The sequence below is a fragment of the Dendropsophus ebraccatus genome, chromosome 9 (assembly GCF_027789765.1).
Source record: "Dendropsophus ebraccatus isolate aDenEbr1 chromosome 9, aDenEbr1.pat, whole genome shotgun sequence".
Taxonomy (NCBI): Eukaryota; Metazoa; Chordata; class Amphibia; order Anura; family Hylidae; genus Dendropsophus; species Dendropsophus ebraccatus.
The window spans coordinates 92,466,849-92,611,027 of record NC_091462.1 but is presented as its reverse complement, the minus strand read 5'-3'; the positions used below and the strand labels follow the sequence as shown (position 1 = coordinate 92,611,027).

At 45.3% G+C, this 144,179-nt stretch overlaps 2 protein-coding genes across 3 annotated transcripts; one reads left to right on the top strand and one right to left on the bottom strand.

Annotated features, from left to right (window-relative positions):
• Positions 1 to 25,194: 25,194 nt before the first annotated feature.
• On the top strand, positions 25,195 to 52,415 carry LOC138800382 (cilia- and flagella-associated protein 251-like). Its single transcript, XM_069982016.1, has 21 exons — positions 25,195 to 25,200; positions 25,300 to 25,414; positions 36,285 to 36,306; positions 37,105 to 37,123; positions 37,299 to 37,343; positions 37,739 to 37,837; positions 38,560 to 38,598; positions 38,701 to 38,751; positions 39,014 to 39,061; positions 39,205 to 39,252; positions 40,336 to 40,398; positions 43,974 to 44,012; positions 44,605 to 44,655; positions 44,918 to 44,965; positions 45,109 to 45,156; positions 46,191 to 46,241; positions 50,941 to 50,988; positions 51,301 to 51,342; positions 51,633 to 51,668; positions 51,952 to 51,999; positions 52,154 to 52,415. The coding sequence occupies exons 2-20, from the start codon at positions 25,331 to 25,333 to the stop codon at positions 51,995 to 51,997; spliced, it is 927 nt and encodes a 308-aa protein (XP_069838117.1). The 5' UTR covers positions 25,195 to 25,200; positions 25,300 to 25,330; the 3' UTR covers positions 51,998 to 51,999; positions 52,154 to 52,415.
• A 23,947-nt stretch (positions 52,416 to 76,362) lies between these two features.
• On the bottom strand, positions 76,363 to 135,026 carry BAIAP2L1 (BAR/IMD domain containing adaptor protein 2 like 1). Of its 2 annotated transcripts, none has more exons than XM_069983853.1 (14): positions 134,838 to 135,026; positions 113,862 to 113,937; positions 106,395 to 106,481; positions 91,234 to 91,295; positions 89,690 to 89,761; positions 87,934 to 88,071; positions 86,192 to 86,344; positions 85,049 to 85,216; positions 84,689 to 84,839; positions 83,792 to 83,999; positions 81,787 to 81,858; positions 81,170 to 81,359; positions 79,368 to 79,408; positions 76,363 to 78,730 (listed from the first exon to the last, which is right to left on the bottom strand). In XM_069983853.1, the coding sequence occupies exons 1-14, from the start codon at positions 134,886 to 134,888 to the stop codon at positions 78,655 to 78,657; spliced, it is 1,545 nt and encodes a 514-aa protein (XP_069839954.1). In that variant the 5' UTR covers positions 134,889 to 135,026; the 3' UTR covers positions 76,363 to 78,654. The 2 variants fall into 2 exon arrangements, with proteins under 2 accessions (XP_069839954.1, XP_069839955.1); XM_069983854.1 differs by having other exon boundaries at positions 83,792 to 83,996.
• Between the last annotated feature and the right edge of the window lie 9,153 nt (positions 135,027 to 144,179).

Genomic DNA, 144,179 nt, shown 5'->3' with positions numbered 1-144,179 from the left:
TATTTTGGTGTTTTTCATAAAGATTCGTTATAAGTATCGACTCCAATTTACCAGAAATGTAAAGTACCATATGTCACGAGAAAACAATCTCAGAATCAGCCGGATAGGTAAAAGCATCCCGAAGTTATTAATGACTAAAGTGACACAGGTCATATTCATAAAATTTGCCTCTGTCCTTAAGCTCTGTCCTTAAAGGGAACCTGTCACCCCCCGTGCCGGGGTGACAGGCTCCCGACCCCCCGATAGAGCCCCTTATACTCACCTAATCCCGCCGGGTCCCGCTTCTGGAGGTGGTCGGGTGACGGAGATCTCAGCCGCTGCAGCCCGGCGCGCGCGCTGAGAGATGAGTTCAACGCTCATAGAGAATGACGTAGCGCTGTACTCTCCTGTCATTCTCTATGGGTGTTGGACTCATCTCTCAGCGCGCGCGCCGGGATTAGGTAAGTATAGGGGGCTCTAACGGGGGGTCGGGAGCCTGTCACCCCGGCACGGGGGGTGACAGGTTCCCTTTAAGGGGTTAGGGTTTGATCTTAATGTCTATATTGCTAGACAAAGTACTTTACATACAATGCAGTCAGGCAGCACATTATATGTTTGTGGAAAGCAGCAGGCATACGTCCTCATCCGGAGCGCGGAGATGGTAGCGGGCCGAGTCCTGTTAGTAACATAGAAAAAAAGAAAGAAAAATGGGAATCTCTAGCTCCAAAAAAAAAAAAAAAAATCCAAGTTTATTGAGTCCACATAGAAACTTCACAAACTGACATCAATACCCATAAAATAATGCCTATGCGTTTTGGAGACAAGTTCCTTAGTCATGATATAGTACATGGATGGGGAACCTTCGGCCCTCCAGCTGTTGCAAAACTACAGTTCCCATCATGCCTGGGCAGCCAAAGCTAAAGCAACAGCTGGAGGGTCAAGGGTTCCCCATCCCTGATATAGCACAATCTTGTGACACACATAGATACTTATATATCCCAAATATTACAAACACCTGGATTTCACACCGCTGGACTACACCTCTCCACCGGAAATCCTCTATGTAGCCAACTTATACAAAAAATGCATCATATATACATAAAGAACAGTAAAAAAGTGCATGTACACTCAATATATCAGTATGACATTAATAAGTGTATGCTAGATCATTCTTGAGAAGTCTGGAGTTTTTTTGTTTTTTTCCTTACAATCCGGCAGAGGTAAAAAAGAAAGGGAACAGCTGCTTATCTCTCCCCGTGCCTGCGAATCGCTGTGCTAGAAGGTCGGGGGCCCCACTGGAAGCCATTTTCCTTTGAGTTGTGATAATTTCATGAGTAGGGAAAATGCCCTATCCAGCTGATGGACAGCCCTCTCAGCCAATCAGTGACTGGAGTGACATCCCACCCCAGTCACTGACTGGCTGAGCGGGCTGTCAATCAGCTGGGTTGTGACGTCAGCAGCAGGGAAGATCCTGGAGCCCAGCAGGGGTCCCGGGGCTGGTCAGATGGCAGATAGCCGCCATGGGGAAAGGTAAGTTAGTGTTTTCGCCGTCATTCCCAAAACTCTCCCTGAGTCCGGACTCCTCCTTTAATCCATATGGGGCACAGGTCTCCAACTGCAGTATCCAGTACGCTTTGCTTAGATCAGGGGTAGGGAACCTTTGGTCTCCAGCTGCTGCAAAACTGCAACTCCCATCATCTCTGGACAGACAAAGCTGCACCAAAGGATGAAATCCCGGCGAGGGACAGTGAGAATTTGGCCTCCATGGGAAAGCCGACTATCTGCAAGAAGAACTGGCAAAAACTGAAAAAAAAATTGTGCTGTAGTAAAAGCTCAGTAACCTGCAGCATAAAATCCTTCAGAACCTTTACTGGAATTATTGCACTTTTCAGGGTGAAACCTTAAGGCCACAATCCCCATATGGTGAGGGATACTGGTATAGAGGGCAGTACCATCACATGATGCCACATATACAATGAATTCCAGGACACATCTCCTATCCTGGCTACTAGAGATTCCCTGTCCCTTACGTAGCTTGGAATGTAAGTAACAAGGGCTGCAAAAGGCGAGATTACCATAGTACCCGCTCACATTGTATACTCTCAGATCCCACTCCACCCTATATAGGAACATGTCCATACACGGGGCGTGAGACTGTATGGGGAGGAGGTCCGTCCGTCCATTCTTATATCTGGGTAAGAGAAGAAACAGGCGGAAATTGAGCAGAATATCACTGCACTTATTTCTACTACAGAACACTACTACTACACCTCACACAGCCCCATAGACCAAAGGATAAAAGCTCTATAAGTATGGGAATAGAGCGATTTTAAGGAACGTATATTTGTTAACAATGGTTTGAATTTTTTACAGACCATCAGATACAATATAAGTTATACATGTTATATATCGTTTTAATCGTAACGACTTGAGGAACATGCATAACAAGTCAGTTTTACCCCAGGGCGAATGGCGTAAAAACACATTCCCCCCAAATAAAAGAAATGCGTTTTTTTTTTTTCAATTTCACCACACTTTGAATTTTTTTCTGGTTTCGCAGTGTACTTTATGCAAAAATTCAGTGTGTCATTGCAAAGTACAATGCTATGGCCTTTTAAGCACAAGGAGGAAAAAACGAAAACGCAAAAACGAAAATTAGCCTGGTCCTGAAGGGGTTAAAATTAGACAGTAAAAATGAAAAATTCTAATTTTTCCAATAATATGTTCGTTTAGTTTGAAATTTCTCAATTTCACAAGGAACATAAGAGAATCCGCACCCCAACATTTTTAACGCAGGTTCTCCTGAGTACAACGGTACCCCATATGTGGGCATAAACCACTGTATGGGCACACAGCAGGGCTCAGAATGGAAGGAGCGCCAATTAGCATTTTCAGTGCAGATTTTACTAAAGAAGTTTCTGAGCGCCAGGTGCGTTTGCAGTGCCCCTGTAGTGTCCGCAGAAGAGAACCCTCCCAAAAGTCACCCCATTTAGGAAAGTACACCCCTCATAGAATTCATCTTGGTGTGTGGTGACCATTTTGACCCCACAGGTATTAGAGGAAAGTATTCAAAATAAGACAGTAAAATTGAAAAACTAGAAATTTTCCAATAATATGTTCGTTTAGTTTGTAATTTTTCAATTTCACTAGGAACAGAGGAGAAGCTGCATGCCAAAATCTGTAACGCAGGTTCTCCTGAGTAGAACAGTACCCCATATGTGGGCATAAACCACTGTATGGGCACCCAGCCGGGCTCAGAAGGAAGGGAACACCAATTTGCTGGAGCTAAACCGCAGCTAGTAATAGTTATTAGAATAGTGCAGTTACTAAAATACAATAAAAAAATTAGATTACAGGTAATGTGGGGTGGTTACGGACAGTCTGGGGTGGTTACGGACAGTCTGGGGTGGTTACGGGCAACCTGCAGTGGTTATGGGCAACCTGCGGTGGTTATGGGCAACCTGCGGTGGTTGCAGGCAACCTGCGGTGGTTACAGACAATCTGGGGTGGTTACGGGCAACGTGGGGTGGTAACGGGCAACGTGGGGTGGTTACGGATAAACTGAAGTGCTTATAGGTAACCTGGGATGGGTACATGTAATTTGGGGTGGTTACAGCAATCTGGTGTGGTTACGGCCAATCTGGAGAGGGTCACTGGCAATTTGGGGTGGTTACGGGCAACGTGCGGTGGTCAGAGGCAATGTGCGGTAGTTACGGGCAATCTGGGGGGTTACGGACAATCTGGAGGGGGTCACTGGCAATTTGGGGTGGTTACGGTCAAGGTGTGCTGGTTATGGGCAACGTGCGGTGGTTACATGTAATCTGGCGTGATTACGGGCAACCTGCGGCGGTTACAGGCAAACTGGGGTGATTATGGACAATCTGCAGGGGGTCACTGGAAATTTGGGGTGGTTACGGTCAACATGCGTTGGTTACGGTCAACGTGCGGTGGTTACGTGCAATCTGGGGCGGTTACGGGCAACCTGGGGCAGATACGGCAACCTGCGGTGGTTACGGGTAATCTGGGGGGTTAGGGGTAATCTGGGAGTAAACCGCAATTATTACTATCATAAAAAGTGTGTTTTATTTTATTTGTATGTTTTTCACATTTACACTTTTTCACTTGTACTTTTACACATTCATTTTCACTATTTTACTATGATTACTGTAATATTTTCTATCACAGTAATCATAGTTTAGTGACAGAGACCAAATTTTCAGAGCTGACTGCTTCTGACGCGCATGCGCATTTCAGAATCAGTCAGGACGTCGAGGAGGACGGACCTCCCTGAATCAGGTAACATATATGGGGAGGGGGGGTGACTGGGGGACGGGGGTGACTGGGGGGCGACTTACTGACACTTTTCATCCCCTGTCACCAATGATTTATGGTGACGGGATGAAAAGTGCTTTCCTGTACTGGGAACAGGCGATCAGCGGTATTAAGTATATACCGCCGATCGCCTGTTCCGGGACCCCACAGGGGGGTCCCCGATCACTGCCCCATGCTCTCCGCTACCTCCGGTGGCGGAGAGCATGGGGCTTTGATTCATTTTTTTATTTCCATCGCTGTGAACAGAGATAGTCTGTTCACAGCGATGGGTGCTGCCATCTTGGATATGATGGCCGCCCGGGGAGGTGGGTTAGAGATCGGCCACTACGGGGGCTGATCTGAGGTCTGATTTACACTTATTTCATCTCCCCCCACCGTGGACTCACGGTGGGGGGAGATGAAATAAAGCGGCAGTGGCGGTAATGGCCGATACCGGCGGATCGCCGCTATTACGGTAATAGCGGCGATCCGCCGGTACCGGCGGGGACACAGAACGGCCAGGGTGAGGATCAGCAGTGGCGGCGGGAGGAGGCAACATGCCACAGCCCCCTCCCGCCGCCCGATCGCCACCCAAGCCACAAATCTCCCCATAGATGTTGCGGTCACATTGACCGTGGCGTCTATGGGGTTAACTGCAGGGGCAGCAGGAGGATGCTGTGTGACACAGCCTCCTTCTGCTGCCTGATCTCACTTAGGGTCAGCGAAGGAGGGGGGGGGGGCAGGGAAAGCATGACGTTTGGGAAACATCATGTTGCCGGAACTACCTGCTTTACATGACGTTTCCCAAACGTCATTTTGCGGCAAGGGGTTAATCAACTGCAGACTGTGCTAAGTGGGCACCTAGCCCCGCCCACAGTGCCACCGTAGGCCCGTTCCTCGTTATATCATAGGCACATAGGCCCCGCTCCCTTGACGGCCATTGGTATTGGCCAACCTAGAGGGGGTGGGGCCTATACCTTTAGGCCAACATGTTCCAATGATCGGCGAGGGGGCGGGGCCTATGTACCTATGACGTCATGAAGGGGCGGGGTCACCGGTGGGGCTGTGTGCGGGGCTAAGTAGCGCTGTTGCCATGAAGCCCCACTTGTTACAATCTGCAGTTGATAAAAGATCACTTTTTACTTGAACAAGCACCATGACATATGATACAAAATAAGGTATGAAAACTGTTAAATTTACCTTTTACACCTGTGTAGAGAAGTCAGAATGAAAAAAGGGGGTGACAGTGTCACTTTAATTTAGTAGATCAGGGAGTCTTCAAATTCTCTCAAAAATCAGTTGTAATTCCTATGGAGTGTCCAGCAGGGGGTGCACTATGTATATCGAAGTTGATGGCACTGTATTGTTTCTATGTAAGTCTATGTAAAAAGTATTGTAATGTAATGTGCAGTATGTTTTATTCATTGAATACATTTATGGAATACTTTGGGGAGCAAGTAGAGGAACCCCCTATGCAGAGGAAGATCTGGTGGCAGAGGAGAGTGGCCACAGCGGGGAGGGGGCTATACAGCAGTCCTGCCCTGGGATGTGTCTGCTGAGGGGGCTCTGACCTGAAGGGCGCCCCCTATAGTTATTCAGGTAGCAGCGCTGCATCATACTCCTTAATAAAAGCTTTTCTGTTATATGTGTGTGTGGTTATTTCTATAGGAGTGTGTATGTTACTGCAGCAGTGTGGCAGAGTCATGTCCGGGGTGCCCTGTGCCCGCAGGACCAGACTAGGACAGAAAACCAGCCCTGGCCCTCACACCCCACCAGCCCACATATCACCCCCACCTATCATGGGAAATAGCCGTGTACAATGCTTGCTGCGGTCTCCCGGGGTCCTCCTGCAGGGTCTCTGTGTCTCCCACTGACCGCGGCTGTCACCACCTCGTCTCGGCAGTGACAGACCATCATATACAAACAGCTGGCACACCACAGGATTATAGGAAAATCAAAAAGAATCATGTGTACAACGCCTGACAAATCCGGACTGATAACACTTACACAACATAGATCCAAGGGGCCATTATATATATAGAAGGTACCCAAGACACAGCGACATGGCGGGTAAGATGGAGCAATGATGGCCTATAACTAAGGCCCTATCACAGTGCCAGTGCTATTACATAGAGACAACAACATAAGAGAAACATATATAATAAACCTCCATAGATGCAACAACAAACAGGGGCAGAGGTAACAGAAAAGTATCACCCAGTGTGCTGCATATCACAGAGGTCCATGTCGGGTTCCGGAGATCTCCAGGTTTTTCTTCCGTCCTTGGAGACTTCCTCAGGGGTGGATAGAAGCCTCAATATCTAACATATTTGTAATCCACTTAAAATTAATGTTTTCTGTGTGTAATTGAAAGTTATAACATTGGCCACTAGGTGTCGCTGTTTCTGCCCCTCTGACTGTTGTCTATGACAGCTGCTGAGCTGGGATAAAATACACAAATATATGGTGGGACATTCAGAGCCCTGTGCTTTCCTGTGCTCTCATATACATGTACCGACAACAAGCAGAGGAGCAGAAACAGCGACACCTAGTGGTCAGTGTTGTAACTTACAGAAAACTTTTTTTTTTAAATAAAGTGAATGACACCTATGTTGGTATTGAGGCCTCTGTCAGAATATGCAAAGTTGTTGTCACAAGAGGCCGCACTCTCCCTCTAGCGCCCGACGTCACTGGAGCGTCGGCGCAAGGGTAAGGGGAGTGCAGCCTCTTGTGACCGCAGGAAGTGCGGCCACAAGAGGGAAGAGAAGAGGAACGCGTGGACCTAGGTGAGTAAAAGTGTTTTTTTTTTCAATGTTATATGGGAGGGGGAGCTATATACTATTGGGGAGCACAGGGGGCTATATACTATGGGGGGCACAGGGGGCTATGTACTATGGGGGAGGACAGGGGGCTATATACTATGGGGAAGCACAGGGGGCTATATACTATGGGGGAGCACAGGGGGCTATATACTATTGGGGAGCACAGGGGAGCTATATACTATGGGGGAGGACAGGGGGCTATATACTATGGGGGAGCACAGGGGGCTATATACTATGGGGGAGCACAGGGGGCTATATACTACTGGGGAACACAGGGGAGCTATATACTATGGGGGAGCACAGGGGGCTATGTACTATGGGGGAGCACAGGGGGCTATATACTATGGGGGAGCACAGGGGAGCTATATACTATGGGGGAGCACAGGGGAGATATATACTATGGGGGAGCACAGGGGGCTATATACTATGGGGGAGCACAGGGGGCTATATACTATTGGGGAGCACAGGGGAGCTATATACTATGGGGGAGAACAGGGGGCTATATACTATGGGGGAGCACAGGGGGCTATATACTATGGGGGAGCACAGGGGGCTATATACTACTGGGGAGCACAGGTGAGCTATATACTATAAGGGAGCACAGGGGGCTATATACTATGGGGGAGCACAGGGGGCTATATACTATGGGGGAGCACAGGGGAGCTATATACTATGGGGGAGCACAGGGGGCTATATACTATGGGGGAGCACAGGGGGCTATGTACTACTGGGGAGCACAGGGAGCTATATACAATGGGGGAGCACAGGGGGCTATATACTATGGGGGAGCACAGGAGAGCTATATACTATGGGGGAGCACAGGGGGCTATATACTATGGGGGAGCACAGGGGAGCTATATACTATGGGGGAGCACAGGGGAGCTATATACTATGGGGGAGCACAGGGGAGCTATGTACTATGGGGGAGCACAGGGGAGCTATATACTATGGGGGGCACAGGGGAGCTATATACTATGGGGGAGCACAGGGGAGGTATATACTATGGGGGAGCACAGGGGAGCTATATACTATCGGGGAGCACAGGGGAGCTATATACTATGGGGGAGCTATATACTATAGGAGAGCACAGGGGAGCTATATACTATGGGGGAGCACAGAGGGGCTATATACTATGGGGGAGCACAGGGGGCTATATACTATTGGGGAGCACAGGGGGCTATATACTATGGGGGAGTACAGAGGAGCTATATACTATGGGGGAGCACAGGGAGCTATATACTATGGGTGAGCACAGGGGAGTTATATACTATGGGGGAGCACAGGGGGCTATATACTATGGGGGAGCACAGGGGAGCTATATACTATGGGGGAACACAGGGGACTATATACTACTGGGGAGCACAGGGGTCTATATACTATGGGGAGCACAGGGGAGCTATATACTATGGGGGAGCACAGGGGAGCTATATACTATGGGGGAGCACAGGGGACTATATACTACTGGGGAGCACAGGGGTCTATATACTATGGGGAGCACAGGGAAGCTATATACTATGGGGGAGCAAAGGGGAGCTATATACTACTGGGGAGCACAGGGGAGCTATATACTACTGGGGAGCACAGGGGGCTATATACTACTGGGGAGCACAGGGGGCTATATACTATGGGGGAGCACAGGGGGCTATATACTATGGGGGAGCACAGGGGCTATATACTACGGGGGAGCAGAGGGGAGCTATATACTATTGGGGAGCACAGGGGGCTATATACTATTGGGGAGCACAGTGGAGCTATATACTATTGGGGAGCACAGGGAGCTATATACTATTGGGGAGCACAGGGGTCTATATACTATTGGTGAGCACAGGGGTCTATATACTATGGGGGAGAGCACAGGGGGGCTATATATTATGGAGAGCACAGGGGGGCTATATAGTATTGGGGAGAGCACAGGGGGCTATATACTATTGGGGGGGAAGAGAGGGGGGCTATATACTATTGTGGGAGAGCACAGGGGGGCTATATACTATTGTGGGAGAGCACAGGTGGGCTATATACTATTGTGGGAGAGCACAGGGGGGGCTATATACTACTGGGGAGAGTGCACAGGGGGGCTATATACTAATGGGGGAGCACACAGGAGGGCTGTATATAACTGGAGGAGCACATGAGGGGCTATATACTACAGGGACACTTTAAAACTATGGAGGCACAGAGGGGTGTAACTATGCAGGGGTACAGAGGGGTGTAACTACTGTATAGGGGTACAAGGGACCTAACTACTGTATGTGTTGGAGCCTAAAATATTTGTCTGGCAGATTCTGGAGAGAAGATTCACAGCCAGGGGAAGAATTCAAGGTGGCCCAGGCTGGATGGAGAGAAAAAGAAAAGGTGACAGACTCTGATCAGAGAAGACGCCCTCGGTGAGTCACTGGATGTAACTGCACTCTGTGATAGGGTTGTAGTGTTAGGGGTCATGATGTGGCGGTATTATGTAATGGTATCATTGGTGATATCTTTCTGTTTTGTTTAGTGCAGTTTTTATGTAATATGTAATCACTGTATGGTGGAAATAGTGTTATAAGGTAATTACTGTATGTATTGGGGCTCTTGATACAGTGTGGGGGCAAATTCAGTACATTATACAATGTGCCGAAAGGGAAGGGGGGCCCACTCTTGAGGGCTGTGCACTGGGCCCACCAATGTATTAAAACGGCTCTGGGTTGGATATAAGTTCCACTATAAACGGGTCCCTATGAAGGAGGTAGGTAGGTGGGTAGGGTAAATTGATGGATACATAAGTGGTAGGTAGATTTTGGTGGGTGGCTATATAGGTAGTATAAATGGGTATATAGGTGGAAGTTTTGCGGGTAAATAGCCTATAATAGCCATAATAATATAAGTGGGTAGTTATGTGGTAGGTATATAGGTGGGGTAGGTGGGTACATGGGTGGTAGATAGGAGGTAAATGATTATATAGCCTATAATAGTTATATAATATATGTTGCTCACATATATTATATCACTATTTTGTTATAGGCTATACATTAACCTACCTATCTGCTTCATCCATATACAGTACATATGGTAGGAATACAGGTACAGGTGGTGGGTATATTGCCTATAATATAATAGTGATATAATATATGTGGGTAACATATATGGCAATCATTTAGCCTATATACTCACCTACCTCCAACAGACGCTGACCTCGTGAGCGCCGTCTTCCACACACTTCTATTACAGAGATTTACCTTATAAATGATTTACTCTATGACGATCCTAAGATGAATGTCCATCCCTTATTAACCCAGACTCAGATATACTATGAATAAGAACCAGTTTGGTTCAAAACACGTCGATTATTTTTAAGAATGCTACAATAAAGTTATACATTTTTAGTGGTTTTTCTTCTGTTCCTCCAATATACCCCACATATATACCATATGTGGTGTCCCACTACATATTTCTTTGTTCTTTACACACTCAGGTAAAAGTGTTTCTATCAGGTGTCACAGTTAGTATAGTTAGCTGCTGTGCCCTACTCCAAACACTAGGTGTCACACTTTCCTAGGGCACAGCTGAGGTTCAGAAGGAAGGTTTAGCCTGTCACACACACACTCAAAATTCAATTGCGATTTTCTTTATGAAAAATTCAAAATCTTACATTTTGTAAACATATCACCACTTTGTACAAAATGTCGCTGTAAACGAGGAAGAAATAAAGTCCAAGGCTCAGATCGAGCTCTGTCTGTAGGTAGGAGGCTACTTAGTCTCTCTGCAGAGGGGCATCAACATGGCTTATATATATACTGACTGTATATATGATCCATGTTCTTGCCCCTCTGTATATATGAGCCCTATTGTTTCCCTGTATACTGTGTAATACAGTATACAGGGACTCTGTATATTGTATTATACAGTATACAGCAGTATTATCCCAACCTTTTCCACTTGGGCGCTCCCCTGGGAAAAAAATTTTAGCTCGGGGCACCCCTACCAAATAATGTTTTTCAAAATTCAAGAGACGCCATTCAGTGACTCACCGGTGACGTCTTATTTGATCTGAGTTGTTCGCTTTCCTTTTCCTCTGCATCCGGCCCAGACCACCCAGAGAACCTGCCAGACAAACATATTAGGCTCCGCACCTTTCCAGCATCTTCCTTCCCTTTTTCCCACCTATAGGCTCCCATACAGTAGTAATTCTGCTGTTTGGTGTGTGGGTTGCACCTTGTATGTAAGATGCCCTGATTTAACCCCCCCCCCATATAGTAATAATTCCTTCTGATGTGCCCCATGTGTAGAAATATTGCCTTCTGCTGTGCCCCCCCATATAGTAATAATGCCCCCTGATGTGCCCCTGTATAGTAATAATTCCATCCATATAGTAATATTGCCCCCAGTTGTGCCCCTCATGGCAATAATATCCCCCTATCATGCTGTTCCCCACATAGTACTAAGTACCCCTCCTTGCTGTGCCCCAGTAACGGAAAGAGGAGCGTGGTAGGGCAACTCCAGGGGCTGGAGTGAGTGTGTGTGTGTGTGTGTGTGTGTGGGGGGGTTCGGATGAAATCAGGGAGGAGGATGAGGTTGCTCACTGTGCTGCCGAACATCATAATACACAACTCAGCTGCTGCAGAACCTCATACTAAACCTCAGCTGCTGCAGAAGACAATAATACACAATAATAAAGTAGTAAGTCTATTGATAGCTGGGGTACTGTAATAATAGTTGCTACACAATTGATTCTAGCGTCACTCAAGAGTCCAGATGGGGGAGGGCGCCGTTTTAATTTTCGCCTCAGGCAGCAGAAAAGCTAAAATCATCCCTGGCCGAGGTCAGGAAAGCCAGATAACTAGGTATAGAAAACACAGGAAACACCAGGCATGCTCGGTACACTAGTCTAATAACCAGAGAAAGGTTAACAGACTGGAGATGTTACATAGGAGGTCAGGGGTCTGGTTCAGAGTGGGATTGGACCAGCCCCCAATCTTCAACCAAAGGCATCTGTGTAGACACAGACTGACTGGCAGGGAGACCAGCCAGTCACACACTGTACAGAGAGACATTTAAATCTCCTGCGAAGTGACGCAGACCCGCGGTGTCCCTGATTACCAGGGCCGCTGTCGAGTATCCATGACGTCACCTGGGAGGTGGTCCTGGCTCTGGGTCATGGGGAAGTGTGCAGCTGCTGGAGCGGGCCCTTGTGGATCTGCAGTGGTGCTCCTGATGCTGTGGAAGATGTTTCTGAAACGTGGTCAGATAATCCTTTAAAAATGGGAGTGCAACCTGTGTGACAGACTTTACACCTTCAATATTGTGACTGCAGCCTATGAGACAGACCCTCCACCTCTAATAATGTGACTGCAGCCTGTGAGACAGACCCTCCACCTCTAATAATGTGACTGCATCCTGTGAGACAGACCCTCCATCTCTTATAATGTGACTGCAGCCTGTGAGACAGACCCTCCATCTCTAAAAATGTAACTGCAGCCTGTGAGACAGACCCTCCACCTCTAATAATGTGACTGCAGCCTGTGAGACAGACCCTCCATCTCTAATAATGTGACTGTAGCTGCAAGTATGTAAATGCCAGCTCTATTAACCCCCCAGCTGCTCGGAGCATACTGTACTTGATCTGCGCTCCAGCTGTATCTGAGGCTCCCGGAGGTCCTACCCAGCCAATGAGTAACTGCGACGGGACCGTGCACTAGTTAGCTGAGCAGGACCTACTAGGTAAAGTATGTTCCCGGTGGCGGGAGACGGCATTTACATACAGGAGGACAATCCCGCTGCAAGTATGGAATACATTGAAACTGACAATGATGGTATACGCAGCGGATTTCGCTGCGAACACGCATCGTAAAATCCGCTGCAGATATGGTATCTCTGTTTGTACCCTGAAGCTGCGTTGTGTGTAGACAGCTCAGAACTTTGGTTGAGCCCGGCTATGTTACCTCTGAGGGATATGTGATTGCTTTGTGGCCAATTCCAGGTACCATCCCACTTATCTTCCTTCCTTCCCTCCCTTCCTGGTGCTATCGGCATTGGGCACACAGCAGAAAGGGGGGCCCACTCTGGCCCGGGGCCCAGCGGGGATTCCCTGGTTCCCTGATGGAGCAGTCTGAGTCTGCTTACCCTTACTCATTGCTCTCTCAATCACAGTGCAGGGAGCCCAGCAGCAGACTTCTTATAGAAGATTTGTTGGGCAGATTTTTAAGACCACTGGAAATGTCAAATGAACTTTTTCTTCTATTATGACTTTTATGCTTTCCACCAGTCCTGTCTCTCTTGATGAATTATTTTATGGTGATTGTGACATTTGTGGTAAAATAACACAACTTAAAATAATGTTAAATGAATTCTATTTTTGTCTCAGTTTTCCAAAATTTACTGCAAAATCAAGACAAAAATATCATCATTAGGCTAAGTTCACACTACGTGAACAACCAGCCATTCCGGGACCCCAGCCGGGTCACAGAACACCCGGTCTCTGCACGGATGATCTGTCCGGCCGCAGAGCTCTGATGCGGGTGCATCGATGCGGGTGCATCAGTGCGCGCCCGCATCAGAGCTTTCCATGGCACACAATGAAGCAAGTGGCCGGAGCCGCTCGCTTCATAGTGTGAACTGACAAGGTTTCCTACGGCCGCAATTCATTGAATTGCGGCCGCAGAAAACTGACATGTCACTTATTTGCGGCCCCGTACAGGATCCCGGCCGGAGATCGAAAATGATGTTCAAATTTTGAAATTGCCTCTAATTTTCAAGATATAGATGTACTTTCTATATTTCTCACAGCCTGTGATAAAATACTGGTAAAAGTTTGCATCATCAGTATTGCATCATCAACTGGTATATTGCATCATCTTAGAATGACAATATGGAAAAAAGGTATCAGGGTAAGGCTAGGTTCACACTGCGTTTTTTCAATCTGTTTTTTGCAAAAAACGGATGCATTTGTATGCATCTGTTCTGATCCGTTTTCCCATTGACTTCTATTGTAAAAAAAAACGGATCAAAACAGATCAGGTTTTTTTTAACGGACACAAAAAGTAGCTGACACTACTTTTGTGTCTGTCAAAAAAAACGGATCAGTTTTGATCCGTTTTTTTTTATTGAAGTCAATAGAAAAACGGATCAAAACGGATGAACACAAATGCATCCATTTTTCATCCGTTTTTTTTTGCAAAAAAAACGGATGAAAAAAAAAAAACGTATTGCAAAAACGCAGTGTGAACCTAGCCTAAATGGAACCCAACCCATCAATGCTTGCAGATTACTGTTGGACAGTTATCAGAGACAATCCCATGTATGAATACAAAAGATATGTGTAAATGCACCGAGAAGCCATTGAATAAGGACCTACATTCCAGAGTGCAATAAACATAATTTATTTGTGAAAATTCTTGGATCTGCCTGTAAATTGTAGTTGATTTCAGATAGAACTAAGTTTCCTATGAATATATTTCAAAAGTTTATGAACAGTGAACTTGCTTCCTTATGATTGCAGAAGTAATAAATCTGTCGGCTATTATACTGTATTCTATACAATCCACAAAACAGTAACATGAGAACTCTTCCATATCATAGAAACTAGAGACAATTCACATTTTTCCTTGTGATATTTGAATTCAGCACATAAAAATCATTAAGAAATGGATAATTTTATTTCTGAACCAATCTTTTGAAAATTTGTCGTTACAGCCACCCCTAGTGGCCAATGTTATAACTTTCAGAAAACATTTCTTTTAGATTAAGTGGATTACAAACATGTTGGATGTTGAGGCCTTTGTCCAAACATGCAAAGTTGTTGTTAATGGCAGCGCCAATTTACCGATGTGTAAGTAGCTGGTAACTGTTTTCTTACCTATTTATGTACTTTTGGTCATTTTGGTTACACTGTACACAGTTTTCTGTTTGCATTATATTGTGATATTATTGGTTATTTTCCCATTCTATTATGTTCTATTACACCCAGTAACAGGGGAATACAGCTCCCTGATACTCACTGTACAGCCCCATACCCTCCCCAGCAGCCAGCGATCACAGGAGGTGTATGAGGACAATACTGAGAGCAACCAATCACAGCTCAGCTTTACACTCTGGTAAAATAATCCTGTGCTGTGATTGGTTGCTGTGGGTAGTTTACACCAGTGTCTATTTTATATAGTGTGATAACTCTGGGCCAATGTGTTTCCTACTGCAGGAGGCAATGGCGTGTCCTTCCCATATGGAGGCAGCTGATGTAGCTAATCTGTCACTTCTACCTGGTAATATCCATAGGGGTGTTGGAATATAAATCTGTCATAACCTTATGGTGATTGTTTTGTAACCATTGTAAGAGAATGGCAGGTGATGTCATAGTAGATGATGTCATAGTAAGTGATGTCATAGTAGGTGATGTCATAGTAGATGATGTCACAGGCAGCAAGAATTAGTATAGTGAAGTTACACTGGAATCTTCTCAGTTGTTCGCTGCCTCTTTGAGAGAAACAGTGTCCAGCATCTTCACTATTATACTGATCACAGCCTGCAGACCACAACCTTGGATTTCATCCAGTTCCAGTTTTCAGCATGTTGAGACTCATTGTCCTTCTGTTCCTGTTCCTCAGCGGTCCTGTGGAGGGGAGGCCGCTTACCAGGAAGACCTCATGGCCGTTCCTGTCTTACTAACCAAGATGATGGAAGAACCTGCACCTAACAGACGCATCAGTGTGTATGTAAACCCCATGAGGACATACAGAGGGGATACTCCCCGACCATATGACGCACTACGCTGACTGGTTGAAGGGACCTCTTCTTCTCCTACTACTATGCCAGAGCTGAACCATCCAACACCCAAAGCCGCCCCTGGTATCCTGGCAGATTTTTTATTGAAGCCAAATAAGACCGAGCTTGCGCTATGAGCGGGGATTGTACTGACAACTTCCTATCATCTCTGAAGAAATGGCTTCTTATCCTCCTCAGAATTATAGCCATCGGCTGCTGCGTCTTCCTCCGCTTTGTGAAACATATGGGGGAGAGACATGGAGACAAAATCCCCATGGATAAAGTCATGGCTTCCTACACCAAGCCACAACAGATAAGATATCACCTCAGCCGGCCATGAAGGAGACGCTTATTATTCTCCTTATATTATTAATAAATCTCCAGGTTCAGAGCTGCAGCCTCTTATGTGATTTATTAGAACTTTCTATTCATTGATGAGAATATTTGTAGCCATGTGACATGAAGGGGCGTAGCTAGGATTCATGGGGCCCCATAGCAAAAAACTGCATAGGGCCCCATGAATCCTGGGGTAGGGAGACAGTTGGTGGTGACTTGGGCAGAGGGGCAGCTGGGGGTGACTGGGGCAAGTGGAAGGGACTGGGGAAGGACAGCTGGAAGTGACTGGGGCAGCTTGGGGTGACTGGGGCAGGGGGCAGTGGGGTCAAAGGGCAAGGGTTAGCCTCCTTTCCCTCTCACCCCGGGTACAAACATCCGCCCCCCCCCCCCCCGGCTGCTTACACACGGAGGTCCCTGGTCTATGAAGGAGGAAGCCACAGGGGCTGCGGGATCAGGTGATGGCATTGTTGTGGGTGCCGGAGCTGCACAGCGGGATCGGAGGTGCAGTGCAGACCCCCTGATTCCACTGTACGGCCCCCGTACCCACAGTGACACCATCACCCCATCCTGCAGTCCCTACTTTTCTTCCAGGGACTTGAGACCTCCGTGTGTGAGTAGCCAGTAGAAAAGCGTGCGTGCTCAGTGCTCTCTTGTCTGGGTATGTGTATGGGGCGGGTCAGTGGCTGTCTGGGTGGGGAGGGGAAGCTGATGCGCTGCAGTGCTGGTGTTAGCTGTTGTACCATGGAGAAATACCACACTCTGCCAGGGGGCCATCGGGGAGGCAGGGATAGTAATACGCTGTCATTCAGTGGTCCACAAGTGGTTACAATTGTTTCTGTTATTGGGGTTTCTGGGGTTGAGGGAAACTAAATAGTCCTACATGTGACCCTGCAGCCAATCCCTGACCTCAATGGTCTCTTCCTGCTGACCCCCGAGGACAATGCTTGGCTGCAGCACCATGTGCACAATGTATGGGAGGTCATCATATCACTTCCAGTACAATGTATGGGAGGTCATCATATCACTTCCAGTACAATGTATGGGAGGTCATCATATCACTTCCAGTACAATGTATGGGAGGTCATCATATCACTTCCAGTACAATGTATGGGAGGTCATCATATCACTTCCAGTACAATGTAGTGACGCTGGATCAGCTGCAAACTGAGCGCTGGGAACAGTAATTAGTTTATTCTTTATCCCAGTCCCTGTCTGTAGACTGGTTATTATACAATACTGGAAAACCCGTTTTAATGTTTCTCTTTATGACCTGGGAAATAGATGTGCAGCAATAACCTTATTACATTCCTTCACAAACTAGCAATTCTGTCGCAGAGCTACAGCCGGACATAAAGGGTGGGCCCAAGAAATAATTCCTCTGGTGGCCTCAGCTACTCCAGTCTGACACTAGTTATTATCCTTATAGAACAGATAAAAAAAATCCTGTATTAATCGTTAAGGATGAGAAGCAACAATAAACAGCACCAGCTTTCAAGGGAACCAAAACAGCTCAAACAATGTTATATGGAACTTACGTCACCGGAGAGAACAACCATGTAGAAATGATGCAGCCCCCCTCCAGGTAGGCAGGACTAGACAAGCCATAACCATTTCTGTATTCAAAGTACATATATACATACATTAAACAAACAAAATGACTGACACATGAAGGAACATGATCATCAGCTCTGGGAACACTGCTTAACGGCGGAGTGACGGGGCTCCGCTGGACCGCCAGAACACAAACTGTATCCGGAAATTCACTGCGCCCCAGACTGGAACACACGTCAGTGCACCTGTTAGTCCCAAGAACAGTTTCAGTCTTGAAGACCCCTGCGCTCCAGAGTGACATGCCACCTCGCACCCACCGGCTCCACCCCACCCCCATCGGGAACACAGAACCCACACAATGAGGACATCCGTACATCCTAGAATAAGTAACAATATAATGAATAACACATTTTAGTCTATCTATTTCTATCCTAAAGCCCTTTGATACATATAGATAATACACTAAACTAATAAGCAGTTTCTAAATACCATTATATTGCTGCCTATGGGGAGAAAAACACTAATGGTAGGTTCACACGTACCGTATCCGAAGTGGATTTTACACTGCGAATTAGCAGCAAAATCCGCTGTGAATTAGCAGCAAAATCCGCTGTGGATACTTGTCCATTCACTTTAATGGGCTGACATTGTCATCCAGCTGCAAGTATGTCAAACTCAGCGCCATTAACCCCTGCGGCCCCACAGCAGTGCACTGATTGGCTGACTGCCAGGAGCCCTTGAAGCAAGCTGGAGCAGTGACCCCGTACAGTATGTACCCGGGCCGCAGGGGTTAATGGCGCTGAGTTTGACATACTCGCAGCTGGATGACAATGTCAGCCCATTGAAGTGAATGGGCAAGTATCCACAGCAGATTTTGCTGCTAACTCGCAGTGTAAAATCCGCTGCGAATACAGTACGTCTGAACGTACCCTAATGGTGCATTTACATGTACAGGATCCGCAGCAGATTTGATGGGGCAGATAGAATGTACCAAAATAACTGAATACCCCCTCCCTCCCAGTAGTTAGGTCTGTTCCCTCCTGTGTACAGCTCTGCAGTCGGTGCAGAGGGGGAGGGGCTGCAGGCTGCACAGTCCTGACCCGGAGCAGACACTTCACAAGTGACCCTCCAGCGTATTGTATGAAAAGTAAGTGTATGGACCCGTTTACACTCAGCAAGAAGGTTGAAATTCTACGGCGGAGCTCTCCGCCATGGAATCCCGCCATGCTCAGTGTGCTACTTCGAGTGAATGAGAGGGTGTGCGCTGCTCCGCTGCTGCCGCTCATAGAAGTGACATGCTATCTCTGCGAGCATAGAGCGGCGGCAGCGGAGAAGCGCGCGCCCTCTCATTCACTCAAAGCAGCACACTGAGCACGGCTGCTCCGCCGCGGAATTCCGACGTTCTTGCTTAGTGTGAACGGGGCCTAAGGGTGGGTTCACATTGAGGAATTATAGCGGATAAACTCTGCGGAATTCCTCCGCCTGCACGCGCTCACGGACACGCGCCTTTCCGCCGGCTCCATAGACACCATTCTATGGGCTGGCTGATTCCGCATTCCGCCAAAAGAACTGACGCGTAAATTCTTTTGGCGGCATGCGGAATCAGCCGGCCCATAGAATGGTGTCTATGGAGCCGTCGGAAAGGCGCGGCCGTGAGCGTGTACAGGAGGCAGAATTCCGCGGAGTTTATCCGCGAGAATTCCTCAATGTGAACCCACCCTAAGTGTGTGACTGTGTTCATATTGGTCTATCAGTGTAATGTGTGTATAATAAGTCTATGACTGATTACAGCACCACGGAGAGCGCCACTAGTCTCAGAGCCGCGGCACTCCTGTTTACAAACGGTGACCAAACACTCCTCCTGGGCGTGCAGGGGGTGGAGGTACTAGCTCTTGGCGCGCTCTCCGTTGGTCTGTGACATCAGACGCGCCAACGGCCGTGCGGTAGCCACAATGAAATGATAAAGGACTGCAAATAATTCAGTAACACAATGAAACTGCAATGTGTGAACACAGCCTAGATGTTCTGCAACAGCTTTGTGGGGGGAAATAGGCAGGGTGGGGGACTGTGATGGAACAGCTGAGGGAAAGCATTGCATTCTGGAACCTGTAGTACTGTGTACAACTGATAAACCAGGAAGTGCAGAAACACAAAACAGAACAAAACCCCCAAAACAAATGGATTTTTGGTAGTTTCAAAACTGGGATAGACAGGTAAGTAATGCTATATGCTTCTGCAGAAGTCTCATTTTTTTTAACCTCTACCCGGAGTTCCCCTTTAACACGCAAGGATTGACTTAATAGCATTTAAGGTTGGTGTACCTGAAATACGCTATTGTTGCCTGTTTAAAATCCTCATAGGAGGTGGGTGGAGTACTGGCCAATAGGAGGTAGTAACCCCCCAAGTGTAACACAAAAGCAAAAAAGTGGCCATCACTCCGATACCACTGCTCACACTGTGCTGGTTGCATGCTGACGTGGCTTAAATACAGACAAAAACAGGAAACAACAACCTACAAGTCCCAGGACTTACCGCACATACTCCCTCCAGCATGGCATGGGGAGATTTTGTTTGATCAAATAGTTTGCTAAGAACCTCATTTTGAAGAAAACATTTTTAGAACGGGTTTTTTCCTTGTGTACGCTGGAGGGAGTATATACGGTAAGTCCTGGCACTTGCAGGTTGCTGTTGCACTTTTATGTTTTCGTCTGTATTTTAGCCACCACAGCGTGCAAACTCCATAGTGTGCGCTGAGGTGTTGGGGTGCTGGCTAATTTCTGTATTTCCTGTTACAGGTCTCTTTGACATGTTAAAAGTTTTTTCAAGCAACAGGGACACTTTAAAATCTGCCCAACTAATCTTCTATAAGACGTCTGCTGCTGGGCTCACTGCACTGATTGACAGCACAGGAGAGCACAGAGCTTTAAATGTCCCTCCCCAACTTCCTTCATTTCATCCCAAGCCTTGCATGTATTGACAACAAACAAGCAGAGGAGCAGAAACAGCGACACCTAGTGACCAATATTATAACGTTTCATAAAGTGAATTATCCCTATGTTGGATATTGAGGCCTCTGCCAAAATATGTAGACAATGACGCCTCTGTTCACCCCCCCCCCCCCCCCCCCCCCCCCCGGGTGTACACAATGTCAGCAGTTCTTTTCCAGATCAGATTGCCTAATAACAGTGTGACTGACCAGTATGTCCCAGTTATTATGCCCCCTGCCCAAATAATAATGCCCCCTGTAGCCATTAGTAATGTCCCCTTCCCCAATAACATGCCCCCTATAGCCAGTGATAATGCCTCAGTAGCTCTCCACCAATCCAAAATGGAGCCTCCCCACCAGACACAACACCCTCTGCACCTACATATTCCCCCTGTAATGAGGTTCAATATCCCCTATAGCCAAATAGACCTTTATAATGAGATTATGCATCTTGTATACAGATACAATGCTCAAGTAGCTAGAGATGCCCCCTGTAGCCCGATACAATTTCCTTATTAGCTAGATATGAACCCTGTAGCCAGAAACAATGCCCCTATACCCAGATACAATACCCCTTACAACTAGATATGCCCCTGCAGCTAGATGTAATGTCCCCTGTAGCCAGATACAATGCACAATGTGGTTAATAACAATTCCTCCAGGGCCAGTTATGCCTCGTAGCCAGATACATTGCTCCTTGTAGCAAGATACAATGTTTGTGATAACTTGATATGCCCCCGATAGCCAGAAACAATGGGGGAGATTTATCAAAAAGTTACGGCATTCTTTTTTGGAGTGGAAACGTCGCAAAATTTTGCGCAACTGCATAACTGCGCAAAATTTTGTGACTTTTCCCCGACATACACCAATCATGCCTACTTCAGCTTACACTGAAAGTAGGCATGATTTATCATGTGCGACTAACTAAAATAGTCGCACTAGGGTCACAGACCGACGCCACGCTAGAGGTGCTGTATTTTACCACCTATAATGTGGAGTCGGCATGCTCCGTGGGTCGGGTGCAGTGCACCTGATCTACGGAGTGTAAGGGGTTAAGTAGTGATGCAGCAGCATCACTACTAACCCTTTGAGGCTGTACAGTAAGGAGGGGTGCATAGCACACCCCTCCTTACAGAACAGGAGCAGGGAATCCCCTAATTAAGCCGGGATTCCCTGCCCTACGGGTTTCCTACCCAAAAGCAGAACGCAATCTGCTTCTGAGCGGGAAATTTGAAATCCCGGCACAGAAGTTACAGTCTGGCTCTCAGGGACTTAACCTCCTGGGGACCGGATTGTTTTAAATTTTTAAGCAATATATGCCACTCATAGCCAGGTATCTCCCCCTTTGCAACAGTATATGCCCCTCATAGCCAGGTATACCCCCCCAGTAATATGTGCACCTCATAGCCAGGTATGCTTCCCGCCCTGCAGCAATATATGCCTCTCATAGCCAGGTATGCCTCCGCCCCTGCAAACAGATATGCCCGTCATAGCCAGGTATGCCTCCGCCCCTGCAAACAGATATGCCCGTCATAGCCAGGTATGCCCCCCTGCAAACATATATGCCCATTCTGGCTCTGCATCTGCACCAGCAAAGAAGGGGGTTAAGTGCCCCCTTCCTTGCTGGGGCAGATGCAGTGCGCTCTCCATTGGGGGAGGTTGATGGTAGGGGCTGGGGGTTACCTGCTGCCTCTTCCTCGGCAGTTGCCAGCAGTCCCGGTATGTCTTGGTAAGCCCCGCCCCCGGCAATGATAAGCCCCCGACCCCGTATTTCCCGCTGGGGGTGCCAAAATTAATGTCCCTTCCCACCCTGGTATTACTAGGCTGCTGTTGTTTGGTTTTTAACCCGGCTGGTTATAGAAAGGGGGGATCCTATGTTTTTTTTTTTTTTAAATTATTTATTTATTTAAAAAGGAAACGCATAGGATCCCCTCCCCCCTTTCCATAACCAGCCGGGTTAAAAACCAAGCAGCGGCAGCCTAGTAATACCAGGGTGGGAAGGGACATTTATTTTGCCCCTCCCCAGCCTAATATTACCAGCCTGCTGCCGCCCAGTCCAGGAGCGCCAATTCTGACGCTCCGGGACCACTGGCACCCGGCTCTTCCCAGTACCCCTGATTGGGTACTGGGGTAATAATGGGGGGGGGGGGTAGTGTTAGCCATTTTACACCGGCTACCACTAAGCCTCGACTTAGTAATGGATTCCGTCTATCAGACAGCTTCAACTACTACGTCTGTATAGTAGTGAAAGAAAACACAACACCATGACCATTTTATTGAACAGTAAAGTCCGCTGGTCATCAAAGTAGTCCAAACGAATCCGACGTAATCCTCTGCATGCCGGTATCTGAAAAAGAAAGGGAGAAGAAAATGCTCATTACCTAGGAGGCAAACCAGGGCCAATGAGACTATTTAGAGACAATTCTGAGCCAAACAAATCAGCACCACAGAAAATAGACCAGGCTTATCCCTGATAGTAAATTGCACTTTAACCCCCAGACGACCCATGACGTAACCTTACGTCCTGGGTGTTTCTCCCGCTATGAAGCGTGCTCCGGAGCGCGCTTCATAGCAGGTGGGGGCCGGCTGCAAACAGCAGCCGGGACCTCACCGGTAATGACACGCTGCAGCGATCGTGCTGCCGCGTGTCATTAACCCCTTAAACGGCGTTTTAGTGAAAGTGACAGGGGGAGTCCCCTGTCACTTACCGATCGGGACCCCCGCAGTGTGACTGCGGGGGTCCCGATCATTGAAACGGACTGCCGGAGGTCTCTTACCTGCCTCCGTGTGGTCCGATCGGCGATCTGCTGCACTAAGCCTGCACAGGCAGGCTCAATGAGCAGATCGCCGATAACACTGATCAATGCTATGCCTATGGCATAGCAATGATCAGTGTAGAAATCACACAAGTGTATGTAAAAGTCCCCCACAGGGACTTCAAAAGTGTAAAAAAAAAAAAGTTCAAAACACTAACACACAACCCCAAAGCCCCTCCCCCAATAAAAGTCTAAATCACCCCCCTTTCCCATTATATAAATAAAACTAATAAAAATAAATAAATAGATAAACATATAATATACCGTAGCGTGCGTAATTGTCCGATCTATTAAAATATAACAAGCGTCATTGTGATTGGTAAACGGCGTACACGACAAGAGGGGAAAAAGTGCGCAGATTACCGATTTTATGTTACATTATATATTTAAAAAAATCAATAAAAAGTGATCAAAACGTCCGATCTTCACAAATATGGTATTAATAAAAACTAGAGATCATGGCGGAAAAAATGACACCCCATACAGCCCCGTAGGTGAAAAAATAAAACTGTTATAAGTGTCACAATAGGCCCATTTTATTAATATTTAATTGCCAAAAAAAAGGATTTCATAAAAAAATACATATATAACATTAGAGAATCTGTGTAACCTGCATATGGTTGTGTTCGGGCTGACCTATAGAATAATGGTATCATGTCGGTGTTACCATATAGTGCATTACGTAGACACAGGAACCCCCCAAACGTTACCATATTGCATTCTTATTTACGATTTCACCTATTTATATCTTCATAAATAATATATTTGGAATTCCATCATACATGTTATGGTAAAATGAATGACGCCATTACACAGTACAACTATTCCTGTAAAAAACAAGCACTTACATGGCCTGTAGATAGAAAACTGAGAGTGCTAGAGCTCTTAGAAGGGGAGGAGGGAAAAACGAAAACACTAAGATCAAAATTTTCGCGGTCCACTGGGTCATTTTGGGCCTGGTCCTCAAAGGGTTAAATAGACCAGTTTATTCTTGCCAAAGCAGAAATAGACCACAGCTAGAAAAATCCCCTGTTCATAAATCTCCCCCAACGTTCCTGTAGCTATTGATAATGTTCTCTATACTCAGCAATGGCCCCTGTAGCCAGACACAATGCCCCTTTGCAGCTAGATATGCCACCTGGATGAGATGCAGAATCTGCTGTAGCCATATACAGTGTGCTCCCTGTAGCCGGATACAACGCCTCTATAACCAAAGTAAATTATTGTTTGTTTTTTTTACCCCTGATGCCTCCCGCATACCCCCTCATCCTGTGTGGTGTACCTCCTGTGGTACGTGTACTGCGGGCTGAGAAACCCTGGTGTAGGGGACTGGACTTCTCAATATACATATATAATGGCCGCCTATGGGAAACTGTGCACAATGGTCAAGATGGATGTAACCACTAAACCCCACAGTGACCTGAGCCGTACACAGGCCGAGCAGGCAGGAAAGTATTGGGAGATGTGTAATAATAATTACTAATAACAATCACTTATTGTCCTTAAATAAAACTAATAATAAAATAGTATAGTATGATATCACATTATACGCTCACTACAACCTTTTGTATAGGGAAAATGTTTAAATAAAGATTATTGAAAAAACAAACAATGGCATCTTGATGACATATACAGGAGACTTCAGACCATTGTTAGGAGTTGGAGTGTAAGTATGCGTATTCATGGGCTCCTGGTATTTTGTTGTTTTTTTTTGCATTTTTAATCAATTTTTTCCATGTAATATTTTATTTTCTCACAAACATAGGCGGATTTTGCGACATACTGAGGATTTTGAGATGGAGGAGGAGCCGAACATCGTCTACTTGGATATGGACCAGCCCCTAGAGGACATGGACTTTCCAGTAGTGTATCGGCGATATGTAAGTCACAATGTACCATCCAATACAGGGTTAGGAAAGGAAAGGACTGACTAGGTGGTCACCAGGGTGGGATTTATATGTACAGGACACAATACACAGGGGATTAGAGCAGATAGGATACACTGTGGGGTGTTTGTATAGAGATGGGGCTGTGTACATTGTGGGGGGTCCTGTACCTGTAGAAACTCCTCCCTGATCACATGATGGGACATATTCCCCATGTTCAGCCATTTCCAACTGTCACTCTGGCATCTCCCTGCAGGGGGCGGGGCTTAGTTGGGCCATGATAACTGCTGGGTGGTGGGTGGGGTCTATGGCCGGGCTCATGCACTGTGTGTGCTATGTGATCTCCACCACCTCTGCTGACATAGGAAGGAATATATTCCTATAAGGTGGAGATATAGAGGGAAATCACAGAGCAAACATAAGCCATGGGCCGGGCCTAAGACTTTATCCAGATGTCCCTGCAGTGATCACTGGATCAGGATCTGCTGTGTGATCTGTCATGTTACATAAATATATATATACAGTATATAGTACAATGCACAGAGATTTGTTGTCAGGTCTCACATACACTTACAGGCCAATAGCTGCTATACTGTAGAGCCCATAGTGTAAGGCTAGGCTGACACACACATAGGCTTACACATGGGGGTTACACATTGGGGGAAGATTTATAGAGATTGGTGTTTCATGTTTTATTCTTACAGTGGATTGTATTGGAGTAAAATGCATCACATTTAGCAAGAGGCAAAAGCCTTAAATGGGTTATCCAGCGAAAATATTTTCCTTTCAAATCAACTGGTTTCAGAAAGTGATATAGATTTGTAATTTACTTCAATTTCAAAACCTCACATCTTCCCACACTTATCAGCTGCTGTATGTCCTGCAGGAAATGTTGTTTCTTTTCAGTCTGACACAGTGCTCTCTGCTACCACCTCTGTCCGTGACTGGAATTGTCCAAAGCAGGAAAGGTTTTCTATGGGGATTTACTGCTGCTCCGGACAATTCCAGTCACGGACAGAGGTGGCAGCAGAGATCACTGTGTCAGGCTGAAAAGAAACAACATTTCCTGCAGGACATACAGCAGCTGATAAGTATGGAAAGACTTGAGATTTGTAAATTAAAGTAAATTTCAAATCTATATAACTATCTGAAACCAGCTGATTTGAAAGAAAAATTTTTCCTCAAAGTATCCCTTTAATGCAGCAGGAATCACATAAAATGGGAATAAACCATAATCAGTGTCTAAAAAATTCTGTGTCCGGTCGCTCCGATTGAAAGATGTTCCCTTACAGGCTGTACAGTCTCCCCTCCCTAATATACGCACTTCCCTCTTATACCATTGGTATTATACTCCATATGGCCTCTCCCTAATACATCCACAAGTCTCCTCCACATGTTGGAGATGTAAGCGACAGGTAGGAACGTTACTCCACATCTGGTGGACTTGTCACCTCATCCAACCGATTTGGGCCCAACTCTACACTAACATCCAGGAACTGCGTCACTTCCCTCCTATATGGGGCCCGGAGGTAGCACTACTGTCCCTACGGCTTGATACGCTGCCCCTGCCTCCCCTTACCATTGTTTGCCATGTTCTTACCTCTGCGAGATTAATGGTGGCGAGAAATTGGAAATCTGATAAAGTTCCAGACATCAACCAGATAATAGTCTCAGTGCAACACAAGGACACGATGGAAACATTTCCAGCATTCAGAACAGATAGCTACAAGGGGGAATGCCTGGCCGCACCACGGGTGTTACCTTATCTATTATTGGACCTAAGGGCCTTGCTATTACACTTACCTGCAATTCTTCCCTCATTATCACCACCTTAAAGTATCGGCACTTTCTTCTATACATTGGTGCTGTCTGGTTGACATGTTTTGGTTCCTTTTATTAGCCCTCCCTCCTACTTCTCCCTCCCTGCTCTTGTTTTCCCTCCCCTCCCTCCTCATCCTCATCCCCAACCCCCCTCCCCACTTCCACCCACCTTGTTTGTCCTCCCCCTATGGAACAGTGCTGTAATACTTACCTGTGTGCACATAAGACACGTGTTTCTATGTTTCATGATATGATCTTGCCTTACACTAGTCGCACCACCACACTCTTATATTACGTGATTTCACATGTTATGAAGGTTATTTTATTGGTGGCATTATATTCTGTCTATGAATACTTTTACTGTTCTACAACCCTGTTTCTTGTATATTGGAAAATTAATAAAGAAAGTTTTACAAAAAATAAATAAATGCTGTGTCCGGATATCACCTGGGAATCAATGGGGAAATATGGAACGCCGTACACATGGCCAATATAGATCATGCAACGTCCTGGGATTGTAACAGTACAGATGTATTATTATTTGGTGTTTTCCCTCTGCATCTTTTTCATTACAATTCATGTGATTCTTCTCTCATGGGACGCAAGGATTTCTACTGACCACCTGGTGGAATAAATGGTATCACACACACACATGTTGTTTTCTATCTATAGAAATCTATGGCAGGAAAAATGCCACTATTTCTTGTTATAACCACAAGGGAGAGTCAAAGACTGTAGGGGGATGTAGATAGTAGCAGCTGTCGTCGCTGTCCGCACCTGTCTACCTAATAGGTCCTATGTCAGGTGCACCAAACTACCCCTGTTCACTCAGGGACCTGTCGGGGTATAAACACCCTAATAAAGGCGACCCCTCCCCCATTCTTCTCCTCTCCAATGCCCTATGATCACCCAACCATTTATTCCCAACTGGTTCCATTCACCAGGAATAGTCAGGTGAGGCTGTCATGGCAGCTGTAGCCGGGTGTCAAAACAAAAAAAGGTGGCACAGTCGCCACCCTGGGTGTAGCGTATGGCGAGTAGGGGTAGTATAGCGCACCTGACATAGAGCCTAATACATACAAAGGTGCTCACTACTATCTACATCAGGGGTGGGGAACCTTTTCCATGTCGAGGGCCACCAGGGCCGGCCTTAGGGTAAATGGCGCCCTGTGCGAAACCTTTTTTCGGCTCCCCCCCCCCCCCCCAAGGTAACATAAAGCTGCTTCAGCCTCCCACCCCTCCAGACGCACAGCTGCCCCCCAGCAATACAAACAACTACCCCCTCAGCCCCCAGCCATACAAACAACTACCGCCCCAGCCATACACATAACTACAATGACCTTTAGTTTTAATGTAATAAAATAAAAGTTTACATTTTTTAAATAATTGTGGTTAAAATTGCCCTATTCTTTTTCAGCTATCAGGGTATTCTGGGGGTTGTATTCCTATAATATATCAGCTATCAGGGTATGCTGGGGGTTGTAGTCCTGTAATATAATCAGCTATCAGGCTATGCTGGGGGTTGTAGTCCTATAATATATCAGCTATCAGGCTATGCTGGGGGTTGTAGTCCTTTAATATATCAGCTATCAGGCTATGCTGGGGGTTAGAGTCCTATAATATATCAGATATCAGGGTATACTGGGGGTTGTAGTTCTGTAATATATCATCTATCAGGCTATGCTGGGGGTTGTAGTCCTGTAAAATTACAGCTATCAGGGTATGCTGGGGGTTGAAGTCTTGTAATATTTCTAAAGCAGTAAAGATCACAGAAAGCACCTAAAGGCTGTGTAAAATCTGTAGCAGATATGGTATGTGTGACTGTACCGTAAGGCTTAAACACACAGCAGTGGGCATCCCATGATATACAACAGCCCATATGCTGGACAAATAGTATGTATTAAACACCTATACTGCAGTGAGTTCCCAAACGGTCAGAGCACTACAATACTGACCTGACACAGCAGTGTTATCTCTATAGAGTAATGCACTGATAATCGGCCAGCACACAGGGTACATGTCATATGCCACACACAGGGTACATGTCATATGCCACACACAGGGTACATGTCACATGCCACACACAGGGTACATGTCACATGCCACACACAGGGTACATGTCACATGCCACACACAGGGTACATGTCACATGCCACACACAGGGTACATGTCACATGCCACACACAGTCATAAATATATACACACAGACATCATACGCCGCATACAGGCTATATGCCACTTTACTAATAAACTAAATTTTAGAATTTGTCACCAGAATATGTTTCTGAGCAGCAGTTCATTCACCCCAGCACACGTATGCATTAGGGGAGGAGCCTTCCACTGCCTCCATATCACCCGACTCCAGCATGAGACCCAGAGCCATAGAATTACAAAGCGTTGGAGACCACACTGGAGACCAGTGCAATGTTGATGTAGTGAGGAGCTGTGTCTCCTTTGCTTAGTTATGCACGACAGGGGGACTCAGCGATCAAAAACATATTCTGGCGCTGAACTCAAAAGTAAATTACATTAGAAAAATGCACAACTGGAAGTCAACTTTACTATAGGTGCATTATGCACAAAGCAACCTCCAAGTCTGGTAGTCAGGTCCTGGGACCACCAGTATACTAGTCACAGGTTATGTACTGGTGGTCTATATACTGGACCACCAGAGCAGGACAGTTGGCCTGTTCACACATTTGGGCCCACATGACAATTCAATTACAACCCCCACCATCTACTACATTTTAATGCATGGTGTGGGTAGTAATCTAATCTCCATGTGTGTCCAAATGTGTTCTAACCCCTTAAGGAACCTGGTCAGTTTTTTTGCAAAGATCCCAGTGATGTCGTCCATTTTTTTTTAAAACACTGCCTGGTTCCTAGTGCATAGAGCAGGCCGCTCTATGCACTAGAAGTGGATCCGGTGCCCCCAGTGTAACAATATCCCCTCCCCTCGGTGACGCGGTGAGACTTCATCTTGATGGAGGCGCATCATTGAGGGGAGGGGATAGTGTTACACTGGGGGCGCCGGGTCTGCTTCTAGTGCATAGAGCAGGCCGATGGACAAGAAGAAACCGGCGAACTAAGAGGTGTTTTGAAAAATGGACCGAGCCAACAGGATCTCTGCGCTGGCGCCAACCAGGTAGTGTAAAAAAAAAAATCAGCAAGTGAGTTGGTACAATAACTTTAAAGGGGAACTGTCAGCATGTTAGATTCATCTAGCCCCCTACTGGGCACGGGGCACAGAGTAATAAGCTATGTCTGTTACCTTTCTCTGCGCCATTCCCGTGCTGTTAGCAGTGGGGATCTGCAGTGTTTCTACAGGAAAATGTGCAGCACACAGGATTTATTGCATATTTTGACAATCTTAGGAATTAAATGGGAAAATCCGCAATAAATCCACTGTATTTCCCAGATGAAAACTGTCATGCTGTGTTTGGCTATGTGCACACTTTGTAAGAGACCGGCCATTCCATGACCAGGCCAGGCCATGGAACGGCCGGTCTCTGAAACGATCATCCCGGCCGCTACTGCAGGACCAGCCAGATGATCTTTAGGGCCGCAGAGTTCTAATGCGGGCAAATCCGTACGCGCCCGCATCAGAACTCCCCCCAGCACACTATGGAGCGAGCGGCCGTAGCTGCTAGCTCCACTGTGTGCACTGACAGGCTTTTCTTTGGCCGCTATTCAATGACATGTCAGTTGTTTACGGTGCCGCTAGGGATCCCGGACGGAGTGTATACGATGTGTATGTATAAATGTACTATGTGTATACACTCCGGCTGGGATCCCATACACAGCAAGGTAGCGTACATCTTCGTATAAATCACAGCTGTTATATAACGGCCGTGGTTTTATGAAAATATACGTTGTGTGAACATAGCCTTGTATAGATGGGATTTCTTATCCCATCTGCTGCTCCTGTATATGGGGCACATTTACCACACAGACATTTCATGTGCAAAATTTGCAGCAGATGAACCACAAGTGACCCTACCCCAAACATATCTTCCTACTCCTTACACATACAATAGCATACATACATACACACACACCACATACATACAGAATCACACACATTTACACACAATCATACAATACACTGACCTCTGGGCTGGATCTGTCATGCAATTCTTTCACCTGTCAGACCTTCTCCATCCAACATGGGGCTGCTGTGGAGGGGTAAGAAGCAGGAACAAGAATGCAGCTGGAGGAGGGGAGGGGGGGGGGCAGCACTATGGGGAGGAGGGGGCCACTGAGAGGATATGAGGGGGCCACTGAGAGCAGATGAGGGGGCCACTGAGAGGATATGATGGGGCCACTGAGAGCAGATGAGGGGGACACTGAGAGGAGATGAGGGGGACACTGAGAGGAGATGAGGGGGACACTGAGAGGAGATGAGGGGGGCCACTGAGAGGAGATGAGGGGGGACACTGAGAGGAGATGAGGGGGACACTGAGAGGAGATGAGGGGGACACTGAGAGAAGATGAGGGGGACACTGAGAGGAGATGAGGGGGACCCGGAGAGGAGATGAGGGGGACACTGAGAGGAGATGAGGGGGGCCACTGAGAGGAGATGAGGGAGACACTGAGAGGAGATGAGGGGGGGCCACTGAGAGGAGATGAGGGGGACACTGAGAGGAGATGAGGGGGACACTGAGAGGAGATGAGGGGGGCCACTGAGAGGAGATGAGGGGGACACTGAGAGGAGATGAGGGGGACACTGAGAGGAGATGAGGGGGACACTGAGAGGAGATGAGGGGGGCCACTGAGAGAAGATGAGGGGGGCCACTGAGAGGAGATGAGGGGGGCCACTGAGAGGAGATGAGGGGGGCCACTGAGAGGAGATGAGGGGGACACTGAGAGGAGATGAGGGGGACACTGAGAGGAGATGAGGGGGACACTGAGAGGAGATGAGGGGGACACTGAGAGGAGATGAGGGGGGCCACTGAGAGGAGATGAGGGGGACACTGAGAGGAGATGAGGGGGACACTGAGAGAAGATGAGGGGGACACTGAGAGGAGATGAGGGGGGCCACTGAGAGAAGATGAGGGGGGCCACTGAGAGGAGATGAGGGGGGCCACTGAGAGGAGATGAGGGGGGCCACTGAGAGGAGAGGAGGGGGACACTGAGAGGAGATGAGGGGGACACTGAGAGGAGATGAGGGGGACACTGAGAGAAGATGAGGGGGACACTGAGAGGAGATGAGGGGGACACTGAGAGGAGATGAGGGGGACACTGAGAGGAGATGAGGGGGGCCACTGAGAGGAGATGAGGGGGACACTGAGAGGAGATGAGGGGGACACTGAGAGGAGATGAGGGGGGCCACTGAGAGGAGATGAGGGGGACACTGAGAGGAGATGAGGGGGACACTGAGAGGAGATGAGGGGGGCCACTGAGAGGAGATGAGGGGGACACTGAGAGGAGATGAGGGGGACACTAAGAGGAGATGAGGGGGACACTGAGAGGAGATGAGGGGGACACTGAGAGGAGATGAGGGGGGCCACTGAGAGAAGATGAGGGGGGCCACTGAGAGGAGATGAGGGGGGCCACTGAGAGGAGATGAGGGGGGCCACTGAGAGGAGATGAGGGGGACACTGAGAGGAGATGAGGGGGGTCACTGAGAGGAGATGAGGGGGACACTGAGAGGAGATGAGGGGGCCACTGAGAGGAGATGAGGGGGACACTGAGAGGAGATGAGGGGGGCCACTGAGAGGAGATGAGGGGGACACTGAGAGGAGATGAGGGGGGCCACTGAGAGGAGAAGACAGGGAATGCACAGCACAGAGTAGGCAGCATGAGGCTTCAGGGTGCAGAGCTGCTGTTTGGCCCCATCAGGCTGCTGTACTGTTAGTCCCTCCCCCTCCTCTCTGACCCGACAGTGGAGGAAGGAGGAATCTCCGGAGGAATGCAGGAGATGGAGAATGTGCAGCACATACTGGAATGCTGCATGTTCTCCATTCTTATATGCACCTGTATAAGGAGGGTTATGGTGCACACACAGCTTCTCCCCACTCTCTCCTAATGGACTGAACCTGCTTCTGGTTTCAATCTGGTGGAAGCCCCAGGGTCTCCCCGACCGCCCCCTTCTCCCTCTCTTCTCTGGCTGAGACCAGACCCTATTATCAGGAGACACCCCACAGTATCCACCACCCGACCAGGCACGGGCGCTCCGGCAGACAGCTGCACTGCACACCTCACTTAGTAACAGCAGTTAGATGTGCCGTGTGTCTGCAGGAGCGCCCAGACCGAACACTATGGTATACGGGGAGGCGACCAGCTGTGGGGGGGGGGGGGCGCTCCTGCAGACACACAGCACATTTAACTTCTATATCTAAGTTAGATGTGCAGTGCAGCTCTCTGTCTGACGAGGCGCCCCCTAGCTGGCCGGGAGTGAGGCGCCCTGTGCAAGCGCACAGATCGTACACCCCAAAGGCCGGCCCTGAGGGCCTCTCGGGCATTAATAAAATCATTCAAGGGCCACATACTGTGCGCAGCAGTTTGTAGCGTGGGCTAGCAACACCCAGGGCAAGACAAACTATTGTTACCCTCATGCCCCTGCTATTGTAGTTAACCCTCTGTGATGCCTCTAGTATATGACGTGAATCCTTAGTGATGCCCGGTAGCAAGAGTTAACCCCCAGTGATGCCCCTGGTAGTCCTAATAAACCCCCAGTGATGCCCCTGGTACTCCTAATAAGACCCCAGGGATGCCCCTGGTAGTCCTAATAAAACCCAGTGATGCCCCTGATCGCTAATGTTAACCCCCAGTGATGTCCCTGGTCGCTTTAGTTAACCCCTTTTTGATGTCCCTAGTAGCTCTAGTTAACCCCTTATTGATGCTCCTGGTAGCTGTAGTTAACCCCCCCCCCCCCCCCAGTCATGCCCTTGGGGGCTCTAGTTACCTCCCCCCCAGTCATGCCCCTGGTGCCTCTAGTTAACCCCGCCCCCAGTCATGCCCCTGGTGCATCTAGTTAACTCCGCCCCCATTCATGCCCCTGGTGGCTCTAGTTAACCCCCAGTGTCTGTCTCAAATATAAAAAATAAACATCCCACTCACCTTTCCTCTGCTCCCACGCTGCCCAGGTCCTCTTCTCTCCCTTCTAGCCGCTGCCCGTATTCTCCTGCAGGTGGTGAGCGATGAAATAACGTCATACGGAGGAACACGTGCGCCGCTCTGGTGGAGAAGGGGACAGCACTCACAGCATCCACCTGTGTCTGGCAGCTGTCACAGAGACAGGAGGATGCTGTGTATGCCGACTCCTGCCCCACCGGAGCGGTGCACGTCAGAGAAGAGCCGCAGGCCGCATCAGGAGATCTCAGGGGCCGGATGCTGCCCGCGGGCCGGAGGTTCCCCACCCCTGATCTCCATCCTCCTCCCCAATGTGTATTGGATGGGGATATTAATAAATATATCCACAGGCCGCATAAGTGACATCACATATAAGGTTATTACCTGTGAGGAATCTAACCTGCTGCTATGTTCCTATAGGGCGGAGGACACTGATTACTAATCCACCTGCATTATATGTATCTGTGGCGCTGGGTTTGTACTTTTTATTGTTATGCTAATGAGGTGGCTGGGTGCAGTGGTGGCGGTACTTTACCCCTCACAGCGGCCTGGAGATACGTCTCTGCTGGTGTTCAGTGAACCTGTCAAAAGTTTGGGGTTCGATGACGTAAGCAGAAACCAAACGCTCTGTTTTATTCCCCGCAGCTGCATAAGTTGGATGCCGTTCTAGGGCTGCCAGGAAAACATGGATACAGTCTGTGGCCGTATCCAAGTTTTCAAGTTAGATTACTCCCTAGGGCGGCATCAAACTTCTGCAGCTGCAGGGAATCAATCACAGAGCGTTCGGGTTCAGTTTACGCTGTCGAACCCCAACATTATGACAGCGCCCGAGTAATGTTTATGAAGAGTCAGCGAGTAGGCGGGCTCATAGTATGCCATTGTTTTCCAGCCGGTTCGCCTTAGGTGTCACTATAGGGAAAAAATGCTTGGAAAAAATATATATCTGTATGGGGGGAAAGACACTAAAAACCCTTGGAAAAAAACTGCCTAAAATGACGCGGTCAAAAATGATGCAATAAAATAGTGAGTGCAGGAGGTGTATAAGGCTCAGCGCAGATTGTCTGCAGACCATTGCTGGAAATGTCACTGGAAATGGTAAATGTGCAAAAGAACCTACAAGCAGCCATCTTATGGGACAGGCGGTGGAGGGACTGAGGGGGGTTGGCAGTCTTAAGTATTTGGGAATACACATCACGAGCCAATTCTCACAGGTCCTGCCTGTAAATGTGGACCCACTTCTATGTCATTTATTGGTTGCGGAACGGTTTAAAGTTGTAAAAATAATGGTCCTGCCCAAATGTCTGTATGTCCTTCAGCATATATATGTTCCCTTATCTAAAACTTCTCAGAATTAGACTCTATTATCATAAAATTCATTTGGGGCTCCTCTAGGTCCAAGCAGCAGACGGCCAAATTGCAGGGACCCAAACACAATGCTGGTATGGCCGAGCCAACCATTTATCTGTACTACATAGCTGGACAGCTTACATTTCCGGGCCCCCGGGCCCCTGCAAACACCTGGATTCTCTGGAATATATTTACACGATTTTCTTGCGTCTGTGTCGCTGTGGTCCTTTCTACACTCCCCTACGACTCATCGTGCCGCCTCTTACCTGCCCACAGAGGAGCTAGGAAGATATGGACGGCTGCCAGGTCCATTTTGGACTTTGGTGATGTCCCACTTGAATCCCCCCTGTTGGGCAACTCAGCCCCCCCACACTTGGCTGCGAACACTTGAGGATGGGAACTACTTGGACCGCCATGGGGTACAATACATCTCGGATCTATATAGTGATGGGGTTGTGAAATATTTTGCATCCATTAGGGATCCATTTGGTATTCCACACCCATATTTGTATAGGTTTCTGCAGTTACGCCGCTCTACACACTCCTTCCTTCTCCAAACACTGCACTTTCCTCATATCCATATCCATCGCACTCTGCTTACTCTCTCTATTTCCTATTTCAGGGAGGACAGGACAACATCGAGGGTGAGTGTCTCCTGTCTATAATATCATCTTTGTAGATTTCATGTCTGACATCTCATCACATGTTACATCATAAGGTTAAAGAAGAAGACCGGCATTTTATAAAATTCAGCAGCTGGCAGGGGGAAATTGATTACAAGTAGGAACTTACCTCTCCGGTGCCCATGGTGAGCGGCGGACCGGCATCAGGACTCCCAGTGCTGATACAACACAAGGCGACTGATGGACTGGTCACTCAGCCAGTCATTGACAGGGGCGGGACGCCACTCCAGTCACTGATTGGCTGAGCCGCCAGTCCATCAGCTGGGACAGGCCTTTTCCTCTGACATCATCACAACTCAGGGGAAAACGCGTTCTGGGGGGGTCCTGAGGCCGGTCCCACCGCTCACAGCGGGCACAGGGAGAGGTAAGTGCTGATGAATTTTAAAAAACGCCGGACTTCTCCTTTAACAGACACATTGTATGCCGGAAGATCCGTAACAACCCTCAAAAGGGCAAAATTAAGGGATATTGTTCACGAAAAAATATTTTATATCACCTTACAATATAATAGTATACAGAAAAGAACAGGGGGCAACTTGTTCTGCAAGAAACAAGCCGCCTTATTGTTATGGTGACAAAAATATTATGGAGTTCTGTCATTTAGAATGAAAAAAAAAGGGTTTAAAACTTCCCAACTACAGTTTGTGTCTCTACAATATATAAAGCACGTCCCTAAATCTAAGGCAAATAGGGAAAATTATTATTATTTTATATAACATTTAAAACTAACGATTTTTCTTTTTTTTTTCTTTACTTTAGAGGAAGAATCGGATTTCGGGTAAGTAAATCTTTACTGAAAATGTAACACTTGTGTGACCCCGTAATTCCTCCCCTATAGACACCGATCATCACTGCAGGATTGCTGAGAGGACGTCTCTGAATAAACTGATGGTGTAAATGAGTCTCTAATGCTTGTAAGGTTTTTACTATCTTCTCTATTAAATCACTAACAGGAGCGAGGAGGATGAGGAGGACGTGGAGGAAGAGGAGGATTGGACGTAAGTATCTCATATCACATAAACATGTTTTCAGGGGAGGGGTCTCGTTTTAAAGGGGAACTCCAGTAAAAAAAATTTTTTAAACAAGCTGCTGTTAGAAAGTTATTTGTAAATTATTTCTATTTAAAACTCTCAAGTTTTCCAGTACTTATCAGCTGCTGTATGTCCTGCAGGAAGTGGTGTATTCTTTCCAGTCTGACACAGTGCTCTCTGCTGCCACTTCTGTCTGTGTCAGGAACTGTCCAGAGCAGGGGAGGTTTTCTGTTGGGATTTTCTACTGCTTAGGACATTTCATTTCTCTTGATAAAGTTCTGCCAGAAAATAGATGTCATGGTGTGAATGAGTCTCTAATGTGTGTTAGGTTTTGACTATCTTCTCTATTCTATCATTAACAGGAGCGAGGAGGACATCAGCAAGGAGGACGAGGAGGACGTGGAGGACGAGGAGGACGTGGAGGACGAGGAGGACACGGATGATGATGAAGACTTTGAGGAGTAATTATTTCATAGTGCAATATAATATAGTAATATAATTGTTACATCAGTCACATAGACATGTCTGCGGGGGCGGGGAGATGAGTCAACCGCCCATAGAGAATGACGGCTCCATTCATTCTCTATGGGCATCGGACTCATCTCAGCAGCGCGCCCGCTGGGCTTCGGACGGGGATATCTCTGTCTCGGGACCGGCCCCAGGAATGGGACTTGGCGAGATGAGGTAAGTATCCAGGGCTTTAGTGGGGGGTCGCGCGGCCTTCTCCCCGGCACGGGGGGTGACAGGTTCCTTTTAAAGTAAAAAAAGTGTAAAAAAAATAAAAAAGATTTGAAAAGTATTAAAAAACCCTTATAAGGGGGAAAAAAACACCAGGATTGCTGATTTTTTAAAATTATACATCAGAAAATTTTTTATAAAGAGCGGTCAAAATTTTTCTGTTACACCAATATGATATAAATAAAATCTAGAGATCAGCCCTGTAGGTAGAAAAATAAAGACGCTATGGCTCCTAGAAGGCGAGGAGGAACATTGCATTAATCTGAACCGGACATCCGGGCATCAATGGGCTCAGTCTTGAAGGGGTCAAAGCCGGATCATCTGTTTTAATAAATCTAGGCCAGTGTATTTCTAATTTTCTAGTTTGGATAAAACCTCCCCCAATAGGCGGCACATAGGACTGACTAATATCTCCTTTATATTTTTTTCTCTTGTCATGTGATAGGTGGAAGAAGAAGGTGATGACCGCACCGTGGATTTACAGGTATTCACACTACATGAAAAAAGCATTAAATAACATTTTCTACAAGTTTTAAATGGGACAAAGTAACAATGATCCTAACCAAATATCTGTTCTCTGTTACAGCGATGAGAAGTACCCGCTGGGCCTGCAGATCCCGAGCCTGGAGACCATCATGTAAGTAGAAGCAGCAGATTGTCGCCTTTTCTGTGGCATATGACAGACGTAAGGGGCCTGAAGAGGCGGAGAGAAGGTGCGGCCTCCTTTTATAACTAATATAATGGCTTACGCCTAAAAACAGAGGTAAGTCATGGCAGAAATCTACACCGGCTCCGGAGCAGGTATAGATTTCTGCACCCACCGTGTGGCAGGTACAGGGCCCCCCGGATTTATAATGTCCTTAATAAATGTCCCCTTATTTACATTGTTCTACATACAGTGAAGAGGAGGAAGAGGAGGAAGAGGACTGGACTGAGGAGATCCACAGGTAAGGAATCACATGTACTGTGACTGCAAGTTTTGTTTCTTTCCTTCCAGTATAGAGAGAGGAGATGTGGGAGGACAGGACAGGGGGCGCTCTAGGCAGAGATAAAATCATATTTTCTGTCTTCTCTATTCTATCACTAACAGGAGCGATGACGACACCAGCAAGGACGCGGAGGACATGGAGGATTGGGAGTAAGTATCTCATAGTAAAATTTCAGTCCTATAGACATGTTTGTAGGGGGGGGGGGGGGGGGTCTCGTCTTAAAGGAACACTGCAGCAAAAGTTTTTTCTTTCAAACAAACTGGTGTCAGAAGATTATATAGTTTTCTATATTACTTTTTTTTATACATCTCAGGTCTTCCAGTACTTATTGGCTGCTTTATGTCCTGCAGGAAATGTTGTGTTTTTTCCAGTCTGACACAGTGCTCTCTGCTGCCACCTCTGTCTGCGTCAGGAACTGTCCAGAGCAGGAGAGATTTTCTATTGGGAATTTCTACTGCTTAGGACAGTTCCTGTCAGGGACAGAGGTGGCAGCAGAGAGCACTGTGTTAGACTGGAAATAATACACCACTTCCTACAGGACATACAGCAGCTGATAAGTACTAGAAGGCTTGAGATTTTTGAAAAGAAGTAAATTACAAATCTGTATAACATTCTGACACCTGTTGATTAGAAAACATTTTTCGCTGGAGCGCCCCTTTTAAACAAGAAGCCTACGAAAATTACAGTATCTGGAGTTATTTTAAATTTTACATTACTTGCATTTTCTTCTAATAAACTTTGTATCATTTTGTTTAAATTACATGTTTGGGGTTTTTTTTTCAGATTTTTGTGGTGTTTTTTCCATAGTAGATCATGTGATCATTGTTCTCTCTTTGAGGCTGGACTCACTCTGTGTCCAAAACCAGAAGTGGATTAAAAGTAATGGGTAAAAGAAATAGCCGGATCCACTCCTGGCTTTGGCTCAAAACCTGCAGTGGCCGGTTTTGTGGCCATGTGTGAATGCTAGCTGTTTAAAAATTATTATTTTTTTACAAAAAAACATCAAATGTATCAACCAAAATTTACCACAGGAAGGGGTGTTTTCTTTCCAGTCTGACAAAGTGCTCTCTGCTGCCACCTCTGTCTGTGTCAGGAACTGTCCAGAGCAGGAGAGGTTTTCTCTGGGGATTTTCTACTGCTTTAAGACATTTTCAGAAAATTGATGTCATGGTGTGAATGAGTCTCTAATGTGTGTTAGGTTTTCACTATCTTCTCTATTCTATCACTAACAGGTGCGACGACAACATCAGCGAGGAGGACGAGGAGGACACAGAGGATGATGAGGACTTTGAGGAGTAAGTATCTCATCCAAAAGGGGTACACAAGCAAAAAAGTTTTTTTTTTCTTTCAAACAAACCGGTGTCAAAAAGTTAAATACATTTGTAAATTACTTCTATTTAAAAATCTCCAGTCCTCAAGTACTTATCAGCTGCTGTATGTCCTGCAGGAAGTGGTGTATTCCTTCCAGTCTGACATGATGCTCTCTGCTGCCACCTCCGTCTGTGTCAGGAATTGTCCAGAGCAGGAGAGGTTTTCTTTGGGGATTTTGCTACTGCTCAGGACAGTTCCTGTCAGGCACAGAGGTGGCAGCAGAGAGCACTGTGCCAGACTGGAAAGAATACACCACTTCATGCAGGACATACAGCAGCTGATAAGTACTAGAAAGCTTAGGATTTTTGAAAGGAAGTAAATTACAAATCTGAATAACTTTCTGACATGAGTTGATTTGAAAGAAAACATTTTTCTCTGGAGTGCCCCTTTAAACAACAAGTCTACGAAAATTACAGTGTTTGGAGTTATTTTAAATTTTACATTACTTTCATTTTCTTTTAGTAAACTTTGTAGCATTTTGATTAAAGTACATGTTTTTCTTTTGTCAGATTTTTGTGGTGTTTTTCCCATAGTAGATCATGTGATCATTGGTCTCTCTTTGAGGCTGGATTCACACAGTGTTTCCCCACAGGTTTGTGGAATACTGCCGCTGCAATTTTTGAGTCAAAACCAGAAGTGGATTAAAAGTAATGGGTAAAAGAAAGGCGGCACTTATATGTCTCCTCCCTGCCGGATCCACTCCTGGCTTTGGCTCAAAAACTGCAGTGGCTGTTTCCCAAAAACTGCCATGGTGTTAAGTCGGCCTCAATCACATGAATTATAATGTGAAAAACAAAAACCGTAACAAAACACAACACATACATGTATATAAAGAAAAGACACCGTACCTAGAGCACGCATCAAAGTCCCAAGGTGAAGAAAACACCAAGAAGTACAAAGCATTGATTGTAGAGACTAGGGATGGTCCGAACCTGCCGAGGTTCGGGTTCGGATGAACCCGAACGCTCGGCATCAGATTCCCGCTGTCTGCCCGCTCCGTGCAGCGGGCGGATACAGCGTGAGGACCGCCTGGAAAAATGGGATACAGCCTATGGCTATGGCTGCATCCCATTTTTCCAGGCGGTCCTCCCGCTGGATCCGCCCGCTGCACGGAGCGGGCAGACAGCGGGAATCATTACCGAGGGTTGGAGTTCGTACGAACCCGAACCGAACTCGGTTCGGACCATCCCTAGTAGAGACTTTCACATAACATCCGGCTCCGACATTTTACTGCAAATAAAAAGAATGCCAATAAATATAAACCACAGACAGAGCTGGATACAGGAGTACAAACCAATTAGACATACACAAGGCGATATTTCCAGGCACTGAATTTCTTCAAATTCAAACTCTTAGTTGTGTCCAGGAGGCGGGGCCCAGCTGGTCAGGTGATACCCGATTATCGCTCCATGGAATAGAGAGAACGATCAGCCGATGATCGTGTCATCGTCTGATCGTTCATTTAGGTTCAAACCTAAAATCATCGGTCGCTACCCGCGCATGGCTACATGGAATAGCGGTGCGCGATGGGCGATTTCAGCTGCACCATACATTACCTGTCCAGACGCAGGTCTTCTCCTTCTTCCTCCAGGTCCCGCGCCGCAGCAGCTTCGGAGCAGCCTGTCTGAACTGAACTGGCCAGGACTGCTGTGGCCAGTGATTGGCTGAGCGGTCTGTCAGTTCAAACAAGCCGCTCCGAAGCTGCTGCGGCGCGGGATCGGGAGAAGGAGGAGACCTGCGCTTGGACAGGTAATGTATGAAACAAGCGCTGCAAGGTCACCGGTAACGATGTCCTTGCAGCCCTCACTAAACGATTGTCGGGCCGTGGAATAGGCCCAGTAAACGAGCGCCGATCTAGCAGATCGGTGCTCGTGTACATCGTTGATCGGGCCCTGCTCCGCCTGTGGAATAGGGCCCCTAGTCTTAACTAAGTCTCCTCTATCATCATGACTGAGGGCCAAGCCAAAACAACAGTCAAGATGGTAGGGGAGGGTCTAAGGAGGGAAGCAGGGCTAGGGAAGGGGTGGCACTTCAGAGGTTAGGCCACACCTTTAAGACACTTTCAGGCACAAAGGAGGGATCTGACGCCTTACAACATCACCTTGGGTATGGTAAAAAATGTCCATTAGTTAAAAAAAAATCTTGTTACATATTTTTCATCAAAGGTGTACTCAGATATTGTACTTCAAACATACTTTAACCAGGATTTTGTTCACAATTGTCACAAAAATAATACAAAAACACCTGAAAGACGTCATCTCATCATGTAGATTCATGCAGGGATCACATGCTGGCGGATCATAGGCTGCAGGCCTGAGGTATCTGCATGCTGTGAGTAACTGGCTGAGCAGGGAACTGACCGCTCCCTGTCTACTATTCTCCCTGACCGCATCTGTGTGCAAAGATCCAGGGCCCAGGGCCAGAAATCCAGGGAAATCACTGCAATCCCAATGCCCGCTGCTAACAACACATTTAACCCCTTCACGTTAGTAATTTGTATATATGCGTACCTACTGCACATACCCCGTGTAGTAAGAATGTACACTAAGGGGGTTGATGTGTGTGGGACCGCTGCAGTGAGAGCGATCCCACACACATCAGTGTCCCGGGAGCCCAGCATAATGACAGGCATCTGCGATCGCACAGCTGTCTGTCATTAACCCCTTAAACGCCATGATCTAAAGCATCGCGCAGCATGGCGATCTCTTTTACCGACAGGCGGGGTTAAGTCACTTACCTCCGTCTTGTCGGATAGGTGATTTATGCATAGAGTCTGCTCTCAGGCAGGCTCTGTGCATAGATCACCGATAACACTGATCTATGCTATGCTATGGCATAGCATTGATCAGTATATGCAATCTAATGATTGCATGTTTTAAATAAAAAAAAAAGTGTAAAAAAAATAATAATAATTAAAAAAAAGTTTTTAAAAGTATTAAAAAAAACCTTTTAACCCCTCCAATAAAAGTTTATTATACCTCCTTGCCCATTTTAAAAATAAAAATATTAAAAAAATAAATAAATACACATATTATAATATAGCGTGTGGAATTGTCCGATCTAATAAAATAGAACATTAATGTTCCCACACGGAGAATGGCGTAAATGAGGGAAAAACACCAGGATTGCTGATTTTTTAAAATTATATATCAGAAAAAAATTTATAAAAAGCGATCAAAATTTTTCTGTTACACCAATATGATATTAATAAAAACTAGAGATCATGGCGCAAAAAAATTACACCCCAATCAGCCCTGTAGGTGGAAAAATAAAAGCGCTATGGCTCCTAGAAGGCGAGGAGGAACATTGCATTATCTGACCCGGACATCCGGGCATCAATGGGCTCAGTCTTGAAGGGGTCAAAGCCGGATCATCTGTTTTAATAAATCTAGGCCAGTGTATTTCTAATTTTCTAGTTTGGATGAAACCTCCCCCAATAGGCGGCACATAGGACTGACTAATATCTCCTTTATAATTTTTTTCTCTTGTCATGTAATAGGTGGAAGAAGAAGGTGATGAACGCACCGTGGATTTACAGGTATTCACACTACATGAAAAAAGCATGTACCTGCTTCACCCCATAACAGCATGGAATAAAGAGGGATCAGAGAGTCACATGGGGCCCAGAATGCACCAATAAAAAACTCAATTGTCACACAGAAGTATTTTAGCCCCCTAAGTCCTCTGCAAACTGATATGAGGCCTATATAATGTCCTAAATGACAGGGGCCACTAGGTGCTGCTTGGTGTGTAAGACCTATGTGTGAGACAGGTAGCACTCTAGGGCCACGTATGTGACACATCTAAAAACGGCAGAATCAGGGAATATACTGAGTTGCATTTCTCTGCCAACACCGGCTGCTATGTACAGAACACGACTAATAGAGAAAATGGGGAAAAAAAGAAATCACATTTTTAAATTCTAAGTTCATTTTAACAGAAGTTGATTTAAAAACTTTTTTTTTCCCACTGGGGTTCTCCTTTATGGGGGCAGATTAGAAAATGAGCTCAGAATCACTTAGATAAAAAAAGTTTCTGCCAAGTTTATCATGTGGGAATTGAAAATTCTGAAAGTTTTAAAAGGGACAAAGTAACAATGATCCTAACCAAATACATGTTCTCTGTTACAGAGATGACAAGTACCCGCTGGGCCTGCAGATCCCGAGCCTGGAGACCATCATGTAAGTAGAAGCAGCAGATTGTCGCCTTTTCTGTGGCATATGACAGACGTAAGGGGCCTGAAGAGGCGGAGAAAAGGTGCGGCCTCCTTTTATAACTAATATAATGGCTTACGCCTAAAAACAGAGGTAAGTCATGGCAGAAATCTACACCGGCTCCGGAGCAGGTATAGATTTCTGCACCCACCGTGTGGCAGGTACAGGGCCCCCCGGATTTACAATGTCCTTAATAAATGTCCCCTTATTTACATTGTTCTACATACAGTGAAGAGGAGGAAGAGGAGGAAGAGGACTGGACTGAGGAGATCCACGGGTAAGGAATCACAAGTACTGTGACTGCAAGTTTTGTTTCTTTCCTTCCAGTATAGAGAGAGGAGATGTGGGAGGACAGGACAGGGGGCGCTCTAGGTAGAGATAAAATTATATTTTCTGTCTTCTCTATTCTATCACTAACAGGAGCGATGACGACACCAGCAAGGACGCGGAGGACATGGAGGATTGGGAGTAAGTATCTCATAGCAAAATATCAGGCACATAAACATGTTCGTAAGGGGAGGGGGGTCTCGCCTTAAAGGAACACTGCACACTGCAGCAAAAGTTTTTTCTTTCAAACAAACTGGCGTCAGAAAGTTATATAGTTTTCTATATTACTTCTATTTAAACATCTCAAGTCTTCCAGTACTTATCAGCTGCTGTATGTCCTGCAGGAAATGGTGTGTTCTTTCCAGTCTGACACAGTGCTCTCTGCTGCCACCTCTGTCTGCGTCAGGAACTGTTCAGAGCAGGAGAGATTTTCTATTGGGAATTTCTACTGCTCAGGACAGTTCCTCTCAGGTACAGAGGTGGCAGCAGAGAGCACTGTGTCAGACTGGAAATAATACACCACTTCCTACAGGACATACAGCAGCTGATAAGTACTAGAAGGCTTGAGATTTTTGAAAAGAAGTAAATTACAAATCTGTATAACTGTGTGACATTAGTTAACTAGAACACATTTTTCGCTAGAGTGCCACTTTTAAACAAGACGCCTACGAAAATTAGTGTTTGGAGTTATTTAAAATTTTACAAAATTTTATTTTTTTCTTTTGTTAGATTTTTGTGGTGTTTTTCCCATAGTAGATACATTTTTTGCAAAATAACAGCAAAAGTTATCTTTTGTATACAAGTAGAGAATGTCATCTTAAATGCTAGCTGTTCAAGAATTTTTGTTTTACAAAAAACATTAAATGTATCAACGAAAATTTAATACTTAGATAAAGCCCGATGTGTCATGGAAACCTCAGAATCACTTAGATACATAAAAAAGGTTACTGCCATGTAATAAGTTACTGCCCTGTAATAAGTTACTGCCATGTAACAAGTTTCTGCCATGTAATAAGTTCATCATGTCAGAATTGAAAAACAGGGCAACGATGATAAGGGGGAAACTGGCAGTGACAACAAGGGGTTAATAAATATTGGCAATGAAATTCATGTTCTTCTTGAAAGAGAACAATAAATAATATTTTCTGAAACCAAACATCTGTTCTCTGTTACAGGGATGACAAGAACCCACTGGGCCTGCAGATCCCGAGCCTGGAGACCATCATGTAAGTAGAAGCAGCAGAGATACAACCACCCATCTGTATTCTCTGGGTGGATATAGGAGTCCAATGGCATCAGTGCTCATAAACTCCTCACCTGAAACTCTGTATATCTACATGTGCCCAGGGTCGTATTACCAGCTGCTGCTGCGCTAGGCACTAAACCTGAAGACGCCCCATCTTGGGAGAGTGGTTTCAATGCATTTCTCTACTTGTAGAAACATTGTATAAATAGTTTATTTTACAGTTTTTAACTGCTTAAAACATAAGCAAATTTCCACATTGCATCAATGATTAGAGCCGTCTACATATTGTCTGAGGGAATTCTCACCACAGGATTGGTGGATTGGTAGGTAATAGCTCCAGGCCTCACATTTACCACCGCCACACCAAACCTGACCAACACCGACATACTGTGACTGGATAACACCGCCATACGAGACCCGACCAACACCACAATATTGTGACTGGATAACACCGCCATACCAAACCTGACTAACAGCGCCATACTGTGACTGGATAACACCGCCATACTGTGACTGGATAACACGGCCATACCCTACCAGACCTGACCAACACAACAATATTGTGACTGGATAACACCGCCATACCAAACCTGACTAACAGCACCATACTGTGACTGGATAACACCGCCATACAGGGGCGTAGCTAATGTCTCCTGGGCCCTGGTGCGAGAGGCCAACTTGGGCCCCCCCCCCCCCCTCCTTTCACGACCAAGTGATGCTATTGTTGTGTGTGTGTGTGTGTATATATATATATATATATATTATATATATACACAGTGGTGCCTTGGATTATGAGCATAATTCGTTCCAGGACCGTGCTTGTAATCCAAATCCACTCTTAAACCAAAGCAAATTTTCCTATAAGAAATCATGTAAATGCAGACAATTGGTTCCACACCCCAAATATATTTATTATTCTGTACTGTACAGTAATGAAGAGGATGGGAAACACAAGGGTGGACAGAGACTGCAGGGAGTATGAAGGAATGAGCAGGGCAGATGTGGGCACATACATGCAGCACTCTCTGTCCGGGGAGAGAGGGGTTACAGCTATGGAGAGATTACCCCCCCACACACAGTCCTGTCCCCTGATGTAAGCCCCAGCCTGAAGGGGATCTGCTATGATTTGGAAGGTGTTTAGAGTACAGTGCTGTAGACCCCGCTATGCAGGCCATGCCCCTTCTCCACTCGCGCTCCCACCCAATACAGGAAGTTCTTAAACCAAAGCAATGCTCTTAAACCAAGTCACAATTTTGAAAAACTGTGAGCTCTTCAACCAAAACGCTCTTAAACGAAGTTACTCTTAAACCAAGGTACCACTGTATATATATATATATATATATATATATATATATATATATATATATATACACATACACACACACACACACACACACCAAGACAGATATTACCTATTACTGCCATACTGTTACCGACCAAATCCTGTATACTGAGACCAATATTACCAGTAATACCAGTATATAGGGAGGAAACATTACCGCCACACCACAACCACTACCATCACCACCATATTGTTACTGACCAAATCCAGTACACTAAATCACCTCATCCAGTCATATAGAGGTGGCCCCAGCTCTACACAGGCTCTATACACCATATACATTACACTGCAGTTATATCAGGTGACTCACAGGAGACGTCTTTTCTGATCGGAGTTCTTTCCTTTTCATCATCTTCTCCATCCGTCCTAGGCCGTTATGAGAACTTCTCCGAGCCACGAATCCACAGAATCTGCCAGACAGACATATTAGGCTCCACACTCTGACACCATCTCCATCTCTCTACACACTGCACATCTGTACTGTCCCCTTTACACCCTCATTTAGTGGGTAGCCCTGACTCTATGTGACCTCCTAATAATATATGCCCCCCTCTGTGTATTCCCTCTCCCCCTATGTTGCCCCCCCAAATAGATGGCCCCCTCTACCCCCTCCCTTATAGATGGCCCCCTCTACCCCCTCCCTTATAGATGGCCCCCTCTACCCCCTCCCTTATAGATGGCCCCCTCTCTCCTCACCCTCCCTTATGGATGGTCCCCTCTCCCCCCACCCTCCCTTATGAATGGCCCCCTCTCCCCCCACCCTCCCTTATAGATGGTCCCCTTCCCCCCCCCCTCTCTTATAGATGGTCCCCTTCCCCCCCCCCTCCCTTATAGATGGTCCCCTTCCCCCCCCCTCCCTTATAGATGGTCCCCTTTCCCCCCCTCCCTTATAGATGGTCCCCTTTCCCCCCCTTTATAGATGGTCCCCTTCCTCCCTCCCTTTATAGATGGTCCCCTTCCTCCCTCCCTTATAGATGGTCCCCTTCCTCCCTCCCTTATAGATGGTCCCCTTTCCCCCCCTTTATAGATGGTCCCCTTTCCCCCCCTTTATAGATGGTCCCCTTCCTCCCTCCCTTTATAGATGGTCCCCTTCCTCCCTCCCTTTATAGATGGTCCCCTTCCTCCCTTTATAGATGGTCCCCTTCCTCCCTCCCTTATAGATGGTCCCCTTCCCCCCCCCCCACCCTCATAGATGGCCCCCTCCTTTCCCCCCACCCTCATAAATGCCCCCCTCTTCCCCCCACCCTCATAAATGCCCCCCTCCTTCCCCCCCACCCTCATAGATGCCCCCCTCCTTTCCCCCACCCTCATAGATGGCCCCCTCTTTTCCCCCCACCCTCATAGATGGCCCCCTCCTTTCCCCCCACCCTCATAGATGGCCCCCTCCTTTCCCCCCACCCTCATAGATGGCCCCCTCCTTTCCCCCCACCCTCATAGATGGCCCCCTCCTTTCCCCCCACCCTCATAGATGGCCCCCTCCTTTCCCCCCACCCTCATAGATGGCCCCCTCTTTCCCCCCACCCTCATAGATGCCCCCCTCCTTTCCCCCCACCCTCATAGATGCCCCCCTCCTTTCCCCCCACCCTCATAGATGTCCCCCTCTTTCCCCCCACCCGTACAGGCTGATAAAAAAAACAAAACTTAACTCACCTGACATCGCGCTCCCACGTTGATCCTCACTCCTTCGCCTTCGGTCTGTCCCCGACTGCTGCGCGGCTGCCGGGGGTGTCGCGTCTTATCCCCGGCAGCGCGCGCATCCCAGAACTCCCTGCGCGCCGGAAACCGGAAGTCAGGGCCCAAGGCGCGCAGGGAGTTCTGGGATGCGCGCGCTGCCGGGGGTAAGACGCGACACCCCCGGCAGCCGCGCAGAAGCCGGGGAAAGACGGAGCCAGTCTCTTGTGACCGCAAGCAAAACAATGCTTGCGGTCACAAGAGTGATTGATCGGGGGGCCCCGCGGGCCCCCCTTGTGGCGGGCCCGGTCGCGGCGGCGACCCCCGCGACCACGGTGGCTACGCCACTGCCGCCATACCAAACCTGACTAACAGCGATATACTGTGACTGGATAACACCGCCATACCAAACCTGACCAACAGCGCCATACTGTGACTGGATAACACCGCCATACCAAACCTGACCAATACCGCCATACTGTGACTGGATAACACCGCCATACCAAACCTGACCAATATGGCCATACTTTGACTAGATAACACCACCATACCAGACCTGAACAATACCACCATACCGGCCTTCCCCCTTTGAAAAGACACCAGATAGATTTACTGGCAAGTCTAAAGCGAGGTGGAGGACTAAAAAAATAAAAACAAAAAAGTTGTTTCCTCCCTGATGCTGCCCCCCTGCAAGGTGCTGCCCTAGGTACCAGACCACGTGTGCATAGTGGAAAATACGGCCCTGCATATGCCCAAAAACTATGGGTCAGATATATGAATGTGCGGCCCATGCGAACACAATGGAAAAATCCCAGTTTTTTGCCTTTTCTGTGGCATTGCAGACATAAGGGGCTTGAGAAGGTGTGGTCTCCTTTGGGGACTAATTTAGGGCCCTATTCCACCAGACGATTATCGTTCAGATTATCGTTAAATCGTACGAATCTAAACGATAATCGTTCGGTTGAAATGCAGTTAACGATTAACGACCGAACGAGAAATCGTTGATCGCTTTATAAGACCTGGACCTATTTTTATCGTTGCTCGTTCGCAAAACGTTCGCAAATCGTTCACATTGAATAAGACATCGTTCGGTCGTTCGCAATAGATACGAACACAATAGCGAATAAATAGCGAAGAAAAACTATCGCAATTACAATCATAAGTAACGATTATCGTTCCATGGAAATGAGTGAACGTTTTCAGGTCTTTCGCAATAGCGGTCGTTTGAGATCTTTAATCGTTAACGATTATGCAAACGATAATCGTCAGGTGGAATAGGGCCCTTAGTCCTGCTGGATTTACACCGGTCTTAAAGGGGTTGTCCGGCGCAAAAAAATTATTCACAGAATAACACACATTACAAAGTTATACAACTTTGTAATGTATGTTATGTCTGTGAATGGCCCCTTCCCCGTGTCCCACCACCCCCACCCGTGTACCCGGAAGTGTGGTGCGCTATACATACCTGTCACGTGCCGACCACGGTCTCCGATCCGTGGTGGGACACGGGGAAGGGGGCCATTCACAGACATAACATACATTACAAAGTTGTATAACTTTGTATTGTGTGTTATTCTGTGAATAATTTTTTTGCGCCGGACAACCCCTTTAATAAATGTCCATATATACATATATATAAAAAAGCTGGTTTATGTTCTACATACAGTGAAGTGGAGGAAGAGAAGGAAGAGGACCAGATTGACGACATCAACGGGTAAGGAATCACATGTACTATGAATGCATGTATTTGTTTTTTACCATCCAGTATAGAGAGAGGAGAGGTGGGAGGACAGGACAGGGGCGCTTTAGTTAGATATAAAATCATATTTTTCCATTTATTTGACTGGCATATATTCACATTCCAAACTGCTGACACTGTGAGAGAGTTATTAAGGTCCCCATACACGCTATAGCTTTGTTGGCAGTAGCTGCCATACATAGTACTATACTATACTATAGGATAAGCTATACAATGTGTAATATAACAATATATTTATATCTGTGCTGGTTCATGTTCTATATACAGAGAAGAAGAGGAAGAAGAGGAGAAGGCTATGGAGATCCCCAGGTAAGTAAACAAAGCTTATAACATTGTAAATGCAAGGGATTATTGTTATTTCCCATCCTGTATAGAGCGAGAGGATAGGGGGTGCTCTGTTTGGTGGTGGGCTCACATCTCTATTGTGGGTAATGGAGAATATTATATTGCTGAGTCCTGACTGTAATATATGTAGCTGCAGGAGCTGATGGATACAAGAATACATTTCCTTTATATTGTTTCTATATAATGTGCTCAGTAATTCGGGTTTCTTACACTAACCATTTATTTCTGACCATTTCTTGGTCATTTCTCCTCAGCAGAAGCAGCAGCAGGAGGAGATCCATCTTATCCAGGTAAATATAAGTGATGATACATTTACATGACACCACACGGCTATTGCTGCACTGCACCTCCTCATGTCATCACTATATATTACCAGTCACATATAATAACCCAACAAAGGCCTCATGTATATAATACAGCCAATACATGGTGCCGCCATATTCCCCCTGTATCCCACCCACTAGGATCGCTCTGATGCCCCTCTCTCCAGTCTATTCTCCCATCACTGCTGTGTCCCCAGAAGACGTGTCTGATCTCAGGAAAGTCATGCCGCTTCTTTTCTTTCCCTTATAGACTGCGGGCGCTGTTCTGCTGCTGCTGCACCATCCAGGAGGAGTAAAAGTGAGTAACCAAAATCTCATCACACCTCAGGCTGCAGATCACTGTTTCCTGATTGTATTTTCATATGGAGATTATATATGTAACTGTGATTATTAATAAAGTTCCATCATGTTTCTATTCTGTTAACACTTTGCTTGGTATATCTCCCATCTAGGTAACATCGCGCCCCCAGTGTGAGGAGAAGACACCCCGACCATCTGGAGTCGTCTGGAGGAGGAGGCGTCTGTAACATCAAGGGGTAAATGAGACGCCCATAAGATCAGGAGGAAACATTTACCTCATATGGGGGAGGAGGAGCCCCCCTTTACCATCGGAAATAGGAGGACAGGACACTCACAACACCTAGAGGAGTCTGGAGGAGGCCCCCTTAAAGGGGTTTTCTAGGTAACTAAAAAGGTGTTACATTTCCTACCTCTCCGGCATCTCACTTCTGGTTTGGTCTCGTCTCCTACCAACATCTCCTGACGTGGCATAAGGGCGGTGAGCTGAGACAGTGGGGCAGGTACTTTGTTGCGAATGTCACATGTGGGCAAAACTGGTGGCGGCCAATGTACAAGCAATGTTGTCCAATGTCATCATGACACTGTGAGTACATTGGCCACTGCTGGAGGCGAGTTTCACCCACATGTGGTGATCACAGCATAGTACCTGATCTACTGTCTCAGACCTTAGCCAAGTCAGAAGATGTTGGGATGAGATGAGTCGGAACTGGAAGTGGGACCCTGGTAAGGGGGGAAAGGAAACACCTTTCTAGCTCCCCAGATAACCCCTTGTAACATCTAGAGGCAAATTTGGGGCCCATAAGATCAGGAGGATTTATTTGCCTCAAATGGGGGAAGGAGGAGCCCCCTATTACCATCAGTAACTGGAGGACAGGACACTCACAACACCTAGAGGAGTCTGGAGGAGGCCCCCTTAAAGGGGTTATCTAAGTAACTAAAAAGGTGTTACATTTCCTACCTCTCTGGCATCTCACTTCTGGTTTGGTCTCGTCTCCTACCAACATCTCCTGACGTGGCATAAGGGCGGTGAGCTGAGACAGTGGGGCAGGTACTTTGTTGCGAATGTCACATGTGGGCGAAACTGGTGGCGGCCAATGTACAAGCAATGTTATCCAATGTCATCATGACACTGCGAGTACATTGGCCACTGCTGGAGGCGAGTTTCACCCACATGTGATGATCACACCATAGTACCTGATCTACTGTCTCAGACCTTAGCCAAGTCAGAAGATGTTGGGATGAGATGAGTCGGAACTGGAAGTGGGACCCTGGTAAGGGGGGAAAGGAAACACCTTTCTAGCTCCCCAGATAACCCCTTGTAACATCTAGAGGCAAATTTGGGGCCCATAAGATCAGGAGGATTTATTTGCCTCAAATGGGGGAAGGAGGAGCCCCCTATTAACATCAGAAACTGGAGGACAGGACACTCACAACACCTAGAGGAGTCTGGAGGAGGCGTCCTTAAAGGGGTTATCTAAGTAACTAAAAAGGTGTTACATTTCCTACCTCTCCGGCATCTCACTTCTGGTTTGGTCTCGTCTCCTACCAACATCTCCTGACATGGCATAAGGGCGGTGAGCTGAGACAGTGGGGCAGGTACTTTGTTGCGAATGTCACATGTGGGCGAAACTGGTGGCGGCCAATGTACAAGCAATGTTGTCCGATGTCATCATGACACTGTGAGTACATTGGCCACTGCTGGAGGCGAGTTTCACCCACAAGTGATGATCACACCATAGTACCTGATCTACTGTCTCAGACCTTAGCCAAGTCTGAAGATGTTGGGATGAGATGAGTCTGAACTGGAAGTGGGACCCTGGTAAGGGGGGAAAGGAGACACCTTTCTAGCTCCCCAGATAACCCCTTGTAACATCTAAAGGCAAATTAGGGGCTTATAAGATCATGAGGATTTATTTGCCTCAAATGGGGGAAGGAGGAGCCCCCTATTACCATAAGAAACTGGAGGACAGGACACTCACAACACCTAGAGGAGTCTGGAGGAGGCGCCCTTAAAGGGGTTATCTAAGTAACTAAATGGTGTTACATTTCCTACCTCTCCGGCATCTCACTTCTGGTTTGGTCTCGTCTCCTACCAACATCTCCTGACCTGGCATAAGGGCGGTGAGCTGAGACAGTGGGGCAGGTACTTTGTTGTGAATGTCACATGTGGGCGAAACTGGTGGCGGCCAATGTACAAGCAATGTTGTCCAATGTCATCATGACACTGTGAGTACATTGGCCACTGCTGGAGGCGAGTTTCACCCACATGTGATGATCACACCATAGTACCAGATCTACTATCTCAGAACTTAGCCAAGTCAGAAGATGTTGGGATGAGTTGAGTCGGAACTGGAAGTGGGACCCTGGTAAGGGGGGAAAGGAAACACCTTTCTAGATCCCCAGATAACCCCTTGTAACATCTAGAGGCAAATTAGGGGCCCATAAGATCAGGAGGATTTATTTGCCTCAAATGGGGGAAGGAGGAGCCCCCTATAACCATCAGAAACAGGAGGATTAGACTCTCACAACACCTAGAGGAGTCTGGAGGAGACCCCCTTAAAGGGGTTATCTAGGTAACTAAAAAGGTGTTACATTTCCTACCTCTCCGGCATCTCACTTCTGGTTTGGTCTCGTCTCCTACCAACATCTCCTGACGTGGCATAAGGGCGGTGAGCTGAGACAGAGATGCAGTTATTTTGTTGCGAATGTCACATGTGGGCGAAACTGGTGGCGGCCAATGTACAAGCAATGTTAACCGACGTCATCATGACACTGTGAGTACATTGGCCACTGCTGGAGGCCGGTTTCACCCACATGTGGTGATCACAGCATAGTACCTGATCTACTGTCTCAGACCTTAGCCAAGTCAGAAGATGTTGGGATGAGATGAGTCGGAACAGGAAGTGGGACCCTGGTACGGGGGGAAAGGAAACACCTTTCTAGCTCCCCAGATAACCCCTTGTAACATCTAGAGGCAAATTAGGGGCCGATAAGATCAGGAGGATTTATTTGCCTCATATGAGGGAAACAGGTGCCCCTTTAACATCAGAGACTGGAGAACTAGACTCCCTTAACATCTAGAAGAGTCTTCAGAAAGGGCCAATCTCAAAGCAAATGAGTTGAATTTATCATCTAGATAATTTATTTATGTCAGATGGGACAAAAGTGGCAGAGCTTCTTACCCATCCATGTTGTCAATGGCAATGGTGGGGCCCTATTCTCCAGTTTACCCTGCCCCACCCTTCATTCTGAAAATATGTTATATTAATATTAACCTCTAAGCCCAAGGGAGGGGCAACTCTTCAGCCATGGCTCCCTCGAGGTTTCCTCCACAGGGGGTTTTTCCTCGCCTGAGTGCTGCTGAGTGACTCTTTGTGAGTCGGAGGTCTTTTTGCAGTGTCATGTAATTTTAAATAAAAATTGACACCTAATTACAATGTGTTGTGTCTTTATTTTGCTTCTCTTGTTTCACTTATTTTGCTTTGAAGTTTAAGGTCTATCACATGTTGCAGAGTTATAAAACCTCAAAGCTACAAATGCAGACAAGGCACTACCCAAAGAAATAATATAACTAATGAATAAACACAAGAAAATAATGATTCCTCAAACCGAATTAGCATGAGAAAACACAGAGCAAGGACTACAGATGAAAGCATGCCAAATGAATTGGTGGCACTTCCAGTAACAAATAATGATATAAGAAATAAGTCAATCTAATTGATAAGGATATACTTTATTGGTACAAAAAGCAAGTGGGACAGACAAGATAAAAACACTTAAAATACACAGACAGTGTCTGTCCCACTTGCTTTTTGTACCAATAAAATATATCCTTATCACTTAGATTGACTTATTTCTTATTTGTTACTGGAAGTGCCACCGATGCATTTGGCATGCTTTCATCTGTAGTCCTTGCTCATAAAACTTGACATCTGACAAAGAAACACCTCCTTCATTTCATCTCTGTCTGGAGTCCGCCTGAATTTAAAGACGTGAAATTCAGGGGAAAGGATCGGGACTTAGAACCCGTTCACTTTAAAGGGAACCTGTCACCCCCCGTGCCAGGGTGAAGGCCGCCTGACCCCCCACTACAGCCCTGGATACATACCTCATCTCGCCAAGTCCTACTCCTGGAGCCAGTCTCGGGACAGAGATATTGTTAGGACTCGGGCCGGGCGTTCGGCTCGGCGTCCATAGCAACCATATGTTTTTCACTAACTCTGCTCTGCTGTTCTGTGTTGTAGCAGAGGCCAGGGTTTCACTCCCCTGGCTGATCAGCTTAGGTGTTGTGTGTGTTCACTAATTATTGACTCACCAGTTAGATGTCTGTATCTGGGCAGGACCTGGAGCCTCAGCCCAATCAAGTCTGGGGCTGGGACTCCAGGCTCCATAAGTATCAGCCCTGAGCTCTCATTCCTCGCCTGCGATAGTACCTGGTTCACCCTAGAGTTACTTGACCTAGCCTTTAGTCTGTATTTGATTCCTGGTTACCTGACTTCTGCTATTAACCCTTTGACTACCCCTTTGGACACGATTTTGTACTGTGCTGCCCGTTTGGTATTTGACTTGGACTTCTGACTTCTCCTTATTGTGTTTTGTATGTCTTGTATTGTTCTGTGTTTCACTCAGCCAGCCTAGGGACTGCCGTCCAGTTGTCCGTTTGCTATTTTAGAGCATCTGAGGCAAGAAGGTAGGGACAGCGGGGTGGGTGCCAGCTTCAGGGCTCACCTGTCCTTGTGTCTCCCTGTCCCAATCCTAACAGATATCCTTGTCGGAAGCCCGGCACTCGCACTGCAGAGATGAGTCCGATGCCCATAGAGAATGAATGGTGACAGGTCTCCTTTAATACCCTTGTAGACATCTAGATATATCTAGAAAGATGTGAATCTATCATCCAGTATTGAGTCTGTGGTCACAATGTCGTGACTCAGCTTCCCCAGCAGCCTGGACTGAAAGTGTGTCTGTATATGGGGGGATTTATTACTATGTAACTAGGCAAACTTGGAGTTCAAAAGTGGGGGAACTTGTATGAACATTACACCTATGTGAAGCTTGTATCATTAGCCCCTTAACGACATCGGGCGTACGTATACGCCCCCGCAGGGTGGGCTTTAACGCAAACGGGCGTATACGTACGCCCGATGTTTCCCCGATCGCTGTGTGTTCACACACAGCGGTCGGGGAAGATGGCCTGCTATAATGTATAGCAGGCCATCTCTGCTCGTCGGCACGGGGGGTGATTAACCCCTCCCGTGCCGACGATCGCTGCTATATGCTGATCAATACAGATCAGCATATAGCAGCTGAAAACAGCTTTCCGGGTCATCGGTGACCCGGTGGCCCGGAAAGCAATGGCGATTGGTGCTGTCCGAGATAGCACCAATCGCCATTAGTGTCCTGGGGAAAGATGGCGCTGATGCCACCCCCACGATCGCAGTGATAGGTCGGCCAGTACCGGCCGGCCCATCACGGCGATCGTATTGTAAAAAAACAGTTTTGCTGGGTTCTGCACCCCTCAGCTAGGTAGCTGAGCGGTGCAGAACAGGTGTGTGTGGTGCAGGTGTACCATACTCACCTGATCTGGCCGTCCGGAGCGAAGATCTGCCGTCCGCGCCGTCCTCGCGTCTTCTTCGCGTCGCTTCCGGGTTCGTTCGTCCAGCGTCGGAAATCTTCGGAAACACTCGGGTTCGGCGGGCCTCGGCAATCTTCGTCAATCTTCTCTCTACTGCCCCCTAGCGGATGATCAGTGAATATCATTCACTGATCATTTGCTTTGGGTTAAAAAGATTTATTATTTTTTTTCCAATTTTTTTTTTCTTTTTTTGCGCCCTAACACCGCTGAGTACTGATCAGCATCGCACGTAAGTGCGCCGCTGATCAGGAACTCCTCCTTTTGGCGTAGGGGCGTTTTTTCCCCCCTATATCCTACCGCCACTGTCTGCTGATAAGTGCCGCACATTTATCAGCAGCTCCTTTCTTGGCGTAGGTATATTTTTTCTTACTGTCAAAAAAACACATTACACTACACCACACTACATGGAATAAAGTTTTACACTACACCACTACACATTTACATACCCCATATACCAATCCCGTATAAAGATGGCCCCCAGGGTGTTTTCGGCGTCAGAGGCATACGTTATTATTGCCTCCGACACTGAAACAGCCAGTGAGGATGAATGGGAGGATCCTTCTTTCCTCCATTCATCCTCATCATCATCATTCAGTGACGTGTCTGGGGGTAGCGTAGCGTACGCTGTCCCCCAGACACGTCTTTTCCGCCAGTACCATCCCAATAAGAGATGACGGTATGGCGTGAAATTCTACAAACTCTATGACAGTACCTCAGGGTACTCTTACAGATTTAGGGTACATGTACACTGCGGAATGGCGAAGGATAACCCTTTGTGCATTCCGCAGCTGGCACCCGCCGGCGGACTGATGCAGGCGTGCGTCTCAGCCCGTGTCATAGACTCCATTCTATGCACGGGCGGATTCCGTTGTCCGTCCAAAGAATGAACACGTTCATTCTTTGGATAGAGGGCGGAATCCACCCGTGCATAGAATGGAGTGTGACACGGGCAGAGACGCACGCCTGCATCAGTCCACCGGTGGGTGCCAGCTGCGGAATGCACAAAGGGTTATCCTTCGCCATTCCGCAGTGTACATGTACCATTACAGTGTATGAAGGAAGGGACACCCGAATCCAGCCCCAGATGCCCCCAGATGAACCCCCTCCCCCCCTCCCGTCCTTAGAGTTAGTGGGGAGATCGTCCGGGAACTGATCTTTCCACTGCTGGATAAAGGTCACCACCTGTACGGGGATAACTTTTATACCAGCATCCCCTCTTCCGGTCCCTTGCTGCCCGAGCTACTGTAGCTTGCGGCACGATCCGAAAATATCAGAAGCAGTAATAAAGCCCCAATATTTAGCAGCCATGGAGCGGACCCAGCGCTTCTGGATATGAAGGACCCCCTATCGCACCAGGACAACATTTTCCAGGTGACGTCCCCCACACTGGAGAAAGGGAGACCCCAGAAGAAGTGCAGAGTGTGGGGTAACAGGGGGATCAGGAAGGACACCATTTTCCAGTGTGACACCTGTCCTGATCAGCCCGGCCTCTGCATATTGGATCGCTTCAAGGTGTACCACACGTCATTGGGGTTCTACATTATCTAAATTCTGTCCCTTATTCCTATTTCAGGGGTCACGTTGATCCAGGGATTATTCTGAGTCAGAAAGGATTATGGAGTCAGAAAGGAATTTTTTCCCTGTGATGAGGCTACTGTTGTCTGCCTTACGAGGGTTTTTTGCCTTCATCTGGATCAACACAGGTTGAGTTTGATGGACACCTGTCATTTTCAACCTTATAAACTAATAATTGGCCTTATACCCCCAAATAAATTAGAATTGTCCCTTTTCCTTAGCTAAATAGGTATGGCCGCCATTCCCTTTAGAGGATGCCATGATGCAATTACAAAGCCTCTGTGCTGCCAGGACAGTAGAAACCTCCCACAAGTGACCCCATTCTGGAAAGTAAACCCCATAAAGAATCTAACAAGGGGGGCAGCGGGGATATGGCCCCCTGGTGACGGCCACATTTGTGGCGTGAAAATGAAATGAAAATGAAAAAATTTTATTTTTTATTTTCACGGCATATGTTCCACATATGTGCCCGTCACCATTGGGGTCCATATGCTCACTGTACCCCTTGTTAGATTCCTTATGGGGTGTAGTTTCCAGAATGGGGTCACTTGTGGGGGGTTTCTACTGTCCTGGCAGCACAGGAGCTTTGTAATTGCGACATGGCCTCCATCCTCCATTCCAGCCTCTAAATGGCGCTCTGTCCCTTTGGTGGCCTGCCCTGTGCCCATATGGCACATTATGCCCACATGTGGGGTATTTTCGTACTCAGGGTAAATTACCCTACACGTTTTGTGTTCACTTTCTTTTTTAATCCCTTGTGGAAAAGGAAAAAATCAAGGCTAGACCAACATTTAGTGTAAAAAATGTTTAATTTTTACACTAAATCATTGATCTTGTCTTGATTTTTTCATTTTCACAAGGGGTTAAAAGAGAAAGAAAACACTAAATGTGTAGAGCAATTTCCCCTGAGTACGGAAATACCCCACATGTGGACATAAAGCGCCATGTGGGTGCAGAGTAAGCCTCCAAAGGGAAGGAGCGCCATTTGGCTTTTGGAGGCTGGATTTGGCTGGAATGGATTTCGAGGGCCTTGTTGCATTTAAAAGGCCCCTGTGTTGCCAAGATAGTTGAACCCCCCCACAAGTGACCCCATTATGGAAACTACACCCCTCAGGGAATGTAACAAGGGGTGTAGTGAGCATATGGACCCCACTGGTGACGGGCACAAATGTGGAACAATGTGGCGTGAAAATGAAATATTACATTTTTTACACTATAATGTTGGTTTAGCCTTAAATTTTTCATTTTCACAAGGGGTTAAAAGAGAAAAAAACACACAAAATGTGTAGAGAAATTTCCCCCGAGTCCGTAAATACCCCACATGTGAACATAATGCGCCATGTGGGTGCAGGGCAAGCCTCCGAAGGGAAGGAGCGCCATTTGGATTTTGGAGGCTGGATTTGGCCAGAATGGATGATGAACGCCATGTCGCATTTACAGAGCCCTCGTGCTGCCAAAACACAGGAAACCCCCCACAAGTGACCCCATTCTGGAAACTACACCCCTCAAGGAATCTAACAAGGGGTGCAGTGAGGATATGGACCCCTTGATGACGGCCACATTTGTGCCGAGAAAGTGAAAAAATGAAAATTTTCCCTTTCACGTCACATTGTTCCACATTTGTGCCCGTCACCAGTGGGGTCCATATGCTCACTTAACCCCTTGTTAGATTCCTTGAGGGGTGTAGTTTCCAGAATGGGGTCACTTGTGGGGGGTTTCCAGTGTTTTGGCAGCACGAGGGGTCTGTAAATGCGACATGACCCTTGAAATCCATTCCAGTAAAATCCAGCTTGCAAAAGCCAATTGGCGCTTCTTCCCTTTGGAGGCTCGTCCTGCGCCCGCTTGGCACTTTATGTCCACATGTGAGGTATTTCCGTACTTGGGAGAAACTGCGCTACACGTTTGGTGGTTTTTTTTTTCTTTTATCCCCTTGTAAAAATGAAAAATTGAAGGCTAGAACAACATTTTAGTGTAAAAAATAGAATTTTTCCTTTTTTACACCACATTGTTCTGAAAATCTATGAAGCACCTGTGGGGTCCAGATGCTCACCGCACCCCTTGTTACATTCCTTGAGGAGTGCAGTTTTCTAAATGGTGTCCCTTTAGGGGTGTTTCTTATGTTTTGGCACCCCAGAGCCTCTGCCAACCTGAAGTGGTACGGTCCAAAATGACCAAATATAACGGAGGCGTTGAAATTCACTAGGCGCTCCCTTATATCTGAGGCTTGTGGTTGCGTCAAATAGCGCAATCGGGCCACATATGGGGTATTTCTATAAACTGCAGAAACGGGGCGATCAATATTGGGGTGCATTTCTCTGGTAATAGGTTTATTATTATGAAAAATATTGGATTACAATAAAATCTCTGCACAGAAAATAAAAATTTTCAAATTTCTTACACACTTAGCTTTTATTTCTGTGACTCCCCTAAAGGGTTAAAAAAACTTACTGGATGTGTTTTTGCAGAGTTTGGGGGGTGTAGTTTCTGAAATGGGGTGCTTTGTGGGGCTTTCTAACACACAGTCCCCTCAAATACACTTTAAACCTGAACAGGTCCCTAAAAATATCTGATTTTGAAATTTTACAGAAAATTTGGAAAATTGCTGCTGTTTTAAGCTTTCTATTGTCTAAAAAAAATGAAATATAGTTTAATAAATGCCGCCAACATAAAGTAGACATGTTGCTAATTCTATTTAATATATAATTTATGTGGTATAACCATTTTCTGTATAAGCAGAAAGGTTTCAAAGTTGGAAAAATGCATTTTTTCACAATTTTTCACGTTATTTTGGTGTTTTTCATAAAGATTCGTTATAAGTATCGACTCCAATTTACCAGAAATGTAAAGTACCATATGTCACAAGAAAACAATCTCAGAATCAGCCGGATAGGTAAAAGCATCCCGATGTTATTAATGACTAAAGTGATACAGGTCATATTCATAAAATTTGCCTCTGTCCTTAAGGGGTTAGGGTTTGATCTTAATGTCTATATTGCTAGACAAAGTACTTTACATACAATGCAGTCAGGCAGCACATTATATGTTTGTGGAAAGCAGCAGGCACACGTCCTCATCCGGAGCGCGGAGATGGTAGCGGGCCGAGTCCTGTTAGTAACATAGAAAAAAATAAAGAAAAATGGGAATCTCTAGCTCCAAAAAAAAAAAGTCCACATAGAAACTTCACAAACTGACATCAATACCCATAAAATAACGCCTATGCGTTTTGGAGACAAGCTCCTTAGTCATGATATAGTACATGGATGGGGAACCTTCGGCCCTCCAGCTGGTGCAAAACTACAGTTCCCATCATGCCTGGGCAGCCAAAGCTAAAGCAACAGCTGGAGGGTCAAAGGTTCCCCATCCCTGATATAGCACAATCTTGTGAAACACATAGATACTTATATATCCCAAATATTACAAACACCTGGATTTCACACCGCTGGACTACACCTCTCCACCGGAAATCCTCTATGTAGCCAACTTATACAAAAAATGCATCATATATACATAAAGAACAGTAAAAAAGTGCATGTACACTCAATATATCAGTATGACATTAATAATTGTATAGATCATTCTTGAGAAGTCCGGAGTTTTTTTGTTTTTTTCCTTACAATCCGGCAGAGGTAAAAAAGAAAGGGAACAGCTGCTTATCTCTCCCCGTGCCTGCGAATCGCTGTGCTAGAAGGTCGGGGGCCCCACTGGAAGCCATTTTCCTTTGAGTTGTGATAATTTCATGAGTGGGGAAAATGCCCCATCCAGCTGATGGACAGCCCTCCCAGCCAATCAGTGACTGGAGTGACATCCCACCCCAGTCACTGACTGGCTGAGCGGGATTTCAATCAGCTGGGTTGTGACGTCAGCAGCAGGGAAGATCCTGGAGCCCAGCAGGGGTCCCGGGGCTGGTCAGATGGCAGATGGCCGCCATGGGGAAAGGTAAGTTAGTGTTTTCGCCGTCATTCCCAAAACTCTCCCTGAGTCCGGACTCCTCCTTTAATCCATATGGGGCACAGGTCTCCAACTGCAGTATCCATTACGTTTTCCTTAGATCAGGGGTAGGGAACCTTTGGTCTCCAGCTGCTGCAAAACTACAACTCCCATCATGTCTGGACAGAGAAAGCTGCACCAAAGGATGAAATCCCGGCGAGGGACAGTGAGAATTTGGCCTCTATGGGAAAGCCGACTATCTGCAAGAAGAACTGGCAAAAACTGAAAAAAAAATTGTGCTGTAGTAAAAGCTCAGTAACCTGCAGCATAAAATCCTTCAGAACCTTTACTGGAATTATTGCACTTTTCAGGGTGAAACCTCAAGGCCACAATCCCCATATGGTGAGGGATACTGGTATAGAGGGCAGTACCATCACATGATGCCACATATACAATGAATTCCAGGACACATCTCCTATCCTGGCTACTAGAGATTCGCTGTCCCTTACGTAGCTTGGAATGTGAGTAACAAGGGCTGCAAAAGGCAATAACTGACTGAGAGATTACCATAGTACCTTCTCACATTGTACGTTCTCAGATCCCGCTCCATCCTAGACTGGAACAAGTCCATACACGAGGCGTGAGACTGTATGGGGAGGAGGTCCATCCGTCCATCCTTATATCTGGGGAAGAGAAGAAACTGGCGGAGATTGAGCAGAATATCACTGCACTTATTTCTACTACAGAAGTTTCTTACCCCATCCGATTATGATTTGTTACCATCTAAAATTACTAAAACTCTGAATGAATTGGAGGAATTTATTATACACAAAAAAATAAACCCACAAAGCTTAACTGGGAGCTATAGGATTAGTTATCGGACACAGTATACACCAAGTAGGACAAATGTAGGACACAAAGTACGCCGTGCCCTTTACTAACACATCCAGCTGGTGAGAGTATCAGAGGGAATGTTACGCTTAGCACCACGGAGCTGGACGCCTCGGATACTCAGACTGAGCTGCTGGGATCGGAGGACGGCCATTATCTACCACCAGTGATATCTGCCAAACAGCACAAATACCAGATATCAGCATCACCCACCAGTAGTGGATTATATTAGGGGCGTTATGGGCGGCAGCCCGGGGCCCTGAGCTCCTGGGGGGCCCATGACCACCCAAAAAGACTTATACTTTCAGTGGTGTACTGTCTCCTGGCTACACTTCCGCCATGATTTGCAAAAAATCACAGTTTTTTTTATCGCAATTTTGCCATAGTCAGGTCATCACTACATTATCTGTCCTGTACTACGAACGCCAGGCTAGTGCTGCCATAGTTACAGTGGGGTGGGGGCTCAGGCTTGGTGAACAGCCCGGGGCCTATGGTAAAGTTAACCTGCCCCTGTCACCCACATATAAGATCTGTTCAGGAATTTTTATTGGAGCTGGAGATCCCCCTTTTCTTTATTTTTTCTATACTATGTAGCCGCTTTTTGTGGCCCAGCATTGCTGTTATTATGTGGGAACAGAATCCCATTATACCAGCATTGCTGATCCATAAGGGCCAGTTACATAGTCACATACAGACATTGCTGAATCTACAGGGAAAGGTGAGCTGGAGTGAACATAAAAGAGAGGATCCATAAAAATAACTTAAAGGAGAAGTTCATCCAAAAGTATTTTTTTTATATGTTATTACTTATGGAAAGTTAGACACATTCCTAATGTACATTAATTATGGGAAATGCACATATACTGCTATTTCCCTTAATGTGACACTGTCACCCCCTTTTTGCATTCTGACTTCTCTAAACAGGTGTAAAGGGTAAATTTAGCAGTTTTCATATCTGATTTTATATCGCATGTCATGGTGCTTGTTCAAGTAAAAAGTGATCTTTAATCAACTGCAGACTGTGCTAAGTGGGCACTTAGCCCCGCCCACAGTGCCACCGTTGGCCCGCCCCTCCAGTACATCATAGGCAGATAGGCCACGCCCCCTTGACACCCATTGGTATTGGCCAACCTAGAGGGGGTGGGGCCTATACCTTTAGGCCAACATGTTCCAATGATCGGTGAGGGGTCCTATGTACCTATGACGTCAGGGGCAGGGTCACCGGTGGGGCTGTGTGCGGGGCTAAGTAGCGCTGTTGCCATGAAGCCCCGCCCACTTGCCACAATCTGCAGTTGATAAAAGATCAATTTTTACTTGAACAAGCACCATGACATATGATACAAAATAAGGTATGAAAACTGCTAAATTTACCTTTTACACCTGTGTAGAGAAGTCAGAATGCAAAAAGGGGGTGACAGTGTCACTTTAATTTAGTAGATCAGGGAGTCTTTAAATTCTCTCAAAAACCGTGACATCAGGTATTAGTTGTAATTCCTATGGAGTGTCCAGCAGGGGGCGCACTATATATATAGAAGTTAATGGCACTGTATTGTTTCTATGGATGTCTTTGTAAAAAGTATTGTAATGTAATGTGCAGTATGCTTTATAGATTGAATACATTTATGGAATACTTTGGGGAGCCAGTAGAGGGAGCCCGCTGTGCAGAGGAAGATCTGGTGGCAGAGGAGAGCGGCCACAGCGGGGAGGGGGCTATGCAGCAGTCCTGCCCTGGGATGTGTCTGCTGAGGGGGCTCTGACCTGAAGGGCGCCCCCTATAGTTATTCAGGTAGCAGTGCTGCATCATACTCCTTAATAAAAGCTTTTCTGTTATATGTGTGTGTGGTTATTTCTGTAGGAGTGTGTATGTTACTGCAGCAGTGTGGCAGAGTCATGTCCGGGGTGCCCTGTGCCCGCAGGACCAGACTAGGACAGAAAACCAGCCCTGGCCCTCACACCCCACCAGCCCACATATCACCCCAACCTATTATGGGAAATAGCCGTGTACAATGCTTGCTGCGGTCTCCCGGGGTCCTCCTGCAGGGTCTCTGTGTCTCCCACTGACCGCGGCTGTCAACACCTCGTCTCGGCAGTGACAGACTGCTCAGCCAGGGACAGAACAGATGGAGCGTGCACTGCTCTTTATAATAGGGGCCCTCAAGAGCAGGACATGTCACCCATACTATATCCCACAATAAAAAAAGAAGACGTCATATACAAACAGCTGGCACACCACAGGATTATAGAACAATGAAAAAGAATCATGTGTACAACGCCTGACAAATCCGGACTGATAACACTTACACAACATAGATCCAAGGGGCCATTATATATGTACCCAAGACACAGAAGGTACCCAAGAAGGTACCCAAGACACAGCGACATGGCGGGTAAGATGGAGCAATGATGGCTTATAACTAAGGCCCTATCCCAGTGCCAGTGCTATTACATAGAGACAACAACATAAGAGAAACATATATAACTAGATTTGCATTTCCAGGGAAATACATAGTGCTTGAAAAGAGCGCCCCTTTACCAGTGACCCAGGTCGCTCTTAGAGGGACCCAGGACGTTCTCAAAGGGACCCAGGTCGCTCTTAAAAAGGACCCAGTTCGCTCTTAAAGGGATCCAAGTCCCTCTTAAAGGGACCCAGGTCGCTCTTAAAGGGACCCAGTTAGCTCTTATAGAGACCCAGGTCGCTCATAAAGGGATCCAGATCACTTATAAAGGGACATATTTCGCTCTTAAAGGGACCCAGGTCGCTCTTAAAGGGACCCAGGTCGCTCTTAAAGGGACCCAGTTTGCTCCTAAAGGGACCCATTTTGCTCTTAAAGGGACATATTTAGCTCTTAAAGGGACATATTTCGCTCTTAAAAGGGACCCAGGTCGCTCTTAAATGGACCCAGGTCGCTCTTAAAGGGACCCATTTAGAGCGACTTGGGTCCCTTTAAGAGCAACTTGGGTACCGTCCCTTTAAGAGCGGCTTGGGTACCGTCCCTGTAAGAGCAACTTGGTTACCATCCCTTTAAGAGCGCATTGGGTACTGTCCCTGTAAGAGCGACTTATGTAATTCCTCTTACACAGCGGCTTGGGTACCGTCCCTTTAAGAGCTGCTAGGGTACTGTCCCTTTAAGAGCGGCTTGGGCACCGTCCCTTTAAGAGCAGCTTGGGTACAGTCCCTTCAAGAGCGGCTTGGGCACCGTCCCTTTAAGAGCTGTTAGGGTACCGTCCCTTTAAGAGCAGCTTGGGCACCGTCCCTTTAAGAGCAGCTTGGGTACAGTCCCTTCAAGAGCGGCTTGGGCACCGTCCCTTTAAGAGCTGCTAGGGTACCGTCCCTTCAAGAGCGGCTTGGGCACCGTCCCTTTAAGAGCTGCTAGGGTACCGTCCCTTTAAGAGCGGCTTGGGCACCGTCCCTTTAAGAGCAGCTTGGGTACAGTCCCTTCAAGAGCGGCTTGGGTACCTTCCCTTTAAGAGCGGTTTGGGTACCGTCCCTTTAAGAGCGGCTTGGGTACCGTCCCTTTAAGAGCGGCTTGGGTACCGTCTCTTTAAGAGCAACTTGTATACCGTCCCTGCTACACGCCTGCCTCAGCTCTGCTATTTTACTGACTGAACTCTGCTACTTATAATGGTAAAGATCATTGCTCGGTTACCATGACAATCTTACTCATGTCAGGGAGACAAAATCGTTAGGGACCTTCCATATATTACATCTTCTATTGGCCAATAGTGGACATGTGACTGTGGATGGTGTGATACATTGCCTGACGAGACCTTAGAGTTCCTATTGGCTGCTATATTTCAGCTATTTGCATATGTGCTGTGATTGGCTGTTAGCGGTTAGAGTGTGGCCATTATTTGCAATGGGCCATTATTTTCTATGGGAAATTAGGGGTCTTTAAACGTAAATTTCTTAAAAACGACAAATTTGATCGAAACGAAAAATAGATAGCACACCTCACACCGCCGAGGGCTTCAAAACGCAGTTGGAACGGAGTCTGTGCGCAAAGCGGTTCGGGCTGTATTACGCGCAGAAAAATGGCTGGAAGAAGAAGAAACGGAAGAAGAAGAAGAAGAAGAAGAAGAAGAAGAATACGGATTACAAGCACTTTTCAAGCACTATAATAAACCTCCATAGATGCAGCAACAAGCAGGGGCAGTGTGCGGCATATCACAGAGGTCCATGTCAGGGTTCCGGAGATCTCCAGGTTTTTCTTCCGTCCTTGGAGACTTCCTCAGGGGTGGAAAGAAGCCTAAATACCTAACATGTCTGTAATCCACTTAATTTAAAAGAAATGTTTTCTGTCTGTACAGTAACTGAAAGTTATAACATTGGCCACTAGGTGTCGCTGTTTCTGCCCCTCTGACTGTTGTCTATGACTGCTGAGCTGGGATAAAATACACAAATATATGGCGGGACATTCAGAGCCCTGTGCTTTCCTGTTCTCTCATATACATGTACTGACAACAAGCAGAGGAGCAGAAACAGCGACACCTAGTTGTCAGTGTTATAACTTACAGAAAATATTGGGGTTTTTTTCAATACAGTGAATGACACGTATGTCCATTTTACTGTTTGCTCTTTGTGTGTGTGATTATAAACTCGCCTACTAATATAAAGCCAACATATCTATTAATGTAATCCTTATACTACAAAATACTGAAATTTTTATTCTAAGACATATCCCCTCAGATGGAGAGTGTCCTGCAGGTCACTGTGGGACAAAAGAGGAGGCACACTACCCAACCAGAAAGAGAAGAGAAACAAGTTATTGAAGGAAAAGAAGCATGGTGGCTGGAAAGGAGCACACTAGATGTGACTGTCTCTAAAGCTAAAAATAAAAGGAGTGAGAACTAAATAAGAATGTGACAGAAAATACATCATCAAAAGGATATTATATCCCACACACAGCTATAAGTCAGCCCTCAGAATATCAGCATAGAGCTCACCATAACCAGGGCTGTTTCTAGCGGCGGACGGGCCGGGCGAACGCATCGGGCGCCGACAGCTAGGGGGTGCTGGTGGCACCCCCCGGACCTCACTCAGCGGCGTGTTGCCCGCCCGCCCCATGAATTGCATCTGCACACCCCATCACTTGCGCAGATTACCGCCCACTCGCAGCTCCCCCGCATTTAGCAAGATTCGCCCTATAGTCAAAATTACCTAGAAACGGCCCTGACCGTGACTAAAAATATTGGTGTCAAGAACCGCAAGAACCTTTCGCTCAGGGAAGGGATGGGGTGGACACAGGCAGTGAATCCGGACTAAAATGACAGCTCCCCCTGCCTCCTAACAGTATTCTGTCCCTGGCCTGGTTGTTGATCTGCAGCAGCTGAGGTGTATTATGATGAGGTTGTGCAGCAGCTGAGGTGTATTATGATGAGGTTGTGCAGCAGCTGAGGTGTATTATGATGAGGTTGTGCAGCAGGTGAGGTGTAATATGATGAGGTTGTGCAGCAGCTGAGGTGTATTATGATGAGGTTGTGCAGCAGCTGAGGTGTAATATGATGATGTTGTGCAGCAGCTGGGGTGTAATATGATGAGGTTGTGCAGCAGCTGAGGTGTATTATGATGATGTTGTGCAGCAGCTGGGGTGTAATATGATGAGGTTGTGCAGCAGCTGAGGTGTATTATGATGATGTTGTGCAGCAGCTGGGGTGTAATATGATGAGGTTGTGCAGCAGCTGAGGTGTATTATGATGAGGTTGTGCAGCAGCTGGGGTGTAATATGATGAGGTTGTGCAGCAGCTGAGGTGTATTATGATGAGGTTGTGCAGCAGCTGAGGTGTATTATGATGAGGTTGTGCAGCAGCTGGGGTGTAATATGATGAGGTTGTGCAGCAGCTGAGGTGTATTATGATGAGGTTGTGCAGCAGCTGAGGTGTATTATGATGAGGTTGTGCAGCAGCTGAGGTGTATTATGATGATGTTGTGCAGCAGCTGGGGTGTATTATGATGAGGTTGTGCAGCAGCTGAGGTGTATTATGATAAGGTTGTGCAGCAGCTGAGGTGTATTATGATGATGTTGTGCAGCAGCTGAGGTGTATTATGATGATGTTGTGCAGCAGCTGGGGTGTAATATGATGAGGTTGTGCAGCAGCTGAGGTGTATTATGAGGTTCTGCAGCAGCTGAGGTGTGTTATGATGGGGTTGTGCAGCAGCTGAGGAGTATAATAATGAGGTGTATTAGAAAGTTCTCTAGCAGCTGACTGCAGAACCTCAAAATACACCTGACCTGACTGCAGAACCTCAAAATACACCTGACCTCACTGCAGAACCTCAAAATACACCTGACCTCACTGCAGAACCTCATAATACACCTGACCTCACTGCAGAACCTCATAATACACCTGACCTAACTGCAGAACCTCATAATACACCTGACCTAACTGCAGAACCTCAAAATACACCTGACCTAACTGCAGAACCTCATAATACACCTGACCTAACTGCAGAACCTCAAAATACACCTGACCTAACTGCAGAACCTCATAATACACTAGACCTGACTGCAGAATCTCATAATACACCTGACCTAACTGCAGAACCTCATAATACACCTGACCTGACTGCAGAACCTCATAATACACTAGACCTGACTGCAGAATCTCAAAATACACCTGACCTAACTGCAGAACCTCATAATACACCTGACCTAACTGCAGAACCTCATAATACACTAGACCTGACTGCAGAATCTCATAATACACCTGACCTAACTGCAGAACCTCATAATACACCTGACCTAACTGCAGAACCTCATAATACACCTGACCTAACTGCAGAACCTCATTATACACCTTACCTAACTGCAGAACCTCATAATACACCTGACCTAACTGCAGAACCTCATAATACACTAGACCTGACTGCAGAACCTCAAAATACACCTGACCTGACTGCAGAACCTCAAAATACACCTGACCTCACTGCAGAACCTCATAATACACCTGACCTAACTGCAGAACCTCATAATACACCTGACCTAACTGCAGAACCTCATTATACACCTTACCTGACTGCAGAATCTCATAATACACCTGACCTAACTGCAGAACCTCAAACTACACCTGACCTAACTGCAGAACCTCAAAATACACCTGACCTGACTGCAGAACCTCAAAATACACCTGACCTCACTGCAGAACCTCATAATACACCTGACCTAACTGCAGAACCTCATAATACACCTGACCTAACTGCAGAACCTCATTATACACCTGACCTGACTGCAGAATCTCATAATACGCCTGACCTGACTGAAGAACCTCATAATACACCTGACCTAACTGCAGAACCTCATAATACACCTGACCTAACTGCAGAACCTCATTATACACCTGACCTGACTGCAGAACCTCATAATACACTAGACCTGACTGCAGAACCTCAAAATACACCTGACCTGACTGCAGAACCTCATAATACACCTGACCTGACTGCAGAACCTCATAATACACTAGACCTGACTGCAGAACCTCATAATACACCTGACCTGACTGCAGAACCTCATAATACACCTGACCTAACTGCAGAACCTCATAATACACCTGACCTGACTGCAGAACCTCATAATACACCTCAGCTGCTTCTTAACAACATTATGAGCCCCTGGGCAGAGCTGTGAACTGGGCTCCCCCCTTCCTTACCCAAACCCCCCAACTTTGTGACCCTTCCTGCTTTCCCAGCCACATCCAAAGCCACTCTACTCCTTTTCCTGGGACGCCCCTGGCCGTCTGATGATTTTTTGCGACTTAGACTTATCTCTGCAGAATCCGTCAAAGTCAAACATCTTAGGCTTTTCCAGCACCTCTAGCCCAAAACAGTTATATTGTCCCCATTGGGTCCCTAACAGTAGAGTTGGTAGTCGGGTATTGGTTCCACTATAAATGGTTCCCTATGAAGGAGGTAGGTGGGTAGGGTAGGTAGATAGATGCATAAGTACATAAAAGGTAGGTACATAGTGGTGGGTGGCAATATAGGTGGTATAAATGGGTATATAGGTGGAAGTTATGTGGGTAAATAGTCTATAATAGCCAGAATAATATAGGTGGGTAGTTATGTGGTAGGTATATATGTGGTAGATAAGAGGTAAATATGTATATAACCTATAATAGTTTTATAATATATGTTGCCCACTTATATTATGTCACTATTATGTTATAGACTATACACCAACCTACCTATCTGATTCATCTATATACCTGCGGTAGGTATATAGTTAGTGCGGTTGAAAAAAGACACATGTCCATCAAGTTCAACCAAGGAGGGGATGGATGGAGAGAAGGGGGAGGTAAATAGGCGGGTATATTGCCTATAATATAATAGTGATATAAAATATGTGGGTAACATATATGGCAATCATATAACCTACCTCCAATAAACTCCAAAGATATACTATAAGTAGTGTTCCACTGTGTGTCTTGCAGGTAAAAGTGTTTCTGCCAGGTGTCATAGTTAGTATGGTTAGCTGCTGTGCCCTACTCCAACCACTAGATGTCACACTCCCCTAGGGCACAGCTGAGGGTCAGAATGAAGGTTTAGCCTGTCGCACACACTCTCACGCTCAGCATTGCCTTCCTGAGTAGGGTAGTGGGTTGTGGGTTAGGAAGAGACCAGGCTTGTTTTGCAACGTGACAAAGGCTAATCTGCAGTAGAGCAAAGTACTAGTTAGCTACCCCCCTGAGACAGAGACCTTGGACTCGTACTACCGATCAGGATGGTAACCGATACTGAGAAGCAGAAGCGATCAGATAAGCTAACTAGGACTTATCTAAACGTGAGTTCGAGGAGTTTCACACACTTCACCTACATCCTGGCAGAGTACTTACTAAATTAGGCAAGGGCCCTCTTATCCGGCCCCTATCTCCTGTTAAAACTTCTTCTTACGTTACTCTTCTTCAAGCTACTACTGTTATTAGAGATTTTGCACTAAGTACCTGAGCACCGTTACCCTTGTATTGCACTAAAGATAAGTGCCAGTAAAGTTGAGTATTGTTTAAAGTGGGACTCTCTTCCATCACACCTGCACCCACACTCTGCACCTCACATATTTTATTTTAAGGTCCAGGTTGCCCGTGTGTCCGGGGGTGGGTGTTACCAATCCTGGCTACCGTGACAAGTAGCCACCAAAATACCAGCGCCCACCGGCTGGTTCAATACCAGTATCAAGCGGCCCGGACCACGGCACCATATATATGTGAAGTAAAGGGGTATAAAGGTGATGGGTAGGAGGCTACTTAGTCTCTCTGCAGAGGGGCAACAACATGGCTCATATATACAGACTGCATATATGATCCATGTTCTTGCCCCTCTGTATACATGACCCATATTATTTCCCTGTATACTGTATAATACAGTATTATAGGGTTCTTGTATACTGTATTACACAGTATACAGCAGTATTTCTCAACCTTTGCCACCTTAGGGCTCCCCTTGGAAAAATGTTTAGCTCGCAGCACCCCTACCAAATAACGTTCTTCATAATACAAGAAACGCCATTCAGTGACTCACAGGTGACGTCTTATTTGATCTGAGTTGTTCGCTTTCCTTTTCCTCTGCATCTGGCCCAGACCACCATGACGATTTCTTGCAGCTACAATTCATCTCTTCAGAACCTGCCGGACAAACATCTTAGGCTCCGCACTTATCCAGCATCTTCCTTTCCGTTTTCCCACCTATAGCCTCCTATACAGTAGTAATTCTGTAAAGTGAGTAGGTATGTGGTTTGGCCCCCCATATAGTATGTAAGATCCCCTGATTTGCCCTCTATATAGTAATAATGCCCCCCATATAGTAATAATGTTCTCTACTGTGTCTCTATATAGTAATAATATCGCTGATGTGCTACGCATATAGTAATAATGCCCTCTGCTGTGCCCCGCATATAGTAATAATGTTCCCTACTGTGTCTCCATGTAGTAATAATGCCTCTGATGTGCTCCCTATATAGTAATAATGCCCATTGATGTGCCCCCGTATAGTAATAGTTCCTTCCAGACACCGGGAGCCACAGAACAAGGTGGAGCGTACATGTACCGGGTCGCCGGGGGTTTAACCCATAGCTGCACCAGGATGTTACTGAACGTCCTCGTGCCGCTATGGGAGTTCAGAGGGGGGTCCCTCTGAACTGCCGCGATCCCGGGTGCCGCATGTAGCTCGGGATCACGGCTATTAGCGGGCACGGTCCGATCGCCGTGCCCGCTAATTAAGTACTTAGAAGCAGCTGTCAAAGTTGACAGCTGCTTCTAAATACTTGCTTTTATTCATCCCTGGTGGTCTAGTGGGGGGATCGCCCCCCTCCGGCGCGATTGCGGGGGGGGCGATCCCCGCATCCATCCCGGGCCGGGGTCTGCTCCGTAATGGCGCTGATCCCGGCTCGGGATTCTATTGCTTTTGGCTGCAGCAGCCAAAAGTAATAGAACACCGATCTCATGGATTCATGCAGTATAACTATACTGCATGGATCTCTATGAGAGATCAGAGTGCATATAATAGAAGTCCCCCAGGGGGAATAACCCTAACCCCAGGGGGAATAACCCTAACCCCAGGGGGAATAACCCTAACCCCAGGGGAGCTTCTAGTATATGTGTAAAGTAAAAGAAAAATGTATTTTTAATAACACAAAATCCCCTCCCCTAATAAAAGTCTGAATCACCCCCCTTTCCCCATTTTATAAATAAAAGTAAATAAATAAATAAACAAACATGTTTGCTATCGCCGCGTGCGTAATCGCCCGAACTATTAATTAATCACATTCCTGATCTCGCACGGTAAACGGCGTCAGGGAAAAAAAATCCCAAAGTGCAAAATTGCGCATTTTTGGTCGCATCAAATCCAGAATAATTGTAATAAAAAGCAATCAAAAAGTCATATATGCGCAATCAAGGTACCGATAGAAAGATCACATCAAGGCGCAAAAAATGACACCTCACACAGACCCATAGACCAAAGGATAAAAGCGCTATAAGCCTGGGAATGGAGCGATTTTAAGGAACATATATTTTCTTTAAAAGGTTTTAATTTTTTACAAGCCATCAAATCAAATAAAAGTTATACATGTTACATATCGTTGTAATTGTAACAACTTAAGGAACATATATAACGAGTCAGTTTTACCCCAGGGCGAACGGAGTAAAAACAACCCCCCCCCCCCCCCTAATAAAAAAAAACATTTTTTTTTTCAATTTCACCACACATATAATATTTTTCCGGTTTCCCAGCACATTTTAGGCAAAAATTACATCTGCCATAGCAAAGTACAATTAGTTGCGCAAAAAATAAGGGCTCATTTGGGTCTCTAGGTGGAAAAATGCAGGCGCTATGGCCTTATAGACACGAGGAGGAAAAAACGAAAACGCAAAAATGAAAACTGGCTGTGTCCCCTAATGGTTAAGGGGCTGCTGCTTACATGACAAATTCCACTGCGAGTATGTAATCCTATTGAAACGTCCTATTGACAGGAGGGGACGTGTGAAGCTACACCGAAAGGGAATTTGTCATCCATCAGATTCCAGCTTTTAGGAGGCATTTTTAAAACTGAAAGTAGCAATCTGATTGCCTTGGGCAAGTACACCATTGTTCCTTATAAAGTTTTATAAGTCTCCCAGTCTTTATTTTTCATAAAAATCCATACTCATAGGATTGATGATCATTGGGGGTAACCATTTATTTTTATGTGCTGGCATGTGATGTGTGGATCCACAGAAAGTCTCAGATCAGTAAACAGAGCAGAAATGAATGGGAACAGGGCTTAGGGTTCCGGACGCTTTGTTTGTCTTAGCTCCAGGACCAATGATCAAACTTCTGACAGGTGGCTATGGCCTAGGCACTTGAAGGCAACAAGTTGTAATGCTTATTCTCTTCCATCCAATGTAACTGAACTCTGGCGAAGGTTGAAGAAAAGAAAAAAAAAACTTGGAAAGTGCTTGGGCCAAGTCCTGTCCACTTTTTCATGCCAAAATGCTGGCGTATAGGGTTGATAAAATTCCTATGTTTACCATTTTAACTTTGCAAATAATCTACAGATTAGTTTCTCCAGCAACAATGTAGAGATGTGTCTCTATGGTAACAGACTACAAACAAACCCTGTGTAGTCTGATCCTCTAGTCATACACTCTTTCATCTGTTCTGAATGTATGGGCGTATTCTTGAAATACTCTGTATGTTTTCCTGTAGAAGGGGAATGAATGGTTCTCAGTGCTCAAAGGCTCCAAGGGACAAGGGACGTCTCCTGACCAATATGAATGAGACAAATGTTCATTTACAGCACCACTACTACCTGACAACCAAGATGTGATAACCTGAGAAAATGGAGGTACAGATGTCAATGAACACTGACAAACTTTTATACGAGAATATTTATTATTTTTTTTAGAGATCTTACAACCAGATGTTTCTGGAATTCATTCAAAGAAATACACATTCCTTTTATGAAGTCTCAGTTTTATGCATATACATATATATATATCTTTTATATAAAGGCATTTACTGTTATCAGTAACATAACAATCAAAATAACTTAACCAACTCATTGCCAAATGTGGAAGCATCAAAACACTGAAAGAAGATGGTGTATACAAGTAGTCTGTGGCCGCAGGCTGTCAGGACATCCTGGGAGTTGTAGTCACAAAACTGCCGGACCACAGTTGAAAGTAACATTCTTGTACGTGGCTATGTATATATTGTTATAACGGAGAACGTGAATACATACAGAGGAGAAATCACACTCAGCGGATAGTGAGATCCAGCTATACATATCTTGCAGTATATATATATATGTATTTGGTTTGGGCAATAGACCGATTGACTAACATCTTCACCGTCAATATGAACAATAAGTGAATTACACAGGACAACTGGAAGACACATAACACTATGGTCACCAGGTCAGTGCATGTAATGGAAAGACTTACTCTTCTGCATCATGCGAGACTGTGCAGAATATACAGACTTGACAAGATCGTCCCCTTCTCCAGGGCCTTACATGTATAACAGGGGTCCACTGAAAGCAATGGGTGGTTCAAACCCAACAACCTCTTTAACGGGGTTAATATAGCAAGGCCTAGACCTTGGGTTCATACAGATGAACAGGAAACAAAATGTGTCACCCATGGATTCCAGAAAAGCCATAACTTTAATAACATTGCATAGATTTCTTCTGTCGGCATATGTTCGCTCTTAAAAAACCATTTTACAGTTTTTATATCCATTATACAGTATGAAGTATGTTTGCAAATAATATGTACGGTTCCTGAGTTATAGCATGTCTAATAGTCCTGTCACCTTCAGAGCTGCATTCACAATTCTGCTGGTGGTTACATTATTGTATCAACAGACATTACCCTTCAAGACCAACTTGAAGCATCAGAATGATGAATTAGTGGCCCTGGCACATTACACAACCCGGTTAACACTAAATTACTAGCTTTAAATATTTCCTTGAGTTTTACTTTAAAGTGTCGCTGTCGTTATAACTTTTAAAATGTGATATAAAAGAAGTTTGCAATATACATTCATTTTTTTTTTTAGTTATCATGGAAAACGGCACTTCCTGTTTTCTGACAGTTTTTTTCCTGAAAAAACAGGAAAGAGTCATAAAACAGGAAGTCTAGTGTATCCCAGGCCATCTGAGCTCTCACAGAGAGAAGGCAGTCATGTGACTGATGGACATATTGAGCCGTGACTCTCTTTACTGGCTGAAATTTCTGTGTTTAGTCGGTTTTTTTTTAACCAGCACAAGTCAGCTTAACCAGTAGCTTTTTAACCAGTAAGTTCAGCTTTGTTTTACAGCATAATAACAACAACAAAGATAATGAATGTAAATTGCAAACTTGCTTTATATCACATCTACTGTTGATTTAGAATTTAAAAGTTTTAACGACAGGGACACTAAGTATCTGATTACACTATGACTCATCTTAGGATCAAAACCAACAGTATTTGCTGTGTCCAGACTCTGAACCAGCAGGGAATTACTGCAATATGCGAAGTCAGTGTTAAAGGGGTTATTCAGGATTAGAAAAAGCACAGCTACTTTCTTGAAAGAACAGCACCACTCTTGTCCCCAGGTTGTATGTGGGATTACAATTCAGCTTCATTCACTTCAATAAAATTAAGTTGCAAAACTACAACCAAACTGAGGACATGAGTGGTGCTGTTTCTTAAAGAAAGAGGCCATGTTTTTCTAAGCCTGGACAATCCCTTTAAGGAAAAGCCACTGCAAGAACAGAATGCATCTCTGGATGTGAAAGAAATGAGAACATGATGGATATAAACTGCAGAATACTTTCCAAAGGCAAATCTACGCTCCAAGATAAGGTCCCTGTGTGAGCTCAGTATTTCATAAGGTGTAATAAGTGCTAATGACAAAAAACATATTTGGTTTAACTGACTTGTAAAAAATAAACTTTCTTTCTACATTTATTAACCCCCAATAAATTATTCCCGTTCAGAAACATTGGCAACGTTACAAGACATACAAGTCATCAGTCAAACTTTATATCCCATTGTAGCTTGTAGACCTCTTCTTCTGGATGCTAGGGCCAAAATCATTTGAAAAATTAGAACAAAAGATGAAAAAAAAACTATTTTACATAATAGAAGATAAAGAAAATTAAATTAATGGATTCTGCTCATCGAATAACTGGTGCTGATCGGTCGTTTGTTACAGTGGGGCGGAGCTTGACGGTGGCAAATGGGTTTTCACCACTGGAAGAGAAATTTTTTTTTAGTTAAAAAACAAAACAAAACTAAATATAGAAAAATATATAAGACCAGACACAGTAATATTTGCTGAATGTAAGGTTTGTGTATATATTATTATACAGTGTATGAGGGATTGCCCCTCACTTGTGCTGATGGACACTACTGCTGAGGAGTGTGTCATTTTCCTCTCCCTCCCTGCAGTCTCCCATGAGTCCTTTTTCTACACTGAAACACAGTTAGGGTGCCTTCACACCTACCGGATCCACAGCGGATCTCACTTCTGCGGATTCGAAGCGAGAACCGCTGCGGATCCGGTATCAACTCACCCCTATGATAGCACATATTCGCAGGGGGATTGACATCCTGCTGTGAATATGTGCTTTAACTCCCTGGCTCCGGATGGGGGGGATGTGCCGCAGCCCCGCCGTCACATCCCCCCATCAGCCCATCTCCGGCCCGCCGCAGCGAGCATACAGTACCTGCTCGGCGGCGCGGTTGAGAAGAACATAATAAGGGTGCTAGGAATCATTCTGTCTGTCTGTCTATCTATCTATTTGTCTATCTATCTATTTATCTATCTATATCTATCTAAATCTCTCTAAATTCATATTGCTGGTAACAAAAAATGGTAATGACCTACCTCAAGAATGGATGTTTCATAACCCCATTTGGTGTCGGTTTCTGTTAAAAATTATAAAAAATTAAAATGCAATAATACTGTATAATAATTCAACAGTCTGTAAATCTTAAGATAATACATGATTATCTAGTACAATACAATTCACATAAAAAAACAATGACACAACGACTTGCAATCACGAGAAGTGGCCACTAGATGTCAGCAGTGTACCATAGTTGCTGAAGCAGCCTTCCTAACAACAGGATTAAGAAAAGTTCTTAGCATTGTCTACCTTCAAAATGAACAGAATCAGTGCACTTAATTGATCATCTGATAAAGGCCTGGGCCATAGAACAGAGTGGGACTGGCTATGATTGCAAGTGCTCATTCCTGATAGCCTTGGCTTGTATTAAAATCTGGCTTAGTTATATTAAGTACAGAACAAGTTTCTGCTTCCCTTATCTAAGGCCAAAGGTGGGTTTTGGAAACTAATACGCAAGTCAAAGTACAAGGGAGAAGAGCAGTGACACGTGTGCAGAATTCCTCACACATGCAACCACCTGCCCTGTACAGGTATAATATCTACCCTGAACACTAATGCTTCTGCTGCAACTCACTGTAGTATGAACTTGACATAGTGGTGTGCTTGCATTGTAAAGACTGTGATGCAGTCAGTTTTCTGTTATGTCCTGGAAGGTCACTGATATAACCCCCAGGGTTATGTACTGTAAATATCTAAGCATGCTACTAATGTAATGTACCCCGAGCTTTCTACAAGCCTTCTGCCTCTAGAACATGTATTATTCTTAGGATGTCTTATGTATTCCTTCTAGTACGCTTCTTACACATAAAGACATATTTCCATCCACAGCGTTCCTCTTCACTGGTCCTGCGTATCCAAGTGCTCCTGACATTGACAATCAAGGGCAAGCCGACCTCAGCCAATACTGATAAAACACCAGAACAATGCTGGAGCCGCGGCGCCGTCTTCACTTCTCCATACAACTCCAGCCCTGCTTAGCGCTCACGTCATTTATTATTGCAGGATTTCAGACATTGCTGTGTCTGTGCTCCCAAAAACTACAAAAACATCATCCTCATCACTGCCGACTGCACAGATAAGTGATGAAATAACAACCTATAAAGTTGTACATGATGCCGACAACACAATGACTGTATATGCGTATGTACACGCACACACATATATGTATACAATACAATCTATGGCCTGTTTATATACAGTTTAAAGATCCCCACTGTATTATATGACTCCTGTAGAATAAAAAAAGCTGTCTGGTGACTTAATATTTGTTTAGGTGAATAATTCACATCTCATATAACTAGTATGTAAGGTATGTAAAGTTGTTTGCCTCTTCCTTTTGTTCTTCAGGGGAATGTGGGTTATATACAAGCAGTGATGTAGATTGGAATTATTGCAGGGGTAGGGAACCTTGGCTCTCCAGCTGTTGCAAAACTACAACTCCCATCATGCCTGGACAGCCAAAGCTAAAGCTTTGGCTGTCCAGGCATGATGGGAGTTGTAGTTTTGCAACAGCTGGAGAGCCAAGGTTCCCTACCCCTGAATTATGGGAAGAAGAGGGGAAAAACAAAAACAAAAACCTTTAGCAGTGCACAGGGATGGAACGTTGTATGTGAAAGATCCAACTTGTTGCATCAGGTAATTCCATCCTGGACGCCTCTGGATCGTTGAACATACGTGAATCCAGCCAATAAGTGCCAGTCATGTCCTAATCTGATTTTTTTAATACAATTTACAAGAACAATCTAAGGTTAGAAAACATGATATAAAAGAGTCTGCTTACTGGTGATCCGTTACTTGCTGCGGGGACAGCTTCTTTGGCAAACATTAAGGAGAAGGTATGTCTTTCCCGCTCAGGGGAGTCCCTAAAGGAAGACTGCTCTAAGTAATCGGGTTCCGGAAGGACCATGTCACTCTTGTCGAGTAAATTGGCCGTGCTGAGACTTCTCACTGGAGCGGGGCTGGGAGTCACACTACAAGAGAACACAGTCCTGTTAGTGGCAGTCCTATCCACCCCAGACACACGGTCACTGGTCCCAATGCTCTCCCCTCCCATTAAGCAGTGTTTGTGTTAAGCACTAAGTGTTGCCAATGATGCACAGCCATTGTGCCAGCTGCTGCTGCGTTCCTATTCAACCGCCACAAAACCTGGCACCCAGCCATGCCCTGCAGGTATGTATGTTCTGGGTGTGTCCGAGGCTCTGATACATTGTCTGTGTACTATTCAATGTCACATGAATTCCCACTGTCAATGTTCTGCGCCACGCTTGTGGTTGTGTAAAACAGCGCTGCGTGTATTTATTCTAAAGATACATTGCTTGAGTCTGCTCTGTATATTAGGCATAACAGTGTGATTCTTAAGAAAAACAGGCAGTAGAGTTGGCATATTTTGGGCCGCACCTTGGCACTTGTGTGGATTCTTTTCCGTTCTCTTCTAGTGGCCTGGTATACGATGACGGGAACCACCCTTTCCTGGAAGAAGTGAAGGAAAAAATTATTTAGAAGAAAAATTATTCAACAAAGTGTACAGTATATGCTTCTGGTTTTTGAACAAACTTTTGCTAAATGCCTATAACACCAGAACCTTTTACAGAAACCCGAATCTTGGTATCACGGAGATGGTAAATGATCAAACTCATATGACTCATCGATTGGTACCCTATCTAAGTAAGGAAGGTTTCCTAAAGCACTTCTAGCCTGTACTTAGGATAGGGCATCTACATTTAAAAGAGAAGTCCTGTGAAATTTTTTATTAAAGTATTGTATTTCCCCTCCAAAAGTTATACATATTACCAATATACACTTATTACGGGAAATGCTTATAAAGTGCTTTTTTCCCTGCACTTACTACTGCATCAAGGCTTCACTTCCTGGATAACATGGTGATGTCACTTCCTGGATAACATGGTGATGTCACTTCCTGGATAACATGGTGATGTCACACCCCAACTCCCAGAGCTGTGCGGGCTGTGGCTGCTGGAGAGGATGATGGCAGTGGGGTGCTCAGTGTCCCTCCAGTGCCCTGTGTCCCTCAGGGTCCCCCTCCCATCATCCTCTCCAGCAGCCACAGCCCGCACAGCTCTGGGAGTTGGGGCGTGACATCACCATGTTATCCAGGAAGTGACATCACCATGTTATCCAGGAAGTGACATCACCATGTTATCCATAAAGTGACATCACTATGTTATCCAGGAAGTGAAGCCTTGATGCTGTAGTGCAGGGAAAAAAGCACTTTATGGCTATGTTCACACTACGTATATTTCAGTCAGTATTGTGGTCCTCATATTGCAACCAAAACCAGGAGTGGATTAAAAACACAGAAAGGATCTGTTCACACAATGTTGAAATTAAGTGGATGGCCGCCAGTTAATGGAAAATATTTGCTGTTATTTTAAAACAACGGCTGTTATATTGAAATAATGGCCGTTATTTACCGTTATATGGCGGCCATCCACTCAATTTCCCCATTGTGTGAACAGATCCTTTCTGTGTTTTTAATCCACTCCTGGTTTTGGTTGCAATATGAGGACCACAATACTGACTGAAATATACGTAGTGTGAACCCAGCTTCTAAGTGTATATTGGTGATTTGTATAACTTTTGAGGGGCCATACAATACTTTAATAAAACTTTTGCCAGAATTCTCCTTTAATCAGCGGTGGTCTGATCTCCCACATACCTATTTGTATGTGCAGCTATGTCTGGCACCTGCCCCTGTCACTCAGCCCCATGCACCACAGTTGCATGTAAGGTCAAACTGCTAGACATGTGTAATGTGGGTGCTTCCTCCGTCTAAGATCCTACACTTGTGCAGTAAGACTAGCCCAGGAGAAGGAGTCAATACTATATTATGCACACATGAATAGGCATAAGTAGGTAATGCAGAAGAGACTGAGTGGGCAGGTGGACTGAGGGTCCAGGGGATGACCCTCAGTGCACCAAAGCACCTAATTTACATATATTAATCTTTCTAAATTATACCAAAACAGTGCAATGGATTGGGCAGAAACGTTTACGTTTGGAATAGGCATCAGAACACTTACAAGTACATATCATATGTACAAACCTGCTGCTAGTTTCCTTTTAAACATAGGTCAAAAACCCACATAAATGGCTGATATTAAATCTATTGCTCTGATGTGTGGCATTGTCATTGTATTATAAGCAATGATTTTGAGTGCCATTGGTAATATTTGCTATTAAGAGTCCTTCATGCCCTTTAAAGTGGAAAAACATTGCAGAAGTCACTGCCAGGGAGGGATACCCTAGGAGGTCTATGCCAGTCTATGGTAATCTTGGACTATACGCTTGGATTTTAAGGATTTCTAGCTGATCAGCTGCTGGTTTAATGGACTTTAATAGATCACAATATAATTGTATAGATTGTAATGAGGGGGTCACGTACAGTCTGGTAGTGTCGTGCTCTCCATACAGCCAGCCATCCTTCTCCTCCGGTATAAGAAGAGTGATGACGTCTCCCTGCTGAAAGCTCAGCAGAGTCTTGCCGTTTCCTGTGTGTGGGAAAATGGTTCTGACTTTTGGCCTCTTCATGAGATTCAATCCTGTTGCAACAGACATGGATCGCGGCAGCATGCCCTCATCTGTGCTCTCTGCTGCCAAAAAGAACAGAGAAGGTGACGTGTCTTACTCTTTAAACATGTGACATGCACAATACATATTCAGATAACAGACTGATAAAAAATTACACATACAACTTTTTAATAAACTTTTAAAGATCTCTGCTTGATGTCATAAAATAGAAACTTTCATCTATTCGGGTCCTAAGGTGACTGAGGGTCCTATAACACTGAGTGATTTTTAACGATTAACGACTAACGATAAACGCTCGCAAACAAGATTGTTTATCGTTAACCTGAAATCGTTCACCATATTACACAGAACAATAATCGTTAGTTACGATCGTTATTGCGATCGTTACTATGATCGTTTATTCCTTCTGATCCCAGAAACACAATGAACAATGTGCAATTACACTGAACGATTAGTGAAAAAACGCAGAACTTGAGCGAACGAACGTGGAATTACAGCGAACGATTAACGATAATTTTAGGTTCAGATCTAAATCAACGATCAACGACATATGAACGATTTTTCGATCGTTGCCGATAATCATCCCCTGACTCTTATTAACTCTGAGAGGAGTGACCAAGGGTCCTTGATTATCCAGTTCCTGGTCGCTTCCTCTTAGCCAAAGCTGAAGAACCTTGGGACCCAGCATGACTTACACCAAGGTGGCTGACCATAAACCTAGGTGCTATTATATAATGCCATGGTCGCTCACCTTGTGTTGATTTCGGCCTGTCATAGGTCATCTTTGGGGTGACTGCAGGGTTGTTGAACATATCAACCAGGGGACTCGTCTGTGCCCGACTTGGTGGTGCTGGAGGCATCCGCAGGGTGTTCCTAGAGATAGAGTCATATTCTCCAGCCATCTGGGAGATAATAAAAGAAACATGTAAAAAGGAAGTCAGAAGATGGCAAACAATTCAGTTAGTTTTAGCAGGTCACACGTCAGCTGCCAGACTATTACTTCTACTATCCATCCAGATACTTAGTAACATATCCCACATATCCAGCCATTTGTGTCATTGTGATATCTGCTTAGAGGTGAGAAGTGACCTTGTCCAACTCAGTATCATACCAGGGCTTTCTTGTCCATGAGAGGCGAGGGTTCAGGGGTGCCAGATATCGGAGTGGATCCAGGAGTCTTTAGCTCTTTCATATTGTTAATAATGGTGTCCGGCACTTGTGAGACATCGCTGCACGTTTCTTGCCACTTGGGGATTTTGGATGTGAGCAAATCAGAAGACTAAAAAGAATGGAGACAAATAAATTCACTCTATGGTTAAAAATGTCTTTTACTACCACATAGAATGGTAATTCCAGTCATCGTAAATCTATGTATAAGGCTTTATTTCTGTGTCTGGTTTATGGGTTTTTATACTACTATTTCTCAGGCAGTATGAGAATATGTCCTGTATCTGGACTAACCACTGTGAATGGTGGATCCCAGGTACAATCATCAGTTAATGTGTCTTGAGATATTATGGGTTATCCCTTGTGTTTTTCTACGCATCCATCTTGTTAGGACACTATTTCTCTGATATCATTGATCTGTGCAGCTATATACTTAAAAGCATTTCAAGCAACTATCAAATAAAAGGATATGTATACCTGGATCAGATTGGATTTGCATTTCAGCAAAGATTCGGTGTCACAATCCTCATCTAATCCAATGGCAATCCCCCACCAATGCAAGTGATGGGGTTTCTGTAACTTAGTTTACATGCATAAGATGTTTCTCATGCAGTGACATGACAAGGATTAGCCCCACCGACAACAGGGCCAATCTGTGCCATGCAATCTGCATATGCTTAGAAGAAATCTGAGGGTCAAGCTTGGATCTGGATTATTATCCAATGGGTGACCCAAATCATGCCAGTGGGGTAATAAAACATGAAAATCCAAATTTCAGTAATTAGACTGTAAACACATACTAGTGTAATCATAACCCACATAAACACATGTCTATCAGGTCAGCACAAAAGTAGCAGTGGCTACTTGGTCCTTAAATCTGGGTAAGCCTGAGCCCTTACAAGCTACAAGAGATTAGCAGCACTATATGTATGCAGATCCCACACGCACACACACACACATTATATATATATATATATATATATATATATATATATATATATATATATGTATATATATATATATCTCATACACTGTCAGTAGGGGAAGGTGTAACCTGCACCTGTGTGTTTATCACCGGCAATCTCACCTGTATGTGGAAGTAATTTAGGTAATTGGAAAAACTACAATGCTTGTCGACCAGAAAGCAGAAACGCCGCTTCTCCTCCAGCAACGCCTCCCGGCAGCCTTCAGCTATAAACTTCTGGATGTCGTTCTGACGGGAAGTGATTGTCTCCAGATACTAGGAGAAAAGAGAATAAACAGAGATGATCAATGCATCCAGTGACCAGCATAACATAACATCTCCCCTTGGTCAGGGTGAAGGACATCATAGTCTGCAGGCCTATTCTTTCCATTCAGTATACTGTGAGCCCAGTGTGATTTAGAGCTGTCCAAAAACTGATGGAAAATACTGCGGCTGTTCTGGTTCTGCTGTGAACAGAAGCCGTGCAACTGATGTAAAACACTTTACTTTTATTACTTAAAGTGTTGCTGTCACTTTTAAAAACTTTTGATCGGCCAGGGTCTAGATGTAGACCGCTAGAGCTAGGAGAAGCGAGGGGCTGAGCACTTCTCTTTCTGTCCCAATACAGAAATGGGCCTCCATAGACTTATTACAGGAGTTGGGTTTAGTAGTATCACGTAAAGAGCAGCAAGTCAGTGAGTGAATGCTCAGCTAATTCCTTCTTCCCACACTATCAATGGCAGGAGTCTGCACATCCAGAGGCCAATCAAAACTTTTGACATGTTTTTTTCACTGGGCACCTTGGATAGGCTTTTTACTTTTGTTAGTTACAATTTGGTTTCTGCAATAGAGCAGTATACACCTGTTACTGTATCTCCAAAGCACACATGATCAGGAAATGTGTCAGCGGTGAAGTGAAAAACCATAAACTATGTTTAATGTCCCCCCTCCCAACTTGTCAGATTGCTACATTCATTCCCACAATGATGCCCAGCTCTTAAGGGAATTCAAGACTAGTTTTTACTGGATAAGAAACCTTGGTCTGCAGTTTAGCTCTGACCTTGTGTGATCAGCTGTGGCGCAGTCTACCCTTTAAGCAATGCAGAATCCTGCCAAGGACATTGGCCACGTAAAATGTACTTCCTTAAACAATTGCCAAACAACCTTACCTCTGCATTGTGTGTGGGTAGAATACCTGAGACGCATGTGAATACAAGCAGGGTAAAGACTGTGACAGTCTAAAGTTCAGGACTACATGATAAAACATAAAGGATGTCCTCTCTTAAAGGGGTAATCCAGGATTAGAAAAACATAGCTGCTCTCATCCAAAAATGGCGCCATACCTGTCTTGTGTGTGATATTATAACTTTCTTTCATTCGCTAAAATGGAACTGAGCTGCAATACCACACAAAAAACTGAGAACAGGAGTGGCGCTGCTATTTGAAAAAAGCAGCTATGTTTTTTTCTAATTATGTCCAATTAACTTAGAACGTCTATACAATGAAGTAGATCGCCTGTGCTAGTGGGTGCAACCATAACGATCTATATTGTTCACCGGGGCATTCTCCATATCGATAACTATGACTTCTTAGACTTGATTACCCTACCTATATGCCCCACTTAGGTACATGGACATTACAGAGTGAAGCCCCTCGACCCAGGACCATGAGTTGGACTGAAAGCATTACACAATGCCGATTGAAACCAAATGGTTATCTGGGTGATGCATAGTCATGGCGAGTCCTCCAGGGCAAGAGACCCTCTTTGCAGACAAGGTTCCCAACCTGTGGTCTTCCAGGTGAGGAATAAAGCACTAGTGACTTCAGCAGTTTTCAGAACCAACAAGCCCCTTCGAGGTACAAACCTCAGTTTCCTTCATGTCATATTTTGTAGCGTTTCTTGCTCCTTGACTTTTCCTCCTGAGTTTTTTGAGTTCTGCCTGAGATTTCTCCAAGGAGTCCATTCTGTGTTTGTGTTCAGTCTGGTATCGCTTCAGAGTAGCCTGGCGGGAAAAGAAATGCCATCAATAAACAGTAAGTAGAGAACAAAGAGATTCAGTACAACGTAACATATTCCTATGGATTGCAGCTGTTGTTTTCCCAATTTAAAGAGGAAAGACCTGGGGGCGAAAAAAATTACATACAAGTCATATGCTACAAATCTTGCACACCTGCTGCTATTAGGAGGGTGTTTCCGGCTTAAATGACTTAAAGGGATTATCCAGTGTTAGAAAAACATGGCTTCTTTCTTCCAGAGACAGCACCACTGTTATCTCCAGTTTGGGTGTAGGTTCTGTAACTCCGTTTCATTGAAGTGAATGGAGCTTAATTGCAAACCACACCTGAACTAGAGACAAGAGTGGTGCTGTATCTGGAAGAAAGTGGCCATGTTTTTCTAACTCTGGATAAGCCCTTTAAAGTTTTTTTTACCCAGTAAGTCAATGTTAGGACCCTATGTGATCTTAAGAATACATCTTCTCGAGTGCCCCTGTGAATGGAGAAGCAGTGCTTATACAGGCTTATGTCTTCCATAGCAGTGAATGAAGTGGTGGTCACACAAGTGCACTGCTGCTCCATTCACAAGGGGCACCCTAGAACCTCCATTACTGAAATTACTTGGGATGCCGTGCTCAGACCCCAACAATTACACAACTAACTTATGATACATCTAACCCCGGCCGTAGGCAGCATAGGTTCTCCTTGCTAACACCGTGATGTAACTGTGGTCATGGTGCACAGACAGCCTTCACCATGATGTAAATGTAAGCCATGGTGGTGATGGTGTCACCAAGGGTATTCCTCAATACTAAGCAGATGCCCATAGCATAAGATCTTGTCTTCATTTTGTAAAAGGCCCTTGATGACTCTCCCCCAAAGAATCTGTCTGACCAAATGCAAAGTAAAGTATGACGCTGGTCACCATCACTTTGGTATAAGCACCTGTAAGTTGTGCCAATTCCAGGAACAACCAGTCCCAGATACAGGGTCATAGCGGGTTCATTATGTCTTTTGCTCTTTACAGATTCAGGCTATGTTCACACTACGTAAGTTTCCGGCCATAGCGCGTTCCGTGAATAAGCGGCCGGAGACTTACGTAGTTTGCATATAATGGAAAGTATACGAAGTACGGCTGCACAGTTCACACTACGTACGAACTTACGCCCGGATCATACGTGGCGGCGTAAAAAATGAACCAGACCATTGTTTGCGGACGAAAATGCCGTAACTTACGCCCGTAGCGTTACATGCGGTCCCGTACGTAGTGGTGATTTCTTCATTTTTGCAGCTTTTTGTGCCGATCCAAAAGGTTCTGTGGGGTGTCCGGGGCTAGGCAAAGATTTCCAAGTAAAAGACCGCTGTCAGATCGCTACGTAGGGCGCTCGGGAAGCGTAAGTAGACTTCGGGCGTAAGTTTGCGGTCCGTACGTAGCCGGCCGCAAGTAGCGTAAATCTCCGGCCGGAGTTTACCGCGTATATGTCCGGCCGCGAAAATATGCGGCCGGACATATACGCAGTGTGAACATAGCCTCAAAATGTATTCCGATCTTCACATTCTGATACCTAAAAGGGACGACTGAAATATATACTAAAACATGATTTACCCCGAAACAGACGTACTCACATTCATATACTTTACATCTTGTTCCGTCTTTCTTTCTAATTCTGAAATGATTTCTCTGTGGAACTTCCGGAACTGTAACAAGATAAATTATAAGTGTTATTCCTCTGCTTACAGCTGCATATATCACAGAACAGAACTGCAGATGTCTGCAAAAGCACAGTAATCATATAAATAGTGTGTATGGCAGATTATGGATATCACATAGATAGCATATCCTTAAAGGATGCTGGGTAATCTACCTGTACCTTAGTATACAGAAGGAGCTGAGCATATTGCAGGGGCATAAGTACCACAGTAGCAGCCATAGCGGCCACTAAAGGGCCCACGGCCCCCCTTCCTGGCACCCCCGGGCCCCACCTCCTCACTATAAACTCAGGAGTCTTCCTGCTCCCCTCCCATATTGGAACAGAGGGGCCCAAATCAAAAGTTTGCAATGGGGCCCAGTCATTTCTAGTTATGCCCCTGGCAGATTGACAGATACATTCATGGGAAATGATTCAGGATAACGTATCTTTTTGACGGAAATCCGTGCTCTTTCTATGCTTAGGAGCCCAGTGGGTGGTTTCACTTAATGATTGACAGGTTTCCCTCTACGTCCATGCAATGGTGTTATGTATGACACTGGTCCCAGCACTCCAGAAAAAAAAATACAATGTTTTCTTTATATCAAAAATAAAATAAAAAATTCAGGTTAGTATAGGCAAACCAATGTGATTTGTGCATGCACGCCTAATCTTGACCATTGGTGGGTTGGTTTGCATACACCAACATGAATTACACTTGTGCACCCTTCCTGATGCGTTTTGGTCACTTGGAATTTATGGAGGTGAGCTGACTGCTAGAATAAAGGGGCAGACACGCACGGCTTCACACACTATGCCTCCTAATCTCTGCTCTAAACAGCTATAACAAGTGGTATACAGAATTATAATGAGTCTCCATGGGACTATATGAAAATCCCATAGACTTCCATTATAACTCTATACACCGTTCGTACAAGCCACGTAGTAATAGGCAGGGGTCCCCCACCAATCCAAACTATGACAGTTACTCTTTAATAATGCACCAAATAAGACAAACCTTTCATCTTGGACTCTTGATTATGGATTATCCAGAGCAGAGTATGGTTATAAAGAGTGTCCATCTCTAAAGGACCCACCATGCTTGAGCATTACAAGACAGCTTTCAATAGCATCATATTAAAGATGCAACAAATCCAAACGCCGCGACACGTGATATAGCACATTTTTCTAACCATTTTTTTTCTAGGTGCTTCATTTTGTTCAAAGATGTCAATGGCCGATCTGCAGTACCATACACAACCACAGCCGTATATGTGGCGCTGTGTATGTGTGCATCCCCAAACTGCAGATAAATGAAGCTACAACTTAATATTCAGCCTAGTGGAACTACTACTCCTAGCATGCCCTGATAGCTACAGAATGCTCAGCATTACTTCAGCTTATACCTGGCTGATATAATAAATGGCTTGTTAGCGTGTAAGAAGATACACTTGATACTACATGATATAAGTGGATACGTACATTTTCTTCCAGGTTGTCATTCAGTCTTTTGTGTACAATTGAGATATCCAGGAGGACCTGACCTGTGAATAGAAAGCACATAACCTGTGTTATTCATCAAGTAATCAATAGATATCAATGTTCCTTAACAGAGCTCGCTTATCTGTAAATGACAATAAACCAGACTAATGGCACACACTGTTCTTATGATCTACTGCATATGCGTCCAGGGAATTTCCACGCTCAATGGTTACCAGCTCTCCACCTTCCAAAACAACCCTGCATCTTGCTGTGGAGCCAGGCAGCTCTATATACATAGGATGGAACCCTGACACCTTCACAACTGCATCTAAAATAATACAGAGAAGTAGATCTGTGTGTCTCTATGGTTACAGACTACAAACAAACCCTGTGTAGTCTGAACCTCCACTTATATATTTTCTTCTCTCTGACCCCTGCTTGTTGCTATCCTAAAGATCTGATTCAGCAAAAATTAGGGTACAGATGGAGGAGAGTAGTAGTGAGAGTAGTGTTTGGTCCCAATAGCCACATAAAGGTGTCCAACATCCCTCCATTTCATACGTTTGTTGCTGCTCTATTTAACTCAATGGGGGAGGCAAAGATAGTCCAACACTACAAAGTGCCTGGTTAGGTTTATTTGTCTCCATTCAAAAGGCGGAAACATGGGATCCCCATTACACGTGATTGATGTGGGTCCCTATGGTGAGACACATTACCAATGCTGTAGCTATATAGAGTCTCTTTTATAGGATAACCCCTATATGCAGAGTCAACCAGAAATGGAATAGAACATTATGGAGTTGATATTATTTTTCTCCTCCATGTAGCATGTCGCTGGCCTATGCATTAGTGCCTTAGGTGTCTAAAGAAAACGGATGTGCATAGACAGAAACAGAGACAATGTCTTGCGTTCCATTAGAACAATGAGATGTGACCTAGCCTTATCTCCTGTGTGAAGTTTATTTTTGTACATCTGTAGAAAAGGGAAAGGTGTGACCTCAACGTACTAAACAACCAGCAAACCAAGCCGCTCATACTTGCTCGGCCGCTTCTCGGTTTGTTTAACCTATTATGTATTTTTCCATTACCACTGAATGCAGGATGAATATTCAAGGACCTGCTGGCCCTTCTGAACCTGAATCAATATAACCTAAAAGTCATGCAAGGACCAGAGCGAACCTAGGGACCCAGTGACTGTAAGACCACAAGTCTAAGCCAGTTCTGCATCTATTCACATTCTGCAATAGTTGGGAGGTTCAGAACTTGGAACCCCAATCTAAGAGCCAGAGCAAAGAGTGACTACAAAGAGCGTCCTCAGGCTGGAGGACCCAGCATGTCCACTAGGGGCATCATGTAATGCTTAATTTTCCCTGTGGTGGCGCTGCGAAGGAGCTGAGTACTTGCAGTAAAAGTAAATTTCCGCTTCCAGTAGTTCCAACTTATTCCTTTTATGTTAGATGAGTTCCCCAAAAATGTCTTAAGTGGACAACCCCTCTGCAAATCCACAGGCAGTATAGGGCTTTTATATACTGTGATCAATAGCGGATACTTGTGCCAATAGAGAACGGTAAAGGAACAATTGTCATGTTGTGAAGTGCGGAAAGTTCTGACTGGCAACTTCTCAACTATGCACTAAGCATTCCTCAAACAAGAAAGAACACGGATTTCACAAGTGTGGATGGTAACGGAGAAGAGGACGAAGAAAGGAATAAAGGAAATTACTTCATTATGATAGAATAAAATGTATGAGACAATAATGAAGATACCCTCTCACCGTCCTGAATATGTTAAAGGGGATAACAAAAACATAGCTACTCTTTCCAGACATTTTCCTGAAGTGAATGGTGCCAAAATGTAGTACCACACACATCCTGAGGACAGGTGTGGTGCTGTTTCTGGAAGAGAGCAGCCAATAATAGATAAGACCTTAAAAAAGTTTTTCTGAAGATGAATTAGTTGAACTTAATTGAACCCTTTCCAATCACGTATTACCTATCCTGTAAATAGGTGTTAATTGACAGGGAGGATTTGGCCCCCACTGACCATATGATTGGGGGTCCCGAGTGCCCCTGCTTGAATAAAGTAGAGGTCTATCATGCACTTTGATCACACTCTTAAAGGATGGTGCGGCTATCTTCAGTAGAGTGCAGAGAGTGCATGCTAGACCTCAGCACCCCCATTCTCATAAACAATGAGGGTCCCAATGATTAGACCCTCAATGATCACACTTTGATAGGTGATAAGTTGTTACCTGAAAAAAAACCTCCTTAAAGCGTAACTGTCATTTCAGGGTCATTTTTCCAAAAACAATAAATATCTATAGTACAAGCGATTTTAAGAAACTCTGTAATAGGTTTTATGTACTAAAAGAGTTTCCTTCTGGACTGAGAAAGCAATCTCCCAGCCTCCCCCCTCACATCAGATGAAGCAGGATTTCTGTGTCCATTATGTGGCTATGGAGAGGGGAGGGGCTGTTAGGAGTGACTGAGCACGGAGCAGTCCTGCACAGCACAACACCCTGCAATCTTCGCTCAGTAAGTTCATAGATAAGTACTGACCTTTCTGACACCTGAATTTAGCATTTTAGGTGCCCAGAGAGTCTCCAAACAGCTGACCTTCATGTCACCTCTTCCTGCTCCCTCATCTCCCTCAGCCCCTCCCTCCTTCATAGGCTTACAATGGAGAGAGCAGAGCCCGTCTTCACTGGCTTCTCTGTAATGAAGACGGATTTGCCTGATAATGCACAGATAAGAAGTCAGGGGGGGAGGCTGGGAGATTGCTTCTTGAGTACAGAAGGAGGCTTTTTTGGCTGATAAAACCTATTACAGAGTTTCTTAAAATCGCTTATACTACTGATTTCTGTAATTAAAAACAACACGACAGTTACGCTTTAAGGGTTCATCTATCTTTATACAAATACAGCTCATTGTATAGGGTGAAGTCATGCACAATTCTAATATACTATGCGTATCCATTCCTACTCAGCTTCCAAATCTCTGCTCTCAGTCAGTGGATGGAGACAATCTGGTTTACATCCAGAGGTTGTAAACTTGTGCAGATTAAAAACTTAAAAATACATCATCATATAGAAATGGTAACAGTCAGCAATGGACAATGCAAAGACTATGCAAAACTGGCAAAACACCCATCACAACAGCATTCTGGGCTCTGTTCTTATTGACAACAATGCCGTGCCACTTTTGGAACAAATCCCAATGGAAAATTATTGTCAGCATCTAAAAAACAAACAAACCCCCCCCCCCCCCCACACACACACACACACACAGTGGTACCTTGGTTTAAGAGTAACTTGGATTAAGAGCGTTTTGGTTTAAGAGCTCACAGTTTTTCAAAATTGTGACTTGGTTTAAGAGCATTGCTTTGGTGTAAGAGCTCCCTGTACTGGGTGGGAGTGGTGGAGGGGCATGGTGTGCATAGCGGGGTCTACAGCTCTGAACTCTGACCCAGGAAGTCTCCCTCACCTTCCAAATCATGGCAGATCCACTTTAGGCTGGGGCTTACATCAGGGGACAGGACTGTGGAGGTAATCTCTCCATAGCTGTAACCCCTCTCTCCCCGGACTGAGAGTGCTGCATGTATGTGCCCACATCTGCCCTGCTCATTCCTTCATGCTCCCTGCAGTCTCTGTCAGCCCTTGTGTTTCCCATCCTCGCCTTTATGAGGATCTGCAGTTCCATGCTGTATCTACAAACTGCGGCTGTTTTTCAGGTTTATGCACTTACTATATATTATACTACACAAGCTGATTACTATACTGTACAGTAACTTATAATATCACATATTCAGCTGTTTCTAAATGTTTGTTTCATTTGTTTTACATGTTATTCAGAATAAAAAAAAAAAAATCATTATTTTTGGAGCGTAGAACCAATTGTCTGCATTTCAGTGATTTCTTATGGGAAAATTTGCTTTGGTTTAAGAGTGGATTTAGATTACATGCACGATCCAGGAACGAATTATGCTCGTAATAAAAATAAAAATAATGATAATAACAACAACAACTCCACAGGGGGAGCCTGGAATCAGACACCTATAATCCAGTATTAGTCACTTGTCCTAAGGAATACTATAATCCCAGGAAGCCCTGGTTAGTTAGTAGTTATCATGTTCACACTAGGAGCTGCCAAAGACCCAGATTTCGATGTTTTCCCATAATTTGGCAATTAAATCTTTTTCATCCTAAATTGTACTACACTTCTCCATTACAGCAATGTGTATCTGCTAATCCACAGCGAAGACAACCGAAAATGTGATCAGACAATGGATGAAGAAGGAACCAGAGTCCCCCCGACCCTCTTATCAGCTGGGATATCTCCCCCATCCTCACAGGTCTATGTGATATCTGGCTGCAGAGTATTCTCCTGATGGAAAGTGAGACGCCTGGAACCTCAAAGGGAACCAACAAAGAACATGTCTACTGAAGCAACCATTGTACGAGGGCAACAAGAAGGAGCCTTCAAACAGAGGTGTATACTGGTAGCAGGGACGCTGTATGGTTATGAAATGTATATACATCACCCGGGGATAACAATGCAGCCGGCTCCAGCACATAATCTGATTAAACAGTCAGAAAGGGAATTAAAATCTTTCATCAGATTAACATTTGGAGCAGAGGGTAAAAATGTTCCACTGCCCAATAGTCACCTACTTATATACCTGACTCTATTAACCCACTGAGACCAGTCTGGAGCAGTGTTCCCCATGCCTGCGGCTCACCAGCTGTTGCAAAACTACAACCCCTGTGGCTGTCAGGGCATGATAGGAGATGTAGTTGTGCTACAGCTTGAGAGAGACAGGTTGGGGAACACCTGTCCAGAATAAGAACCCATGAGTGAATTCTACAGGCTTCTCTCTATAAGATTAAAAAAATATAACAACACTCTTATTTCAATTCGTTGCTCCAGTGCTGAGATATACGCTTTATAATCAGGTGTTCTCTGGGGTTGAAAAAGCCCAGCAATACTCAGTCTGTTGCAGGGCGTTTACTTGTGGCATATGGGGATACGTTGAGAGAGGAGGGGCTAAACATTGCATAAAACATCTAAAGTTTATATCTCAGCGCTGGAGCGATGGGCTAAAATAAAAGTTATATCTCCGTATTCAGCTCTATTATATACTGCCTTTACTTTAGTCACAAAAAAAACTGCTGATAGGTCCACTGTTAGTGTGATTCTATGATTACATTATGATGAATTAAACTATAGCCACAGTACCCCCCCCCCCCTCCATCCCCCTCTGTTGTCCTGTTAAGTGTGTGTCTCGGTTTCGTGGTTTTGTCTGGTTTGTTATAGAACTCTTATGTAGCTGATATAGTCCCTGTTTGGGGCTTTTACATTTTAAAGAGGAGCTTGCCTCTTCTCTTATAGCCTCATTTCTGGCTGCTACTCCATCGCGGAGCTAGGATATTTCCCACACATCTAACCGTTTGATTTTACTTCAGTGTCTTGCAATGGAAATGTTTCTTACTCCTCTTCTGAGATATGTAGCAAACCTGATTGTCTTGTCACTGTTCTGTTAAAAATTTATTTGGAAAAAATTTAATAAAAATGACATTTTAAAAAAAAACAAAAAAAAAAAAAACTATAGCCACAGGATAGGGGATATCCAGCTGATTGGTGAGGGTCTGACCACTGGGGCCCTACTGATTATGATAGGTCACTCCTCCACCTCTGAGTGAATGGGGCAGTGGCGTGCATGCTCAACCACTGCTCTGCTCTTTCCTCAATGAGGCATGCCCACTACTGCACCATTAATTGGGTTGACAACTGACCTCTGTTATTGCTTAAGTTGGGGATCCTGGTTGTCGGACTCCCAACCAATCAGTAGGTTATACCCTACTTTGTAGACAAGGGATAAAATGTATATATTTTTGGAATAATCCTCTTAAAGGGAAACTATCAGCAGGTTAGATTTATATAACCTGCTGATATCTCCCTACTGCGCATGGGGTACTGAGAAAGGTGGTAAGTTTCTTTTCTTCATCCTCAGCAACGTTGTCGTGGAGTTTGTAGTTAAATCCCTAGGGTAATAAGGTGGTTTGGCGCACTGGGGGCGGGACTACGGCTCTGAGTGCACTGATCCGCAGATTTAACTACATAATGCACGGAAACCACGCAGATGATACAGGTAAGAAATTTACCTTCATCATCAGCACCCTGTGCGCAATAGAGACATATCAGCAGGTTAGATTATTATTAAATGTAACCACATATGTGGTATTGTCTGTGCTAAAGCTGGTTGTATACAGAAGATAACTGTGTACAAGGGCCTAGAAAACTGATTTTTTTTCTTCCTGACCTTGTAACACACTATATAGTAGTTTTACAAGGAAAACCATAAAGTAATCCATGAAACATCTCTTATTGCTCCTGTAATTCAGCACTCTGCATATCACTTAGCATTAAACATATCCGGCCCTTTAAATATCAGAGGAAGTAAAAGCCCCATAAAGGTGAATGGCAAACGACTAAGTAGATGCCAACGCCACTTCCGCTTCAGCCCCACTAACCCACTGTTCTCTGTGAACGGTCCATTGTGATTGTTGCCATTGGATCCGGTGACCTTTGTGAAAGCTAAATACTGTTTATGCTGCAACACTGAGCAAATATTGACTCTGGGACGACACAGTGTCACATTAGCAGTGCCGGGGGCCGGGCACCATCTGCCAACAGGACATGAGTGTATGGCGTGGAGGATGGATGATGATGGGAATTCATCCATACCGTGCTAGTAACAGACAGAAATAAACCACCACAAAGGACGAGACTAAATAACATACATCCAAAGAGGTCCTGTAACTTTCTTAGAACTCAGCACTGTACTGTTCCTCTGTTCCTCCTCCTGGGTGTGACAATGGGGTGTGTCTTCACAACGTCAGCAGAAAAGTATGTATCGATACAAAGAGAGATTGTCACACCCAGTTGTTTATCAATGTATTACTATATTTCCAGGAGGAATAACAGAGGGACTATACAGAAATATAGGAAAGGTTGCTCCAGAACTGATATTACATGAGAAACAAGAGTACTTACTAAAACGGACAGGTCAAGAGAGAGGACCACCTTCTTCAACTGTGATAGGTGTGTGTAAAGTCGCCCACATACATGTGATACCTGTTTCTCCTAATCCCTCCATACGCATGAAGAGAGAAGGGGGTAAGCTGTTGCCTGACTCCTCAGGTGGCAACTTATCTTGCCAAGAACAAAAGGATCAGGCAGTTGAAATTAAACATGTCAAATCCTCAATGTTAGCGGGGAGGAGACATGAGGCCCTTATAGACATGACATGGCTGTCTGATCCAGCCAGAATCAGGTTCGGCTAATTTATTTTCTAATGTGTATAGGGGCCTTACAGTTGTTATCCAGGATTAGAAAAAAAAATAGTTTTCATTTAAACACACTAAGGATGCGCTCACACGTACAGGATCTGCAGCCAAATTGATGGCGCAGATTTGAATCTGCAGCAGATCTGATGGCCCAGAATTGATTTGCTTTGAATCTGCAGCTTCAAATCCACACCATCAAATTTGCAGCAGATCCTGTATGTGTGAACGCACCCTACGGGTGCATTCACACATACAGGATCTGCAGCAGTTCCGCTGCAGATTTGATGCTGTGTTCAGTTATTTAGATCAAATCTGCTGCGGATCTGCTGCAGAATTTCCGCTGCGATATGGTGTGTGTGATGTTACAGCTCGGTTCCACTAGAGTGAAATGTGTTAAAGGGATTGCAACATCCTCCAATGTGCACTAAACTTTTAAGATGATATATATATATACCTATAGAGAGAGGCAGTCCATAGGCTTTGCTGATCCCACCCCAGCCCAGTATAGACATATGAATGCTCCTATTTGCTTTGGTTTGGTATATTGCAGGAGGAGATGTAGACAAACATACGGCCGTGTCAGACGTGACGCAATAAAAGGCTGAAAACTTACAGGACTGCTACAAGCATTATCCATCCTGATTCAGCTCGTCGTTCCAGTATTTTGTTATTGGGTAACTATTGGCACAATACACACCCTGTGGGAACCTTATTGCCACCCACCTCTGTAACTCACCACATTACAGGCTCCTGCACTTCAGATTCCTGGGGGACAAAAACTTTCTATAGAAAGTGCAAACACGGCAAGAAGTAGAACGTATTCATATTGTCAGTCCTATGAATCTGTGCAGGGCCGATGTAGTGGAGCTGAATATGTCATTCAGCACAGCAGGGCTCTCTTCCACAAAATTCAGCCTGGAGTGTTTCTAGTATGGCTGCTCAAGTGAATGAAGATCAGCTGCAATTCCAGCTTCTGGCCACTACAAAACTGGCGCTGTACCCTATAATTTACTATTTAAGCCTTTTTCATTGAAGGGTAATAATAGTTAAGCCCTAGGACAAAGCCAGCCTAATAATAGAGCGGAGGCCTTTTCACCAGTGTAGGATACCTAGAGGAAGTGGGTGGATGACTATAGAAAGTCTGTGACTGACAGTCATGATTGATAAAGGTAAAACACTGAAACCAATTGTTAGTAGCTGACTAGTAAACAAGTATCAAGGATTATACAAAGTTATTTAAGTGTATAGTATACCTCCTGCTGTATACAGTGCTTGTTACTATTGTTACTGTATACACTGGGTTCACTTCATACGAATCAATGTTGCAAGAGAGGTTTTCTAGGGGATTTGCAGCTGCTCTGGACAGTTCCTGATGCAGACAGAGGTGGCAGCAGAGAGCACTGTGTCAGACTGGAAAGAATACGCTACTTCCTGCAGGACATACAGCAGCTGATAAGTACTGGAAGACTGGAGATTTTTAAAAAGAATTAAAAATCTATGTACCTTAATGACAAAAAGTACCCCTTTAAGCCCCACTGTAGTTACTAAAGCCACCCACACTTTGCACAAAGCCACATCCTTTTCAAGCAAGGTGCAAAAGTACTTAAAGTGACACTGTCACCTCTTTTCACATTCTGACTTCCCTACACAGGTGTAAAGGATAAATTTTGCAGTTTTCATACTTTATTTTATATCATACGTCATGGTGCTTGTTCTAGTAAAAAGTAATCTTTTATCATTTGCAGATTGTGCTAAGTGATGTGACGTCATTGCCGCAGAGGCCTCACCCCCTATGTGGCCATTGGTATTGGCTGACCTAGAGGGGGTGGGGCCTAAACCTTTAGGCTGGCCTGTTCCAATGATCGTCGAGGGGGTGGGACTTGTCCGGCAATGACGTCACTGAGGGGGCGAGGCATATGGTGGCAATGTGGGCGGGGCTAAGTGGCTCTGTGGCAGTGAAGCCCCGCCCATGTAGCACAATCCCCAGAAGATAAAAGATCACCTTTTACTTGAACAAGCACCATGACGTATGATACAAAATAAGGTGCGAAAACTGCAAAATTTACCCATTACACCTGTGTAGAGAAGTCAGAATGCAAAAAGGGGGTGACAGTGTCACTTTTTTTTTAAAAAAAAATTTATTTAACATTTTTGCAACAGACATATAGAGGTACATACATTGTAAAGGTGTGTTAATTCGGACAGTGTCACTTTAAAGATTACACCGGCCAGTTTTTTGGCACAAACTACACCAGAATTTTGATTCTCTCCCCCACAGTGTGAACATTAGCCTACAAATTCAGTCTTGATTTATTTGATGGTATCCTTCTGTTCTCCCTTACTTATTTTCCAAAGACTCCAGGTTACACAATGTCCCTGTTTGGTCCTGATGAATGTGCCGATAAATGACATGGATAACCTCTCTATGTTCTGCCTACAAACAAACAGCAGCTGAACCCCGGGAGCTGAGCGTCTGGCACACTGCTCCAGAGTCTATTGGAATTTAGCAACATGTGAAATTGCTCAAGAAGAACCTGCTATGATGTAAGCGGCTTCTCATCCACCATTACAGGGACACAGATGGTGACTAGACAGCAAAACTGAATATGCATTTCACTACTGATAAAATCCAGATGTGTACATGGGGATCAACAAAGATCTCACATTTAGGTGTCTGGTCACTCTAATGTACGCTAGGCATCCATATGGAAGGTCTCTTAACCCTTTATTATAATTTGGAACCTGCGGCCCTCCAGCTGTTGCAGAACTACAATTCCCATCATACCTGCACAGCCAAAGCTTTGACTTTAAATGGGAACTATCAGCAGGTTAGACAAATCTAGCCTGCTGATAGCTCCCTAGTGAGCATGGGGCGCTGAGGATGAAGGCATGTCTGATACCTTTATCCTCGGTGCTATTCCTGTGTTGTTAGCTGTAAAAAACCTCTGCCTGGTAGGCTGTTAGGAGCACTGGGGGCGGGGCTATCGTCTCCAAGCATCAATCCGGCCCGCCTCCTCCATTGGTCCTTGGGGTCGGGCTTGCCAGGGAAAGACCATTGTGTGGGGTGAGGCTAAGTCCCTTGTTGTCCACTCCCTTCTAATGATTACCAATGGAGGGGGCCGGGGCAGGCTGGATCAGTGGCCATCGGGAGGTCGCTCCACCCAGAGTGCTCCTAATGGTTTACCGGGCAGAATAAACAGACATACCTTCATCCTTAGCACGCCGTGCCCACTAGAGAGCGATTAGATTTGTCTAACCTACTAATAGTTCCCCTTTAACTATCCAGGCATGATGGGAATCATAGTGGTATACTGGTGATATAAAAACAAAGCAAAAAAAAACCTCTTCTTGAGCTTGATTTACACCAGCATTCAGTGACTGAAACACATCAAAGTCAATGGGGTCCGTTGAGAGCTGGATCCATGTAGCACCTGACAGACTCTATTGGCTTTGATAGAGTTTGTCAGGTTTCTGGCATTTCCTTGGACACATGTTATTTTGGGCGGACCCTGTTACTTAGCCAAACATTTGGGGAGATTTATCAAACATGGTGTAAAGTAAAACTGGCTCAGATTCCACCTTTCATTTTCCGAAGAGTCTGTGGGGAATGTAATGTGGAATCTGATTGGTTGCTAGGGGCAACTGAGCCAGTTTCACTTTACACCATGTTTGATAAATCTCTCCCATTGTGTCCCCTAATCCAGCCTTACCAGCTTTTCCAAAATCTGGCATGGCCGCACCATATACACAGGGCCTTCTATTACACAAATGTTATTGCTGCTGTTACCTTAATGATCATTTATACTTGTCTATATTAGCTTCATATTATGTAAGGCTCCGCCCACAAAATGGCTTCCACCATTATATAGAAAACCACCCAAACGGTACTGCGATGAAGCAACGATGCTCTGCATTACGGCGTGATTTACACTCCTGGCAGGGTGCAGGTCACATTTCTTGGCTCATCTCACTAGAGATACCGGTTTTGTACCTGGGAACTCATCATCTTCTGCTCAATTTAAGAATGTAATTTCTGCAGTGGAAAGGTAACGCCGCTCACCAGGAAGAGCTCTCACGCTTCACCACCAGGGGATCAATCCTAAGACGCTGATTCATCTACTTGTAAAACCAGGGTCACTAGAACAATCCATCGCTTATTCCGGCATTAAGAAAACCTTAAATGATAGATTGTGCTGTAAGAAGCCATTGTACCACGTGGGTAAAATCAGCGGCAGGTCTGTCCATCAATACCAGGAGAGCCGACCGCATAAAGTGATCACTACCAGTAAGGACTGCTTCTCCAGTCTCTTTCAGTCTCATAATGGGTGCACCAGCCCAAGCCATAAGCGTCTCTGATCATATAGACCTGGTCTATAACTCAATAAAAAATAGGATAGAACTGTCAGAACAGACAAAGTGAATAATAACAATGATGATTATATTTAATCACGCGAACAGCTCTCTTGTCTAAATACATCAAACACCATTAAGTCCTAAACCACAGGTGTATTCACCCTCCTTTCAAGTGGAAATTCATAAAAGCAGATTATAAACTAATGCGAAGGAATACGTCTGCGGAGCGGAGAACGGCCTCTCTATATATGTTTACATAGACTCACAATGCACTAATCCTCCTATTCCATACCATTGACCTGTGGCTTCTATAGGAAGATTACAGCCATTATGTTGGCCGTCCATAATGCTCGGAACAGCTGAGGACGCTGTGTAGATCAGGGATCTGTATGGGCTCATGTTTTGCGGTCTTTGTGTGCAAATTACATTTGGTCAATAGACGGCTTCAGTAACCTATCACATATACATTACCCCCTCCTACATTATCAACACAGAGGAAAAAAGTCCAACACTCCCCTTCATACAGGTTTAGGCTAGAGCTACGCAGCGAGTTTGGCCATGACACAGCTCTTGTGGCCACAGACTGTCATGTCACACTGCCCTAATGTAAATAAATGGGGTCGCCTTGTGACAGTTGTCAGGAACCCTTCCAAGATGGCCTTCAGGTTGCAGCCAATAGAGGGTTAAAACATCACCCCATTTACTTCCATTAGCTGCAATGCAACAGTGCAACATGGTGACCTTTGGCTGCACGGCCTATGTCAACATGTAGTCGTAGCCTAAAGGGCCTTTTACACAGGCTGACTATCGTGCAAAAAAATTGTTCCATTTAAAAAATTTACTTGTGGTGAAACCACGGCAACGATCAAACGACGGACGAAAATTTGTCCATATGTCGTTGATCGCGTCTTTTAAGCTGACCTCAAAATCATTGTTAATCGTTCTCAAGTCTTTCAGTGTAAACACTGTGTATATATGAATACAATTACCGTCTTATTATGATCTTATTAACGACTTTGCATAGCAATCTCTCTTTTTGTCTAAACTCCTATTGTTTAGAATAAAATAACATTGCTCTTCGTTCCCCTATGGGCGCGTTAGTGATTTGTCTGTACGTGTAAAAAGACACCAATAAAGACATAGAGAGAGCTGAAAGCTTGTATATATCGTAGCATGCTTTACCATGGCTCCATACAACTCCTCATTATAGACATGATGGTAAGGGGGTACAGCAGACATAGCCCAGAAACAAGGCCGCCAGGGATCAATGCCTTATCACCTACATTAGTAGGTAAACAACTTGTTTACTTCCAGTTTACTATTAATCCCTATCCCATCATGATCCCAATGATCACTTATTTGTACCATTTAAAACTATTTTGATGAACATTTCTCTAAGATACTTCCCTGCACATCTACTTGTCATGCTGCTCAACCAAAGAAAATTCTAGCGCTCTTATCCCGCATCTGTAACTTAACTTCCACCCCCCCCCCCCTTGCCCTCCGCCACCATGCTTTTGCCACTGGTATTGCTATGCAGCATATACAGCTCTCACTAGTATCTGTAAAACAGATACAACTGTGTCCTTACACCTAGATGAGATGGAAGGTGGACAAAACCAGGAGGATCAAGGCGGATTATGTACAAGACCGTATAATTAATGATAATGGAACCGATGACAACAATTATTTTTTCTATATGCTAATGGACTTAGTGTAGCAGAAAGTGTGTCTTATAAAGAGGACATGTATGCTTTAGTATATCCACCATTAAATAGAAATGCCTGTAAATCTGTATTTGCATGGAGTGTCAATAAATTTTCACTTTGATTTTCACTTTAAATAAACTTTCATTCCTGGAGTGCTGCCGCATTTTTGAACACACACATATATATATATATATATATATATATATATATATATATATATATATAGCCTGTAACCTTTGTATAAAAGTGGAGCCAATATCAGGAAATGGAGTATAAAGTAACTCTTTACTGTTTAAGGGGTTAGTCCCCAAGAGTAAAACACATTACTTAACCACAAGAAGCGGGATGTATAGTTGATCAGAATGGGTTAAACCACTAAGATCCCTCCCCACAGTTCATGAGAACATTGTATATAGAGTGTGGTGGTCTAGCATGTGCACTGCGGCTCCATTCACTCTCTATGGGACAGACAAAGCCATCCCTGACACTCCCATACCAAGTAAATAATGCAGCAGCACGTATGATCGGCGTCCCTGACCACTCAGAAACTTACAACCAATCTTGTGGATAGGTGAAAAGTTTTATTCTTGGGTAATCTCATTATCCTGTCTAGAATAACGACATGGACTATAGAGAGATGGTCACATGTCCACGCCTCGGTCCCCGGAGTAAACTTTCTACTGATAACCGCTGAAGAGTAGCAAAGCAAAATCAGACAGTCGTAATAGTAGTCGGGGCTCATTCTGGGGCTCATCTGGCCTTATTCACACTTTTCCATCAGAGTTTGTAAACCAATATACTTATTCTGTGTAGGTTCCACTATAACCAAAATATGAAAGTGTGAAGAGGCCTAGAAACCACATCACTGCTCCTGAGCAGCATTTTCCTGAGTCCACAATCTGAGATACATTGTTTTACACATCTCTATCTCATCAACGTCTATCATCTGATAACTTCCCCGTCTCTACCATTGAAGAGTTCTTCTATAACAGTCTGCTTAAAACCCTATTACATAAGACAACCCTATTACATAAGAAAGTGGAGAAGCCATCAGGTGATATACTCTATGGGAAGCTGCTTATACACATGAGGCAGTGCCCCTTCCTCTGTATATATAACCTTGGGTGTCATTTCCCCATCTGATAAATGTCCTGCTCCTTTAGCCTGACCAAAAGAATCCAGCAAACACAGATACACAGTGAGCTAATGTTTGCTTTATTCTGTTTGCTCCCAACCACACCTTAGGTTGGAGGACAGCAAACTGCGGAAAGCCACTACCTTATGTCCTGTATGATCAGCGGCAGTAAAGACCAACTGGCTGGTACTGTAGTACTGTCCGGGATGATCTTCTCTGACACCGGCCGTTCAGTGACCCAGCCGGGTCACGGAACGGCCGGTCTCTTACTTTGTGGGAACGTGGCCTAAGACGGTATCTGGAGGTCATGGTCTCTATAGGGTCTACTACTATGAGCCATGGCGGCAACAGCACGGCAATAAACAATTTTCGGTTTCTATAAACCCCATGATGTAAAGAGGCTGAAAACCAGAAACAACATAGTTTCTCCATATATTTTAGCCTTGGCCAAAATGGCAGAGAATTCATCACATGACCCCATCATCTGTTCTGTAAACCTACAGACACATAAGGAACAGACTCTTAGGAAACGTGTGACCTAAAGTATCAGCCCGTGTGGCCATGTTCCCTTACATTCATGTGTATATACATATATGTGTATAGGAAGGACAAATCTTACCCAGATCCTTGGAGACTGGAGAAGCTCTGGATAGGTCTCCCATCTTGGCTACTCCATCGAAATAAGCTCTCCCTGCCTGCACCATGGCTGCAAGGAAAAATTACATACTTAGGGGAACAGGAGGTGTAAATTCAATTCATTACAATATTCCAATGTAATCACATTTCTCCAGAACAAACTACTTATAGAGATTAAAGCAGGACTCAGTAAGGAGACTTAGATCATACTTACAGAACGCTCATAACTGCAGCAACCTTAGTCAATACTAGGCAACCGGCCACTATCACATTACTGAGATGCAGACAGGATTACGGACAGAGGACTAAGTCTGCGTTATAGAAGTGACCGTGTAACTAATGGAGAACATGCATATGGGAATGGGGCAGAGCTGAAGTGGTCATATAACTCTATGGGGTGGAGAGGGGGGTTGTTTGTGCAATGCAATAACATCTGATAGTAGGATGTGCCTTCACTTTTTGAGTGGTGGGGGTCCAACTTCTGGGACCCCCAATGATTCTACAAAAGAAGGAGCTGCGGCACTGACACGGTAATAACAGGCATGTCTATGGGACTTCTGAACACAGCAGAAATCAGTATTCAGTAAGGTTTGGAAATCCCATAGAGACTAAATGGAGCGGTGGCTGAACATGTGTGCACGGGGGGACAAGACTCCTTTGTCCTCACAAAGGTTTCAGCTTTCATACATCCCTTGATCAGCTGGTTGTCACCTATAATTTTATACCGCTAACAGGTAGAATACTGGATGTGGCCATCCAGCTGCTGCAAAACTACAATTCCCATCATGCCTGGACACATAAAGCTGTGACTCTCCAGGCGTAATGGGAGTGGTAGTTTGTAACAGTTAGAGGGCTGCAGGTTTGCCTAAAAAAAATATATATATATATATATATATATATTGTATAGCAAAATCCTCTATGTTTTGTCCCAGATGAGAATACATTTCGGCTTCCTCTAGTCCTCTAAATGTGCATAAAATTGTGACTTTTCCACATGGCATCTCAATGATCTGTAAGAATTATTGGTTTCTTTTCTGGCGGGCGAGGATTGCTCTGGTCAGCAGTCATGTAAATGATGATCCACGGCCCCCCGTACATGGAGCATGAAGGAGAGGCGAGGTGGAGCGACTGCAGATCAACCAAGCGTCTATACTGTGAAGGAGAAGAGCTCGTGTCTAGTGCAAGACTCGGCGTCTGACATATATATGTATGGATAGAACTACACTATGAAGCCCAGGACGGGGGATGTTTTTAGGGTTGAGGTGACCCTGCGAGAAAGAAGAAATCCACCGCATTACCAAAGTTAAGCTTAGCCCGATTATTCTGCAAGGGGTCAATAACGCCTTTCACAGCCGGGAGATTGTACATATAACTTTAGTGGTGGAGAGGCACTTTCCTAGACAGTTACGTCAAGTTGCAAGTAGTGCTCCACAGGCTTGACGGAACATCACATGCAAGTCTGGTCTACTAGAGGCTAAAGAAATGTTGTATCTGTTGAATAGCTGAAGAGCCCGATGCTAGGGGTGTATGGCAGAAGTAATGCTCTATAATAATGCTCCAGCAAAATCTGGAGAAGAAAGCTCAGTCCTAGAGGAGGTGCTGTATTATATAGGTACTGTATATACAGTAGGTACGGCCCCAGCTCTGTGGGGTCTCCGCTCCATGTACTTGCTCCACCTTGATCATAAGGTTGTTACGGCTGACGTTACACGCAGTAAAACATCTAACAAGCAATGTAATAAAACAAAGGCTGACGGTGCGGCGGTAACCACAGGCATGCCGGGAATGGAAGGGAAATCGCTTCCTCTCTGAAGGGTCGTGTACACCCTATGTGTTCTGCTCCTCAGGCCGCCATTGCTATAGTCTATTAGATGCCTATAAACTCCACGTAGAATACTTCATCCAATACCACAACACTGACAATTTTATCTAGGAATTCCTTTTCTATATGTAGTATAAAACATTTTTTTTAAAAGGGGTACTCTGGTGATTTTCTTTTCTTTCAAAAAAACTGGCATCAGCAAGTTATATAGATTTATAAATTACTTCTATTTAAATCTCTAGTCTTCCAGCTGCTGTATGTCCTGCAGGAAGTGGTGTATTAGTTCTAGTCTGACACAGTGCTCTCTGCTGCCACCTCTGTCTGTGTCAGTAACTGTCCAGAGCAGTAGCAAATCCTCATAGAAAATCCCTCCTGCTCTGGACAGTTCCTCTCAGCGACAGAGGTGGCAGCAGAGAGCACTGTGTCAGACTGAAAAGAATACAGTAGAAATAAGTAATTTACAAATCTATATAACTTACTGACACTAGTTCCTTTGAAAGAAAAAATAAAATTTATTGGAGTTCCCCTTTACAGGTACACTTCAGAAAAGCTGTAGACAATGTGTAGTGACTAGTGTGGGGTCTGAGGGGGGCGGGCATGACACAGGGACTCTAAGGGTCCTATTACACAGAGCGATATTTAACGATTAACGACTAATGATAAACGATCGCAAACAAGATTGTTTATCATTAACCTGAAATCGTTCACCATATTACACGGAACGATAATCGTTAGTTACGATCCTTATTGCGATCATTGCTATGATAGTTTACTCCTTCTGACCCCAGCAAAACAATGAGCAATGTGCAATTACACTGAACAATTAGTGAACAAATGCGGAACTACAGCGAATGAATGTGGAATTAAAGCGAACTATTAATGATCATTTTAGGTTCAGATCTAAATCAATAATCAACGACATACAAACTATTTTTCGATCGTTGCCTACTATTACACAGAACGATTATAGTTTATATTTGAACGATACAATGATTTTTCGCATGATAATCGTCCCATGTAGGGCCCTTAGGTGCTCTTGAGTCTTGCTCTGCCCCCTCAGACTTTGCACCTTACAGGGTATAAGCAAACACCAAACATTAAACATCTGAGGGTCTTAATACAGCTCCCACCATACACCCTTCCCTATGACCGGTCTATGAAATGTTTATAGTACACAGCTACAGCCTACTCATATCTAACAAACTTACTGTCCCACAAATAAGATTTCCACAGGCAAAAAACAACCAGATAGTCCCCACTGACAAAGATGTTATACCCATATACACCATCTTAGCCAATAATTTGATCAATGACTCCAGACACGTGCTTAGCATGTTACTATGACTCTATGCTATGTAAAATATTTCCCGGTATATAAAATATATGCATGTGCTCGGCATCTGTACAGCATTAACATATGCTCATATTTTGGGATGACATCCAGGAACTTAGATTTCAGATGTCTGGTACAAGATTTACATATAACCAAAAATGGCATCCCGAGAAGTATCATGAATTCAATGGGTATTAGAGGAAACCCTCTAAGCAAAACAGATCCTGTGTTCTATCTGGGGGGTGGAGCATGGCCGATGTTCTATGAATTACTAGTGTCATGCTCCGCCCACTAGCCTCTGCGTAGCACTGAGTCGGTTTTGCCTGGAGTATTCCTTTAATGGAGAAGTCAGTCGAAAATTTTTATTACAGTATTGTACTGCCCCCCAAAAGTTATACAAATAACCAATATACACTTATTACGGGACATGCTTATAAAATGCTTTTTTCCCTGCACTTACTACTGCATCAAGGCTTCACTTCCTGGATAACATGGTGATGTCACGACTCGACTCCCAGAGCTGTGCGGGCTGTGGCTGCTGGAGAGGATGATGGCAGAGAGATGCTCAGTGTCCCTCCAGTGCCCTGTATCCCTCAGTGTCCTCCTGCAATCATGCTCTCCAGCAGCCACAGCCCGCACAGCTCTGGTAGTCGGGTCGTGACATCACCATTTTATCCAGGAAGTGACATCACCATGTTATCCAGGAAGTGAAGCCTTGATGTAGTAGTAAGTGCAGGAAAAAAAGCTCTTTATAAGCATTTCCCATATTAAGTGTATATTGGTGATTCGTACAACTTTTGGGGAGCAATACAATACTGTAATAAAAACTTTCGCGGGACTTCTCCTTTAAGGGTGGGTGGACTGTAGAATTATGATATGAGTCTCAACAGCAATAGATTAATATCAGTGAGGAGAAATGGTTAAGGATGGATTATTTCCTCTGTCCTACTGAGCAGGGTACTGTAGTAGTGTGATGCCCACTCCCCACCATAAACCAGGAGGATCAGGATGAAAACTACATTAGATCCCACTTTAAAACAGCCATTTTAAAGTGTATGAGATGGCAGATGAAAGATTGGTTAAATTTTATTTTTGGGGGAGACAAGCCACTGCCAGACTGGTCCGTCAGCAGCTCTCTCCCATTACCCTACTGAGAACACATGGATGCTCAGAGTGACGCTAGTGGAGTGTGCATAAGTACCGGGAATCAGGCAAGATAGCTGTAGGATGAATATATGTATGGCAGCCTGAGCTATCTGTTGGTGGTACAGTATGTCCACAGGATTTTTCTTTGGTATATCACAATATAGAGATACATATTGGCCAGTAGACTCCAATGTTATTTTTTTTTAAAGTGCGGTCCACTATGCTTTTCTATTTTATTTTTTTTTATAAAAAGGAATAAATACATATATAAATAAATACATATATAAACCAAAACATAGCCCTATGGATATATGTGTCCTATACAATGGGTGAAGAGGAAGAAATGCCTTCAATCCAGTGAATATCATGGTTGGCCAATGCTGCATTTGTGGGGGGATCCTGGAAGGGAAATCTCCGGATACTTCCAGTAACCTCCATAGTATGTGGAAAGTGCTTGAGGTTCCAGAACATCCAGTATAAATTACAATTATTTCATAATGTCCTGTTAGACCTAGGTCCCTAAATCCTACCACAATATGTGAAATCCTCCTGCAGAGCCCCCCGGACGGTAAGCAGGGATCTGCAGACTGTTATTTTAGAAAGTCCTGGCTGGGAGCTGCGTACACTTAATCTATGTACAGCACACGGCTCCGCTATCCGATACAGCACATCACATTTCATGCCGCTACCTATCCCACAGCGCAGGACGCCATCAATTATGTAGAAAGGCTTCTTTTAGCTCTTTTTCTGGAAAGGGGCATCTTCTTTTCGTCTACCTCCCCTACATGGTACTTGGCACAGATACATGCCATGTCTTCTAACATATACCGCCCCATAGCTGTCTGCAGGGACATGATCTTTCTATACAGAGAGATAAGTGGCTGCCAGAAACCTATGATGCTGCTTATCCCAATGAAAGCTACAGAATCAGACAAGCTAAAAATCCAGCCTGCTAGATCCCTGTTTCTCCGAGACTCTTGGGCCGTCACATACACGGCCAGCTTATGACGGCTTACTATACACCAGCAATGGTCAGCTGCTAAACCTTAACCTATTAATAGTCCATCTAGCAGCAGATCATATATTTTATATATTATATTATATACACACTGACACCTACCTATGGACACTTATGGCACCACTGCTGGCACCTGCAGCTTTCAGGCTTTGATGATGTAAATGTCCAGGACAGCCTATCCCTTTAGGTAGTTTACATACTTTGTACGGCCCCAATCCTATATGTGACACTGATGGCTGCTACTACTACAGCTATCAATAGCCAATATCAATCACAGGCTTCCGGCTCATCTACTTTTTGAATCTAGAATTTTTTCTCTTCCTCATTCTTTTCATTTCTTTCAAGCGTGCACATTTATGAGGAAGCGGGCGGTGGCGGCAGGGGGTGAATGAGGTTACAACAAGGGCTCGGCATTCCTTTTTTTCTACCGGAAATAGCACCACACCTGACTATGGGCTGTATCCGGTATTGCCGCTATCCACTTGACAAGGTGAACTGATATATTAGAAACAGCCCAAAGACAGTAGTGACCCCCATCAATTACTCTACATTCTATTACCCTGGGTTAGGCATAGGTTGTCTCACTGCTGCTTATTTGGCCTTCGCCGAAGGGTGAGAAAAGGAGGTAAAGGAGAAGTCTGGCGAAAATTTTTATTAAAGTATTGTATTGCCCCCCAAAAGTTATACAAATTACCAATATACACTTATTAAGGAAAATGCTTATTAAGTGCTTTTTTCCCTGCACTTACTACTGCATCAAGGCTTCACTTCCTGGATAACAAGGTGATGTCACTTCCTGGATAACATGGTGATGTCACTTCCTGGATAACATGGTGATGTCACGACCCAACTCCCAGATCTGTGTAGGCTGTGGCTGCTGGAGAGGATGATGGCAGGGGGACACTGAGGGATACAGGGCCCTGGAGGGACACCGAGCATCCCTCTGCCATCATCCTCTCCAGCAGCCACAGCCCGCACAGCTCTGGGAGACGGGTTGTGACATCACCATGTTATCCAGGAAGTGACATCACCATGTTATCCAGGAAGTGAAGCCTTGATGCAGTAGTAAGTGCAGGGAAAAAAGCACTTTATAAGCATTTTCCATAATAAGTGTATATTGGTGATTTGTATAACTTTTGCGATGCAATACAATACTTCAATAAAAGTTTTCGCCAGACTTCTCCTTTAACTGGTTCAGACTAAAGAGGTGGATTTCAGTGAAGAAATCTAACTTATCCAACCTTTTTTGTGGTTGTGGACAGGAATCCCCTGTGCACATTACACAATCAGCTGATCCTGCGGAAGTCGTCTGCTTAGACTGACATTCATCCATTGTGTATTAGCACTGGAACTTATACATATATATTTATTTATTTTTATTTATTATTAAAATTTTCACATTTAGAAAACATCTAGCGTTACACCTGAAATGTTGTTATGCTGCATGAAAGGCAGATATGGGGTTAAGGCCTGAACCATAGGCAAAAATATGGAAATAGGATGTTCTGGATAAACATATCGTACTACGATACATGACAGATATGAAAAGCAGGGAGGAAGTGTCTTAGTCACGGATCAGGACGGCTCTAGGAAAGCTGGGGTTGTATTAACTTATAGGTAGACATTAAGAACGACAAACACAGAGCTTACTGCTGCTTATAACACCTAGATAATACACTGGGACAGGCCACCAATATATGACCGGTGAGGGTGCCTGGTACTGCAGAGCATTCATTCTCAGCTCCATTGAGCTGTAGTACCAGACACAGCCAGTGTGATGTATGTCGCTGTACTGCATAGCCTGGAATATACTACCAATCCCATAGCTCCTGGGTGAGAACCTCTAAAACCCATGGAAAAAACCTGAGATGATGGGAGTTGTGAATAGTTTAGCAGCATCTACACGCCTCTGTTATGGTAGCTGGCACATAGGGAAATGGCTTTTCATTATATACATTCAATATAGTTGTTGGAGATGTTCCCAGGGAGAAACGGCAAGTAATTCCAATCTCTGCAGCCGGATAATTGCACAAGGTTAGCCCTGCCAGCAATGTGCTGTGGCTGCTGTAAATCAGCTTTCCCCAGCCATAATCTGATTAGAAAACATTGATAGCCATAAAAGAAGACTTACCAGAGACGGCCTTTTCATAGTTTTTCCCCAGATTAACAAGGTTTCTGAGCCCGGGGTTGAACTGGTCCATAACATTCTAGAAAGAGTAAAGAGGGAATCAGTTCAATGTGAAGAGAGCAGAAAACCAATCCAACACTAAAGTATATGCCGAAAGGGGTTTTTAGAGCAAAGCGAGATAAAATACCAGACACAGCCAAGGACAGGGGTGGCACTGTTTATGAAGGTAAAAAAAAATTGATGATTTTTTTAACCTTTATAATATCACAGTTCCTGACATGGACAGAGGTGGCAGCAGAGAGCACTGTGTCAGACTGGAAAGAATACACTACTTCCTGCAGGACATATAGCAGCTGATAAGTACTGGACGGTTTCAGATTTTTAAAAAGAAGTCATTTACCAATCTATATAACCAAAAAACAAACAAAACTTCAAACAAACACTTCATAACCAGGTAAAGATACATGAATACTTCTTTAGCAAGTCTTTCACCAACCCCTGGCACTGACATTGCAGGGAATTATATGTGATCACCAGTAATATCATCCACCAGGGACAGGATATATGTATAACACTCATGGAATGAGCACAAATAGCAGGTTACCATACACCGGACAACAATATACACTTACACGGAGGTGAATAATGGCTTGGATGGATGGGAAGAATGTGGCTTCATGCTTCCTCCCTGTCTCATGAACTCCTCACAATTCCCGAAACAGTACACAGAGTACAATGGTGTAACTGTACCACTTATGTGTCTGAGAGGTCATAATAATAGTATAAAATACAACAGTAACGTACAATCCTAGTCAACAGCCTTGTCCACTCTGGCCATTTTGACTGATGCAACCCTGGTAACCTATGACCCAGGGACAATCACAGGTCACCTACGGCCACTGGTCCAACCTCATAAAACTAGGAGTAAAAACAAACAAAACACCAAGGGAAGATAAACCATCAATCTACGTCATCAGACAGGTCAGGCGTGTCCAGAACGTAGCATCGTGGTCTGATCGGAATTCAGGTGTGTGACGTCTCGGGCTGTCAGGCACCTGCTCAATGCATATTGTTGTACTTAATACAGGTAAGAATAAATGTGTCCCCCTGCCCAGGATCCTATTCTATAAGCAGATCAGAGAGCGGCTGCAAGGAGTGTCTCCCCCTCTGGATAAGTGTGTCCCCCTGCCCAGGATAAATGTGTCCCCTGCCCAGGATCCGATTCTATAAGCAGATCAGAGAGCGGCTACAAGGAGTATCTCCCCCTCTGGAGGACCCAAGACGTCCATATCCCTTGTTTTCAAGAACATCAATGTATTGCTTTTATCCCCTTTTGGTGGCTGTACATTACTTGCTGCCACATACACATACAATATGAGCTGACACATACAATACAAATCCTTCTATTCCCTATGAAATAATCATTCTGGAACATCTATTCTTTCCCCGTTATTCCTCCTTTATTAATCGACAACTGGGCGTTACTGGTTGGGGGTGTGTGCTCACCTACACGGATACTGACCAATCAGAGATGACTATGTGCAGTAAGAACAATCTGTTCCAGAATTATTATTTCATGGTGACTTAGTCCTTAGTGAGCCAGAAGTATGAGGAGCGGTGAGAGCTCTCCAGGATTACTGAGCACTTCACATGGAAATAGCAGAATTCCTGTCCTATATAATGACTGGCTGCCTCCATACCTTACACATCACCCATGCAGTGGTATCTGACCAATGTCATCCCGGCTCATAACATTACATTACTGTGTGCATGGACTTCTTGTGTAAGTCTGACAACCTTTAACTAGTATAATAACATTCTCCAGGGTGATGAGGCTACGTGTTATCTGCTGTTCTAGTAATGTTAGTTACACCACTATAGCAAGGACTAGTACTTTATGGGAGTGTTATAGTCTAGGCTGGAAAACTCCATGTTTACAGGATCCATCTTACTAGCGTCATGGCACCCATGACGCCTCAATGAAACCGTCATACAACAAAATCCCTTTGACCTCTGTTGGGGACTGTCCAAAAGCAGTGGAACCCCAGACCCTGCTTAAAGGGGTTATCCAGTGCTACAAAAACATGGCCACTTTTCCCCCTCTCTTGTCTCCAGTTCAGCTGTGGTTTTCAATTAAGCTCCATTTACTTCATTTTACTTCCCAATCTGGAGACAAGAGAAGGGGAAAAGTGGCCATGTTTTTGTAGGTCTGGATAACCATAAGGTCTCTCTTTACATGTTTTCCAGGAGCTAGGCAAGTGTTGCTTTGTGCCTCATCAGGGGTTGCATCACATAGCATATAAGATAGTACCAGCTGACCAGTTGAGTACTGCGTTGTTTCGATTCCTCGCAAAGATCAGGCTGGTAACATACAAGAACAACAAAACATCAGGTCCAGCTTCTTGATTTGAAACTTTTATTGAGGACTCTGTAAAGTTACAATGTACACACAGAACAATCCCCCGACATGTTTCCTGCACCAGCTGCACCCTTACTCATGTGTACTGTATATCACAAAGCTAAGGTTTTGATCTTCATGATGTAATGACATACTCTGACACTAGTTTGCCATAGAAACTGTGCGGCACCAAGCTAGTATTGGTATGGGTCCTTTTCTAGATAATGCAACCTATGTATAGTGCTAGCTAGGCAACAACCTGCTCAACAACCTGACCATCTAGTTGCTGAACAGACAGGATAGTATGCCTGGACAACCCCTTGAAGTTGTGTAAGGGTACTTACCTGTGTACTTAAAATAGGTTGGAACAAAGTTAAAAATTCTCCCAAGACAAAGCATTCATGTAATAAGAGCAAAGGGGAGGCCATAAAGCCTGCTTTCCTCAGTCTTATCACACCAGGCATTTTTACAACCTCAAGATATCAAGATATCCTCTTCACATACTTAAGCCTCAAGTGTTTACTGGACTCTGTTATGAAATGCGCAGCTATGGTCGGCTTATATTTACTACCTGTCTATGGGTTCTCAAGCCTGTCCCAACCCCTGGAACCGCCACAATCTGCACATACAAGCAGTACACGGCAAGGCGACCGATTATGGGATAAATCAACAGTAACATTGATTCACGCCCCTTTTGTAAGCCACACCCTTTTTGCTAGCCACACCTATCTGGGTGTGCCAAACTGCAGAATTTTCATTTTGTTATTTTTTTCTTGGTTAACTGCACTAAAGCTGGGATGTATATTACATATATACACATGCCCCCCCGAGCACGCCTGGCCCCTGCCCAGGTTATGGCCTGTCATGTCACACTATACACAGTCATGTGAGCCAACAAAGTGTCCACACAATATTTGTTAGGCTGGTTTCACACTGCGCTTTGGCAATCCGTTTTTTTCATCCGTTTTTTGAAAAAAAAACACAATAAAAAACGGATTGCAAAAACGGATGCAGTTGTGTGCATCCGTTTTGTCCATTAAAATAAAATGGATCCGTTAAACGGATTGCAAAAACGCAGTGTGAACCCAGCCTTATACAGGGTTAGTGACCCTATTATGTCCGGTTACAAGCTGGACATGTATACATGATCATGTGCAGAGATGTACTGTGTATGCGACTGTCTCCTTGTTTTTCTTATAAAATACTGGAAGTAATGGACATTTCTTTATATCACAGCCATATACCATTCATATGTGATGTACAGGTATGGTTAAACACAGGGATGGGCTGCTGTAGGCCAGTGATTTCCCTTGTGGTATATGGGGCTCCCTGGACGGAAACAGTGCTCTGTGTGACGAGCGGCACATGGGGGTTTATATATAGAACACAGGCACTATAGGCGACCACAAGGCACTTATACACTGGCCCCTGCACATAACCATCATATGTAACATATCAAACATATCGGCAATCTGTCGCTCGTCAGACTGCGATATAACAGCGCTGGGGTCTAGTACATGGTGGCTCAACCGCAGAGCTCGGCCAGCCACCTCCTGCCCCTCCGTATCCATACCTGCTGGTATTTGCTGCTTGCTCTTCTCCGACATGTTTGCTGGAGAGAAGCTGGACACGGAATGACCACAGCGAGGCGTGAAAAAAAGCAAACCAAAAAAGATCAGGTGGGTTGACTGAAGCCACATTCTGTTTCGTTTTTTTTTCACGATTAATCGCCCAGCCTTGGTACACGGATGGAAACTGAATGCTCTGCATTTTTCACAGAAGCATTGAGTTCTATAGGCAAGGCCGTCCTGCAAATACACACACTAAACCTGCATGTCCTATTTAATTTTTTCTGAGCCAATATGAATGATGGACTACCCTGAGGAGAGGTCCATCTATAGCCGATCGTCAGGGTACTGACGCTGACAGTAGAGAGGACTGAAAGCAGCCGTCTCCATTCACGGTGTAGTTGCCGGCATGGCTAAAGGTCCTTTTACAGAGAGATTTATCTGACAGATTATTGAAGCCAAAGCCAGGGACAGACTGTAAACAAAGAACAGGTCATAAATAAAAGACAGATTTCTCCTGTTTTGAAATCCATTTCCGGCTTTGGCTTCAACAATCTGTCAGATAAATCTCTGTGTGTAAAAGGACTTTTAGCTCCACAGTTCAGATGAGCGAGAACTGGTTGTAGTAATGAGACACCATACAGTGATCCGAGCCACTGTCTACAGCGGGCGGGCACTGAACAGCTGATTGGCAGGGATGCCAGGTGTCACCACCCGCTGATCAGCTCCTGATACTAAAGATAGGTTAATCAAATTAGCATGGAAAATCCCTTTAAGAAAAAAACTTTGTAATATATTTTATTGCAGAGAAATGCATCTCACTATACTTTTCAGAGTCCTTTGCATCTTTCTAAACTGAACGACACTATTCAAATCCAAACAGGTACCATGTAACTAAGATGTAATTCCATCCAAAACATACACCTCAGGGCTATGTTCCCACACAGTATTTTTGCTCAGTATTTTTCAACCAAAACCAGGAGTGTATTGAAAACACATAAAGGCTATGTTCACACACTGTTGAAATGTAGCAGATGCCCGCCATATAATAGCAAATAAAGGTGGTTCTTTTAAAAAAAAAAGTCAATTATTTGCCGCTAAATGGCGGCCATTCACTAAATTTCATCAGTGTGTGAACATAGCCTTTCTGTGTTTTCAACCCACTCCTGGTTTTGGTTAAAAAATACCAAGCAAAATACTGTGTGTGAAAATAGCCTAAACCTGAAAGTTTAAAGAGAAAGTATAACCTGCTGTCATGTTCCCTTGTGCAGAATTATTAGGCAACTATTAGTGTGCACAATTATTATATATCTAAATGAAAAGGTAAAAAGTTCAACATTTATAAATAAACATTTTTGAAAATTAAAAAAAAAAAAAAAAAAAAGACCAATAGCCGCCTTTCTTTTTATAAGCAGTCCTGAGTCTTCCATCCATGGGGTCTTAATCTGGTGACAATCACCTTCTTGTGCAGCAGCAGCCGTGGCCTCCAGACACCGCTCAGAGGAGACTGGTTTCCTTCACTGTAAATCCTCCATTTAAGAAGGACCCCCAAGTTCTCAAGTGGGTTGAGGTTAGGTCAGTACTCTTCCATCTATACTGGCTGACCATGCAGCAGAGGACTTGGATGCATGGACTCAGCATTGCAGTCCTGCATTAAAAATCTGGATTTTCTTGAAAGCTGAAGACTTTTTCCTCTACTGCTACTTGAAGAAAGTGTCTTCTAAAAACTGGATGTAGAATATGATGGGGCGTCTAAACCTGAAGATGCCCCATCTTCACTCACCAATTAGCATCATACCTCACCAGAACTAACAAATAAATACCACCATACCCACCCCCACCCTTTTGAAAAGTCTGAACAGGAGATGGGAGACTTCCCCCTGCTTCCTGGTGCTGCCCTAGGCACCGGACCACGAGTGTCTAGTGGTAAATACGGCCCTGGGTATATCACAGGGGTGTCAAGCTCAGGCCCTCCAGCTGTTGCAAAACTACAATTCCCATCATGCCTGGACAGCCAAAGCGCCAAAGCGGAGGGCCTGAGTTTGACACCTATGGTATAGCAGTACCCCCATCTCCACCTTAAAATGGTGTATGAATCAAAGTGGAGCTCTGTGCCTGTTACTGATCCAGCCACAGGTCCGTCAAGAGTCATTGTCATCTCTTCTAAAATTTTTGGTTCTTGGAATCAGAAAACCCCTTCACACGTACAGGATCTGCAGCAGATTTGATGGCCCACATTTAAAAACTGTAGATTTGCTTTGAATCAGCAACTTCAAATCTGTACCATCAAATCTGCAGCAGATCCAGTACGTGTGCACCCTTAGGCCATGTTCAAACAACGTATATTTTCGTAAAAGTACAGCTGTTGCAACAACGGCTGTGATTAATACGAAAATATATGTTACGTCTATGAAATCCCAGTCCGAGTGTATACATATAGCATACGCTCCGGCCAGGATCTCTAGCGGCGCCGCAAAAAAAACTGTCAGTGTACACAATGAAGCGTGCGGCTCCGGCCGCACCCTCCATTGTGTGCAGTGGGGAGTTCTGATGCAGGTGCACACAAATGTGCCCGCATCAGAACTCAGCGGCAATAAAGATCATCTGGCCGGGATGATCTTATCTGATATCGGCCATTCTGTGACCCGGCCGGGTCACGGAACGGCCAGTGTCATAAACAGGCTGGATGGATGTCCCGGTAAGCCAATCAATGCACTGCCCCTGCTGAGTGGGGACGTCCAAACGCCAAAAGCCCCCGAAGCAAGCCAGAGCATGGGGCAGGTAATGTATGCTCCAGCCGGTTGGGGGTTAATGGGGCTGTCTCCTTACATACTCCCAGCGGAATGTCAATCCCACTGTGAGTATGTCTTCTCATAGAAACTAACAGGCAAGGGATCCACAGTGAGAAATCTGCTGCGGATCCGGCCTGTGTGTTTGTCCCCTAAAGAACCAATACAGCTACTAACCGTTCATTTTTAGAGTCACTTGCTGGAACCCTCTAACTTTTGAACACTGTAACATTCATTACTCTGGACCCCTTTGCATTCACTTGAATATTTTTCTCCAGGCAGCCATATTTAAAGGGGCTGACACAAAGGGCTCTTTTACTCTGGCACATGATGCTTATATAGACATGAAGGAGCTGGAGGTCACAGGGTTGTACCTGGGCTGTATCACTGGGAAAGGAAGAGCAGAGAGGGCAAGTAAAGTAAACTGCACGCTGCAACCCGCAATGTGTAACACAACGTCGGGCCTGTTCAGTGAGTCACAGCAGCCAGGCTCAGTATGGCGCACAGATTTCTATATAAAACTGACTTTTCACACGGAAGGAAAAATAAACATTGCGGACAGGTGTTATACAGGGTCATACACAGGACCCAGACTGACGGGAAACTCAAGGTGAGGCAGAGATACTGACTCATTTATCAGAACTGACACCTGTAGCAACCAATCACAGCTCCGCTTCATTTCTTGTCACCCACCTCTAAAACAAGGTGGATGAAGTGCATGGTTATGTGCTTCACTCTCCAGTTCACGGCCTTTTCCATCTCCCACTTCACTGCAAGAGATGAGCTCCATAGACTAATGCTGCGTTTACACGAAACGATAATTGGCCCGATCGTACCATTAACGATGTCGGAGTAACGATTTTTTTTTTTCACAACGGTCAGCGTTTAGACGGTACAATATATCGTACGTAAATTCGCTCTGCGATCATTTTGCGATCGTTTAAGCCTATCTCACACATTGGTTAAATCGGCGAACGACTGTTTACACGGAATGATATGCAAATTTTTTGCGAACGACAAATTACGATTTTGGAACATGTTGTAAGATCAAAATGAACGACTTCTCGTTTGTCGTTTAATTGTTCGCAGCGTTTACACGTACGATTATCGTTTGAATTCGATCGTTATCGTGCGAATTCGCACGATAATCGTTTCGTGTAAACGCAGCATTAGTAAAGGTTATAGTAATAGTAAAGGTAATAGTAATACGAGACAGAGATGGCAGTGATATGGGGAGTGAAGTGCACAACCACGCACTTCTCCCAGATCGTTTTAGAGACTGAGTTTTCAGACCTCCACCAGACTCCAATCTATCAAAACTTTTATCATGTCTTTGTGTCTTTCTGATGACAGGGATACTTTAAAGGGAAACTGACAGCACGGATATTCATATATCCATGCTGGCAGTATCCAGATGGCGATCACACGGGCATCTTTTACTGAAGCTTTGTGATCCGGCATCTTCAGTAAATAGGTTCTTTATTTCGGGCAGAGACAACAAGTCTGTGACACTGTAGCCTCCCACCCCATTCTCTGGCCACCGCTCTATCCTCAGGCTGTCGCCTACCTCCTCTGGCTGTCAATCATTCTGGATAAGGAGAGGCAGCGGCCAGAGAGAAGAACAGGCGCAGACAGTGTCACAGACCCGCCTCTTTGTCTACTTCAGAAAAGTCATTATTATACAGTCTATAAGGGAAGGTCTTACATTCAGGTCCCACATCTCAGCATGGAGAGCAATCTTTTGCTTTGGAGGAACTGTCCTGCATTACACAGACTGACCTGTGATGGCGCTGAAGAGACAGAGTACTCGCAGTTATGAATCCTCATACATTATAGTTGATTCCTGAGGGTCCCAGTAAGGCAGGGATGAGGGGAATCCATCCAGCTGTTGCAAAATCAGATTTGGCTTTAGCTATCCAGCCAAATAAAAGTGGAGAACCCCTTTACTAGACAACTAACACTCATTAATGGCTGCTAAAACAAACTATAACTCCCAACATGTCCCCGGTCAATGACCACTGTGCTAGAGAATGTCGGCGTGCCAGCACAAGCATCCACAAGAGCCGCCGCACTGCTTCTTGAAGATTAGAGCAATTATTTCCGGCTGGAGACTGGCTATCCGATATAGGGATATCCTCGTGCACATTACTATATAACCTTGGCTAAGCTTTCCAAGCATTTATCTAGAGGAAACACTGGAAAAAAATCTCAAATTCAAGATTTTTTCCGTAAACAAAAGGCCTATTCTCGAAACGCAAATAGGTTTCAGACCCGTCATGATGAATGCGACATATTTGCAAAATAGTAAAATAGGATCTTCGAAACTTCCTCTTGCAAAAAAGCCCAGAGGTAAAATGAGACAACTTTTATTGTATAGTTGAGAGCACAGTCATATAGAGGTCAATGTGTTCTCTTACAAGACCTGTCCTCTCTGTCTTACAAGAAATAAGGGGCCGATAACTAAACCATTGGCATATAGTGAGTGTCTGTTCACAATGGCATCTGTGCCACGCAGTCTTCCCACCAGGATTAGTATTGTATTGGTGCTGGGCAATAGGGTCATCACAATATTCAGGCATCAGATATCACTGGCACTCCATGCCACCATTATATCCTTACAACTACCATTTGGCAGCAGGTTAAAGGAGAAGCCCGGCGAAAATTTTTATTACAGTATTGTTTTGTCCCTCAAAAGTTATACAAATCCCCAATATACACTTATTACGGGAAATGCTTATAAAGTGCTTTTTTTCCCTGCACTTACTACTGCATCAAGGCTTCACTTCCTGGATAACATGGTGATGTCACTTCCTGGATAACATGGTGATGTCACTTCCTGGATAACATGGTGACGTCACTTCCTGGATAACATGGTGACGTCACTTCCTGGATAACATGGTGACGTCACTTCCTGGATAACATGGTGACGTCACTTCCTGGATAACATGGTGACGTCACTTCCTGGATAACATGGTGACGTCACTTCCTGGATAACATGGTGATGTCACTTCCTGGATAACATGGTGATGTCACTTCCTGGATAACATGGTGATGTCACTTCCTGGATAACATGGTGATGTCACTTCCTGGATAAAATGGTGATGTCACGCACCGACTCCCAGAGCTGTGCGGGCTGTGGCTGCTGGAGAGGATGATGGCAGGGGACACTGAGGGACACAGGGCAATGGAGGGACACTGAACATCCCTCTGCTATCATCCTCTCCAGCAGCCACAGCCCACACAGCTCTGGGAGTCGGGACGTGACATCACCATGTTATGCAGGAAGTGACATCACCATGTTATCCAGGAAGTGACATCACCATGATATCCAGGAAGTGACATCACTATGTTATCCAAAAAGTGACCTCACCATATTATCCAGGAAGTGAAGCCTTGATGCAGTAGTAAGTGCAGGAAAAAAAGCACTTTATAAGCATTTCCCGTAATAAATGTATATTGGTAATTTGTATAACATTTGGAGGGCAATCCATATTACTAGTAATCTCAGCTATAAACCAAATACTACCGTCACTGTTACGTCTGTCTACCGGATACCACACACCTCAGATGCAGTAACACCAAAAGTAATATTCTTCATATTTATAAGGCTTCATATACAGATGGTAAAGGACTCAGTACAGCTTCTGATATTATACTACTGATATCTGATATTATACTACTGGGATATTATACCCCTTAAAGGTCTTCCAGTAGCTGCTGTCTGTCCTGCAGGAAGTGGTGTATTCTTTAGTTTGACATAGTGCTCTGCAGCATCCAGAGCTGGAGTACATCTCCATATAAAAGTTCCCCTGCTCTGGACAGTTCCTGACATGGACAGAGGTGGCACCAGAGAGCACTGTGTCAGACTGGAGAGAATAGACCACTTCCTGCAGGGCATACAGCAGCTGATAAAGACTGGAAGACTTGAGATTTTTTCAATAGAAGTTATTCAAAATTGTAAACTTTCTGACACCAGTTAATTTGAATGTTTTTTTTTCTACAGAGTACCCCTTAAATGTCTATTGGAGAGATGCAAACTGTGTAAGGGTCCCTTTACACACACAGATTATCTGCCAGATTGTTGCAGCCAAAGCCAGGAATAGATTTGAAAAGAGGAGAAATCTCAGTCTTTCCTTTATGACTTGTTCCCTTTTTATAGTCTGTTCCTGGCTTTGGCTGCAAAAATCTGTCAGATAATCTGTGTGTGTAAAAGCATCCTAAAGCAGCCGCCTCTGCTCTCAATATAGGTGCAGTGATGTAGGTGGGATCCGCATCTCTAGGACGTTTATCACACATCCTGTCTATATGATATATATTTCCAGATGAACTACTCCTTTAAACATTAACAAATGTATTACTTCCATCTATTTTTTTCTCCACAATAATAGCCAATATGTGGTTTACAGCCGATTCTTATCATCTATGATGCCGCACACTGCTGCTTGTGAAATCACTATGAGGGGAAAAAAAAAGTAAAAGACAAAACACAAAAAAGGAATAATATAAGAAAAATCAAGAATCAAGTGTTTGCTCGCAGTCTCCATAGACTTTCAATAGTCGTCAGCAAAACAAGTCTACCCAAGCTGACAGCCCAGACTCCCCAAGGACCTGCAACTCTAGCCCAACATGGAGGAGGAAAACACCCTGATCAGCCATAACAGTAATACCACTGCCAGGTCAGCGGGTCAGGCTCTCACCAGGGCCGACGCGGGTCAGGCTCTCACCAGGGCCGACGCGGGTCAGGCTCTCACCAGGGCCGACGCGGGTCAGGCTCTCACCAGGGCCGACGCGGGTCAGGCTCTCACCAGGGCCGACGCGGGTCAGGCTCTCACCAGGGCCGACGCGGGTCAGGCTCTCACCAGGGCCGACGCGGGTCAGGCTCTCACCAGGGCCGACGCGGGTCAGGCTCTCACCAGGGCCGACGCGGGTCAGGCTCTCACCAGGGCCGACGCGGGTCAGGCTCTCACCAGGGCCGACGCGGGTCAGGCTCTCACCAGGGCCGACGCGGGTCAGGCTCTCACCAGGGCCGACGCGGGTCAGGCTCTCACCAGGGCCGACGCGGGTCAGGCTCTCACCAGGTAACTTAATGACGGCAAGAATACGTGACGCTAACATCTCCTGACTAGGACTCCAAAATTGCTGAGTAAGACATTTCCATTTCATTTTATATATATGAAAAAAGCTCCCATCAACATTTCAGTCTCCAGTAAACGGCAATTTTACATTGCGAAAGACGTCTTCAGGTAGCATAACTTGTTATTCGTCTCCAGCGCTCTGCCAGATTTCCAAGATGACCTCAGGAGGATCAACAGAAATGTGCAAATGTCTTTTACAGAATCTGGTTTCAAGACGTTTGGCATTGACCCTCGGGGGAGAGGAGGGGGTGTTCTGGAATGAATCATAGAGGGACAAGGCTGTAATTTTCCAGTCTCTTAAATATTAGAAAGACAGAAGTTTGTTCGGACGAAATAGACCTTAGACGTCTGCTTTTATTCAGCTAGTCAATGATACTATTCTAGTTGCCTTGCACATAAGGTGATGGACATCAGGTCCTGAGTACATGGTAACTAGAATCGATGGTTTCAGTTATCGTATACTAGAAATTAAAGGGATTGTCCACTCTAATGACAAGCTAACCACAGTATCCAGTTTCTTCCCCCTCCATTGATCAGCTATAATCTGTATGGGAAAGCAGCAGCAATTGTTGAATCTCTCTCCAGTGACACCTCTGGTGAAAATAGGAATTACACTGCTCTAACTGAAATCAATTGAGGGGTGGGGGCAATGCACAGATGTGGCGGGTCCTCTGGGGTGAGGGATGATTCTTGCTGGTTCCTGAAAATGTGATCACTATCCAATAGTAATATCATATGAACAGAATCATATATCAAATTCCAATAACATTCAATCTCAGAACGCTTACTATATGTGATGCTGCAAGTTTCTTAAAAGGAAAAAGAAATATGTTTGGCTTGTTGCTTAGCAACAATGATCGCAGCCCGGGGGTGACAACACAGGATCTCGGCACTCGTACAGAAACCCAGTGATGTCACACATACACAGAGATGAAGTGTGGGCAGGGATACCTGCATTTCTGGTTCTGGCTAACAGATAGAAGAGGATATACCTGGCCCTGGTATGTGGTTGGATAGGACACCATTACTACCTGACAGATTTACCTTACAAGGCTTGTCTAAGATCACAAACACAGGTCACCTTTTTAAAAAGAAAATAAATAAATAACAGCGCCACACCTATCCGTAGGCTTTGTGCTGTATTACAGCTTGGCACCAGCGCTGAACTGTAATAGAAAACACAAACTACTGACAGGTGTGGCGATATATAAGAAACAAAGCAGCCATGAGTTTAGAAACCTGCACATTTCTACCTGTATTAAGCTGTATACTCCTGCGGCACCACAAAACCACTGTGTCTGAACAGGGCCTACATGCCTAGGAGCCCTGTCAGGATTTTCTCTTGCTTTTACTCAGAAATCCTCTTTTATATCCCATAAACCCGTATATATCCCAGGGATCAGCTGCTGAACCTGCCATATGGAACGCTCAGGTATAACCTGACAGATTTGTGTTAAGGATGGAAATACACAATATTGTTATCCAAAGCCGCCATAATGGCCAACCAGCTAGTATGTATAGGGGGCCTTCTGACTACACCCAGAAGGAAGACGTCCCTTAACACTTGTATATAGTGGATACAACATGGTAGATCCTTTTGAACTCAGGGAGATAACTTGATGCCAGAGAAGTCTGGTTGCAGTTTATTCTGCATTTGCCGCAGAAAAAAAAAAAAAAAGCCGGCTCAACTAAGCCAAGTGTGCATGTGTATGGGGAGGGGGATGGGTAGGGGAGAGAAAGCTGATGACTGAACAACCATTCACATGAAGGTCTATTGCCAGGCTGGAGAGCTTCTAAGAGTTTACACAACCAATATAAAATATATGGTGACAAATGCTGATAAACTAACATAGTAAGACATATGATTCATAAGGAGATAATAAAGAGAGAAGGAAAGCAAGGGATGGGAGGACACGTCTTCTGCAGAAAGTGAAGGTGTGTCGCAGGTAGGACAGCGAAAAGCAATGACTTGATAGATGTGTCACCCACCCCGCATGGACTGAGTGTATATATATAAATATATGGTGATAGGGAACACAGGCAGCCAGGCCCCGATTCTTCAGGTGATGACGTGGATGACATGAAGTCAGGACTATGGCACAAGTTCTCCTTCTTGTAAGCGACACACCTATGCTTAACAATAGGTAAACCGGTATCCAAACTGTGCCCATACTTCACAGTCACTTCTCATGAATACTGCTTAACCCTGTGCGTCCTCCCCGAGACACCCGACACAACGCTCAGCGGCTGGAATTACCAGCAGCCAATAAAAAAGCAGTACTAATGTGCAGGGAATTGCATCCGAATGTCGCATGAATTTCATCCCATCATTAACCATCACAGCTCACTATGTGCAACCGCTGCTGTGTTTTATTGGGTTTTTTTCAACAAGATTCAGCTTTTTCCCTCAAAATGGCAAATAAATATATACATATATTAATAAGTGCATATATAAGTACAATGTAATTCTCCTAACAGCTGCAGTTTCCATTCATCAGCGGTAAGTAAGTTGTACAATACTGACCTGTAATATGGATGTGTGCATGAGGCCTAATGGCTGGCTCTCCTATCACATTGATTATACTTAGGGGTCATTCCCATGTCCGTAGAATTCCGTTCGTATAACGACAGTGTTCTGGGAACTGGACCTGGTTTAAAAGTTTGCACTAGTGTACTGACACAGCCACACGGCAGCCCCAATGGGACCCTATACCAAACCGAGCCATGATAACCATGTGAATGAGTCCTTACGGCTTTCATCATAAGGAGGAGTTTTCCTGGGCAGTCTGCACAGTATGAGCACTTTCCTCGCATACCCTCACAGCAGCCATCCCTGCTCTATTTACAGCACACAGGATTCTTTTCAGGTCTCTTTCCAGGCCACATAAGAGAAGCCACATCAGTTCACATTCCCCATCTGCAGATGCAAAGGATATTCCATTGCCTCAAATCCACAAACACCCAATGTGAAATACTCTCCCGACTGAATCATGAAGTGTTCTCCTGTCTGTGTCCGGCCACTCCCCCAATATACTAAGAATATCCAAGGATATCTCAACTATTTTCTTTTTCAATTTAAAGTGTAACTGGCATTAAATGCCACTTATTTTATCAATATATATAAAAAAAAAAAATATATAAAAAAAGCTGTTTTCCTACTTTCCCCCTCACTTGAGAAGGAGCAGGATCTCTGTGTCCGTTATGGTCTATGGAGGGGGGAGGGGGATGAGTAAGCACAGAGAGGAGAAAAGGAAGCTCTGCAAAACACATTGGGGAAGATTTATCAAACATGGTGTAAAGTGAAACTTGGCTCAGTTGCCCCTAGCAACCAATCAGATTCCACCTTTCATTTTCCAAAGAGTCTGTTAGGAATGAAAAGTGGAATCTGATTGGTTGCTAGGGGCAACTGAGACAGTTTACACCATGTTTGATAAATCTCCCCCATTGTCCTGTAATCTTATCTCACCAAGTTCCCAGGCCAGCACTGAGCTTTCTGACCTCTGAATCCAGCGTTTTATGTGCCCAGACAGTCTCCAAATTGCAGGGCTATTTGTCTCCTCTTCCTGCTCTCTCACGCCCCTTTCTTGGCGTGACGTCCCCCCCCCCCCGGATCAGTGGGGCACATCGTCACCAATCATGACCTGGAGATATATCTTATAAGATGGAGATAACTGGATGGAGATGGAGATAATAGAGTCACAGAAAAGAGCGAGACTTCAGCCCCCAAATTCCCAAGTCCTAATTCCGGCTCATTAATAGTGAGATTACAGATAATTACAGGTAAACCCGCTAAACGAGTGGCGTGGTCCCTGCGGCCTCCCGGAGTACACCTCTATAATTTATCCATCATGGAGAATGAGTCAGGAGCATCATTCAATGCTGCAGAACCATCATTACAGGGAAACTCCACCAGAACAAGAGCGTTTCCCATTGTAAACATTTATTATGGAACCTGGAGTTCTCCTGGACACAATGCATTCTGTGTATATAGGGCCTATAATTAGGTATCAGGGAATTGTACACATTGCATTGGCCTAAGGGCCCTATTCCACCGGACGATTATCGTTCAGATTATCGTTAAATCGTTAGAATCTGAACGATAATCGTTCGGTTGAAATGCAGTTAACGATTAACGACCGAACGAGAAATCGTTGATCGCTTTATAAGACCTGGACCTATTTTTATCGTTGCTCGTTCGCAAATCGTTCTCATTGAATAAGACGTCGTTCGGTCGTTCGCAATAGATATGAACGCAATAGCGAATAAATAGCGAAGAAAAACGATCGCAATTACGATCATAAGTAACGATTATCGTTCCATGGAAATGAGTGAACGTTTTCAGGTCTTTCGCAATAGCGGTCGTTTGAGATCTTTAATCGTTAACGATTATGCAAACGATAATCTTCCGGTGGAATAGGGCCCTAAGGGTCTATTCACATGGTGCAGTCACACGGCATGGGTTGTAGCTTTGGCTCTCCAGGCATGATGGGAATTGTAGTTCTGCAACAGCTGGATGGCCTGGGTTTGACACCCCTGACCTAAAGCAATGGTCTCCAACCTCTGGCCCTCCAGCTGCGGCAAAACTACAAGTCTGGCGGGTAAATAAAGCCTGAGAAGGGCAGCAGCGGGATCACACACTGCGGATAGACCTCCACTGTTTTCTAGCATTCACGTACAGTTCCTCCCATTGCAAACATCTGATCACATGACCTCCCCATCACCTGATGAGGGGTAAAGTAATATCAGAACTGGACGATCCCTCTAAATTCATGGCGCCCAGCTATCCCTAGTAGCTTTTCAGTGATTTACAAGAGGATCATGTGGTCATACTATGAGATATGTCAGGGGGCTGGTGATCACATGATCCTAATTCAGCGCAGCGTTCCTGGGGTTCTTTGAAGTGGAATGCCCAGTAGGCATATGGGAGCAGTAGACCTATACTCTGATAATTCTGGTACTCTCTAAACACCCAGCGCAGTCTATTCTCAGCATAGTATGCAATCACTATAATCCCTGCATGTTTTCCCGGCTTTAGAGGTTAAAGGGTGAGTAAGAGCACTTTGATAACTTGTTTACTGTTGAACTGAAAGCTATGCACCAGATACTAAACTATAAGAGGAATTGTCATTAGACATACCCCTTGAAATTTAAAGGATTTTTTGTCTTCAGACGTTTAAGTCACATCCACAGGTGGGGGTACCCGTCCCTCCTCTTCCTCTGATATGCAAGGTCTATCAGCTTAGGTTTAAAGGGGTTATCCAGCGCTACACAAACATGGGCACTTTCTTCCAAAAACAGCACTTCTCTTGTCTCCAGTTTGGGTGCAGGTGTTGGAACTCAGTTCCATTGAAGTGAATGGAGCTTAACTGCAAACCGTACCTGACCTGAAGGCAAGAGAGGTGCTGTCTCTGGAAGAACGCGGCCATGTTTTTGTAGCGCTGGATAACCACTTTCAGGGTACGTTCACACTTACCAGATCTGCAGCAGATTTCATTTAAATAAAACTGAACACAGCATCAAATCTGCACCATTAAATCTGCTGCGGATCTGCTGCGGATCCTGTAGGTGTGAACGCACCCTCAAGGGGTTATCCAGTGCTACAAAAACATGGCCACTCTCCCCCTACTGTTGTCTCCAGTTTGGGTGGGGTTTTGAAACTCAGTTCCATTGAAGTAAATGGAGCTTAATTGCAAACCGCACCTGAACTGGAGACAACAGTAGGGGGAAAAGTGGCCATGTTTTTTTGTAGCGCAGGATAACCCCTTTAACTTCCATCATACCTGTCAAATCCAAATCAGCTGATTAGAGGGAGTAAATAAAGTGACTAAAACCAGCTGGAATACCATATATTGCCTGTTCCAAACGTATGGCGCTGTGTCCGGTAAGGGATGTCACAGATGTCCGGTTATAAGGTGGTCGAGAGTCAGAATCCGCAGCAAGTTATCCACAAGTACGTCACAATATAATCAGCCTAGACCAGTGATGACAAACTGCGGCCCTCCAGCTGTTGCAAAACTACAATTCCCATCATGTCTGGACAGCCAAAACTTCGCTTTGGCTGTCCAGGCATGATGGGAATTGTAGTTTTGCAACAGCTGGAGGGCCGAAGGCTCGCTGTCTAGACAATCCAAGCTGACAGCCCTTTCCTAGGGCACAGTTCACACATCGGATTAAAATGTGACGTGTATTTGCAAGGCCAAATCAGTGTCAAATCCAGTACTCACCTGTACTGGATTTGACACTGATTTGGCCTTGCAAATACATGAGGCCTCCTCCTGACACACTGTAGCAAAGCCCCAGGCCTAGAGAGGCCTGCTCATAAATGATGATGGAAACATTATCACAAATTTTCAGCCGTGAGTAGAACGTTGTCACAATGAATATTCTATATCTGAATAGTGATAGCGTGCGGGACCCCCCTTTATACTGATCAATGGGATCCCAGCAACTGGATAAATACATGTTAAAGTTATGGAAGATTTCTGAGCACTGATTCCTATCATTAGTAAGCAATGCAGCCTTTTCTTTGTTTACTAGGCACAGCGCCAAATAGTGGCTGTGCCTGGTATTGCAGCTAGGTCCTATTAACTTGAATAGGACTGAACTATAGAGAGTTGTAGTACTAGGCATGGCCACTACAGAGTGTATGGCGCTGTGCCTGGTAAACAATGATAAGGGCACAGCAGCCCCCTTAGTCAGCTGCCAATGGGGGGTGTCATGACACCAAAGTCCTAGAAAACCCATTACATTAGGTGAAATGAAGACGTGCCTTCTAAGGACAATAACTATAAATGTGTATGGTGTCATTAAGTGACTTTATATTTACCTGTCTGGAGAATCCCTTGAAGCCTATGTTATAGCTCTGTGAATCACCTACGTGTTATGTCCGTCATTCTGTACGGTCTGAGCACAGGTAAATTACTATGTACAGAGACTTCAATCACTTCCATGGTGAACAGAAACCACATTGTATCCAGTGTGAGAGGAGAACATTATACCTAGGCACACAGAGGCCCATCAGGCATGATGGGAATTGTAGTTTGGGAAGGTTCGCCATGCCTGCAATAGGGGATAGATGGCAGACTGGTGGGGTCCGACCTCTGGGGAAAAGGTGGCTCCGAATTAATGCAATGCACCGTGCATGCAACTCCGGCCCTCCATTCCTTCTCTATGAGGCTTCTGAGCATTGGCACTGCCCTCCATTCATACTCTATGGGGCTTCTGAGCATTGGCAGTGCCCTCCATTCATTCTCTACGGGGCTTCTGAGAATCGGCAGTGCCCTCCGTTCATTCTCTATGGGGCTTCTGAGCGTTGCCATTGGCAGTGCCCTCCATTCCTTCTCTATGAGGCTTCTGAGTATTGGCACTGCCCTCCATTCATACTCTATGAGGCTTCTGAGCATTGGCAGTGCCCTCCATTCATTCTCTACGGGGCTTCTGAGAATCGGCAGTGCCCTCCGTTCATTCTCTATGGGGCTTCTGAGCGTTGCCATTGGCAGTGCCCTCCCTTCATCCTGGGTCATAATTTTCCAGAATTCTCAGCATTGGTGGTCAGCCCTCATCAATCCAATAGCTATCCACAGGACAGGGGACACCTTTGTGATACCCCTTTATGCACATAAATCTGCGTTATCCCTGTTATTTTATCTGATGCCGGATTAGCAGATATTCCGGATTATAGAATAGTCATGATAAAATAATCTGGATATGAGGAGAACCTGCAGGAAGACAGCGCACGGTAAGCTGCTACGAGGGATTTCATTGTAGGTTCCTCAGATGACGCATAGTGACCCCCTCTATCTGTGATCACACTTGTCGGAAGATTCTAGATTATATTGCGGTTTATTGGTGGATACCGGGTGACGTGGATCGTCCCATCAGGACAAAAAGTCTGCTGATCCCTTTAAGAGAAGTCCACTGTAGGATACTTCCATGCTAATGTGCCCGCATCCTCCACCATATTGTTACTCACTGGCGCCACCTGCTGGTTGTCCGAATTCTGCCCAGGTAGCACTAATATACGTATTACTGCTCTTGTGTATACACTCCCTCCACTGATAAGTATATATACACATTATACATATAACACTATATAACTCATCATCCTGATGGCCGCAGATGAGAGACACCACAATCTCTATGTATAGTCCACAATGTCCTTCCCACAAGCTTTAGGAACTGTTGACGCACCACAGACACCAGCATGCCACCGATAACCAGAACACCACCTCCCAGCATACTCTGCCTGAAAATAAGAAGCACAAGTCCTAGCAACAACAACAGGTCCAGAAAACACAGAACCTCCTTGAGAAGGCTGTATAACCGTGTAGGACTACAAGTCCCAGCAACAGTGAAACACGTGACATCCTACAGAGACGGGACAACTCACCTATGTAAGGGTCTAGAGCCAAATACTACAAGAACCAGCATCTCCTGACAGCCTGGGAGGTCACAGGTGGGGGGACTAGAAGCACCAGCATGCCCAGACGACTCAGCACAACACACGGACTACAAGCACCAGCATGGACTAAACAGAAGTCATACTAAGGGTCAGTATGCTTAGCACCTGGAACTACAAGTCCCAGCAACAGTGGAAGAAATGGCATCCTACAGGGACCGGACTACGCAACCTATAACAAACCCAGACAGTAGAACTACAAGCAAGGAACTACAAGTAGCAGCGTGTCCTACAACAGTGGTCTCCAACCTATGACGCCCCAGCTGTGGCGGAACTACAACTCTCAGCATGCCCTGACAGAACAGCTATGAAGTCACCATCTTAGAGAGACAAAACAAGTATAGTAGTGGAACTACAGGCACCAGCATGCCCAGACTATCCTGGACAAAAAGGCACAAAAAGACCTGATAAATCTAAGCAGGCGCGAACTACAAGCACCAGCATGACCTGTCTAGCCAGAGTAATGCTGGTCCCAGCAAAGGTGGAACTACAAGCACCAGCATGGCCTGACTACAAGCAGCAGCATAGTGACTATGAGCAGCAGAAGGACTAGGAGGCTTTGTCAGGGTAAGTTATTGCAGCGGGGGGACTACAACTCCCAGCAGGTCCCGGCAGTGTGGCCGGTGCTCACCTTGTAGGTGTTCTCGGTGATCTTGGCCACGGCCTCCGGGTCCCGGGACATGGCTGCGGCTGTGCTCCCCGCTCCTCCTCACATACCCGGCCGCCCGCTGCTCCGTCTCCTCCCGGTCTCCCGACAACTGTCACTGCGAGAAGTTGTGGCCCCGGCGGCGGCTGCGGGAGAAGCAGGAAGGTGGGGCCGGTGAGGTCAGCAGCGGAGCCGGGGAGGGCCGCACCTGCGTGCAGGGAAGGGAGGAGCACGGAGGGAGTGAGGTGAGTCAGCGCCGTACACTGAGGAGGCTGGGGCGGTGTGCTGCGACTGACAGGCGATCCGCATGGTGCGACTGACAGGCGATCCGCATCGTGCGACTGACAGGCGATCCGCATCGTGCGACTGACATGAGACATGCCATGAGAGTTGTGCAACTTTCGCACTACAGTTACATGGTGATACTTGTGTGACACTCCCTGCCGGTATCCTCCTGTATAAGGGCTACAGTGACTAGACTACCATTGGGTGCAGCTAGAAAAAAACAGCCTAGGGCCATGTTCACACACAGTATTACTATCAGTGTTTTGGTCAGTGGTTTTTCGACCAAAACCAGGAGGGATTGGAAACACAGAAACTGTGCAAAACTTTCTGTTCTAATTTTTCTCTGTCACACAGCTGATTTTGGCCATAAATACTGACCAAAAGACTGACAGAAATACTGATAGAAAAAAATAACAGAAACACTGACCAAAAGACTGACAGAAAAACTGACCAAAATAACGGCTAAAATACTGACAGTAACAATGACCAAAAGACTGGCAGAAACACTGGGCAAAATACTATGTATGAACAGGTTTTTATTCATTAATTTTGCACCCCCCCCCCCTACACACACACACACACACACACACACACACTGCACTAGAAGCAAAGTGTGGCAGTGTATAGATGGTGGAATGCGTGTGACCTATGCCCCTCTGCATTATGGTCTGTCAGTGTAGTCTATGGTTCACACACCATTTTTTCATTCATTTTGCCGTTTGCCTTTGATTTTAATAATCCTAATAAATGAGGTCAGCCATATTTTTCTGTACGTTAAAAAAAAAAATGTTAAAATTTTTTTGATCCGTTGTTCTTATAATGTAAGTCAATGGGAAAGGAATGACACGTTTACACACGGCGCCCTCAGTCCAGCGGCAGGACTCTTCAGCAGATGACCGGCAGCATGGCAGTGGGAGGCGGTTCTGGCAGCGGCTAAGCTTCCCTTGGCTCCGTGGCGGCCCTCAGCAGAGCTGATCAACAGCGCCGCGGTCAGCTACCAGAACTTGCTGATACAGATTACGTCACTGACAGTCAAAAGTAACAGACAGCACCGCGGCCTCTCATCGCCGTGCTGCCAATCAGCTGTGTCTGGGGGCTTCGTGTTAACGTGTGATTCAGTCACTGTGTGTATCTGGCAGCGGCCCTCTGCAGCTGATCAGCAGCCACATGCATTGGGTAGGGCAGAGGGTCATGAGTCCCTGGGCAGCCGCCTACCCTGCCCAATGGAAAGACGGCTCTGGTACAAGTGCGACCTAAGGCAGACCAGTCATAGCCATAGAGATAATTAGTTTCCTTAGGGCCCTTTTCCACGGGACGATTATCGTTCGATCTAAACGATAATCGTTCGGTTGAATAGGAGTTAACGATTAAACGCCGAACGAGAAATCGTTGATCGTTTAATGAGACCTGGACCTATTTTTATCGTTGCTCGTTCGCAAATTGTTCGTAGCAACGAATGCAATAGCGACGACTAGACGACCGCAAGAACGATCATAAGTAACGATTATTGTTTGTGTAAATCGGTGAACGATTTTAGGCCGTTCGTAATAGCGGTCGTTTGAAATTGTTTATCGCTAACGATTATGTGAACGATAATCGTCCCGTGGAATAGGGTCCTTAGGCTGCGTTCACACATGCAGCATTCACACTGCGAGTTCCACAGCGAAATCCACAGCGATATGCGGTACAGTTATTCCCTATGGCCTCTGCATTCTCACGCTCCAGCCTGCTTCTCCGCTAGTGGGTCACTGACAGCTGTCCCGCCAGCAATGCACTGATTGGCTGAGCGGGGCTACATTCTTACAGTGGATTGAAAATTTCTCTCTGAATAGTCAATAACACTCCAATTTATCTGAATTTTTGAGAATTCGCTTCCTGCCAATGAGTGACAGCAGCAGGGACACCTATCACAGGCAGGCGTCCCTGCTCCTGTACACTGAGCCTGGGCCGTACACTATATGGTAAGCAGCAATGGTGATTTTATTACCAGTCACCACATTCACAGAGACTGTCAAGGCGTATGGCCACTCAGTGAGTGTACAGGATCAGCTGCTCATGACAGGTGTCCCTGCTCCTGTAGAGACCCAGCAGCCAAACAAGCACTGCTTCACCAACCAGGGAATCTTCTCTGGACCGGGCGCAGATAGTAAGTAATAGAGGGGAGGGGTGATGCTACATACACCCCCTATTTTGGGCAGACCCTCTGCACCCAGACCAGCTATGTTATCTGACAGTCTCTTTTATTAGCTGCAGGTAGCACATTACAGTGATTCTATAACACATCTATATCTCCTATTCTAGTCCTGTACAATGGACATAGCGGTAATATAGCAGTTATGTGTATGAGACCTCACTATAATGTCCTTAATGCAGAATGGCAGGTAGTGTGAATTGTGCCTACAATAGTGCCGCCATGCTCATCGCGTAGCCCGGGTCTTATGTTTTTTTTCCTGCAGTTTTCCTCTGGATAGTCGGCCCTTGTTCTAGGCTTATTCTGCAACCAGGAAAATGATTCACATTCTGCCTGTAAGTGTTTCCTTATAGCAACAAGGCATCTACTCAGATCTGAGAGACTGAGCTCCTGAGAGCGTGTCCTCAGAGGAACCGGGCACTGCCCACATAGGTCACCCGGGGGTCCTGTATGACTGATGGCCACCCTGCCAAGAATCAGATACAAGCGTATGACTATCCCTGTCACCAGCCGCAGGATCTGCCAGCATCTACATTAACTGGATCCCATTACACGGGGAGCTCTGATCCTGTATGACAAGTATTCTGCAGCCGCAGTGCTACTATCCACTACTATCCATGGAGCCGGGGCCTCTGCGAGGCTGATAGGGGGAATACAGTGATTCTGTGGGTAACATGCTTATGGATGCTGGGGAGCAACTGCACAATGTAAGCGCCATGCTGTGATGTGAAGCAATTACTGTTTACATTTAGGTTTTGATCCTATATAAAGATTTTGTACTAGGACACAAGATCCATATACTACACCCCTGTCGGTATGCTCCACCTCTGTCCGTGCTCTATGCATATGATATGCCTCTGTCCGTATGCTCCCCCCTATCTTGACGCCACCCCCCTGTCCATAGACTACACCTCTGTCCGTATGCTCCACGTCTGTCTGTGCTCTATGGCTCTATGCATACGATATGCCTCTGTCTGTATGCTACCCCCCTGTCTATAGACTACGCCTCTATCCTAATGCTACCCCCTTGTCCATACGCTACACCTCTGTCCTAACGCTACACCCAGTCCGTTTGCTACTCCTCTGTTTATACACTACACCTCTGTCTGTATGCTACCCTGCTGTCCGTACACCATACCTCTGTCCATACGTCACACCTGTGTCCGTACTCTACCCCCTGTCCATACGCTACCCCTCTATCTGTACACTACCCCTCTGTCTGTACACTACCCCTCTGTCTGTACACTACACCTCTGTCTGTACACTACACCTCTGTCTGTATGCTGCCCCCTGTCCATACGCTACCCCTCTATCTGTACACTACCCCTCTATCTGTACACTACCCCTCTGTCTGTACACTACCCCTCTGTCTGTACACTACACCTCTGTCTGTATGCTGCCCCCTGTTCGTACACTACACCTCTGTCTGTACACTACACCTCTGTCTGTACGTTACACCTCTGTCCGTACGCTACCCCCCTGTTTGTACGTTACCCCCTGTACATATGCTTCCCCTATGTCTGGACGCTACCCCCCTGTACGTACACTACCCCCCTGTCTGTATGCCACACATCTGTCTATACACTACTCCCCTTTCGTACGCTACACCTCTGACTGTACGCTACCACCCTGTCTGTGTGCTACCCCCCTTCCGTAGGCCACACTTCAGTCTGTACGATACCCCCGTCCGTATGCTACCCCCTGTATGTACCCTACACCTTTGCTTCTCAGAATGCTGATTGAGCAGAGCTGTGACTGGGGCAGCAGATCATTGGTTCACACTTTGCTTCTTTGCATTTACTTGCTGCATAAGGGCGGGTTCAGACCGAAATTTGCGCGGATAAATTCCGCCAAGTTCCGTTGCCTGTACACGCTCACGGCCGCGCGCCTCTCCGCGCGTGCCATAGACACCATTCTATGCACAGGCGGATTCCGCATTCTGCCGAAAGAATTGAAACGTCAATTCTTTCGGCAGGTAGCGGAATCAGCCGACCCATAGAATGGTGTTTATGGAGCCGGCGGAAAGGCGCGCGTCCGTGAGCGCGTACAGGCAACGGAATTCCCCGGAATTTATCCGCGAGAATTCTGTAGTCTTAACCCGCCCTAACTGTGGCAAATCTCTGCAAACGCCGCACATTACCATCACACAGCCGCAACGTATGGTCACTGCCCAGTACAGGTTATAACTAGGGAAGTACAAGGGGGATAAAGTTATTTAACTTCTTTTAGACCATATAAAAATTTTACAATGGCGGTTAAAGGTGAACATGTACTTTACTTTTTCTGTATGGCAAACATCTGGAATTGTTGCCTTTCTCTATGTGGAGATGCTCTTTGAGATCATTTAAAGGCGCCCTAGCCAATTTCACACATCAGCTCTGGCTTCAGGTATACATGGACCCCTGGGTCACAGTCGCAGTGGTCTCTCGGCTTCACAAGTGTGGATCAAGTCCTGTTAAAGTAATTGAAAGCTCACGCATGGGAGTATTTAAAAGAGATGTCCACGTAAAACTTACTGACTGTTTTCCTCAGGGTGATCGGTGGGGCACCTGGGTGTACACAATGTAGGCAGTGGCCATGCTGGGTTAAAGGGAACCAATCAGTCCAATTGGGCTGATATGGTTATCTGAACTGCTGTATACAGCTCCTGCAGCAGCCGCGGCACACACCAGCTGCAGCAGGAGCTGTATACCTAAAAAAAAAAGTGGACTAATCCCCCGGGTGCATGACAAGCAGCAGCCTGTCATTCATCCCCTCGGAGCGCGCTGACAGGCAGGGCGCGGTGACTAGATACAGGCAAGGAGCCGCCCAGATGACTACTTCCCCACCCGTGTCTGTCACGCGTACAGGGGATTAAAGTCCTTTTCTTTGGGTATACAGCTGCAGCCGTGGACGGTATGTGCCACGGCTTCTGCAGGAGCTGTATACAGCAGTTCAGGGAACCATATCAGCCCGATTGGACTGATTGGTTCGCTTTAAATCCTCCAGCTGTTGTGAAACTACAACTCCCATCATGCCTGGGCAGCTAAAGCTTTGCATGTCCAGGCATGATCGGAAATGTATTTTTGCAACAGCTGGAGGGCCGCAGTTTGAAGACCCGTGCTTTAAATAGTGAATAGGATCAGAGCTGCAGTAACACAGTATGGCCACTATACAATGTACGGAGCTAAGTCTCCCGAATTGTTTGCTGCCATATATAACTGGTATTTCTATGTTTTTCCTACAGCTCTTCTTATGTGAATGAAGATGTGTATAACTTTACAATAGGTCAATTCGAGCTAAATGACTGCTGTTTTCTCACAGTTCACTCTACTATAAGTCTATAGATCACGATTAGTATTGCATAGCTGAAATATTTTACTGCTTTCCCATATGCAGATTTTCAGTACAGTAAATGGAGGTGCAAGAGGCGTACAGCTCACTATAGAGGCCCCTTCATGTAGTATAATGTGGCCCCTTACCAACACCACACTAGTCATATTTCATCATGACAGATTTCTGAAGCCAAAGCCAGGAACAGTCTATAAACAGAGAACAGATCATAAAGGAAAGACTGAGATTTCTTCTCTTTTAAAATCCATTCCTGTCTTTAGCTTCAGATAATCTGTCAGATAATCTGTCTGTGTAAACACACCATTACTCATGTTTAATAGGCAGCACTATCAAGGAAGTAATGTGCCTGGAAACATTTCCCGAAAGCAATTTGTCCCTCTGATTAGATTACATGAATTCTGTTATCTGCGGACTATAATAATTTACAGGACCATATGGTGGTATGATCTCAGTGTATATATATATATATATATATATATATATATATATATATATATATATATGATATTGCCATTCCAGCAGGTAGGTGGCAGCTATTTACTGTCTCCATCTTGTAGTGGGCTGGAAATATTTAGGTGTGTATTCATTCAAGTGAATGTGGATGAGAGGGCACAGACATTGGGATGTGTCACCTTTCTCCCAGGTTTTGCTTAGTAAACTATAGACCTGGATATTGATTTATAGGTAAGGACTGATATAACAATGGAAGGTAACACTTCACTACTTTATAGGTGAGATCCCTCACCAATAGCTATAATGTAGAGGTAGTGGCTCTTCTGTGAGCCCCATGCTGTTTCTTCTACATAAAGCTATACCTATAGAGATGAGCGAACCTCGAACATCCAAACCCGATCGTTCGGCATTTGATTAGCGGTGGCTGCTGAACTTGGATAAAGCCCTAAGGCTATGTGGAAAACATGGATATAGTCATTGGCTGTATCCATGTTTTCCAGACAACCTTAGAGCTTTATCCAAGTTCAGCAGCCCCAGCTAATCAAATACCGAATGCTCGGGGTCAGATGGACTCGAGCATGCTCGAGGTTCGCTCATCTCTATATACCTGCCAGACACCTTTCAGCCCATTGACTAAAGCTGAGTATGCACATCAGTAGCGAAATTTGATGGGGGGCAGAGGGGGCGGCCGCCCCCGGGCCCACTCTGGCAGGGGCCCACTGTGATCTCCAGAGATTATAATTTGACGCCGCTGCCCGCCGCTGTCCGCCGCTGCCCGCCGCTGTCCGCCGCTGCCCGCCATTGGATGGGTGAGTGCAGCCCCCCCCCCTCTGTTACCGGCAGCCCGATGCAGCCCGGCCCCGGAGGCTCACAGCTCCAGCCCCGCCTCCTGCATCCCTCTCCTCTCCTGCTCGTCGGCAGACGTGTGACGTCATCCGTTGCTGCCCGCCCGAGCAGGAGGGGAGAGAGATGCAGCGCCGCGGGTCTGGAGCTGTGAGCCTCCGGGGCCGGGCTGCATCGGGCTGCCGGTAACAGAATATGTAAGCAGCTAACGGCACCGGACCAGAGAGGACCTGCTGGATCCACCAGAGGTGAGTATACTTTTGTTTTTTTGTTTTTTACATGAATGCTCATGTGGGAGCTTCACTTGGGGCCTATAACATGGGGTTACAGAGGGGGTCCTATACTATGTGGGGGCTGTACAGGGGAAAAATGCAATGTGGGGGGCTACAGAGGGATGCTTTTACTGTGTGGGGGGCTTCAGGGGGGGATAATATGTTGTGATTATTCTATGTGGGGGCTGGCTGCACAGGGACCTATACTATGTGGGGGGCTACACTGGGGGGGGGGATAATATGTTATGGCTATACTATCGGGGGAGGGAAATATGTGGGGGCTGGCTACACAGTGAGTGACATCCCCGTATACTGTGCATATACTGAGTGACATCCCTGTATACTGTGCATATAGTGAGTGACATCCTCCTATACTGTGCATATAGTGAGTGACATCCCTGTATACTGTGCATATACTGAGTGACATCCCCCTATACTGTGCATATAGTGAGTGACATCCCTGTATACTGTGCATATACTGAGTGACATCCCTGTATACTGTGCATATACTGAGTGACATCCCCCTATACTGTGCATATAGTGAGTGACATCCCTGTATACTGTGCATATACTGAGTGACATCCCCCTATACTGTGCATATAGTGAGTGACATCCCTGTATACTGTGCATATACTGAGTGACATCCCCCTATACTGTGCATATAGTGAGTGACATCCCTGTATACTGTGCATATACTGAGTGACATCCCTGTATACTGTGCATATACTGAGTGACATCCCTGTATACTGTGCATATAGTGAGTGACATCCCTGTATACTGTGCATATACTGAGTGACATCCCCGTATACTGTGCATATAGTGAGTGACATCCCTGTATACTGTGCATATACTGAGTGACATCCCTGTATACTGTGCATATAGTGAGTGACATCCCTGTATACTGTGCATATAGTGAGTGACATCCCTGTATACTGTGCATATAGTGAGTGACATCCCTGTATACTGTGCATATAGTGACATCCCTGTATACTGTGCATATACTGAGTGACATCCCTGTATGTTGTGACTTTACTATGTGGGGGCTGGCTACACAGGGACCTATACTATTTGGGGGATACAAGAAGGGGGGAATAATATGTTGTGGCTATACTATGCGGGGGCTACAAAGGGGGATATACTATGGGCGCTACACAGGGGGAAGGGCTATACTATGTGGGGGGCCTATATTATGTGGGACTGCACAGGGCATCTATATTATGTGTGGGGGGCTATATGCCTGACTACTATTTGGAGGCACATATTGGGCCTGACTGCTTATGTGGAAGCACAGAGGGGGCACTGTTACTGTGTAAAGCAATGGGGAATATAAGGTTATAATGAGGTATAAGGTTAGGATGATGCTAGAACGTGGAGCCTAAAGTGTTTGTCTCGCAGATTCTGGGGAGACGAGTCATGGCTGGAGAAATCTTCATGATGGGATGAGCCAGATGAAAAGAAAAGGAAAAAACAGACAGCTTTCGCTACCAAGAACGTCACTTATGATTCATGTAGGAAGACGCCTCCTGTAAGTCACTGGAAGTAACTGCACAATCATGCATAATCACTTTTTTGGTGCATTCACACGTACAGGATCTGCAGCAGATTTGATGTCGGGTTCCGTCATTGAGTAATAGAACAGGAAAAGAGTTGTCAGCTCACCCACTCAGTCTTGCTTCACCTGATGTGTGGATCTCCGTGATGTGGAAGCTCGCGGGTACTAATATTGGAGACCGCAGCCCGAATCATCCATGATAAGAAAAAATGTGTTCATCCGCAGCTTCATAAAATTCAATGGCTTTATTCAACGTCACAAAACATAAAATAACAGGTGATTTAAAAGACACGCCGACGCGTTGCAGGGTGAGAACCCCTTAATCATGGGGATGATTAAGGGGTTCTCACCCTGCAACGCGTCGGCGTGTCTTTTAAATCACCTGTTATTTTATGTTT

Bases quoted from the DNA above. Each gene is read 5' to 3' on its own strand.
- LOC138800382 (XM_069982016.1), top strand. From the start codon at position 25,331: ATGGAGGAGGAGCCGAACATCGTCTACTTGGATATGGACCAGCCCCTA. The intron at 38,599-38,700 runs GTATTCACACTA...TCTCTGTTACAG, and splicing joins ACCGCACCGTGGATTTACAG to CGATGAGAAGTACCCGCTGG. The intron at 50,989-51,300 runs GTAAGGAATCAC...TTCTATATACAG, and splicing joins CAGATTGACGACATCAACGG to AGAAGAAGAGGAAGAAGAGG.
- BAIAP2L1 (XM_069983853.1), bottom strand. From the start codon at position 134,888: ATGTCCCGGGACCCGGAGGCCGTGGCCAAGATCACCGAGAACACCTAC. The intron at 85,217-86,191 runs GTGAGATTGCCG...CATTCTTTTTAG, and splicing joins TAAATTACTTCCACATACAG to TCTTCTGATTTGCTCACATC. The intron at 84,000-84,688 runs GTGAGCGACCAT...TCTTTTTGGCAG, and splicing joins CAGGCCGAAATCAACACAAG to CAGAGAGCACAGATGAGGGC.